The sequence below is a fragment of the Furipterus horrens genome, unplaced genomic scaffold (assembly GCF_987537825.1).
Source record: "Furipterus horrens unplaced genomic scaffold, mFurHor1.1.pri manual_scaffold_7, whole genome shotgun sequence".
Lineage (NCBI taxonomy): Eukaryota > Metazoa > Chordata > Mammalia > Chiroptera > Furipteridae > Furipterus > Furipterus horrens.
This window is the reverse complement of record NW_028327177.1, coordinates 52,491,026-52,635,204: the sequence shown is the minus strand read 5'-3', so window position 1 is coordinate 52,635,204 and position 144,179 is coordinate 52,491,026. Positions and strand designations below refer to the sequence as shown.

The 144,179-nt window shown below is 36.6% G+C and overlaps 1 protein-coding gene across 2 annotated transcripts; it reads right to left on the bottom strand.

Annotated features, from left to right (window-relative positions):
* Window positions 1–46,964: 46,964 nt before the first annotated feature.
* On the bottom strand, window positions 46,965–119,368 carry PCMTD1 (protein-L-isoaspartate (D-aspartate) O-methyltransferase domain containing 1). Of its 2 annotated transcripts, XM_090283709.1 has the most exons (7): window positions 119,137–119,368; window positions 114,761–114,836; window positions 87,070–87,504; window positions 72,239–72,341; window positions 60,246–60,417; window positions 57,179–57,302; window positions 46,965–50,326 (listed from the first exon to the last, which is right to left on the bottom strand). In XM_090283709.1, exons 3-7 carry the CDS (start codon window positions 87,374–87,376, stop codon window positions 49,959–49,961), a joined length of 1,074 nt encoding a protein of 357 aa, XP_090139835.1. In that variant the 5' UTR covers window positions 87,377–87,504; window positions 114,761–114,836; window positions 119,137–119,368; the 3' UTR covers window positions 46,965–49,958. The 2 variants fall into 2 exon arrangements, with proteins under 2 accessions (XP_090139835.1, XP_090139834.1); XM_090283708.1 differs by lacking the exon at window positions 114,761–114,836.
* Window positions 119,369–144,179: the final 24,811 nt, after the last annotated feature.

Here is a 144,179-nt window from a genome sequence, read left to right as displayed (position 1 = left end):
AGTTCCCTATTGTCAAAGGCAACTGAGGAACAGTTGCCAGCATTCTGCTGAGACCTGGTTTCTCTCCCCTTGAGCATTTCCCAGGAGCAAGGGCAATAAATCTCCTGGACTTTCTGTTCTCAGAGCAACCATCCTAACCAGAGGACATTGTTGTTTCACCTACATCCTAGACTCTGGAGCTGACCAGCAGGATGATCCCAACCCATGGGGGTTACTCCATGCCCTTAAAAATCCCTCTACCCCTTCCCTTGCTGCTGTTGTTCTCTTGGACTCAGTCCACCTGCTTGAGTATCTTTCAACAGACTTTGAACTGGTCCATCCGACTCTTCCCTTCTTCCAGGCACAAACCTAACAATACACAGTAAGATCTTGGGCATTGCTCCTAGGAATATTTTTTCTGATATATCTCCTCGAGCAAGGGAAACAAAAGAAAAAAGAAAAAATGGAACTACATCAGACTGAAAAGTTTTTTCACAGCAAAGGAAACCATCAACAAAACAAAGACAACCCACTAAATGGTAGAACATATTCACTGATATATCTGATAAGGGGTTAATATCCAAAATTTATAAAGAACTTGATGAGGGAATTCAAGAGTTGGAAAGTCTTAGTTTAATTAATAGTTAATAAGCTTAGTAATCAATGCATGTAAAAAGCTGTTGTTTCAGGAGCTGAAGGTATGACCCACACTGACTCCAGGAGACCACAAGCAATTCTATGTTTGTGGCCCAGGAAGACTGCAAGCAATCAAGATGGAATAGATATTGTGTTCCAGGGAGAGACATCCACCTCCCAGGATACAGATAAAAAATCACCAATCAACAGATAAAGAGTGCTAGGCTTTTATGTGATTAACATTTCCCCTGAATTCCAAATCCCTTACATATACTTTCTTTTCCTTATAAAAAGGGTTGATTTGAAGTGAATGTAAGACTGTCTGTTAGGGTACATAACCCATCATCTTCTCAGATCACTGGCCATCTGAATAAAGTGCCCATAAAGATTCAATCACTGTCTCTGTTTATTGGTTCTGGTAGTGACAGGCAGCACGCACATGAACTTTCCTGCTTTCAAACTTATAAAACTCAACACACACAAAAACCAAACAATCCAATTTAAACATGCGCAAAATACCTGAATAGACACTTCACCAAAGAGGACATACAGATGGCCAATAGAAATATGAGAAGATGCTTAACATAACTAATCATCAGAGAAATGCAAATTAAAATCACAATGAGATATTACCTTGTTACTGAACAGTAAGTTAGGGTCCTGCTACCCACCACTACCCTCTAGGCAAAATTTCAGAGGCAAAGGTTTGATGATAGAGGAAAGGAGTCTTTATTCAAAAGCAATTACCTAAGCCTATCAAGTCACAGCTTTAATTACTCAATCCTATCAACCAAGGCTAAATACCTGGGTTCTCCAATCTTTTTCCTTATTGTTTCTGTAGGGTTGGTTTACAAATTAAAACAACATAATATGCCAAAGCTACACAGTTTTGGAAGAATGGCAGGCTTCTGTCTCAGAGCCTGTTCCCTCTAAAACACCCAGAGAATAAACCTGCCACCCTCTTCCAGGCTAGTCCGATCCTAGGCTGTGCCCAGAATTCCTTTCCATACAAAATACCATACATTGGTAAATGCAGACAGCTGCAGCACCATCATCCAGGTATCCTTGAGGAAGAGAGAGAGAGCTCAAGAGCCAGAGCCAGCCAGTCCAGAAGCCAGAAGACCTCTTGAGCCCAAGAGCCCACCCTCTTTTTATTTCCATTGACTCTGGAGGCATTCAGCTTCTCAGCCAATCCTGTTCTAGACTGCTTTCCATTGGCTCAGCAAACTCCTCCCATGGCCCCTCCTACTTTGCCCCAGTGATCTCAATCAGATCTCTCTGTATCAGCCTCACACATGTCAGAATATCTGTCATCAATAAATCAACAAATAACAAGTCTAGACAAGGATGTGGAGAAAGGGGATCCCTTTTGCACCATTGGTGGAAATGCAAGCAGATTGGTGAACACAACTTTGAATGGTGAGGCTCATCCTCTCAGGCCAGCCCTTTATATTCTCAGAATCTGTTCAAGAGGGCAAGTGGACTACACACACTCACTATGTGTCTATATATTGAAATGTTGTATATTCTATCACTCTCACTTGATTGGTATACTTTCATATTGATAAAATTTTCAAATATAGTAATCATTGTTGTGTTGAGACATCTGATGATGGGCCGGTGATGGTGAAAGAATAATAAAATTAAGATATACATAAGTTATACATATTCCATAAAATTTATCTTTTTCCTTTAAGTCAACAGAATCACTATATGTTTACAATCAAGATTTTCCATGTAATTTTGCTTTATTAAGAATAATGCCAAACTAGACCATTATTTTAAGCCACTGTAATTCTTGGAGAGTTTTTTCAGTTAAGAGAAATTTTATTCTGCTGAGGCATCAGGAATTGTCAATAAAATTCTTAAGGTGTTCTTTGGACCAGAAAAAAAGCCAATTATTTCACAAATAAAATTATAAAGGAGTGTTGAATTTGAAAAAAATTTTATGATAGAAAACGTTATGAAATATTTTTAATTTCTTCACATAAATTGCTCTCACATGAATTACAAATTTCAACATCTCTTAAAAGAATAACTTTATCTTTACAAAATATTTCCATTATGTTAATAATTTCATTTTGGTGTTCTCATTCTAAGTAGTTTTAATTTATTATTTTTATGTTTAGCTGACACATTCAGATATTCTAGCCTCAGATTTCAAAATTGTTTCTTCTATGCTTAGAAACTATCCACAGTTTTCAGCAAATACTGGACACGAATGTAAAAAAGGAAAAGCATCTTTATCTTTGGCTAAATATTGGACATTTGTATTTTTAGAACATCATGCGAATATTTTATATTGGCTATTACTTCTCTTTGTTAAATACTAACTTTTTGTTATTTCTTCAGAATATTTTCAATTCTAGTAGATGCATTATGAGTAATTTTCTTTGGAATACTGATTTTTTATGTTTTCTTCATGAAAATAAACTTAAGTGTTTCCACCACAAAATTGAGGATTGGGTACAAAACAGGTAAGAGTAGTAGCAAAGTATTCCTTATCTTTGTACTTAAAATAAAAGTTAATTCCTATATATTTCTTCTTCATTCAATAAAACGTTCCATCATTAACCTGATTTTTTTCTAGAATCAATCCTCCAGACAACAAAGATTGACAGCCTTTCTCTAGGGTCAGCTTTCAGAAGACAGAAAAGCTTCACAAATCTTGTCTTTCTCATTTAATCTGCTGATTCTGGAAAGGCATTTTCAGCTGAACAGAATTGTATTAGTTGCTTCTGGGTTAGGAATTTGATGTGAATACTTTTGTAATTTATTGTCATTATTTAGATCAGTAATTAAAGCTTCATTTAGTAAAGATATCAAATGATATCACCCAATACAGGAAACTAATGAACAACTCAACCAAACGAGCAAAATAGCACCAGAGGCATGTAAACAAGGAGCAGAATAACAGTTACCGGGGGTGGGGAGGGAAGGAGGGAAAGGAGGGGAAGTGTCTAGCCAAGGAACTAGTATAAATAAATGACCCATGGACATGGACAACAAGGTGGGAATTGACTATGGGAGAAGGGGTGGGCAGAATAGGGGGGAAAAAGTGGGACAACTATAATAGAAAAACAATAAATAAATTTTTAAATAAAATTGTAGCAAACAACTCTAAAATTTGAATATGCAGTCATTAAAATACAAATTAAATATTGAAATAAAATGTATGTGCATTGTAACAAAAATTATTTTCTAAGACGATCTAAACAGAGCAAGATGGCCTGGTAGGAGATATGAGCCTTTGTCCTTTCACACACAAAAAATTAGACAACTATTCATTAATTAAAATAGCTTTAGGGGGGGTTCAATAATCCAATAAAAATTATAGCAACATAGTGGAGCAAAAAGGGAGAATAACTGTATGGAAAGTGTTGATGGGGAGATCAGCTTAGTGGAGATACCTGGAAAAGGCTAGAAACAAAGAAGGTGGATACTAACAATATCAGCTGTACAGGAGATGCCGTTGTGGTACTTATAACCTTTCTGTGGAGGGCCCAGGCAGCCTATGCCACTGAGGACCTCAACTGCCCCCAAGGCTGCCACAGACTCTCCACAGCTCCCACAGCAGTGGAGGACCACACAGTGTTTGTATACCAAGAACCCTAGAGAGGGAGACATGGTTATGTCCCACTTCCCAAAAGGTGCAGCTATTACACTGCTCCAGGACAACAACTGCCAACACCCCACAACCTGGTGGTGCACACCCCAGACCTTAGAGCCATGACTCTCTACTTGTGCCCATGTTCCAGATTCCAGCTCACCTGAACTCCATGTCCATGTTTTAGGCACCAGATCCAGTGCCACTGAAGGCGGGCTGGTGCCCCAGATGCCAGAGCTGTTTTCCATCAGTGTATACTCATACTTTGGACTCTAGCTCTACGATGGCTTGGCATGCACCCAGTAATCAAGCACCAGAGCAATTGACACTAAGGGCTAGCCAGTGGCCCAGATTCTAGTTACTGCTAGTCCACAAGTGCCTGTACTGCAGACCTCGGCTCCATGGTTATTCACACATTAGACATCAGTGCCAATACCACCATGAAAGCAACACAAGATAAACCAAACACAAAAAATGATTTCCTCATTCAAAACATCTGCCACTGTTGAAAAAGATATTAGGTGGTCCCAGCAGATTTTGTCACCAAAGATCCCAAAATCCCTCACCATAACTATGAACAACCATAGCCTTGGTCTTTGAGATTTCTGCTGTCTTTACCAAACCAACTGTAGCTTACGGAGCTGTATAGAGATTACACCACTGAGCCTTCCCAAGAGACAGAACTTCCACACCTAACCCAGGCAGCATGCTCTCAACCATGCATAGGTGAAGGTTCTTCCTGTACCAACACCAGTCCATAAAGTCTGGGAGACATAACTGTGCTATCAAATGCACAGACATCAGTGCAAATCTCCAAGAAACCCTCAAATTCAAGTAAATGTGACACAACAAAGGAAAGTACTACTTTTCCAGTATGTGACCCCAAAGAAATGGAAATATATAAAGTGCCAGACAAATAATTCAAATTAATTGTTTTAAGGAAGTTCAGTGAGCTACAAGAGAACACAGATGAACAACCCAATATAATGAGGAAAAAAAATTGAATAAAATGGTAAGTTCAACAAAGATATAAAAATCATCAAAAATAGTTCATCACAAATTCTAGAGCTGGAGATATGAGGAATAAAATGGGGGAAAAAAGCAACAGAGAGCATCAATAACACACTGGGTCAAGAAGAATACAAAATCTGTAAACTCAAACACAAGTCATTTGAAATTATCCAGTAAGAGGAGAAAAGGAAAAGTAATTAAAAAAAAAAGAAAAGAGTAAAGGAAGCATATGTGAATTATGGGATAACACCAAGAAAAATGGTAGTTGCATTATGAGAGTCATAGAATGGCAAAAGCGAGAAAGGGGGAAGAAAGATTATTTCAAGAAGTAATGGCTGTCAACTTCTCATGTCTGAGAGATATGGACACCCAGGTACCTGGAGAGCTCAAGTTCCCATACAGATTCAACCAAAAGAGAACTTAACTGAGATACATTCTAATAAAAGTGTTGAAATGAAAGATAAGTTTGAAAGCAGGAAAATAAAATAAAATAAAAAACCTCAACTCATACAAGGGAACTGCCAAATGCTATAGGAAGATTTCTCAGCAGACACCTTGCAGGTCTGAACAGAGTAGAATTGTGTATTAAAAATGATAAAAGAAAAAATATGCAAAATAAGACTACTTTTTTCATAAAGCTGAACTTCAGACATGAAAGTGACATAAAGGCTTTCCCAAACAAAAGCTGAAGGAATTTATAAACTAGACCTGCCACACACACACATACACACAAAATGCTATAAGTAGTCTTTGGGCATCACCCCGAACCCTTCTGGTTTTTCTTTCTTTTTGGTCCTGGGGCCCCGAGGGAGGACTGAGAGCAGTGCCTGAATTAACTGATCTGTAGGACAGTCTTCCTTCATGATGCCAACATCGTACTGGGTGAGATGTTGTACAGGAAGGCAGAGAAGTAGACTCACTGAGTAAACTAGACACCAAAAGGCTGGCAAATGGCCAAGTTCTTTCCCACTCATGTTCAGAGTCTGTCCACAAGTTTTCATCACAGGAAACAAATGCAGCCTGCATTTTGAATTGTGATTCCTCTTGAAGGTCAGATGTAACCAGATTACTTTGCTATAGCTTTACAAGATTAGTTACTTTTATTTACCATTCATCCATTTCAGCATTCTGCTGAAATGTAGAGTATTTTGAAACTTTCATAGTTAAGTCATTCTATTAGAAGAGACAATTTAAGTCATATTCAGTAGTGGTACATTTTTTATTACTATTATTCTAGGTTGCTCCAATGAACTAAATCTTTGTGTGTAATATAATGAAAAGGTCATTTGTAAGTATCTTCAGCAAGTCTTTGTCTTCTTTTATGAAATAACTCACTCAAAAATATAGCATTGCTTCTGGGGTTAATATTCAGAAAAATCTTAGGACTTTTGGTAATATTTATGTAAGTTGGTATATGAAAAGATGGTCACTATGTAGAAGATAATTTTTTGAAGCTCTAATTAGCTTTATTTGTATAAGATAATGTTAAAGAGTGCTAAATACTGCCAGTTTAATTTCAATACAGCTCTTAGAAATGAATGTCTCCTTTAATCTCTTATATAATTTATAAGAAAGTCATTTAAGATCTCTGCATTTTAAATTGTTTAGTAATAATTGAAACAACAAGATTCTTTCATTTCAAAATATTCAGAACTCGAAGTGACTTTCAAATTGTGGTCTGTGTTCTACCTAATTGCTACTTTGTTTTGGCAGAATATCTGAATTGTTCTCCCCACCTAATGGCAATAATGTCAAACCTCATATGATTAAAAGGAACTTAACTTTCGATAGTATTCACTAGTTAATTAATCCAAGTGCTTTATTCGCTGTCATTTTTAAAGGCTATTCTTCATTGCTTTTCAGAGAATAATCATCAATGTTACTTTTTTCTAAATTATCCAGGGTAGGAAGATTAAAATATTAACAACTTTAGGTTGACTTGACATTTAAAAGAACTCTGTAAATCTTCTAGCTAAGTTCACAAAGAGGTTTAAAAGAAAAAACTAAAATTCTTTAAATAAGATGGGTGCAAAAGAATGGACCTTGGTATTCTTGTTAGAACATCAGAATGGATTTTTATTCTTTGGTCTCAGATCATATTGGCAGAGATAAAGGAACATAAATAAACAAAAAGAAAATTACAACTTAAAGTAGAAAATGTATGCAACTAATTTCCCCATATTGTTTTATAATGTTTACATAACAGGTCAAGAAAAATGCATTAATATTATAATACATTTTCACACCTGATAATAAGATACACAATGTATTTTTAAGTCAGTGTGAAATTGTACTTTGCGTACAATTTACCCAAGCAAGAGATTTCGGAGTCTATGTTTCAGAGCAATTCATATCCTTCCAAAATTAAATATGTGCGAAAAAATAATATAGCTTTTATGGATTTTGTTCTCTCATTATGCTGAACATGTTTATACAATAGTTATTTACTTAAACAGCTCACTTACTAATTAGTATCTATCCATCCATGAAGGCCATCACAGGCTGACCTGATTACTAAAACAACAAACCTTAGCAAACAATAAAGCCAAAGCTAACAAAATTTTGTATCCTCATTAGAGAAGAAACTGTGTGGAGAAAAGGTAGAAAATCAATGGTTCTAAAAACTATTAACTTTATCATGAAATTATTCAATAAATAAAAATACCAAAACTGACTTAACATACCACTCCATTTGTTACCAATCAAATAGGTAATGCAGTCCTGTTTTCAAATCCAGATATAATACATTTCTCTGATACTCTATAAGACTCTTCACTGTTGCCCTCACAAAGATTGAATCCTTGACAAAAATTTGGTTGGGCTTCTCTGAGCCCTCTTCTTGACTAGGCCTTACCCTTGGGCCCTGTTTTTCACCTCCCTAGTTGTAGCAAGAATCCTTCTAATTCAATTTAGAGAGAGTTCTCCATCTTTAATATGTGATCCTCCTGTCTTGCCTTCTGCAAGAATCCTGTTAAGTCAGTTAGCAAGAATCCCCCTTTCCCTAATGTCTCCTCTTAGTAATTTTCCATCCACTGACCCTACTCATTCTGCTCATTGTCCATAGTCCCCACCTGTGTTTTTTTATATTCAGAGTTGAACCCAATCTCTCTCCCCTATTGTGATAGTCTTAATACCTATCACAGTAGTCCTGAATAAAGTCTTCCTTACCTTTTTAACAGGCATCAGAACAACTCTTCTTTTGCCTCTCTCTTTTTGTTTTGTTCTGGTTTTAATATTGTTTATTAGCTCAATAAAAAATGCAGGCATAAATAGTTCATGACATATGGCCATTCCACACTTTACAGTTAGCAACTTAAGATATTTCTCTATAGGCTTACAATAATGCAAACCTTTAATATTTTGACTAAAGTAAAAGTAAAGTAAATATAGGAGTAAATGCATCAATTATTCAGTTCCTACATGGCGCCTTTATAGCCATATGCCATATATATATGATAATAGCATCTAAAATCTCTGTTAAATATCGCTACTTCCTCTAAGGCAGGAAAACAAGTTCCCATTTTTCACCATTTACCCAGTAGGGTGACTGTAGCAAGTCACTTGGCCTCTCTGAGCCTACTTCCATATTACTAAAAGAGAAAAATTTTATTAGCTACCTCACAGGATTGTTGTGAGAATTAAAAGTGTTAATTCATGCCAAGTGCTTGAGAAGGCTCTTGGAATGCAATGAATCTCAATAAACATAAGCTGCACAAAAAAATTCAAAAGGAGAAAATTCATGCATGCCACAGAGTAGCTTGTGCCAGATAAAATATAATCAACCATTAACAGAAAACAAAAAAGTGGTCAAATTTAGTTTTCAACTTTACATTGTTCTCAAACTTCTGTTAATTGACTTGTTTAAAATCACAAATGTAGTCAGTGCCAAGCACACAGGCTTTATAAGGTCAGATCAGATGTATTGAAATTATTCTTCGGTGTATATTTGGGAAAACACAGAAGGAACAAAAACATAGAACTAGAAATTAGAGCCATGAATGTTGATTGGCAAATGTTCACAAACTCAAAACCTGAAATAAACATGCCAATAAATTAACAATTAACATAAACCAGTCTGGCCTTGTATTCCTTCACAAAAATTTTTCGCTGCTGTGAATGGTCCTGAGATGGGGAGTTTGGGAGAGCCATCCTTTTCTGTCTGCAGTGACAGATTTCAGAGACAGGCTTTGTTCAAGTCCAGTCCTTGGATCGCATGGAATAATCACATAACAATGTCCATCTAATATCCTGATTCTCCTCTTTATTCCTCTAACACATTTTTCAAATTTTTGGATTGTTGACACTATTGCAGATAGGAGTCCCCCATCGCCCCCCCCTGACTTTGCCCACCTTCACCCAGCCCCTACACCCCCTCCCCTGGCCCTTACCACATTATTTGTCAGTGTCCATGGGTTATCATATATGTTCTTTAGCTAATCCCTTCATCTTTTGTCCAGTCCCCTCCATCCCTTCCCCTCTGACATTTGTCAGTCTTCCATATATCCATGCCTTTGGTTCTATTTTGATAGTTTATTTTGTTCATTAGATTCCTCATATTAATGAGATCATATGGAATTTGTCTTTCTCTGACTGGCTTATTTCACTTAGTGTAATAGTCTCCAGGTCCATTCATCCTTTCACAAAGGGTAAGAGTTCCTTCTTTTTTATTGCCATGTAGTATTCCACTAACCCTTTACACATTTTTTTTTTTTAATTACAACAATTCACTAATTGAGTGGTGACTATGGATCAGGCACTCTCTAGACATTTTATGCTCATTATTTGCTTCATACACACAACTTTTCAAGTTATATATTATCACAGGGGAACTAACAGGCTGTAAGAAATTGAGCAACTTGCCCTGGATCAGACAGGGATAGAAAGTGGCAGAGCAAAGATTTAAACCTAAAGTGTTAGATTTCAAAACCAGGCTCTTTTATTCTGCTATGCAGCCTCCCACATTTTCACTTTTAAATAAAAGACAATGATACTTCTTAAAATAACTCCTGTGTCTTCTTTTTGGCATTCCAATTGCTGCCAGAGCTATATTTTATTTATGATTCAGTTTTTGCAAGTGTTCTTCTTTTCCAAAAGTATGCTTTTACTTTCTAAAGAACATTCTGAATTTTTCTATTTACAGTTCTGAGATTTTAAAAGCATGTAACACTGACAATCTAGGAAGAACTTATATGTTCTGATTAGTTTCCTTAGGTAACCGAACAGCAATTTGGGGTCTGCTGCCCACTGCCCGCCTCTAGGCAAAATTCCAGAAGCAAAGATTTGGGGATAAAGGAAAGCAGTCTTTAGTAAAAAAGCAGCTACTTAAGCCTATTAATTAAGGCTAAACTTAAACACCTGAGATGTCCTAGCATTTCCCCCCACCCCCCACACCCCGTTAGTTTCTGGTCAGGGTTAGTTCACAAACTAAAACAACATAATACACAAAAGCTACATAGTTTTGGAAGAATGGCAGGCTTTTGCCTCAGAGCCTGTTTCCTCTAGAACACCCAAAGAATAAACCTGCACCCTGTGCCAGGCTAGCCCCTCCCCAGGCTGTGTCCAGAGTCCCTTCCCATCCAAAATATCGTCCATTGGGAAATGCAGGCAGCTGCAGCACAATTATCCAGGTATCCTCAAGGAAGAAGAACCCGAGAGCCCAAGCCAGAATCAGAGGCTGAGGGAGAGCCAGCTCAGGAGTCAGAAAAGCTGAAGAGCCAGCCCTCTTTTTATTTACACTTGCTCCAGAGAAATTCAGCTTCTCAGCCAATTCCATCCTACACTGCTTTCCATTGCCTCAGCAAACTCCTCCTATGGCGCCTCCTATTTTTTCCCAATGGTCTTAATCAGATCTCTCTGTATCAATTTGAGTATCTACTTTATTTCCACCTCATGGGTATCACCCAGACCTGGCTCTAATATGATTCTAAAAGACTACAATTCACTTACAATTGAAACTAAAAGAATTTTTAATAAATTAGCACTAATAAGAAAAGGTATAGAATTAAAAGATAATACTGTAGTCAGACAATAAATAAATATTAATATTTTATGTTTATGTTGATAAGTTTATAGTTTCTCATTAATACACAAGTTCTATGTAATAAAAATATGCTCCCCCAACACACACACCATAAACCAAGGTCTAAATGTCTTCCACACAAGGCTGTGAACAGGAAAGGCCACAGAATAGCACAATCTGACAGGAGCTGGGCAAAGTCACACAGCACTTTCGTGAGTTTCTGGGGTGCGTGTAAGAGGAGACTGCCTCTCTAAAACAGCTTCTCACAAAATCCCAGCTGTAGGGAACACTGGACCATGAGAGTGAGGAGAGCAATTGCCTGAGAAAGCTGTCTGCCCAGGGAAGTTAGGCTGAGCTCGCAGGTATGAAGGTCAAGCAGAGATGGAGAATGGGTTTTGATGGGATGGAGCTTCTAACTCTGGTACATCCTAAAGCCAAGATATTCTCTGAATATGGGTGCTCGTAAATTCCATCTTGCTTCTACTTAATTGACAAGGGTGTTTGTCAACTGCAAGGAGAAATCTGCCGAATAACAGCCATCTCAATTCTTTTTCAGCTGTGACAATTCTAGCAGTGCAACATAGGTCACATATGATCACTCACATTGACACAAGGCAGGCAGTGACATGGGTCACCAATGATCACTAACACAGACCAAGGCAGTAATAAGCTCTAAGGTGGCATCTCAGTCCTTGCTCGTCAAAAGTGTTACCCTCAGACTCGTTCCACTCTCATCTGCAGAAGCCAGTGTTTCAGCAAACTGAGTGGCACTGCCCAGCTTCCGTGTGGTTCCAGGCTCCCACCATACTCCAGGGCTTAAGCAGTCACAGCACCCCAGGTTCAAGGAAAGGGGCCTAAGCTCCATCTCTCAACAGCAAGAGTGTCAAAGCTGCCATGTTTTACCCTGGCTGGTGTGGCTCAGTGGACTGAGTGCCAGCCTGCAAACCAAAGGGTCGCCGGTTCCATTCCCAGTCAGGGCATATGCCTGGGTTTTGAACTAGGTTCCCAGTTTCTGTGAGAGGCAGCCACACATTGATTTCTCTCCCTCTCTTTCTCCTTTCCTTCTCCTCTCTCTAAAAATAAATAAATAAAATATTTTTAAAAAATAGAGTTCTTAGGCCATAAGTAATTGGTGCCTCAGAACTAGCTGGCATTGGGTAGCTGTGCACACCCCCACCATTGTAATGGGGAGTGCACTGTGACCTATGTGCAGCTTGAGATGCTGGTAATGTCTGGCCACTGAAGAATGTCTCTGTATGTTGTTAAGTCCAGTAACACTTAATGCTTTTACTAGTGGAAAATGAAGTGGTTCAAAATAGTTGACCTGACAGAAGAATAGAGGACAGTAATTAAATAAATAACCCTGTCTAGCAAGGTTTGCTTGACGTCCTAGAGTGTTCACTTTTGTCAGAAGCCAATATGATAAGACAAGATACTCTGAATTTCAATTTTTCTCCACTCATGCATTATGAAAATTAAACTGTATACAAATTAGACTTTACTATCTTCAATATGAGGTAAACAGAGGATAAACTATGAAAGCTATTATTGAAATATGGCACCCATGAATTTTTGGGAAAGGCAAATTCTATACAACATAGAAAAATTTGATAGGTAATAGGAATTCTAAATTAACGGAATTTAGTCAGTCAGATAGCTGGGCTCCTAGTATAGTATCACCACAAAACAACTGTTGCTGTGTTTAATAAGGCTCAGAAGTAGTCTTATTGGAAAGGAACTGATCAAATGAAATTGAAACATTTTAAATCATTATGCTAAAATTATATTCCTTAGATAGATTCAGAGGTTCAGTGCTTGAAATTCCAAAGTAGTGATTGTCCATCTTTTCTTTTCTGGGATGCAAATAGACTATGACTAAATATTTTCCCTTTCAAAAAAAAAATCAATTAGGAGAAAATATAAATTAATAGGTATTCATTGATAGAACAGATAATGGTATAATACAACTATTTGGAAATATGGAGATACTCTTAATTTAGCAAACTCTAAAGCCTTATAAGATCACAACTTTAAGAAGCTCTTCTTTCTTTTCTAGCAGGAACTGGACTTATTTGATAAATAATTTTACTTTTCTCTGTCATCTTGAGAAGACATTTTGATGAGACATCACTTTTATATTTGTTAATGTCTGAGAGAGCCATGTAAAATTGCCAAGAACCAAATTGCATGTGTAACCAGTCAAAAACTAAGTATTTCTTCTTGAAAAATTATGGGTTTTTTTAGTATTTTTGTGAATTCTTAACCAGATTAGCATAATGCACTCATACTATAATCTCATTCATGGATTTTGTATGCTTCTTTCACATTTGTTATAAGTGCAATGTAAAATCACTGTAAGTAGAAAAGTATCTTTAGGGCCATTAGACAGTTCATATAACACAAACTAGAAAATACGGCAGTTGGATAGCCTGTCTGATGTACTCCTTTTAATATAGTCAATCTTTGCACCCTCCATCTTTTTTTTTACATAAGTATTGCTCCTAATTACATCAGTATTACATGGAAACAAATACAATTTTCTTCTAGTAATAAAAGACAAAGGGCTGCCTACACACATAATAAACAGTATGACACATGATAAACTTCTTGTTTATCAGAGGTACACTTATTAGGAAGCACAGAATTTTCTCTTTTAGTTAGAAATCATCACTGTGCATTGCTTCCCTTTATAATGTTGCTATAAATTTATAACATAAAATGGTGGGTGTAGAAAAATATCATATTTCGGTGTCTAAAATAATTGAAGAAACAGATTCATTTCACCCTTCTTTATAGTAGGAAAATTTATACTAAACTAAAATATCTTCTTACGTATATTTAATTTATTGAAATAATTGAAATGCTCCAGGCTACAATGTTTCTATAGCTCATAAAATTATGAACAAACACCTAAGATGGTCTTCAGTTCAAGTCCTGGGCTTACTGTCAAGCTCTTCAGTGGTATTAAACATTTAATTTTAGACAGAACAAGCTATTTCTATCATGCTCTTAATTACTGTAATTCACACAAAGTCCAGAATTCACTGTTTTGGTTTCATTATAAATAATGTAACACTAGTTATTTGTATCAGTCTAAGGACTTGAATGAAATTACAATCATGGTCATTAATAATACTTGAGGACATGCACATTTAAAGCACAGTTTAAGTGCCGGTTGGTGTGGGTCAGTGGATTGAATGCCAGCCTGTGAACCAAAAGGTTGCCGGTTCAATTCCCAGTCAGGGCACGTGCCTGGGTTGCAGGGCAGGTCCCCATTTAGAGGTGCGAGAGGAAACCAATGTATCTCTCACACACTGATGTCTCTCTCTTTCTCCCTTGCTTCCCCTCTCTCTAAAGTAAAGAAATAAAATATTTAAATAAATAAAGTTTAGTTCAAAGAAACAAAATGGAATTTTATTGCTATTCTGGTTAATTAAATAATTATTAGTTATAAATGTATGTAAATTGGCTAATAATTTTCAGGATTGATGGATACATTGCCCCTCTGTGTAGGAGGAGAGACTGTTCCATGACCTGACCACTTTCTGTCCCAGGAGCTTGATCTGGGCCAGGCCAAAATTGTTTTCTGCAAATGGCTTTTAGAGACTCTTGGATCATAACTGATGTTCATTTTGACATAAGTCAGGACCCCTCCCTTGCATCCTGCTGTGTGAAACAGAGTGTTGTGCTTACCTGGTCAGCATGAGAAGTAATTTATGTACCTGGTAGCATTCATGCACTAGTATCCTTGATTATTCCCGCCCCCTCCCCCATACCCTATAAAAGTCTTTGGTCCTGCCAAGCAACACAGGGATCCATTTTGTCTTGCAGCTTCCCAAGACATGCCTCATATAAAGGTTTCCCTAATAAATCATTGTTGTTAGACTGGAGTATCCTGCTTCTTTTTTCAGTCTCTCCCTGGACGCCATGTATAGAAATAGATTTTTGGTCTCAGGGTTTTTCTCTGAATCTGTGTGTACTAACTCTGGAGCTAGGAATGAAATCACTCTCACCCAAAATGCATGGCTGAGAATGGGGGCAAGTATGACTTTTCCTAAGGAAAGCCCTTTTGGGGAAGGTGGTAGAGGGACGCAGAAGCTACCACTTAACCATGAATGGAACGGACTTCAGAGTGGAATAGATGATCACTCAACCTTGGACATAAAGTAGAGAAACCAAGAGTAAACATGTCATAGATAAGGATGAAATTTGTACTCTACGTCCTTTGGTGTATAACTAGTATGAGCTACCTCACAAACTTAGAGTGCAAATATAGACTTCAGAAGGAGGTCTATGTGTAACAGTAGGGAGTCTGGTATCTTTTTCTTGTGGAGCCTCCCTTCCCTTATATTGTCAAAAATTCTGTACTTTGAAGGATTAGCCCAACCCACATTTCCCAGCAGTTGCCTCAGTGGCTTCCTGCCATTGTTCCTCTCTGTTGGTTAGGCCATAGGTGGAGTTGAAAGCTCAGTCTCACAGCTGGGGAGCCCAGTGCTGGGATGGGCTCTTTGCTGACAGCCTCAGTTATCCAGTTTCCCTAGTAAGGATGACCCCATTCTCAAATTTCTAACTCAGGTAAGGATCTTCTGAGCTTGGGCCCCCAAAGCTTCAGCGCCCATGCTTTCCGTCCTACACATAACTCCCTTCTGGGGCAACTACTACTCTAGGAGGGCTGAGTCAAAGCAGACTCTGGTGTTCTCTGCCTCGTGGATCCAGAATGAATGTCCCTGCTTTCTCGCTGGGACACACCCCTTGAGTATTTCTGTGGTGTTATCTGCCCATCTGTTTTCAGGTGGTCACAATTAGTACCTCCCTACCTTTCATATTCTGTAAGGCAAATTCTAAGTTCTCAACAGAACACAGAGTGGTGAAGATTGGCCAATGAATTTTCTTCTACCTTGTCCTCCCTTTTTTTTTTTCTGCTGTGTTTTTATGTCACTCATATGATGATGTGTTTGTTCATAAAATTGGAGATTTATTTTTGATTGACATACATGTTGATATTTCTAGGAAAGATTTTTTGAAACAGTGCTCTGACAGAGAAAGAACATTTGTGTGTTGTTTTTGTTGTTGTTGTTGTTTAGAAAGAATAGGCATTGAGTTTAGCAAGATCAGATGGTGAACAAAGGTGATATTGGATGTGCCATAGAGTCTTAAGGGATGAGCAGCAATAAGCATCCTGCAGTGTTCAGTACAGTTGTTAGTTATAGTCTTCAATTTAAAGATTGAGGGGAAAAACCCAGAGACTTGGGACTTAAATGACTTGCACAAGATCAGTATACCTTCATGCTGTCAGAAAAAAACACGTATTTAGATTCATGGGCTTCCCTGAGTCATGCCTGCGGAATTTAAAATGCACATCAAAATACATAATGTCAAAGAAACTATGAGCATCATCTTCTCCTATTTTGCAATCTTGTGACTTCCGTGTGGTCTGGTTTTGCCATAAAACACATACAAATCTTGAATAGAAAAAGACATGCTTATAAGATAAAAATCACGGAATGATCATATTTTAGGAGAAAGAGTACACAAAGAAGTTTAGTTTAGCAGTAAAAACAAATATTTTTAAATTAAAAGGAGCTTGTGCTTACTTATGTTTGAATTCAGTTGCTTTTGAAAAATGAATTGCCACATGCATTATTATTATTGACCTAAACATAATACATTTTCAAAATATTTTTCTAGTAAATGTTTCTCCTTTTTCAATTCTGGGAAGTTTATAGCATTAATCTAAAATGCAACTAGACTCAAAATGTATAATCCATGGTAGATGCTTGTTTTTCAAAATGTTGGCTTTACATAGAAATTGATGAGGTTGCTCAAGGAAAAGTAAATGCAGTATCTTTTAAAAAGAAAAAAATGATATCACTAGGTGGGAAAAAAACAAAAAAAAACAAAAATGATTAAATTAGACACAGGGTTGAGAACTACTCACAAGTTAAATTTTCTTTCATGTTAATTTTCAATAATAGATTTTTTTCACAAACCTCATTTTGAAAGAAAATTAAAGGAAGTATCTGTTGGAACATGGCAGCAGCTGGACTGCCTTCCCAGACTTTTGATGTATGCAAATGAACTGTATGCAAATTAACTTGCCAAAAGTGTTGATGGGTAAACCCACCTTAACTGAAATGAATGTTTGGAGAGGTGGGGAGATGGCGCCTGCAGACACACAAGCAAGGGCTTGCCAGTCTCGATCTGAGTCGCAGCAAGGAGCAGGCTCCAAGTTGGACCTGTAAAATGATAGAAGAGCAAAGACAATACTTGCTCCCAGGGGAGTTGTGAGCACCACACACATGTCTGACTAGAAGTAGTCAAGCTGAGCACCTAGAAAATACTTGCTACACAGAAACCACTGTTGCATTATTAATGGTTATGTTATTAGTTATTTCACCTCACAGCTGCTTATTGAATGTCTCCTATATTCCAGAAACTGTATTATGAGCTGGGGATGGAGTGAGTGTTAACAGAGGGAGAATGATCCCTTCTTTTGTGGAGCTCCAAAGTACACGGAGAAGACATTAAATAAGTAAATATCAATATTGAATAAGGTTGTCAAGAAGTATGCATAGCATATCATTGGAGAAGGATATAGCAGCAGGACCTAACCTTTTAAAACACATTTATGTATGCTTTATTCAAATCTCAAATATTGATGACTTCCTGCTCATATTTTATAGAGACCCACCCAGGATGCTTGGTTTCTTGTATACTTGCCACAAGGCTCCCTCCCCAAACACTAAAGCTGGCGTCACTGGAAATTTATTTTAATCTGAGATATATTAATCCAACAGCCGTTAGCTTTTCCAACTTGCTCCTTCTCCCTTCCTTCTGGGTACTTTCTACATTTCTAAATTTTTCTGATCCTTTCTACACCACTGCACTGGCACTCTCCAGGGATCATCCTGAACGCATTTTATGTTTAACTCAACTTTATTTTTTAGAATATTATGTTCACAGCAAAACTGAGCAGAAAAGACAGAGAATTCTCATATACCCCAGCTCTTCTGCCTACACACAATGCACGTACACAACTTCCTCCATTACCAACATTTCCCACCAGAGGGCGCAATTACAATTAATGGACCCACATTGACAGTTACCATTCAGAATCCATAGTTTACATTAGGGTTCTGTCTTGGTGCTGTACATTCTATGGCTTTGGACAAATGTATAATGACATGTATAGTATTATAAGAATAATTTCACTGCCCTAAAAATCCTCTGTGATCTGCCTATTTATCCTTCCTCCCCCCAGCCTCTGACAACAACCAATCTTTTTACTGTCTCCATCCTCTTTTATTTTTAAGAACTAAAGCTCTACACTTCTATAGCTGTGTGTGCACAAACATACACCTTAATCTTTTTAAATAACCCTTAAGGTTCTCCTTCTTCCCTACACATATCTCTCAAGGGAAAAATGAGGAGGGCATTTTCCCACAGCATAGATCTCAGAATCTTTATAAATACACACGGAAACCTGAGGATTTTTTTTTCCTCCCTTACCTCATTTGCCCTAGAGATTGTCATCTCTGGGAATCAAATTTCTTCTCTAAGTCTGCAGTTAAATGCCACGCATCCTTTCTACAAGAGGGTCATCACCAGCCCAGGTGAGGCTGTAAGTAAGGTGCACAGCTCAGAAATCACTTCGGTCCAGGTCAAACATAGAGCTCTCTGCAGCTTTCTTAGAATTCAAGGCCTGTCCTACACAAAACAACCAAGTGAGTGATATTTTCAGCACTCCTCAAGTTTTATTTTGTCAGATGGTTCATTCATGCATTCCACATATTTTATGTTGGCAGGCCCTGCCCTAGAAGCTTAAAGAGAAAAAGATGTCTATTTTCTCTGCCCTAGGGAGACTCCTTCCATGAAAAATAACAAGTTAACAACCCTAATTCCATGTGGCAAGTTCCCGGGCTCAAATAAAACATGAAAGCCATTTCACACAGATGGGAGTAAGGTAAAGGAGATCTGGAAAACTTCCTAGAGGTGAGCTAGCAGACTTCCAGAGAATAAACAAGAGGCAAAGGGGCAGCGTGTGTTCCAGGCAGAAAGGGTAGCATGTACAAAGCCCACTGGGCTTCGTTTGTCTCTGGACTTTCTGTTGCACCTGCATGGAAACATGATCCACTTATACTCATTTTATCTGCAGGTAGATTCTAGTTAGGTATGAAGTCAATGAACTGATTAAAGGGTCCTGCAAGATAAAATGAATACCTTTCATTCCAGTCTTAGGAGATTTAAGCTACAGACACATCACAGAGAATGCTAGGATAAGGTAAGCTGTCGGGGAAGCTCTCTTTGGGAAACACCTAGGTTGTTTCAAACCCTGTGTGTAGGCAGCTGCGTCTTCTAATTACTCGTGGGACTCACACTCCAGGTGACATTGGTGGATAATTCTTAAGATCTATGTCCTTATTTTTGAAAATCATTTACACAAAATATTGTGTATTTGACCATCTTATATCTAATCATTAGCACTTAGCAGTTGAGGTTAAATGAAGGCTTTTTGGTTCTGTTTGTTCTTTTAATGAATTTAGTAGACTTTGGATTTTTTAAAAAGTATCTTTAGCTGAAATCATAAAACAAGTCAGAATTGCATATATTTTGTTTTGTTTTGTTTTTTTGCTATTCAGATGAAGGATCAATGAGGAGGCTGACAAAGTTATCAAAACTTATCAGAAGGGGCAGTAAAATAAGATGGTTTTTAAACATAACTCAGTTTTTCACTATCTAGTCTGGAGTTTGACAATGAAATTGTGTGGTATCATTTGTTGTGGTGACCCTGTTGCCTGAAAGAAAAGCAGAATATTTAATTAAATGTTTTCATTTTGCATTTGGAAAAGGTCCTATGACTTGAATTTTGGTCACACATGGTCTATTTTATGCAATAGCAAGAAGAATTGTATAACACATGTTTTCCATGCATCCAAAATAGTTTGTTGACTCTCAGAGAAGAATGTTTCAGTTATATAACTAACATTCGTTTTTGACAAATGTTTAAATAACTCAAACTTGAATCACTGCTATAGACTAAATGTTTGATCCCCCTCAAAATTCATATGTTGAAATCTCCCAGTGGGATGCTACTGGAGTTGAAGCCTTTAGGAAGTAATTAGTTCATGAAGGTGAAGCCCGAATGAATGGAATTATTGGCCTTATAAGAAGAGGCAGGAGAAGATGCTCTCTCTTCTCCATGTGAGGATGCAGTGAGAGGCAGCCACTTCCTTGGACAAGGAATGCAGCTCTCAACAGGTAACAGATGGGAGATCTTGGACCTCCCATCCTCCAGAACTGTGTGAAATATATGTTGTTCAAGCTACTTGGTCTGTGGCATTTGCTAGAGCAGCCTGAGCTGACCAAGACAATCGCCCTAAATATATTTACCACTTCTCTGAGTAATATCTTACAAAATTATTTTGAAAGATGCCATTGAAGCAATAAAATAAATTAACAAGAATACGTGTTTTCTTAATATCCACTGTCTTCTTTTGAACTGAATTTCTGTTATTCTGTTATTCTCAACATTATTGTAATGGTTCTCTCTCCCTTTGGAGCCAGAATCATCTATGTTAGATTCATGCTGAGCCTGGTTTGGGACATCACTGCAGCAGTGATGGCCTCCAGACACCTTGGCCCACTGTCCTGTTGCATTTTCTGCCTCTCAAGTAAGAGATCTGCATCCTACCTGACCCATGTTGACATCAAGCTCTCAATTACTTGTTGCACAAATATGCTCCCTAATACATCTCCTTGGAATTGGAAGGTCCAATAAAAACATATCCACATCTCTTCTGTCACATTCTCACTCTTCCAATACTACTTTCATCCCCTTTGCCTATCACACACACACAGTTGGTTGGAGCATTGTCCTGTATACCAAAAGTTTGTGGGTTCAATTCCCAGTCAGGGTACATACTTAGGTTGTGAATTTGATCCCCAACCAGTGGGGAGGGTACCAGAAACAATCAGTTGATGTTTTCCTCTCACATCTCTCTTTCTTTCTCTCTCTCTCTCTCTCTCAAATCAATAAACATATCCTTGGGTGAAATATTTTTTAAAAGAAAATAAGCAAAAAAAAAATACTTTGACTTTCTCCTTCTCTTCCAACTTATTGAAGGCAAAATTTTCATTCTGTTACCTCAGCTTCTACTGCCAGATTTGACCCTCTTCCCACATGGAATACTAAGAATACTCTTTTCTGGTACTGCTCCTACTGCCTGGGTTGCTGTTCTTCTTTGACTCTTCTTTCTTTTTCCTCTAGAGTCACCACGTTGCACAACTGCAGGGGCACCTGTCTCAGCACAGCACGGAGTTGGGCAGTGCACAGCCTACAGAACTATAGATGACAGTCCAGGCTTCTGTTTACATTTTTGTGTTCTTGACCATGGGGCTTTACAGAGTTCTAGTGTATGCAACCCTGTCTCATTCTACATGGGCCTCCTGAGAAAACTCTTTCTCCCTTCGACGTAGTGCACATTCTTACACCAGTGACTCTCAGAACTACATCCCTTGCCTATATTTCTGAGCCCCTACAATCTCCACCAGGATGTCCAGGTAAAACTCAACAAATTTCCTCTATTTTTCTCTCCTTTTTTTTGTCACTTATTTCCATTATTTACACTTCCCATCCATATGGCAAACCAAGGCATTCATCATCCTTTCTTATTCCATAAATGCAAAACAGACTGGTCTTTCTTGCCTGAGACCTGTACTTCAACTTCTCATGTATATACTAGCTCTCAAGCTAGAGTGGGGGCATGGCTTTACTGCCTCACATTGTAAATACTTCCCCAAAACTGTTATTGTGTAATGTTTTCCTTCATCTCATTTATAGAATCTACAGTGGGGACTGAAATGCAGAGATTAGTGTACACAGCACTGTTCTATTTTACTAACTCAATCAACTTTTCCCACTTAAGTAAGGCTGTTGTAGGAACTGCAGAGACAAGGCCAACACAGATGCTGGCACCATTTAATTCATCTCTACAATGCAGACGAGGATATTGAAGTTCAGAGATGGGAATGCTAAAAATCACCTCCTTAGTGGTGCCAAGTTCTGAAATCTGGAAAAGCAAGCCTATTACCCCTTAACATTTGCTATCTTGCTTCTGTTCCCACCTCACTGCTGAAGCTGCATTTGCGATGCCACCCACCACCATGATTACCAGGCTGTCTGTCTCTCCTTGTCTAAGCTGTGCTCAGCTGCAACTGGGTCACACCTCGCTTCAGGAAACATCCTGCTCCCTCCCTGCGTTGGCCTTCTCAGCCTGTTCCTTTTGTCTCTCATTTGTGGACTCAGTTTCTCAATTTCAATGGTGCATTTCTGGGGACAGTGTTCTGGTCCCACTCCTGTTGCCCTGAGGCCTCCCTGGCACACACTCAACAGTGGTGTTCAGCATCACAGATCCATAGCTCCAGGTTTTTATAACTCCTGCTGGGTATCTTCAACTATGTCCCACATTGGAACCCAAATTAACATGCCCCAAGTGGGATTCATTGTCTTCTAATCTAATTTTCCCTTAGTTGTTTCAATTGAAGGATAACTCCCAAATATCAGGGGTGAATCACACCCTGGATAATGGTGTCAACAGCCAGTGGCTTTTACCTCTCAGCACCCCTTGACAGGCCGCTGCTCACTGTCCCTTCACCCATTCTTCTCACTTGTGCTTCATGCACGTTCACCTGGCCTTCCAGAAAAGCCTGCTCCAACGCCTCGCAGATAAGGATGCTGGCAGAATCATGAGGGCAGTGAGGCTGTATGGTGTTAAGACCCCAAGATTGGGACATTGTTGAAATAGTCCACCCTGACTTATTAAGTGGAAGTGAACAGGAAATGCACTTCAACTTTCAATTCCATTTCTCTCCCTGACAGGTCAACTACTGGAGAAGGTCTGAATTTGTACATAGTTCAGCTGGCTCCCTTCATGCTTTACTTCAGTGATACCAAATAGGGGAAATGTTTACAGTGTTCAGGCCTGTTCACTACTGCTAAATGATAATTCAAAGCCAACAAGTTATATCAGTTATTAAAAAGTTACGAAAAATTCTGTTTCAAAGGTCAAAGTAACCCTTGAGGGTTAAATTAAAAAAAAGAAAGAAAAGAAATCAAGCTGGAATAGAAATTGGAAAGAACTGAAAAGTCTTATTTTCTTCTTGAATATGATGAAATTTTTATCAGTTGGGTACATTTTTTTCATAATGAGCTAAATCATTTTCCCATTTCCTACCACCAACTTTTTGGTCTTATTTTGTATTATTTGGAGTGCAAAGCAAGCTTTGTACCCAAGGAAAATGCCTTTAAATCCAACTATTGAAAATTTCACACTGTACATATTTGTGAATTTAAAACTTTTTGGGAAATCCTCAATCATCAAAACAGCTCTAAGCTTATCCATTTTTATAATGCATTCAAGGTGGTTTTCAAAGTATGTGCGATTACAGTCCCTAAATTCACTTGAGCCTTGATCTCCCCACTCCTAGGAATTCTAAGAACATCACATTCCTTTATTTTCTTTTTTGAATATGCTTTATTGATTATGCTGTTACAGTTGTCCCAATTTCTTTTCCCTTTGTTCCCCTCCACCCAGTGACCCCCCTACTTCCAGCTGTCCCTCCCACCTTAGTCCATGCCCATTGATTGTGCTTATAGTTCTTTTCAACATCTTCCTATCTACTCCACTCCCTCCTACTATGCTTCTTAATTCCTGTACCATCTCCCTCCTTTTCCCCCCATCTTCCTCCCTGCTGACCTCCCACAAAATGTTCCCCATACCTATAATTCTTTTCCCAATCTCATTGCCTACTTAGTTTGCCTTTGTTTCGATTCTCTAGCTTCTGTTGTTGGTTGTTGTGATACAGTTTGCATTTTAATGTTCATAGTTTTGATCCTCTTCCTCCTAAACAAGTCCCTTTAACATTTCATATAACAGGGGTTTAGATTTGATGAACTCCTTCAGTTTTACTTTGTTCTGGAAGCACTTTCTCTGCCCCTCTATTCTGAATGACAGCATCACTGGATAGAGTAATTATGGTTGTAGGTTTTTGCTTTTCATTACTTTGAATATTTCTTTTGAGAAAATAAGCTGATAGTCTTATTGGGACCCCTTTGTATGTAATTCTCTTCTCTCTTGCTGCTTTTAAGATTCTCTCTTTATCCTTAATTTTTGACATTTTGATTATGATGTGTCTTGATGTGGTTCTCCCTGGGTCCAGTTATTTTGGAACTCTCTGTGCTTCCTGGACCTGTAAATTTATTTCCTCCTCCAAGTTAGAAAAGTTCTGCTTCATTACTTTTTCACATAATTTTTCAATTTCTAGTTCTTCTTTACCTTCTGGCAATCCTATGATTCGGATGTTGGCCTGCTTATAGTTGTCACATAGGTTTCTGATCCTCTCCTCCTTTTCCTCACTTTTTGTTTCCTTTTTCTGCACTGGTTGACTGTTTGTTCCTTCCCTATGTTCCGATTTGTTTATTTGACCCCTGGTTTTCTTTTACTCACCACTAGTTTTTATGTGTTTTTGTTCATTTCAGCAGGACTAGCCTTCATTCCTTCCCTGTCTTGTTTAAGATCTGCGGTTAGGTCTGTAAGCATTCTTATAACCAAAGCTCTGAATTGTGTCCAGAAAGATTTCCTATCTTCTGAACCATTAGAGTAGATATTTGCTGTCTGGTAAGCTGTGTTACCGGCATCTCTATCATGATCTTGCCATCCCGACAGTTTTGTGTTTATTTTTGCTTCCTGGGCGGGGCTGTCACACCTCCTACACTATAGGGGGTGGAGCTCCATGCACTTGTCACTACTGGGTGACACTTCTCACCACACTGTGGTGTTTTGTGTGCGGGTGGGGGTCCAAGATGGATTCCTATTGTTCACTCTCCACTGAGAGACCGGGAGCCTCCTCCTCCATCCCCACATCCTCTGGGCCTCACAGTCCAAGGCAATGGGGTCTGCCTCCCCTGGCATTGGAATCGCAAGGTGACAGGTCTGGTCTGTGGCCGAGGGTGCTTCCCAGACGCTTCTTGCCTCCCCTTAAGTATGCATGTCTGCTTACTGCCGTCCTGTCGCCATCGCTGCTGCTGCCGCCACCAGCACAGTTTGACCTCTTCACCCCAGCTTCATGCCTCCTACCTGTCCAGATGAGCACCACTTATTTATAACTTCATACATTGAACTTCCATTTAGTTTCTGAAACTTCTGGTTATTTCTGGTTTTGTGGTAGTTGTATTCCTTCTTAGTTGTGGAGGGAGATGGAGCATGTCAGTCTAGGCCTCCATCATGGTCAGAAGTCTCTCTCTTTTTTTAAAAAGATTTTATTTATTTATTTTTAGAAAGAGGAGAAGGGAGGGAAAAAGAGAGGGAGAAATCATCAATGTGTGGTTGTGTCTTGTGTACCCCCAACCTGGTACCTGGCCTGAAACCCAGGCACGTGCCCTGACTGGGAATCAAACCAGTGACCCTTTGGTTTATGGGCTGGCACTTAATCCACTGAGTCACACAAGCCAGGGCAGAACATCACATTTCTTAACCAGCAACTAAGATTCTGCCAGTACAACCTAATGACCCTGGGATAAAATAGAATCGCTAAAGCTAAACAGTGCTTCTAATTACTCACAGACTCCCTAACAATTTAGTGTTCATTGCTAGAAATTTTTCATTTACCAGTTCTAATTCTAAAAGACTTGCTTAACTACACAGTATGAAGAATGAGAGTTTCTGAATGGTAGGAGACTACTTTGTAAATGATATTTGCTTTGAATACACAATGATATCTTTATAGATGGAATCAAATAAAAATGGAGGAGAGTAGTTCTGCATTTTTCTTAACTTAAAACCCAATTAACTATAATTAATCTTTATGAATATTGTTTTCACTGTTATAGTGACAATACATTATATACCAGGTTTGTCCAGAAAATATCCAGCCATGCAACATGCAAAATTGAGACATTTATTAAAGAAGATACAAGAAACATTGTACATAGGATGATGACACTTCAGTCCCTTTCAAAGTAGGCACGGTGGGATCTCACACAGTTCTCCCAACTGCCATCAGCTGCCCCATCTTATTTTCCTGAATCTGATCAATGGTCTGAAATCTATCCCCTTTCAAAGGTGATTGTAGTTTTGGGAAAAGCCAGATGTCACAGGGCACCAAATATGGGCTATAGGGGAGCTGAGTCACCTGGGTGATTTGATGTTTCACCAAAAATCTCTGCACAAGATATAATGCATGAGTGGGCGCGTTGTCATGATGAAGCTGCCAATCACCAGTTGCCCATAGCTACCACCTTCTGAATCATCCAAATAGTTTCTGCAGAGGTATGTTCAAGCTTAATGCAAAATCTGATGCAGATTCATTGCTCGACTCACTCAGTCATTTTGAATGTGACAGCCACACAGTTCACATGCTCTCTCAACAGTGTCTACTGCCCCCTCTGACCAGTACAGTGAAGTCATTGTTCACACATGTGCATTCCAGTCCACTCTTCTTGACTTCCAGGTTACATCAATGTCATGTGGGTATGTTCTTGTTATATTAACAATGGCTGGAGTTTTTCTGGACACACCTTCAAATTTAAGTTGGTTTAACAAAAAATCTTGATTCTGCTAAAATTTTGCCAGGCCCCATTTGTCTTTCAAAGGTTGATTGGCTTTTTCTTTTTTCATAATTTTTATCTTAATGCATTTAGTTGTGGTCCCTCATGATACTGATAACCTGAAAAAGGAATTTCGGTCTATAAGAAGTAGGGGACCAGTTTTCATAGACTTTAAATATATTTCTCATCTTTCATACCATGTCTTTAATAGAGGTTAAAGACGGAAGGTCCTAGGCGTTTCACTTTAAAAATTTTAATGAGCTGTTAACATTTAAAAGTTAATTTTTAAAAAATTTTTTATATCCACAGTTTCATGAACAATTTGCAAGTTTATTAACAAGAGGCCCAAATTTCTACAGGGCAGCAATCAGCTCAGAAGCTGGCTAGCCCATCAGGCTGAAACGCCTCCCTGTCCTTATTGTCCCTCAGCTGCCAAGCTTAAGGTCAGTTGTCCATCACTTCACTTACACAGTAGTCTGTTTTCCATCCACCCCAGTTCCCTCAAATTACTTACCAGCCAGTTTTCTGCAGTATTTGAGTCTGTGAACACTTCCGTAAGTGCTTAGTAGAACCAGACATGTTCCTAGAGTTCTTAACATGCATTAACTCATTTACTCTTCAGAATAAATAGGGTAAACACTGTTAGTATCCAATCTTACAGACCAGTAAACTGAGACACCAAGAAATTGAGAAATTTCCCAAGACATGACACATTTTGTCTGAAGGACCATCAGGCTCACAGACTGGCATTAGGCTTTATTTCTCCACAAGTACATTGACAATGTCCCTCTAATTCTGTTCATTACCTCCATGAGACAGTATCTAATGAGTGATAATTTTTTTCTTTGAAACACCTAAAAAGCAAAATTAGTCCAAATTGGAATTTAGATAGCATTTTATTTTATTTAAGTCCATGGCACTTGATTAAACAAGCTGTTTCATCTCTAAGGCTTTGTCGCTATCTTCCAGAAACTGTTATCACAAAATGACAGTGTTTAGTAGTATGAAGGCCCCTCTAGGGTTGTGCTCTGACAATACAAAGCAAAGGTCAAAGTTTCAAGAAACTGTCTTATTAGTTTTTAGAAAGACTTATTTTGATATTTTCAAGCATAAAAATTAAAATGCTAATAAAATTATGAGGTAGTCAATGGACCATATATATGTCATTTTCTATGCAACTACCAACCCACCAACTTTAACTTCTCATTACGAAGTTAAATCCTTATTTTATGATTGTGACCAAAAATATACAGTGCTGGTCTTCTTATCATCTCATATCTCAAAGTTCCAGGAGTCCAAGGCTATTTTCCTCTGCCCCAAAATAGACTTGAAAGAATGAAAGCAATTCTCTCTTCCATGGACATGACATAATCTGCAAAAGCTTTAGATTGGAGCAGTGATTCCTGTGAATCAGCATATCCCCTTGACATTTTTACTCTTTTATTCTTGTGGGGTAAAGCTTGAAAATTATGACAATAAAAATTTTTCACTTTACACATATTAACATAATCTAAATGTTAGTTCAATGATACAGATTTATTCGTCGTCGTCGGCAGCCGTCCGTCTCGAGAGACGATGGCGTAGCTTCCTGAGAGTCTATCTGCACCGCCGAGAATGGCTGTGCAGTCCGATTCGGGAGTGACAATCCCTGCCGCACTTGGTACAGGTGAAGGCAGATGGCCGTTGTTGCTGCTGTTGACGCTGCTTCCGCCTCGATCTTTTCTGGACCGCCTCCTCGTTGCGCGCAGCCTCTGCACGTGACGTACCTTGCCTGACCGCGAGCCTCCAGGCTAGGCGGTCGTCTGCTTGAACTTCCCATGTGTTGAGATTGATGGAGCATTGTGTCATGTCCTTTTTGCAGATGTCTTTGAACCGCAGTTTTGGGCGCCCTGTCATCCTCTTGCCTTCTGCTAGCTCGCCGTAGAGGAGGTCTTTGGGGATACGGCCTGCATCCATTCTTTTGACATGGCCGAGCCACCTGAGGCGTCTCTCGCTAAGAACTGCATGCAAACTGCTCATATTGGCTCGCTTCAGCACCTCGGTGTTGGGGACCTTATCCTGCCAGGCGACATGCAGGACGCGTCGCAGGCACCTCATGTGGAAGCTGTTGAGTTTCCTTTCGTGCCTTGCGTAGGTGGTCCACGTCTCGCTGCCATAGAGGAGAGTGCTGAGTACGCAGGCTTGGTAGATGCGCAGTCTGGTTTTCTCAGTGAGGCTGGAATTGTTCCACGCTCGCCGGTTCAGTCTGGCCATAACTGTGGCTGCCCTGGCGATTCTCCGGTTGACCTCCAAGTCGACTGACAGAGAGCTCGAGATGGTGGACCCGAGGTAAGTGAAGTCGTTGACAACCTCCAGGGTGTATCCGTCGATGGTGATGCATGGGGGAGTCCCCGTGCCTTGAGCCATAACATTCGTCTTCGTCAGGCTGATGGCTAGTCCGAACTCCTTGCATGCGTGGGAAAGGCAAGTGACTAGCTGCTGGAGTCCCTCTTCGGAGTGTGATGTCAAAGCTGCGTCGTCGGCGAAGAGCATCTCATGGATGAGCACCTCTTTGACTTTGGTCTTGGCTCGTAGACGGGCCAGGTTGTAGAGCTTGCCATCGGATCTGGTGTGAATGAAGACACCCTCGCTGCACCCTCGCTGCGAGGGTGTACAGATTTATTACCCCATAGAAAAGACAAAGAAATATCATTTGAACTCCGGCCCATTTGATTCCTACATTCTGGTTTATTCTACCATCCCATAAGGCCTCCTAGGTGCTAATTAGTTGTTAGTCGTCGCTCAGTAAGGCTTCTATACACCCCGTGTTTTACTGGACCACTGTAGGGTCTGCTTTCGAAAACCGATAGTGTTTCATGGGCTGGAGGCTAAGGACATCACCCACCTGGGTGGCACACGCAGGACAAAGCCCAACGATGTACAGAAAAAATGCAATTTGCCAGCACATGATAAGATTGGAATCGGACTCTGAACTTAAGTTAGTTCTCTCCAAATGGGACAGATACATGCTGATCCTATTAAGAATTTGAAAGATTTGGGAGGAGAGAATGAAAGGAAGTAAACTGAGAACCTACTCAAGAAAATTATTGAAGGAAGAACAAAAACGAAAAATTTCAATGGTGAGTTCTGTTAGATGTTAGAAAAGAGAACTGCACCTAGAGGAAATATATTTATTTCAACCGGACAGAACCATGAAGTTGCTTGAAAAGTGAAAAATCTCTTCCAACCATGCAAGCAGGGAGAGCTCTGGAATCCTACGTTAAAAGAATGGAGCTCAGTCTCAGCAGAGGGCAAGGGCGTACTGCTGAACTAGGGGCTGCGTTAACAACTTACAGGACTGTCGTCTGCTGCGGCACCTGAGGAATGTGATCCAGCATCAGGGGCGTGTAGTGGACGGTTCTCTTCGCGCAAAAGTACCGACTAGGGCAGGCAGGGCAGCGCTGGCAGGCACCACACGGACAGGGGAAAGCAAGTGGTCCAACAGAGGCGTTCCATCGCCGCTGGAGCAGAGCAGCAGGAGGAAAGAGCAACCGCAGCTGTGGCGGCGGTGATTGCTGCCGGTTTGGGCGGAGTTTGGGAGCCTGAGCTAATCGTTCTCGCGGGGAAAATGCAGGCCCTCCCCAGTCCAGGATCACATTGCAGGGCCGAGGGCAACAGACGGCTCTAGGGGGCGGTGGACTCCCGGGATTCAAGAGAAGCTTAGTGCAAAACCTGTTTCTGAAACACTAGTATCTCTTAGGCAGCATAATGCAAATAGAAACTTAACCAAAGTTGCTTCATTTTATGGAATTCCCGGCCCCTTAGCCCCTAGCTGTTCTTTTGAAGCTTAAGTTGATTAATTACTTATTGAATCCATGAGAACAGCTTCTCCTCTTTTTATCTGGTAACATCAAACCCTAAATGGCTGGCAGAGTTCTAATTAGTTGAATTAGGCCTACATACTCCTTCCCTACTCCTAAGGATGCTCTCAAAAAATGGTTTCATTCCTTCCTATATATTCTACTCCTGAAACCCAAACAATTTCACTCATGTAGGAGTCAAAACAGCTACGTCTAATTTCTTCGTTTAATGTTTAAAACTATGTTCAAACCACCAACTCATACACCTGCTTATAGAGCAAATAAACTGACAAACATGTGTTAACTTCACAAAATAACCAGGCAGAGCCACCTCTGGACTCTGCGGCAGCACTGTTGGCGAAGTCTCGAGTTTTTCAAGAGTAGCTTTGATTGGCTACATTTCACTGAGGTGAGAGGTCCGCTTTTGGGGACACACAGGTGAAACAGCAAATATGCTTTGCAGTTAAATGCGTAATTTTTGGTCACCCTTTAAGCAGATATTTCAAAAATATTTATGGTTTTATCTTTAGAAACTGAAATTTTCAAACAAATCTTATCCTAAACCAGCACTTTAAAAAAATGCTGAAGTAATAGAAAAACAAATTAGAAGTTGGATGGCCCAGTTAAGGTAACAATCCCAGATGAGCAGGCTGAGAGGCTAATCTAGTGAGTGGCGAGCTAGTTTGTCAAATTGTATCAACCTTACCAGAAAAATAAATTCATTGACCTCTCTCCAGTAATTTTCCAGTCCTTCATTCTATAGGTGAATACTGCCCTCTTTTGGAGAAATGGTGAAACTTCAATATGGGGGGGTTTTGATTAAAATATGAAAATCAGGAGAAAAAAAATTAATCTCCAAGAACAAGAATGATTTAAAATAAATTAAACTTTAAGTATTCTTGACATTGTTCATGTGTCTTTCATTGTCTAAGTACAGCAATAAACCAATAAAGCCAATTTCCTCCTTTCAATCACCCACTCTCCTGTAATTGCTATGTATGTTCTTGCCAATATTTGCAATTTGTAAGGACTTCGACCAGACGTCAAAATTGGTATTATGTTTTCAGTTTGAAATTATATAATAAAGTTTGTATTCATAAGGCATTTTTCCAGAAAGAAAAACTAAAAACTTTCTACTTTAGGAACATAAACTGACAATCAATGAGTAAAAAAAAAAAAAGGTCAGCTCACCTAAGTGGGTATATATATATAGTAAAAAGTGCAAGGCACAGAGACCTGCACTCATAATGCAATTGCTGTGGAGACAGTCGCTTCTTTCCCATGATGCCTTAGGACAACTCTGCAGCAGAAAACTACTACATCTGCTAGATATGATATTATAAACATTTAATGTGTCAACATGCTGAGTGAGGAAGTTAGTACGAAATACACAAAGTCCAAATATGAAGTGAAAGTGAGAAGTCAGCAAGTTTAAGTAAACACTAAAATCTGGTTCAGCTTGAAAATATTTGCTTAAACAGGTGGAATTCACTTCAGATTTCAGGGTAGCAGGGGTCCAGTAAAGAGAAAAATAAGCTCTTTCTTAAATGCAGTCTTAACTGGAAAATCTGCATTTATATCAAGCTCCTTAAGAATGAGTTAGAAATAACCCACCCTATCATTCCCCACAATCACCCAGAAAAATGCAAGAAAATTTGCCTATGTCAAAATTTGCTGAAAGGGGGTAAAATCTCCCTGGAGATGGAATAGCCCCAAATTAGTTATCACATGGACTTTCAGGCTACTCTACCTGAATGGTGTGAAAACCTTAAACCAAGGATTTAAAGAGGTCATGATCTAGCAGTGCTTCTGGCAAAAACAACCCAGGCCTCTAATACTCACAGATCATGTTCTGCAATACAAAGCCCTGTCCAAACCTACAAAATACAAGTGAAACAGAGTTACAAAAGCTAGCCATCAGAAATATCATGAGTCCTATGTGTTTAGAAAATTGAATGTATTAATAAGGAGCAGAAAATTATAAAAAACCACCAGATTTGTAAAAGCATGATTAGAAATAAAAATTTAACAGTCATTAACACTCAATGTAAGGGTTTAACATAAAATTTAAAGCAAATAAAGGGAGAATTAGTGATCGAAAGATATCTGCCGGAAGTCTGCTGAAAAAAGTCCAGACATTGGTAATATAATGAGAATGTACCTGCGCGACATTGATGTAACCTGGCAGCCAAGGAGAGTAGACTGGAATGTACATGCATGAACAATGACAACTTCACTATACTAGTCAATGGGGGCGGTAGATGCTGTCCCTATTTTTCATATTACAGGAATGGATAAATTCTGGACAGATCTCATTGTATTTGAACAAACTATCTAGAATGCAATGCTGAGAGACAAAAAAATTGAGGCAATATTTGTAAGGAAAAAAAAAAAAAGGCCAAGAATTTCCAGAATGGCTGAAAGAGACCAGCTACAAGACAAATAAAATACCAGGTAAGATAAATGAAAAAAAAATTATACCTAGGCACATTATATAAAACTACAGATAATTAACAATGCCAAGAAAAGAATATTAAAAATGTCAAGGCAAAATCTTTCAAGCAGAGATAAAAAACAAATAACCATCAAAGGAATAGCTATTGGTTGACTTTTCTAGCTACAGTGAAAGCCAAAATATAAACAAGTAACTCCATTGTTCAAGAGAAAATACCGTTAATTTAAAAGTATGTAACCAGTAGACATATTTTCCAGAGACAAAACTAAGTTAACTACCAACCGTCTTTCATTTTATTTTTTTAGGAATAGTAATTGATTATATAGGCTTTCTTTATTTTTATTTATTTGTTTGTTTGTTTTCATTTTTAGAGAGAGGGGAAAGGAGAAAGAGAGGGAGAGAAATATCACTGTGTGGTTGCCTCTTACTCGCGCCCCCAACTGGGGACCTGACATGCAACCTAGTTATGTGCCCTGACTGAGAATTGAACTAGCGACACTTGGCTCGCAGGCCGACGCTCAATCCACTGAGCCACAGCAGCCAGGGCCGTCTTTCATTTTAAAAAATTCAAAATGATGTACTATAGGCAAGAGTATTGAGATAATATATGATTGAAAAGGAATAATGAGCAGGAAAAAAAAGTGTAAATGTGGGAGTGAAGCTAATTAAGCAATGATTTGATGAGTAGTATTAATGATGTCTTGTAGAGGCTTAAAAATTAGAACTAGAACACATGCTTCACACACATATGATTTTGAAGTGATGACTTCAGGGGTAAACTGTTCCAGAGTGCCTTGTATCACTTAGGAGGAAGATAGCAGTGTGAACAACTTTAGACTTTGGTACATTGGGTGAGTGTATTAAAATGTTGAGAATAACCAATAAAATAGCAGGAAAAAAAAAGAGTAATGAACAAAGAAACAGGAGAAAAATAACCCTTAAAAAATGGAGAAAACCAGAACAGAAAAATATGTATAACAAAATATGATTCTATAGTAATATTTAAAATGAATGCATATAAATGGAATGTTTTAAGTCAAGTTCAAACACTGTCAGAAATGTTTTAAGACACAGTTATATGTCATTAATAAGAAACACATCTGAAACATAAGGAAACAGAAAAGTTTGGAAATAAAAATAGATACAGTAGATGGCTACTAAACAAAAGAAAACTTCAATAAGCAAAGAATATGAAGAGGGTCTCTACATGTTAAAGGTTCAAATCACCAGACATAGCGAACCTAAAGTATGGTATCACTACATCAAAATGACTGAAGTAAAAATTGAAAGAAATACAAGAAATTGAATTTCCATTTTCAAAGCAAGATTTTGCTAAACATTGATAGATGATGTAAGCACACACACACACACACACACACACACACACACACACAAGATGTTTAGACCATATTAGATTTAAACAATACAATTAAAACTTGATTCAACTAACATTTATATATCCTACTGAACTGATATATATATACTTTTAGAAGACACTAACCATTTTATTAAAAGTGGCTATATAGGGGCAATAAAACAAGAAATATGGCTGCTCTACCTGCTCATCATTTCCATTCAGCACTATACTAGAGGTCCCAATGAACACATCTAGTAAAAAAATAAATAATAATAAATCCAAAGGAAAAAAATAAACTGTCTTTACTTAAAAGTAATTTGATTGTCTATGTAGGAAACTTACAAGACTCATAAGACAGTGTTAGATTTAAGTAATGTATAAAAATAAATAAACAGAAACATTTTAATAAGTACAAAACATTGAAAAATATAAAATATCTACAAATAAATCTAATAAAATGTTAGACAAAATTGTATAACCTTATTCAGATATTTAATAAGACCTAAATAAAAGAAATACCATATTCATTTACTGGAGGACTCCATATCATAAACATGTTAGTTTGCACAAATTGATCTATAAATTCAATGTTATTCCAAAGGAAATCCCAAAATGATTGTGTGTGTGTGTGTGTGTGTATTCTTAGAAGCTGATTCTAAAATTTCTATCAAAGTCTAATGGCCCAAGAATAGCCAAGTCCAAGAATAGCCAAGAAACTCCTGAAACATAAATTGAAGGAACTTTTCTAAACTAAGATTTATTGTAAACTTACAGTAAATAACATGGTATAGTGTTAGCACAGGAATTCACAAATTGACTAATAAAAAAGAAAGCCTAGATATATATAGTGCAAATATATGAAAATGTAATTTATGACTAAGTTAATAATCAGAGGAAAACAAAACTTTTCAAAAAATAGTGCTAAAACAATTGAATAAAAAGGTAAATTAAAAAAAAAAACGAACTATTAGTTCTCACCTTACACAAAGATCAACAGCAGGTATTCTACAGACTTAAACATGAAAGACAAAAATCATAGGACTTTTGTAAGAAAATATAAACTGATTTTTTTTCATGATTTTGGAACTGAGGGTGTGGGAAGATGAATTGGACACAATTAAAATTGAAAACACCAGTTCATCAAGACACCACAAACAGAATGATAAAACCATAAAATGAGAAAGGATATTTACAATACATGTAACTGATAATAAATTAATATCCAGATTATAGAAGAAACGCCTACAAGGTTTTTTTTTTAAAAAGAAATCATAAATTTAAAAAATTACAAACTACTTGAAATGAAACTTTACAGAAAGAAAACCAAAAGTCAAGAACCAATTCACAAGATTAAAAAAAAAAAACAAAAAAACTTTCTAATAAGTAACAAAGCCCCTGCCAAACAGGTAAAAATCACTATCAACTGTAGTTGAGGAGATGGAAAAGTTGGAACACTTGAAACATTTAAACATTGCTAGAAAGAATACATATGGTTACATTATTTTGGAAAACAAATTTGGACCACCTACTAAAAGTGAATATAAACATGTTCCATGGCCCAGTAATTCTCCTTTATATCCACACCAAGACTCTTGCACACTTACAGCCACAAAACACGATAAAGAATGTTCACAACTAAGCTATTTGAGGGCACAACACATATTCACCAACAGTAGAATAATTAAAATGTGAGTTGTGAAAGTAACCTAACTATATATACAACATGGTCTAATCTCAGAAGGGTAATGTGAATGAAAAATTGTACTGCAAAAGGATACATACAGCATGATTCCACTTATATAAAGTTAAGCATGCATGAAACCAAATATTGGGTTGGCCAAAAGGTTTTTTTCCCATTTTTTCCATAAGATGGCTATAGTAGCACTTAGTTGTTTCTAACTTCATTCAAAACAGTGTTTAGATTGCATTGTTACCACTGTCATATCAGTGTGCATTTTTTAAAAATTTTACTAAGTGGTGAATTTTTGTGTAGCCATCTTAATATTGAAGGTGGAAGAAAATAAGCAACATTTTCAGCATATTACGCTTCATTAATTCAAGAAAGGTAAAAATGCAGTGAAATGCAAAGAAAGATTTGTGCGGTGTATGGAAAGGGTGCCGTGACTGGTTGAACATGTCAAAAGTGGTTTGAGAAGTTTGGTGCTGGAGATTTCTTACTGGATGATGATGACACTTCATGCTCTGGTAGACCAGCTGAAGTTGACAGCAATCAGACTGAGAAATTGAGGATAACCAATGTTGTAACACTAGGGAGATAGCCAACATACTCATAATATCCAAATCAATGAAGTTATTGGTGAAAATGAAAGATGTGTCTTTTATTTTACAGGAAAAACAATATGAGCTTTTGGCCAACCCAATAATATAGTTTACAGATATGTGCATATGTGATAAAACTACTATAGCAAAAGCAAGGTCATGATAAACCCAAAGGGTTACCCATGAGAAGAGGGGGATTAAAACTGGGAAGGAACACACAGATAACACAGGGGAACAGTTTTTAACATAATTCCTGTTGAGTTCGATTTTTCAGCTATTTTAGACTTAAATAGGCATGCTGATTTCAAAACTGCAGTTAGTTTTCTTCTATCATGTCAAGTTTTTCTCTACAGCTTATTTTAATGTGACCACTCTAGGCTGGATCAAGCCTGGATCAAGGGAAGCACTAGTGCTCTCCTGTTGGCTGAGAGCAAATGTCCATCGAGTGGGGAGGGGTGAAAGATGACCTTGGAGACCAGCAACAAGTTCATACTTGTCTAGGCTGTTCAGTTACACATGAAACAGTGTGGTGAGAGGTTGTGTGCTGCTCTATATAGTGAATTGTATTCTGAAGTGTAGTCTGAGTTCTTGTCTGTATACAAGGAGTTAGCAGAATTTTTTTATTTACATACATACTTATTTCCTTTCCTTCAGATCATGTCTGCCTCTGCTATTTCTTGTCGTAAGTGCCTAAAAAACCCTGATTTGTTTTGTTATATCTGTGGCAGTTTCACCATTCCCAAAGGACAAACATCAGCGCATTTGTCAGGCAAGCCTATTTTGCATATTTTAAAGTAAAACTTGGTGATCAAGGTAAGTCTTGGGCCCCTCACAATGTGTGCAAGCAGTGTGTTGAGAGTTTATGGATGTGGACAAAGGGAACACGTGATCAATTGCTATTTGGTATACCTATGGTTTGGCGAGACCCCAGGGATCATTCAAGTGACTGTTACTTTTATATAGTGGAAACGTCAGGATATAACAAGAAAAATAAATATAAAATAGTATCCTAGTCTACCATCAGCTATACACCCGGTGCCTCATTCAGCTGAAATCTCAGTGCCAGTTTTTATTGAACTACCCTCTTTCGAAAGACAGGAGTATGGTGAAGAACTAAGTGACAGAAACGATGAAGATTTTGAAATTGAAAATGACTCAGTTCATAAGGGATTTGATCAGCATGAGTTGAATGATTTGGCATGAGATTTGGGACTATCCAAAAAGGCTTCAGAGCTCCTAGCATCAAGACTGCATGAGAAGGAGGGATCCAAGATGGCGGAGGAGTAAGTGGAAGCTACACTAACCTCCTCCCAGGACCAGTCTGGATTTACAACTTAATTTTGAAGAAATCATCTGGAATAACCAACGGAACACTAGCTGGAAAGAAGTCTTATAACCAAGGAGAGACAGAAAAGGCCGCTACATCACAACTTGACCGGTAGGGAGTGCGGAGACACGGAAGGGCTGGCTGGGCTCACATGGGTGGCAGCTGAAGGAACTGAGAGACAGCTCAGCAGCTGGGGATTCCCCCGAGAAGGGCAGGGTCTAAACCCCCAGCTGGGCTTCCCAGCCTACAGCAACAGAGTGGAAAGTAAAATAGTATCAGCTGTGAAAAGCGAAAAGCCACAGGGTTTCTTGCTAGCCGGAGAGAAACAGCAGGAGAAAAAGAGCTCTTAAGTGGATCACATACGAAAATATTTTGGCCACCACTTACCCTGGGCTCAAGCAGAGGGAAGGCAGAGAGGACTGGAGACACTTGGGGAGAGTTTGGCATGGTGGCTTTGAGGGGAGAACTGGAGGAGCAGCCAATTGGGTCCCAGTGCTGACTCATCCCCAGTACTGCGGGTAGACCATTCTCGGCCAAGTGGCGTCAGCCTGAGGGGAAGCAAAAGGCCTGCCTACAGGAATTAAGCTGCCACACCCACAGTCCTTAAGCCTGACAGCTAATCACAGATTGAATAGATTAACAATCAAAGAAGACAGACAACAGCAGTAGATCCCTGGAAGTCTCCAACAGACTGCCTAGGGCCAGACTGGTACATGATCTGACGCCACCAGAGGCAGATCCAGGAAGTGCAGATCATTCTAAGAAGCACCAACAAACAATAGGAGTCATAAAAATGGGGAGACAGAGAAACAACCTCCCATCAAAAGGAAAGGTAGAGTCCCCAGAAAGAGTGCTAAATGAAATAGAGGGAAGCGAACTATCAGATATGGAATTCAAAACATGGATTATGGAGAAGCTGAATGAGCTCAGCGGAAACTACAAAGAACTCCAGAAAAACTACAAGGAACTCACAGGAAATTACGTGAGCATGAAAAAGGACATAGAAGCTATCAATAAGAGCCAGGAGGATATGAAGAATATGATCTCTGAATTGAAGAACACAGTAGAAGGAATTAAAAGCAGGCTAGAGGAAGCAGAAAATCGGATCAGCGAGCTGGAGGAAAACCTACACAAAAACTCCCAAACAATGCAACAAAATGAAAAAAGACTGAACAAGACTGAAGAGGTTCTAAGACAGCTGCAGGACAACATGAAACGTAACAATATCCGTATCATAGGAATTCCAGAAGGAGAAGAAGAAGAGCAAGGGATAGAAAACCTCTTTGAAAAACTAATGACAGAAAACTTCCTTAACATGACGAGAGAAAGAGTCACGCAAGTCCAGGAAGCACAGAGGGTCCCAATGAAGATGAACCCCAACAGGCCCACCTCAAGACACATCATAATTAAAATGGTAACATTCAAAGACAAAGAGAGGATCCTAAAAGCAGCAAGAGAAAAACAACTAATAACATACAAGGGTACTCCAATAAGGCTATCATCAGATTTCTCAGCAGAAACACTACAAGCCAGAAGGGAATGGCAAAAAATATTCCAAGCAATGAAAAACAAAGGCCTACAACCTAGAATACTATACCCAGCAAAGCTCTCATTCAAAATGGAGGGTGAAATAAGGAGCTTCCAAGACAAAAGAAGGCTAAAAGAATACATCTCCACCAAACCAGCAATGCAAGAGATGCTAAAGGGTCTGCTCTAAAAGATAAAGAAATAGAGAGAGACAGAGAAGAACTCGAGTACAAAGGGGAAAAATGACAATGAATAAGTACTTATCGGTAATAACCTTAAATGTAAATGGATTAAACGCTCCAATTAAAAGACATAGGGTAGCTGAATGGATTAGAAAGAATGACCCACATATATGCTGTTTACAAGAGACCCACCTTAGAACAAAAGATCTACACAGACTGAAAGTAAAGGGATGGAAAAAAGTATTTCAAGCAAATGGGCATGAAAAAAAAGCCGGGGTAGCAATACTTATATCAGACAAAACAGATTTCACAGCAAAGTCCATAAAAAGAGACAAAGAAGGGCATTTCATAATACTTAAGGGAAAAATCCATCAAGAAGATATAACCCTTATAAATATATATGCACCCAACTTAGGAGCACCCAAATATATAAGGAAACTTTTGAAAGACTCCAAGAAAGATATGGACAACAACACACTCATAGTAGGGGACTTTAACACCCCATTGTCAACAATGGACAGATCTTCGAAGCAAAGAAACACCAAATATATTGAGGCACTGAACAACACTCTAGATCAAATGGACTTAGTTGATATATATAGAACTTTTCACCCAAAAGAAGCAAAATATACATACTTCTCAAGTGCACATGGAACATTTTCAAAGATAGACCACATGGTAGGACACAAAACAAGCCTTAACAAATTCAAGAAAATTGAAATTATATCAAGCATCTTCTCAGATCACAATGGCTTAAAATTGGAAATCAACCTCAAGGAAAAAACTTAAAAACATTCAAACTCATGGAGAATGAATAACATGCTATTAAATAATGAATGGGTTAACAATGAAATCAAGGAAGAAATAAAAAAGTTTCTGGAAACTAATGATAATGAACACACAACAACCCAAAACCTATGGGATACAGCAAAAGCAGTCCTAAGAGGAAAGTTCATAGCAATACAGGCCTACCTAAAAAAGCTAGAAGAATATCTAATAAAAAATTTAACCCTACAGCTACAAGAACTAGAGGAAGAACAACAAGCAAAGCCCAGATCAAGTAGAAGGAAGGATATCATCAAGATCAGAGCACAATTAAATGACATAGAGTCTAAACTAACAATTCAAAAGATCAACAAAAGTAGGAGCTGGTTCTTTGAAAAAATAAACAAAATTGACAAGCCTTTAACCAGGCTAATCAAGAAAAAAAGAGAGCGGACCCAAATAAATAAAATCAGAAACGAAAGAGGAGAAATCACAACTGATACCACAGAAATATAAAGGATTATAAGAAATTATTACGAACAACTGTATGGCAAGAAATTTGACAACCTAGAGGAAATGGACAAATGCCTGGAAACCTATAGTCTTCCCAAACTGAATCACGAAGAAGCAGAAAGTCTGAATAGACAAATAACAGCTAGTGACATTGAAGCAGTAATCAAAAAACTCCCAGCACACAAAAGCCCTGGACCGGATGGCTTCACAAGTGAATTCTACAAAACATTTAGGAAAGAACTAACTCCTATCCTTCTCAGACTATTCCAAAAGATACAAGAAGAGGGAAGACTGCCAAACTCATTCTATGAAGCCAGTATAACACTAATTCCAAAACCAGGTCAAGACACAACAAAGAAAGAAAACTACAGGCCAATATCGCTGATGAACATAGATGCTAAAATCCTCAACAAAATATTGGCAAACCGGATCCAGCAACACATTAGAAAGATCATACACCACGATCAAGTAGGATTCATCCCAGGGATGCAAGGATGGTTTAATATTCGCAAATCAATAAACATAATGCACCACATAAACAAAATGAAAGACAAAAACCACATGATAGTATCAATAGATGCAGAAAAAGCATTTGATAAAGTACAACACCCATTTATGATAAAAACTCTCAGCAAAATGGGAATAGAGGGAGCATACCTCAACATAATAAAGGCCATATATGAGAAACCTGAAGCCAACATTATACTCAATGGGCAAAAACTGAGAGCATTCCCCCTGAGATCAGGAACAAGACAAGGATGTCCGCTCTCTCCACTCCTATTCAACATAGTCTTGGAAGATCTAGCCACAGCAATCAGACACGAAAGAGAAATAAAAGGAATCCAAATTGGAAAAGAGGAAGTAAAACTGTCATTATTTGCTGATGACATGATAGTGTACATAGAAAACCCTATAGACTCCACAAAAAAACTGCTCGACCTAATAAGTGAATTCGGCAAAATAGCAGGATACAAAGTCAATATTAAGAAATCAAAGGCATTTTTATACACCAACAATAAAAACTCAGAGATAGAAACTGAAAGAAAAATTCAATTTACCATAGCAAAAAGAAAAATAAAATACCTAGGAATAAACTTAACCAAGGAGATAAAAGACCTGTACTCAGAAAACTACATAACACTGAAGAAAGAAATTAAAGAAGATACAAATAAATGGAAGCATATACCATGCTCATGGATGGGAAGAATCAACATCATTAAAATGTCCATACTACCCAAAGCAATTTATAGATTCAATGCAATCCATATTAAAACACCAGCAACATATTTCACAGACCTAGAACAAATACTTCAAAAATTTATATGGAACCAAAAAAGAGCCCGAATAGCCACAGCAATTTTGAGGAAGAACACAGTAGGAGGAATCACAATACCTGATATCAAAGTATACTACAAGGCCACGGTAATCAAAACAGTCTGGTACTGGCATAAAAACAGACATATAGATCAATGGAACAGAATAGAGAGCCCAGAAATAAACCCAGGTTCATATGGTCAACTAATATTTGACAAAGGGGGAAAGAACATCAAATGGAGTGAAAAGAGCCTCTTCAACAAATGGTGTTGGGAGAACTGGACACGGACATGCAAAAAAATGAAACTAGACCACCAACTTACACCATACACCAGAATAAACTCAAAATGGATCAAAGACTTAAATGTAAGCCCTCATACCATAAAAGTCCTAGAGGAAAAAATAGGCAGGAAAATTTCAGATATCCCACATAGCAACATTTTCACTGATATATCTCCTAAGGCAAGGGAAATAAAGGAAAGAATAAACAATGGGACTACATCAAACTAAAAAGTTTCTGCTCAGCTAAAGAAAACATCAGCAAGATGAAAAGGAAACCAACCATATGGGAAAATATATTCGCCAATGACATCTCAGACAAGGGATTAATCTCCAAAATATATAAAGAACTCATACGACTCAACACCAAGAAGACAGACAACCCAATTAAAAAATGGGCAAAGGACCTGAACAAACACTTCTCCAAAGAAGACATACAGAGGGCCCATAGACATATGAAAGTATGCTCAACATCACTAGCCATCAGAGAGATGCAAATAAAAACCACAATGAGATACCACCTCACACCAGTCAGAATGGCCATAATCAACAAATCAACAAACAACTTGTGCTGGAGAGGATGCGGAGAAATGGGAACCCTGGTGCATTGCTGGTGGGAATGCAGACTGGTGCAGCCACTATGGAAAACAGTATGGAATTTCCTCAAAAAACTAAAAATGGAACTGCCTTTTGAACCAGCAATTCCATTGCTAGGATTATATCTGAAAAATCCTGAAACACCAATTCAAAAGAACCTATGCACTCCAATGTTCATAGCAGCACTATTTACAATAGCCAAGTGCTGGAAACAACCTAAGTGCCCATCTGTAGATGAGTGGATCAAAAAACTGTGGTACATTTACACAATGGAGTTCTATGTAGCAGAAAGAAAGAAGGAACTTCTACCATTTGCAACAACATGGATGGAACTAGAGAGAATTATGCTTAGCGAAATAAGCCAGGCAATGAAAGAAAAATACGTTATGCTGTCACCTATTACAGGAAACTAATGAACAACACAAACAAATGAGCAAAATTGAACCAGAGGTATGTAAACAAGGAGTAGACTAACAGTAACAAAGGGGGAGGTGGGAGGGAGAAAAGGGGGTAAGAAGGGGAAGTGTAAAATTAATGAACATGTATAAATGACCCACAGACATGGGCAACTGAGTGGGGACTGAATGTGGGGTAAGGGAGGGGCAGGGTACAGGGAAGCAAGAGGGGAAAAAAAAAGTGAGACAACTGTAATGGAAAAACAAAAAATTTTTTTTTAGTGGGGGAAAATGAAAATATGAAGAATGGAAATGCCAGTTCAGTGAATATTAGGACAAAGATTTTCCTTCACATTGTATATTTTTCTCTCTATTTGATCTCTCCAGAGTTTGGCATTCTAAATAAGTAAGTAATGACTTAAGTTTCTTTGCATAGAACTAATAAGACCAGTTGTTAATAGAGGTTCCTTTTTCTGAACAAGCCTTTGACTGGAATGTCAAGCCTAAAGGAGACATGCTTGGGCTCAGGTTGTTACCAAAAAGCCCTGAGGAACTGGGAATGACTTTCAAAGGTAATAAAAGCCCGCGAAATAAAAGGCCTGCTGCCATGGTTGGTTGTGCGGTCCACAGCAATCTCTCCAGGGAAGGAACGAAGGTTGTTTTCTTGAAAGATAGCTAGAAGGGACCTTAAGGCACAATGGAAAACCAGAAAGACTTGGAAAGGACAGGTGTGTACAGGCAAGGATGAATGCCAGGTATGTGGCCCAGCTTCTGTGCCCTGAAGAGCAGACTGAGGGTCACCCTAAATGTTCCTTGGGTAAGTTCCAGCAAAACAGAACTAAAGATCATAAGTGATCATTTGCTGCTCTTGTTATGTTTATGCAAATGAACAGGATAAATTAAAAATGGACTTAATGTAGTCCCTTTAAAGACAAGGAGAGTAATATTAGGGAGAAAAATCATTATTCAAGTAAAATCACAATGATCAGTGGCAGACTGTAAAGTAGGGCAGCTAACCGTCTTAAAAGTTTCTTCTCATTTAAAAAATGGTTTCACTTGAAAATTAAACCATATCTGTGATATCACCAAAGAGATTCAAGTTGCAGGCAAGTAGAATGTCAAGTGCCTTGCAACTGGATGTCTTCCCAATAAGACAGTCTTACAGATTTAGAGACTTGTTTGTTGGTTATGTTACATAAATTAACATGTGTTTTCTGTTTTCAAAGGGCATAAGCCTATGATCACATTACCTGAGTGATTGTCTGTACGCATAAGCCTCACTTAATCCTCTCTGCAGCGCTGCCTCCCTGAGACTCAACGGTTTGGCTGAACTAAATGGCTGGGTTGGTGAAGAATGGGGTGGTCTGTGGGCTTCACTTTAAAACTGATTTCTCTTTTCTATCCTAATGGCTTGGACAGAAAGGGTCCAGAGGTCTGAGAGGGGGGAAACATAAACTATTTCCCTCAGCCCAAACTAAATATAATGGGCAAAAGGGTTTTGGACAGGCGAGATGTGCCTAGCACACCTTCCTCCAAAGAAGCCCTTTTTTTTTTTTTTTCCTTAATGTGGAACATTGAAAAATTAATCCCTGCCTTTTGTCATCTAGTAGTTATGGATTGAATGATGTCTTTTAACCCTTTTCGCCAAATCTGTTGCCCCCAGAATACAAAAAGGATGCCAGCCTGTTAAAGCAAGCACGCCGTTGTCCGGGGACAGCCAACTGACCTGGAGTCTGCACGATCCTTCCCCATGTGGGAAGGCCACCCTCCCCCTCCAGACCCCCACTATTATTAGGGATTTCTGGACCCAAGGGTAGGTAGAACGACGACCATGTCCAGCTTGAAGCAGCTAGAGGAGCTTGAGACCTTCGCCCATTGTCCTTTACAAGATTACAAAGGGTCTTAATATCTGAGAGGGAGGGATAGTTATTTTTTACGAACCATGGGTATGGACTTGCGGTGGGGGGGGGGATTGCTGGGGGAGGGAGATGCTGGGTGGAGGGGAGTAAAGGGGAGAAAATTGGAACTATTGTAACAATATAATCAATAAAGAAAAGCTGGGAAAAATAATAAAAAAGACTGCATGAGAAAAACTTGCTTGAAAAAGGAGCGAAGGCATCCTACTGTCAATCAAGAGAAAGTGCATTTCTGCAGTACTTTCGAAGTGACGGTGGCTTTGTGTATTGCCATAACTTACATGGTTTAATGGAGGAACTGGAAATTCCAATCTAGAATGCAACTGAATGGCGACTGCGCATCGATAGCTCAAACCGGAGCCTGAAGTGTCCTCCTTCACAATGGCAATTTATTTGGTGTAGTCTCAACTGGCCATTCGGTTTGTTTTCATGAAGAATATGAAGACATCAAGAGAGTCACTGACCTGTTGCAATATCACAAGCACAATTGGATCATCTGTGTTGACCTTCAAATGGTCTTCTTTCTGGGTCAGCAACGTGGATACACCAAGTATCCCTGTTTCCTGTATATGTGGGACAGCAGAGCTCGTGAGAAACACTGGGTGGAGTCAAACTGGCCTCCAAGATCTGACCTCAAACCTCGTGATCCAAACATTCTACATGAGCCACTTGTTGACAACATTCCTGGCAAGGCCACTGTCTGGGTAGAGCTCTCCCCATGTCCATTAGGTTCTTCTGGGTAATTTTTTTCCCCACACCCCAAAGATATGCAGGAGGTTAAATCGTGTGTCTCAACTGTCCGTGTGTCTGTGCGCACAGACGCGCATGTGTAAGCACAATGTAAGGGTGTCCTCACCCTTGCTCTCTGAGTTGCCTGCACAGCCCTGAACTGTTTTAATTCATCTTTCTTAAATGCATGTATATCTCACACTTATTTCAATATTTAATGTTAGAAGTGTTTGGGGGTCTTTATTTAGAAGTTTGGTGATGTTTTTGTGAACAAAAATAGAAGACAGAAACTTAAGTCTTGTTTTTATCAATTAGCCTGAGAAATATAGTTCTGTTATACATTGCATAGGTTCAAGTCAATTTCCAAGAACTTATCAATGATGTTAAACGCCTTGCTATATTCACATGTACACTGAATTATCCTTGTACTTTACATATAAGTACCCTTCATATCTACTGAATACTTTGCAAAAATAATTTTTCAAAACCCTACACTCTTCAGAGGTGGCAATAGCCAGAAGAAAATTAGATGTTCAAATACAGACAACTGTAATTGTAATCCAGCATATAGTCACAGGTGTATTTAATTTTTCTAAATTAAAAACTAAAAATAAAAAAGGCCAGACCACTGAAAAAATGTTTAATTATATGCAATTTTTATTTAAAATAATTTTCCAAGTCTTTACATAATTTAACATTTTGCTTCACATCTCTCCCCTCAGACAGCTAGAAATCCACATTCACATTCTTTTAACAACTATATATGCCATTTTAGCAACATTACCCTTCATTATTTTACTAGAACCAAATATATCAACCAATAAGCAGTATAGATTTAAATTATTTTCTTGGTAGTTATGGTGCCACTGACAAATTTCTTGGGATTTATCAGATGCTGGATGCTATTTCGAGCCATCTCCAATTAGCTGTCTGATTTAGGAAAATCATGCTACTTCCCCGGGCCTACTTTCTCTTGCAAAATAATTGACTGGATTAGAGTATTTCTATAGTTTTATTTGGCTATAAAATCACATGAATATATTCCTTATCATTTTCAATTAATTTTACTTCATCTTTATTTGCTACTTCTCCACTTATAAAGCATGATTACCTACATACTCAAGGAAACATGAAAGCATTAAAAAATAAACACAAACCCAACGTATGCTTAATCATCTAATATACAGTGCAATCTCGATTCTTGAACTTAATTCATTCCAGAAAACTGTTCAAGAAGCGATTTGTTCAACAACGATCTCCTTTGTTTGTCATCTGAGTCATGTGACCGATTATACAGGTATCAGCAAGAAAGCATTGCTGGGTAGAAAATTGAGACTCAAAGTTTTGTTCAACAACAGAGACATTTTTTCTGTGAACTTTGTTGAGAATTGAATTGTTGAAGAACCAAGGTGCTTGAGAATCAAGGTTTGACTATATTCCTATTAATACATAAAAGGGCTTTCACTTGAATTTTCATTTGTTTATTTAGTCAATAATAAAGTCACAACTGTAAAATGAATGCATTTAAAAACAAGTTACATTTAAATGACAAAAATATGCAATCGTGAAAATCTACTGTATAATTTGCCAAGGTCAACAGAATAAAAGATGCTATGAATAAGTCAACCTTCAAGTTTAGCCTTAACAAAAACTTTCTCCTGATAGTAAAATCATTATTTAAGAATATGTACATTTACATATCTGAACATTAGCATCCAAAAGAAGAGTGTGTGTGTGTTTTTAAGGATGCTAGATTAAAATACATGGGCATCAGTAACTCAAGATTAAACTTCAAAAACTAATATTCAGTTCAAAATAAGATGAACATTTCTAATAGATGACAAATGCATGAAACTATTTTTCTTGACCGAAATGAGATGGGGCATTTCTTAACAATAACAGCTTAATAATCATCAGAGGAAAATTGTGGAGATACCCTAGCCTCAATCACTGATATAAAACAAACACCTTCCATGAAATTATCTTCTATGTCACTAAAATATCCTAATTTACTTGGGATAATTTATGCATGGGAGATTTTAAACACTCATTTGTAGACGTGTGGAATTACCAGAACTGAGTTTTTTGAAACCATCTATGTATTACTAATAGTTGAATATTTGCAGAAATAATAAACCTTTCACTATACACTGATTGGGTTTCCTTAAGCACATTTAATCAACTATTAACAGTGATGCTGGTGGGAATAAGTGATACTATCAAATTTTTCCTTTTAAAAAATACATAATCCTTGTAACACTAATTACTAAATATGTTACATTACACACTTTCTTAATAAGGAATGACTGCTTTCAGGCCCCAGTATGTTGAAAAAACACTAAAAACAGCATTTACTACCTGTGTTATCACTGAGAAGCTACAACTAACATTCAAATGATAGATAGTTTAAGTATGTGACATTAAGCAAAAAATGAAAATCATGTAATTTTACCAAAAGAAACAACACACAATGGGAAGAAATTAAATGAGCACAATGTAGGTCCCAATATTACACTATGATTCTTAACTACAGTTTCAAAGCAAAAGGCATCTACATACACTTCCTGTGAATATTTCTTATACTACCAAAATAAATTTCAAAGCAGCTGTAGCCTAGCTCAGTCAAAGATAAATACTCGGATGAACTAGAAGTTCCATTTGCTAAAGTGCACCAGCTGACCAAACCAGCTCTGGTCCTACTACTGAGCATGGTCCAGAAGTGGCCATAACTCATGCCTATTCATTCACCCACTGTGCTATCAACAGTCATACAGAACAATGGATTTTTAAAAACCAAATACTTTATATACAGTGGACTATAGAAACAATAATCCTAAATATACTATCTTCTAAAACTCCAGAGTAATATAAGTTCATTATTTTTAAATACTGAAAATGTAAAGGGTTCATACAAATTAAGAATTGTATTAAGCATATAATTTTTACTTTAATATTCACTTGATGTGTGCTTTTAAAATCTCTATGAGAGAAGCAGTTATTTTCCCCCTGTATTTTGGCAATAGATTCAAAAGCAAAAGTTGCAGTGTGTTGAATTTCATGGAACCTTTTTTAAAGCGAAATTATTCAATATCTGTATTGTTATTGCACTCATAATCTGCCCGGAATACATCTATAGTAACTCAGCAACGGTGAATGCAAAAAAAAGTAAGGTAAGTGGGTCTACAAAGCATTTGATTTCTTTATTAGATAAGAAAATTTTCAGAGGAAAGGCAAACAACTGCAGTTCAAATATGATTATATATGCTTAACAATTATTTAAACTTATATAAAATTAAGTCTAACTCTCACTACTACAAATCTGTAAGGAATCAGAAGATTTATAGTACGCAAAGCCTTGACTATTGTTGCATTCCATTCTTGAAGTCACTCTGAGTTAAAACAGCAATTTTTCCGAGAATTAAAGAAAAATATATTTTATAAAAGGGATTCTTTTTAATCACTGAATACATCATTTTTATTACTAAGACAGAAACAAGTTATACTTTTTTCCCCCACTATAATTCATTCTGATGAAAGAAAGATTTCTCTCTCTTTTAACTTCTAACAAATGCTACACTTTCAAGACTAAAGGAATTATCAGTAGGCATTCTTTCTTTGTGATCTAAGTTATTTATCTCTAAAATATGTCAAGTAAGCTTTTAAAGATTCAGGAAGGGGAAGCTTCATGATTTTCTCTCTCAGTAAATTCTGAGGTGGCTCCTCTGGCTTCATGGCTTCATTGTGATCTTTCTCTTCCTCTTCTTTGTTATCTTCCTCCATTTTTTCATCCTCTTCACTGTCTAGAGGCTGAGGAATAAGCTGATTACCCACAAATACATAAGTGTTAATTCTCTGTTTAACTCTCTTTCTTTTCCTTTTGGGTGGAGCCCTCTGAGGAATCCCCTTGGCTTGCATCTCATCATTGATAAAATTTCTAAGTGTGCGTCGAATGTAAATACGAGCTAAATCCTGCAGATTCCTTACAGCACAGGGGGCTATAAAAAAAGACAAACATACACACAAAACAGAAAGAGAAAAACATAGATTAATTTCTTCACAGAACAAAACATGTATTTCCAAGTGAATGTCAGAAAACAGTAAGTATAAAAACTGACTTTCAAACTAACAAAGATTTCAAGCTATCTACCATATTCCACACACCATTCTAAGTACTGAGGACAGTGAACAGTGCATAGGTTTATACGTATAGATTTGTGTGTGACCCTTTGTATCTTCATAAAAATTCTTTGGAAGGGAAAAATAAACTTATAAACAGAGCACATGAGAATTAGTTAGGGGACAAGAATAAGAGAGATCTTACTCTACATATGCTTTACATTTTTCAATGTTGAAATAAATCTATTTGAAAACTCAAATAAAGGCAAATTCAAAGAGCTGCCGAAGTCCAAGCTCTAAAGCTGGTGTTGACGTACACACACACAGTTTCTATTTTTCTGTAAATCAACAATTAGAATTGGTTCATATGAAAAGGGCCACCAAAAATGCTATAAAGGAACACTTGATAGCTCAAAGAAACACTAAAGATTTAAGTTATTGTTGTTTACTTCTGTCAAATGCATCAGAGTTGGAACATATCCTTTCTGCTTCACTCCTATCTCCTACAGATCTATAAACCCATAAGCCCTAGAACCACACTTTTTTTTTGTAACCTGTTCCAATACCTTATACATATATAAATTCTCTAGTCCCCACATAAAATTCATTTCTCCTAGCTCCCGTTTCTGCAGAAATAAAATTATTATCAACGATCCTTTTCAAATATCTAAACAAAACATAATCCCCCTCAGCTGAACAGCATTAAAAAAATCTTCACCATTCGTTTTTTATTTCTTTACTTCTGGTTTTCTTTTTTCGAAACCTCCCTTCCAAACCTTTTTGTTATAACGTTTAAAATCCCACCATGTTTATTTATTCATATATGGTATGTCTTTGTCATCAGACTGTGAGCTCTAGGAGGGTAGAGGCTCTGGCATTTCCTCTTTGTACTCTCCAAGGGGCCCTGTAGATACCAGCCTTGCATCATTCTATGCATGACTCAGTATGCTTCCTGTGTTCTTCCCACCATTCCCTTGTGCCCTGGGCTATGCCCAGTCCACCAACTGGATACACCCTGTAACAGTAGATAAGTTTTTTTTTTTATTTCAATGAGACCTTTTAGACTCATTCAAAGATCCCTTAGCACATACCTATTATATGTGAAGAAGTAAAAAACATTTCTTAAAATTGTCTTTTTTCAACTCTCTACTGAAACCTGAAATGAAAAAGAATTCCAGAGAGCCATATTGGCTATGTTTAGGTAGAAACCTTTTTTTTTTTTTTTTCTTTTCTGTTTGGACCTGCCACTAGTAACTATATGAAGTAGAAACTGAAACAACATAAAATTTTTGAGTTGAAGTCCTATATCTGCCAGTGATTAGTTCAGTGAACAGGTTAAGTAACAACAGATATGAGATATCCTCCCTTATATATTAAAATGTGTACAATACCACCTACTCTGCCTACCTGCCAAAATTGTTCAAGTTACTTAATATTCATGTAACAACTATGTGTTAAAATATATGATGTTAAAGAATTCATTTATTTACTACATTGAGAGAGGATAATTTAGACTAAGAAACTCCCTGGTCTTATGGAGATTATATATTTAGGGGAGGGGTATCTTAAAAATTATTAAAAACAAAACCTAGAAAATATGAAAAAACACCAATGATGTAGAAAGTAATATGGGGGTATAGCTACTTTTGACTGAGGAGTTCAAATAGTCTCCCTGAGGAAGTCATGTCTGAGCTAGGATCTAAATGACATGAAGAAAAAGCCATGTAAATATCTTAGGACAAAGGGAATATCAAAGCCCTAAGAGGTAAATGAGCTTTGCATGTTCAAAGAACTGAAAAAAAAGGCTAGTGTAGATAAAGTTTGGAGCAGGAAGAAATAGTAAGGGATATGATCATGCATGGTCTTGCAGGCCTCAGTGAAGAATGTGCATTGTATTTGCCATGTAGCTATTGAAGGGGTTTAAGAAGGCAAAAGTAATAATGCAATGAAACTGGCACTCTTGCTCCTCTGTGTAGTATGGATTATAAAGAGGTCTGCTGGAACATTCCAATAATCTGGTGATGGTGAAATGTGACCACACTCTAATGGAGATGAAAGCAGGGGAGGATGGCAGTAAATATGGAGAGAAGTGGACAAATTTAAAATATATTTTGGAGATAGGATGAACAGGGACTGATTGTGGGAGTTTTTTGCCCAACCAACTAGCAGATGTTAATGTCAATTATTGACATAACAAAGAGGAAGAATAGTTTGGGAAGAAGAAAATTTAAAAATTTGTTGTTTTTGTTAAATCTGAAATCCAAAATGGAAATTTCAGGAATAGTAACAACAATGACATACCAGTCACCATTTCAGTATTTTATATGCAATAACTCAATGCTAAATGAGGAAAGTGAAGTAGAGAGAAGTTAAATAACTTGCTCAAGATCACGGAGGTAATAAGTGACGTGAGTTAGAACCTGAGTGAAAGCATTTGATTGCAAAGTCTATGCTCCTTTCCTACCACCACTAATTTGAAAGAACCTAAGCACCCCTATGTTCATTACAGCAGTGTTTACAATCGCCAAGATATGAAAGCAGCCCAAGTGACCCTCAGTAGGTGAGCGGGACATTTACACAATGGAATACTACTCAGCATGGATGGACCTGGAGAATATTAGGCTAAGTGAAATAAGCCAGTCAGAAAAGTACTGTATGATTTCACTTATTATGTGGAATTTAATGAACAAACTAAACTAATAAGCAAAATAGAGACAGATTCATATAGATAAAGAGCAGGATAACAACTAAGGGAGATGTGAGGGTAGGGGGTAGAGGGAATGAGGATAAAGGACTCATGGTGATTGCAAGGGGGAGGAAGGTATAAGGGGATTAAATGGTAATGGGAAAAATACAATTAAAAAGAAAAAAGAAAAATAATAATGACTCTGGGACTCCAGAGGCACGGTCAGGGCTGAAGACAGAAATCTGGGACTTATCAGCCCACCATGACAGGCAATGACGAGGAGAGCCCCCACGAGAGTGTATAAACAGAGAAGAAAGGCAATAAGCTCAAGTAAGCTCTATAGAAGGTGAGGGTGGGAAAAAATCTCTAAGAGTTTTGGACACTATAAAGGAGCTAACAAATAGAAGCTATAATTAGTTTTCTCAGCTGGTCTTCATTAGTCAACCTCTCTCAGGTTACTACTGACGTTCTCTTTTGACATATTAGTTATGTTCTTCCTCTGCCAACACTGGCTGCTATTCCAGGGACACTAACAATAAGGAAGCTTTCACTCCTGAACTGTTAGAACACCTGAACTTCATAAAGAACCAACAGGCCCAGAGTGGGAAAGGATTCAGACTTTACTTTGGCAGTCTCTAAAACTCAGAAGTACTAAAATAGCAACCGCACATGCTTCATCTCAAAGTTCTTCTGAATGATACAAAAACTTTTAAATCATTTTCAGCGGTGCCTATTCAAAAATCCCCAACATTTTCTATTCTTTTAACACTCCTTTGTTTCTAATGCTTCCGGTTATAGGTAAGGATTTAATGAACCAAACAATACTAATCTTGACTACTATCAAATCTTATTTTGAATTGAAGCCTTCACTCTATAATCACAATTAAGGTTATCTCTAACACACATATACTCTCTACTTGTTTCCCAAAAGATATTCTCTATAGATATTATAAGAACCTAGCAGTCAGCATTTTCATTTTCACTGGTAAACAAAGACTGAAAAAGGCATTTTATTTAGATCAAACCCAAAAAACTCATTATTTTTTTGCCACTGCTCACCTACAAAAACAACTTCATATAGTTCAACATGGTACAATGCCATGATTTATGAAGACTATTTTGTCCCTTGTGATACTGTAATTTATAAGAAATGTACATTTAGCTGCTCATTCCTAACACATAACTCCTAAAACACTGAATTTCCTAAGTGATAAGATCATAAAGGTAAAAAAAGTATCTGTGGTTCATAAAAAGTTCCACCTGAGTTTACACTTATAAGGTGGCTTTTGGTAAAACCCCTAAGGATGCTGGGCTGATTGCCAGGGGAAACCAACCATGAATAAAGCTTCTGGGCTGACCAACATGTTGAGGTGCTAGGAGGGTGGGTACTCTGAGGGCGCATGGAGCACTAAGTCATTCTCACATACCTTGCCCTATGCATCGATTCCATCTGGCTGATTCTGAATTAGATCTTTTTAAAATAAGCCAGTAGTCCAGTAAGTAAACTTTTCCTGGGCTCTCTGTGAGCCACTGTAACAAATTATCCAACTCTAGGAGGGGGTCATGGGAACCTCTGAATTATAGCCATCTGTCAGAAACACAAGTGACAACCTGGACTTGCATTTGATGCCTGAAGCTGGAGGAGGAAAAGTGTTGTGGGTCTGTGCTAACACTGGTTAGTGTCATAACTAAATTTGATCATAAGAACACCCTGTTGGTGTCCACAAAGAACTGGAGAATTTCTCAGTGTGGAAAAGTCCACATATCTGGAGGAGAAAAGGATTGGTAGGTGGTATACAGAAAAAATAAATAAGAGTTTTCCTTTAGTTGGTTGGCATACCATTTTTTCCTTTACCTCTTCTAATGGGCCTGCCCTGAACTTTAAGTGGTGTATCCTTCTTCTTAGAATGTCTTATACAAAAACAAAACAAAACAAAACAAAACTATGTGTGTGTGTGTGTGTGTGTGTGTGTGTGTGTGTGTGTGTATAAAAGCTGAATAAAAATCAGTGATGACTCTGAGGAACAGTTATAATTACATTTTAGTAACTGTTCATATGAGCAGTTTCATAGCTACAAAATACATTTGGTAAAGGAATTCCATGTGTATTTTTTTAGGTTTTTCTGTTTGTACTTACATTCTTTCATAATTTAACTCCCTATAATAATGAAATATTCTCTGAACAGAAAGTTATTTATTTATTTATTCATTTTTATCCTTGCCTGAGGCCATTTTTTCATTGCTTTTTAGAGAGGAAGGGAAAAAGGGAGAGAGAAACATCAATGCTAGAGAAAAGCACTGATTGGTTGTCTGCCCTATGCACCCAGACTAGAGATCATTTGTGCCCAGATGGGGGACTGAACCCACAATGTAGGTAATGTGCCCTTACCAGGAATCAAACCCACAACCCTTCAGTTACAGAACAACACTCCAGCCAATTGGGCCACACTGTCCATGGCCAGAAGCTATTTAAACAAAAGGAAGATTTGTTCTTATCCTCCATACATCTTATTAAACTTTGGAAAAAAAAATTTTCATTCTGTGAACATTACTATATGAACTATTTTTTATTTTTTAAAAGCTGACAATTTCTGACTCATTTTTATAAGTTGCTCTTGGTAGCTGATGCCTTTTTTTTTCCTCTTTATTTTAGACTTTTAAGTATATATAAAAAGAGAGGCAATAGTATAATGAAACCCACATACCTGACAGTCAGCGTCAACAATTATCTTTTATGGCTAATCTTACTTCATTAACATTTCCATTTCCCCTTCCCATCCCCACCCAGATTTTTAAAAATTAGATCATTTTACCCAAAAATATTTCAGAGGTATGATGGACTTTTTCTTTTTTCAATTTAAATTCTTCCCCCATTTTACCTTTTTCTATCAAATGTATTCTGACTCTACATTCATAGTTACAAATGTCAATCAACCCAACCCATGGATGTTACCAACTACGTAGATTTATTTGTGTTAATAACCTTAAAAATGAGGGAGAAAATAGTTGCTCATTTCTCATTCATTCTCATAGCTTAAAATGCCATTTTTATGTTCAGGATTCTCATTTATACCTTCCTCATGCAGTAGGTATACACCTACTTGACTACCTGACATTTATAATGCTAACAGAAAACTCAGACATGGCCGAAATAAAACATCTCAGTTTCTACACCTAGTTCCAAACTACTGCACCCCTAGTCTCCCAAATACCAATAAATGATACCATCACTCACTGGCTCAAATCAAACTTTGTATCCCTCTTTTTTCTCTAGCAACAACACCTATATGATCCACTATTTTTTACATTCAAACAACTAACTCTGTCCACATCAACACTGACTCTCTCTTTGAGTATAAGAAAAGCCTCGTATAATCTAGCCTCTATAGCAATGATTTTTAACCTTTTTCATATCATGGCACACATAAACTAGTTACTAAAATTCTGCGGCACAACAAAAAATGTTATATTTTTTCCCGATCTGACAAAAAATAAAAAGGTGTAATTTTGATTCATTCACAACAGATATTGATTGTGTTGGCATTATCTTCCTTTTTTTTTTTTTTTTTGAAAATCTAAGGGAAAAGAGGTCAATGCCCCTGACTAAATAGTATTACATATTTTAAAAATCCTTACAGCACATCAGTTGAAAACCACTGCTCTACAGCATAGTGAATGGGCTTTAACTAAACCTTATTTCTGGTCTTAGAATGACCAAGCTCTTTTTAGTCTAAATAAAAGCTTTTCTGTTTGCTGTCCCTCTGTATGGAAAATAATGCCACTAAATTAAAAAATATATATAATTAATAATTTTACACCTATTAATAAATTCATTTTTGTTTGACTTTCTCCTTCTTTTCATGTTTTCATGAAGGCAGTAACAGTGTCTGGTACAAGCTAGGGGCTTTATTTTTTAAAAAAGTGAACAAATCCATTGAATCCATTACTGAATACCTATTTAATTCTTCATAATTATATAGTCCATTAAATCCCAAACATCAGGTGTAAATCACAGTTCAATTGGAAAAGACCAACAGTTACTTACGGAGTCCCACAGAATCTGGTTTGCCATTATCATTCTTACTTGGCTGCACAAGTGGAGCAAATGAAACAGCAAGAATATTTTTACTTTCCCAAGTATTTTGTCCAGTTCGCATAATTTGTGTTAACTATTTAGAGGAAAAAAAGAAACAAAATAGCTTAATTCTATAAATGTAATTGCCTAATAGTCATAATTTTAACAAAATAATTGTCAATGATTGCTATATAATCACTCATATATAAATGCAACCAACTTACTTTCATTTAAATATTTACTATGAAATAATAAAGAAGGAATCACAAATTGGCTGTTCAAGATAGGTATTTCAATGCAAATGAAATATCCAAATATGGTCAGGTGCGTCTGCATGTTACATCTGGGGTCTAATGGTTTTGAGGGGTATAATTCCAATCCATACCTGCCAATGGCTCCCAAAATACAAGGTCTGTCTGGAAAAAGTCCAGCCATTATTAATATAATGAGAATGCACCAATGCAACATCGATGTAACCTGGGAGCAAGAAAAGTAAGCTGGAACGCGCATGCACGAATAATGATGACTTCACTGTACGAGTCAGAGGGGGCAGTAGATGCTGTTGAGTGAGCATGTGTATTGTGTGGCCGTCATATTAAAAAATGACTGAGCAAGTAGAGCAACAAATCTGCATCAGATTTTGCCTTGAACTTGAAGGTTCCGTAGTGGAAACCATTTGTATGACTCAGAAGGCCGCAGCTATGGGCAACTGGTGATTGGCAGCTTCATCATGACAACGTGACCACTCATGCATTATATCTCATGCAGAGTTTTTTGGTGAAACATCAGATCACCCAGGTGACTCAGCACCCCTACAGTCCTGTTTTGGTGCCCTGTGACTTCTAGCTTTTCCCAAAACTAAAATCACCTTTGCAAGGGAGAGATTTCAGACCGTCGATGAGATTCCGGAAAATAGGATGTGGCAGCTGATGGGGATTGGGAGAACTGTGTGAGGTCCCAAGGTGCTTACTTTGAAGAGGACTGAGGCATCACTGTCCTATGTACAGTGTTTCTTGTATCTTGTATCTTCTTCAATGCACGCCTCTATTTTTCCTATTACATGGCTGGATACCTTCTGGACAGACCTTGTATGTCTAATTAATATAGGTTCAGTTGTTTGGTTAAAGTATTATATTAAATAAAACCATGTTTTGATTACTATAGCAATGAATCAACTTCATGATCTTCCATATGGTAATAAAATACAGATTATAATACTAATCTCAACTTGATATTTCACTATTAAATGTAATTAGTCATAAAGGAATTAGTATGGCTTGATCAATTTAGTACATATCTTGAATTTATATTATAAAAATTATATTATACATTAGTATAATAGTATATAATAAATGTTTGATAAAACACCAATGGAAAGCAGTATTTTAAATGCCTAAAATTGTAGCTTTAAAGGAAAACAGAAAAACGTTTTTCATCTGGGAGTCTCAACCCTGGAAACAGTCAAGTAACAATATTTTTCCAGGAACATTTTTTAATAAATGTTTTTATATTATGTGTTTTTAATAACCAACAAAAAATTTTCACAGTGCATAAAATGGGAAAATCCACTGAAATGCCAATAATATGTTGTGATGCTAAGGGACCTACCAGATAGATACCTCCAAAATGTCATAGTAAGTCCCAGTCATCTTAGACAATCTTTCTTCTACCATACAACCACATGGTGTTTTAAACATCTCAGATTTGGGTTCGTATGAATGTTATATTTTTTTGAAATGGACATCTATAAATTTTTTAAGTAATTAGCTTTTGAAAGATCTACCTATTTTCTAAATAAATTAGTATTTCATACATTTGTTATAAATAATAATTCCAAATCACAGGCAGGCAAATAGCTAAAAAACATTTTCAAATGAGTTTATGTAATAGTAAATGAAGATTTAAAAGTTTGTTTCTTTAATAGAGTTAATCATTCCAAACTAAACCCCAAATAGGATTTCTTTTTTCGATGTTCAAAGAATTAAAAAAAAAAAACACTGGAAACTGAGAAGCTAGGTGTTGTTCAACTGAACCCCACCAGGTGAGAAAAATGAAGGGAAGAGCAGCTTGGCGAATGCAGTAGTCCCCCGTATCCACAGGGCATATGTTCTGATACTCCCAGAGGGTGCTTGAAACCACAAATAGTATTAAACCCTATACATATAATTTTTTTCCTATACATACATACCTATGATAAAGTTTAATTTATAGCTGCAGTAAAAGATTAGCAATAACTAATAATAAAACAGAATTACAAAAACATACTGTAATAAGAGTTATGTAACTGTGGTCTCTCTTTCAAAATACTTTGTTATATTGTACTCACCCTTCTTCTTGTGATAATGTGAGATAATACAATGTCTTATTAAATCTAGAACCTTTACCTTTACACTTAAAGGAAGTACTTTACTGCTTCTCTTTGGCATTTCTAAATCACCAGCATCACTACTCTTGCATTTGGGAGCCATTCAGTAAAGTACGTTGAACACCAGCAGTGCAATACCTCAACAGTCCATCTGGTAACTGAGATGGCTACCACATGACTAAAGGGTAGGCAGTGTATACAGTGAGAATATGCAGGATAAAGGGATGATTCATGTCCCAGGCAGGACAGAGTGGGAAGGCTCAAGATTTCCTCATGCTACTCAGAATGTGGCGCAATTCAATATTTAACAATTATCTATTTCTGGAAATTTCCATTTAATATTTTGAGACCATGTTTGACTATAGGTAACTGAGACTACGTAGAGTAACTGAGACTATGTAGAGTGAAACCAAGGGTAAGAGTGGCTACTGTACCAGATAGTAGCTAAGCTTGGGTGAAAGACCAAGTCTCTTCTAAGAGTAGTATAGGGATCTTTTCTGTATCTGCTTTGGTTAAATAATTGAGTCCATTTCAATTTTTTTCTATGCATATAGATTTATAAAGTGTATTTTTTCTTTAAAAATTATATATACCTTTACTGGTGTTACACTTCACATCTTAAACTAATATGTTTGTTTTCTATGCCACTAAGCAAAAGGACAGTGAAGTTACCTGATCTTCTATAGGCATAACTAGAATGCCTCCAACTTTCAGCAATATTTTCATGTAGTTTTCATGGTCTTTCTGGACTCCAGCTCCACAATAAATTCGATCATACTGATGACTATCAGATGCTATCTGGAGGCAATTGCCAACCACAAATGCCGGTTCACAGAACTCAAATCTGTATGGAAAAACAAATACATTTTAATTCATTTAAACCAAAAAATAGATCTAAAAAATTTAACATTATCCAGTTCTTTGAAATAGTGAAGTTACCACAATTAATTCTAAGGATAAAATGTTATTATAAATGAGTTAAATATCACACTTATGAAATTTAACACTGATTACATATATTATTATCAATGTAGTATAAATACAACATTTTAAAAACATCCTTTTTTTTTTTTGCCACACTGAAACCTACCTAGCTTAAGGCTTAAAAATTGAATATAATGAAAAGCCCATCACAACACCAATCTTGTGACACCACACAAATGATATATGATAAGGATAAGAATTACAAAGATCAAAAATGGAAAAAAAAAAAAAGTGAGAAAAAGCTTCACTTTCCACTGCCCTTAAAAAAAAAAAAAAAAAAAAGAAAACTGGAAATGAGCCGTGCTGGTGCAGTATTCATCTGTGCATGACATTTTTGCTGTGGTTACAGTAGCAAAGCTTGGACACCAGTGTGACCATATACCCTTGCAAGGGAGATTTTCCTAATAATTTTTAGCAGGTACTATGTTACAGGTTTGGGACAGAGAGCAGAATAAATAGTAATTTTTCTTACTGCTGTTGTGGCTCGCGTGATCTCCCTGTGCAACAAAATAAGAGAGATGGTTTCAAAGCAAAGGCATTTTATCCTGGCCACTTGTTCCTGGTTACAGTGTTGGTTCATGATATATAGAGTTGTGATTTTACAAACTTTCCTATTTAGACTTCTACTTTATTCCTTAAATTCTGACAGACCTGAAAATAGTCCCTAACCTCAATGCACTAATAAAACATGTAATCATTTATTAAATTAATGAAATATCCTTTCACTTTTACATTGATTAAAGTTAATATGACCACATAGTAAAATCAGGCTATCATTTGAGGACAAAATAATTCACATTAAAAGTTTCAGCATGCAGTGAAAAATGACGCTGATTGAATCACAATCATTTTTACTTTGTATAACATTCCCTGCCCTTTGGTAATTAAAAGACTTATAACACAATAAGTTTCAATTAAAATTCATTAAAACACAGACACATTATAATCCTTATTAGTTAAAGAAGAGTTAACCAGAATCGCACCCTGCCTTCAATTTCCGGTCTTCTTGGTGGGAGAAGGGGTGTGAATCGGCTGGAGGAGGTTGGAATGGGGGTAAGTAAATAGGGGTAAGTAAATAGTGTATGTCTTATATATAATTTCTTCTCCATTTCTCCACATTGAGATAGACTATGCCTCATTATTTCTTTTACTCTGCCTCCTCACTGGTCACACTTTTCAGGTCTCCCTTCCATCATTTTGCTACCGACAGCGTAGGATAGGTTCAAGCTCCTCAGAATGTCAAGCCGGTTCTTTGATTCACAGTTGTCAAGACTCATTTCCTGGCTCTGTCCCCACCCACAGATACAATACCAAATTGTAGCCAGATTGAATTATTAGCTTCTAATTGTTTAGAGGAACTACTACAAAGTGTTTTGAAACACTCTATCTGTAGATGTGCTTGCTTTTCTTTTCATAAATGCCTACTATCCCTTCAAGATACAGTTCACAGCTTTGCAATGAAACCTTATCCAGTTTTTAGTAGCATCTCATTCTTTCCAATTGCATAGCACACACAAAAGTGTAAATTTACCTATGTTAGCTACAACGTTTAATTTCTCTTTTATATTCAGGACTATGGTTCAACCTCTGATGATCTAAAATATGGCCAAAATATAATTTCTTTGCTTTTAAGTAATGAGATTCTGTGGTTTGATCATTTTATCAAACTCATAGTAAGCATTCATTAAAAAGGTTAGATTATTTTCAATGCAGTCTAAGAAATCTTCATTTTCAATAATTTAATAATTTAAGTCAGTCATAATTTTCAGGGTAAATGTGAACAGGAAATTTAAATAAAATTTTGAATTAGTAAACCCTTTTTACCAACTAGTCTGTAAATCAACTAAAAAATATTCCTAGTGTTAAGTTTCCTACTATTTAAAAATACATGATAGCTTATAGAACTCTCACCTAGAAAAATACCATTACAAGTGAACTAGTTACAATTAAAACTACTCATTTTAGTGATATTTTAAATATTCTCATCCCAGCAAAATGAATTAGCAAGAATTTAGTGCCTGATGTAAAGTTAAATGTGTGACTCTGGTCAAGTTACCTTATAATAGTAATTAGCAAAATTCTTTATGTCAAATACTACTTACTGAGCACCAGTTGTGTATAAAGACTGGAAATACAATGGGAAACACCCATGCCTACATTTGTGGATGAGACTAGCATCAAAAATCTAATTAAAGATTACTTTACAACTATGGTAAATGCTCTAAAGCAAAGAAATATGATTCTGTAAGACAGAGGATGAAAGAAAACTAACAGACCTGGGGAGTCAGAGAAGGGTTCCTTGAGAAAAGAGAAGTTTTATCTTAAAAATGAGACAGTACAATTTAGAGTCACAATATCCAAAATGACAGCCACTAGCCACATGTGGATGTTGAGCCCTTAAAGTGTGGCTAGTCCATATTGAGGTATACTGTAGGAATAAAATTAACCTGCGACTGCAAATATTCAGTACAAAAAAAGTAAACGAACTAACATTTCTTTTATGTTTATATGTGTATGTATATGTGTGTATTTATATATGACATAGGTGTTTGAACAGCCACATAAATTTAAGCAACTGCCCTTCTACTTATCACCTGTAAATAGGAGTTCAAAGACTTTCTCCTTAACACACTTATCCCTTTGAAACATGCTGCTGGTTTTCCTGCTGTCTTTTAATATTTCTTCTAAATTAATTGTATTTCCATCACCTATTCCAGTCCTCAAAAACATTTACTTATTAAATAAGCAAACTATATAAGAAACGTAAATGTTCTGTCAACTCTCCACTTACCAACTTTGAATATGAACCTAAAGTTGACAAATTAAATACGCTGATCACAAAAATCTCAGGATTAGAAGAGAAATTTGCCCAGAAATAGATACAGGGGAAATATAAATGTGCCTATAGCATTCTCTGTATCAACATGATGATTCCTGTTTTACTAACTTTGTTACTATAAATTACTGTAGCTTCATATTAGAGAACGCATGTTTTTTTCCAAAAATGCCAAAAATAAAAAAAATAAAAATAAAACTCAAATAGTAAAACAATACAAAACAAACCCTTTCCTTTTATGAATCAACTGTCCTAACTGAAAGGCACTTTTAGGGAGCCATTTTTAAGATTTTAAATAAGCTACCTTTATTCTAGGAAACAACTTGATGCTTTTGCTTATACAGATGAAAACAAGTACATTTGCTTCAATTTAGAAAGTATTGCAAAGATCATTAGAGAAAAATTGGGGCTCTAAATTCGTAATTTCTATTAATACACATGAAGCATATACTTTATATATATATATATATATATATATATATACACACACACACACACACACACACACACAGACACAGGGTCTTTAGACTTTCATTTGACATAGTTATATTAATTTCCTTTACCAGAATACTAAAATTTGAAAGTTTAATTGAACTCGAGTCAATATTTCAAAAGGATTGAACTATTAGGTTGCTCAAGAAGTTTGTTTTTTTCTGTAAGATGCCTCTAGTAGAGCTTAGTTGTCTTTAACTTCATTCGAAACAACTTTGTTAGACTGTATTGTGAGAGGTGTCACATCAGTGTGCATTTTTTAAAAAACTATCAATATTGGTGAATTTTTGTGTAACCACTTTAATATTGAATACAAAAAATATGCAACATTTTCTGCATATTATGCTTTATTATTTCAAGAAAGGTAAAAATGCAACTAAAATACAAAAAAAAAACAAAAACAAAAAAAAGAGGTGTGTAGTGTATGGAGAAGGTGCTATTGAAAAAATTGTCGAAAGCGGTTTGCGAAGTTTTGTGCTGGAGATTTCTCACTGGACAATACTCCACGGTTGGATAGACCAGTTGAAATTAACAGCAATCAAACCGAGACATTCACTGAGAACAATAATGTTATAACATGCAGGAGATAACTGACATACTCAAAATATCCTAATCAATAAAGTTATTGGTGAAAATGAAAAATGTGTATTTTACGGAAAAAAAAAACACGACAGCAGATGAACTTTTTGGCTAACCCAATATTTCTAAATACAACATAGTAAAACTACAAGGACACAGTAAAATTGGGGAGAAAAGTGTATTATTTTTAAATGTTGGCACTAAAGTACCTAGAACATAGCAGTGAATTCATAAACCAAACCAAACACAGAACAAAAAAATTGTAACACTACCAATTTAGTAGTTATTTAAAAAGTGTCTGCTAGAGAGAGTATCCTACCTAGGGATTATTTATTATACTTACAGCTATGACCTTTTCCACCAAATAATACAAGAATCCTTCACATTAGTAAACAAAACTCTCAAATTGCACATATTTATGACATTATTTTTTTCATATAAAAATGAGCTATGGATCATCCTTCCTAATAAGAAGCTTAGCTTTATATTTCTGACTAGGTATGTAGTTGAAAATACCATTTAGACATTTTGTATTCTGATTCTAAAATTATGGTTTATTCTTATAATAGCATTTCATGTAAATACATTCATACCAATTGAATAACATTTTCCAAAAAGTCTACAATGAAAATTTTTAGGCAGATGTTTAAAGATATGCTCATATCCATATCATATGTTCACATCATATATATGAATAAATGATTGCTTTATGACATAGATGGTGATTACCATGTTACCAGAGTAAACTGCAACTCCTATTAATTCTTGCAGTGTAGAGAAGAAAACAAACATGTTCTTCCTTAGACTTTTACTATCTTCTGAAAGCTGCATCTTACCTAAATTTCCCATACCTCTATAGGCAAAGGACATACTTTAAACCACAAAGACATTTTCTGTAAAATCTGGAAAACTGTAGCAATAAATTAACCAGAAGTTTTCAGTTCATTACAAAATAGTACTACACTACTTATACATTCACACATAAAATCTAACCTAAAAATAGTGAGAGAAAAAATCCAAGTTCCACCTTTTTACATCAACCACACACTAAATGAAACCTAAGCAAGAGGAAAACAAAAATAGAAACAGCAAGAGGTCTACCAAACTGACACTTCCTATGTGGTTATAATTTTACTCATAAATGTATGATTTACACATTCTTTCCCTAGTTTTATGCTTAATTTAGGGGAGTTCATTAAAACTTTATGTCTGTTATTAAAATGAAGAGCAGCAATCACTTTTTATTCTTTGAAGAACACTTCCAAAACAAAATTTTCCAGATAGAGATGATTCACACTCCTAAATTACACTAAATTATATCTCCCAACAATGTTATCTATATTAAAGAAAAAAAAGGTCTCAAATGTGCATAACTACAAATTCACTTAGACTTATACAAATCTTAAAATCTAATGAATGCCCTTTAGACCTTTTTTATGCAAAGAGGGGAAAATATCTGACATACTCTTACTACAATGTACACTGAAAATTGTTTCTGAGAAAATAGAGAACACACATATATCTTGATTTACAACATGAATAGTTGCCCAAAATAACACCAGGATTCTAATCACTTACCTTGGCAGTGGTTTTCTTTATAGATGCACGTTGGAATATCTTCATCTTGAGATGGATAGATGACTTCGTTCACAGCAGGGACCTTGCCAACTTGCCCATATAATTCTTTTGATAAGCTGCTAGGAGATCAGGGTGACCTAGCCTTGCCCTGTAGCTTCCCTCTTAGACGGATAGTCTAGGTCTAGGAGCTGACTGAGAGTAGAAAAAACAACATTCCCCTTCAATACACTGTTGAAGTGGGGGCTGACAATTTGCACACCTAGTTTATTATGTGCCACAGGATGCTGTCATTGAAGTTTTAGACAATTATTCCAATGGAATATAGGATATCAAGGATATAGGAAAAAATCCTACCTTGTTCTCATACCTCATCCAAAACAACCTGCCAAATGAATCACAGAAACTTCTTTGTTGTAAAACACTTTGTCAAAGTATACATTTTGAGTTTTAAGAGCTATGACTATTTCATTAAAATAAGATAAAACTTCAGAACTTTCCATTGGGAAGAAAAGCCAGGGAAATGTTAATCTTTTGATCTCCAAATGCAGTTAAATCATTCAAAAACACAATCAATAATTAAGTTACTTAATTAAAAAATAATTTAGAAACCAATGACTTTACCTTTTTGAGTGTTTCCCTTCCAACTGCATTGAACTTATCTCAGAATAATTCAAGCATTATGTAAAGCAAAGTATTAAAAGTAAATACAGTAATTTTGCATTGAATGAAGCCTTTAGGATCAAAAATAATCTCAACTTTTTATAGGAAATATGACAGGTACCTCAGACAAATGTGAGCCTTTATGTATTTCAACAATGATTTTTTTCTCCTAATAATGTGTTTGAAGCCATTTAATGTTTCCCCATGCCATTTCTAACTGATTTTAAAATATAGTATAACTGCCAGTGCTGAGGACTTTTAAAGGATTTCTGCCACACCATATGAATGTCTGTCATGATTAAAAACTGTTTACAATCTGTAATAATTTTTATAAACCTACCATATGAATATTACTGGCATATAAAAATCTTCAAATATATGTGAGATATTTTGAAATCATGTTGAATATATATTTATAGATAGCAAAACTACTTCAAGTAGCTATAATTCTCCTAAAGACAATTACTACTAGAGTAGTAGTAATTTATTAGAGTAGACAATTTATTACTAGAGTAGTAATAAAGCTGACAAAATACAAAAGCATTTAATTTTTCCAATGCAAATCAAATCACATGAAAATAAAAACATATCATTAAAAACAAAATTATGACACTCCACGTTGCCACAAATCAATTAAATCTCCTATATAATACAAGACTATATTATCTCTAAATTTAATTTAAAACTTATACCTCAACCAACTTTGAGGAATGCATTGCCTCTTCCATTCATCTCTGCCCCCAACAGTAATTCACACCGTAGGTCTCATTAATGAACAGAGTAGGTGAGCTTTGGAACAAAAATGCTATAGTGCCTCTAACCATGTTAATAGCACTCCTTAATTCTAATCTGAAGGACACAGATGATGAAAATAAAAGTGCTGCTTCAACATTGTATCTGGGGCTAAGTTGTTAGGCTGTAATTCATTAGCAGCAGCTTACTGATGGGAAAAAATATGGGAATAAATCAGTGTTTACACAGTCACAGCAAAATCAGAACTCAATAAAAATAGTAGCCTAGCTGAGGTTACAGTTTATCTAACTCTGTTTCCGCTTTGGGAAATATGGACATACATCCTTCCTCTAAGACTGTGGTACCTGGTACTTAATGAATATACAGTACATATTAGGCGCTACTATTTTTATTATTTCATTACTGTTTTAGTACTAAATCATGACTAGTGTATATGATTCAAATAGAGAGAAAATCTTCAATAAATCAGACTATGCTGTACTCATTTGAATACTAATACTAAAACACTTTCAAATCAGCTCCAGCATACTTGGGGATGAAGGGGTAATAGGATCTATCATCTAACAAGGAAATGGCACACTCCAAAGCATAGAGGAAGCCATGTAAACTACATGCACGTGTTTACATATTATATCAATACATAAATGCAGCTATAAGTAAATGCTATACCAATTCCTAACTCATTTGCAAAGTATTTACAGGATAAAGGTTTATAATTCAGACTCCTTGAACTGACTTACTCTTCCAAGTAACCACAGCTGGAGAGATTATTTTGCTTACTGTACATGCACAAATACTGATTCATATAATCTGACCTTCCCCAAGCTTCTCCTTCCCTCGTGAAAGCCAGACACCTAAGGGCCTTTAAAACCTAGGCCCAAAGACTTGTTTCGACCAGAGAGGGCTAAAATAAAGATGTTCTGGAATATATGTGTGAGGAGTAGAATAAGGGTCAGCAAATATGGGGTACAGGCCAACTTTTGCCTGCCACTTGTTTTTATAAATAAAGCATCTATACTAGATACCCTGGACGACCACAAAGATGAAAAAGTGAGTCCTACAGCAAATTAAGCCTGAAAACGCTGATGGAAGCAAAAACGACAAAACTGCAGCTGTCCTACTTGGGCCACATTATAAGAAGGCAGCTTTCTTTGGAAAAGGTAATAATGTTGGGAAAAATATAAGGCAGCAGGAAAAGACCAAGACCAAATATGAGATGGACTGACTCTGTAAAAGAAGCCATAGGCTGAGTTTACAGGAACTGAGCAGGGATGTTTATAAAAAGACATCATGGACATCACTCATTCAGAGGGTTGCTAGGAGTGGAGGCCAACTCAACAGCATATGATACATAGAGAACATCCCTATGCCCATTTCTTTATATAGTGTCTATGCCTGCTTATGCTCTCTCTGTATCAGAAGAGTTGAGCAACTGCAACAAAAACCATTTAGCCCAGGAAACCTAAAATATTTACAAGGTAGTCAGTCTTTTACTGGAAAAGTTTGCCAGTGTTTTAGAGGACCCTTGAAATCAAAAGTCAGTTTTACAAGGAAGTCTGGGGATATCTTAGATAGAGCAAAGGAAAAAACCACACAAGAGAGTCCCGCCATCTCTCCCATCTCCAGGTAAATTCAGAGTAGCTTCTTCAAATTCTTTCACCTGCTGAAACAGGACTAAGACATAGGAAAAAAGCTTGAAAATGCATGCATTTTAATAAGGTTGTTTCTAAAAGAAGGACTATTACTTTCAAGACTCAGGAACCAAGCTTGTTTTATAGAGCACACACAAAAACAGACCTATGTCTTTCAAAAGGTCATCTGACATTATATATTCTAATGTTGAATAGTTTATTGACTTTTTTCTCACCTACTATATTTGAAAGTTTACTATGAACTCCAAAAGATACATGTAAGAAAAGTTTAAAGATGCAGTTTAGATTGTTAAGTGACACGACAATACTTTAGAAAAAGGAACTGATAAAAAAGATCCAAACCAATAGGATAAGCAAGATTGGAAGACTAGTATTATGTTTGAGCTATATATTCTCTCTGTGTTACATATAATCAAGGATAACCTCGTACTAAGGAATGCATAAATAGCAATTAATTTTCCTGCATTATTTTATATTTTTTAAATATGTATTTTGATGACTTGTACACAATTAGATATAATGACACTACTTGGAAATGAGATTTTTAAAATCACTTTGCATGGTACACGTTTTTAATTAAAAAGTCGAGAATAAGAATTACCTACAAACATCAAGAAAACCTGCAAGGAAATCATCAAACACAAATTAGATAAGAAAACTATTGTATCTTTATAATTTCTGTCACTAAAATCAAGTGATATACAGAGAAAAAAAGCTAATGAATAACTCAGTAAATCTGATTAATTAACTTCCAACTACTCACTACTTTGGCAAAATGAAACACTTTCCCAGTATCTACTACTTTTTGTAGGAAAGAATCTTTTATAATCAGATGTACATAACTAATATTTCAGAAAACTACTTGAAAACCAGGATAAAGATTTCCAGTTTATTAATATAAAAATTTGTTTTAAAAATTCATTGCAACAATTCTCAAACAACAATATTATAAAGTCTGGTTATTTTAATGCAAATAACTAGACTTTTAAAAATTATAAAGGAACATTTAGATCACCATATTTTATGATTCATCATTTTATGAATAACAAATCTCCATAATGCAGTAATATGAAATACCAAGGAAACTTCATTATTTTACAATTACATAAAAATAATTTTAAAAAAAAATTTTAAAATTGAGACACTTAAATATAGTCTTCAAACTTATCTATGATATGGATTATTTAATATTTAAATTATACCAACATAGAAAAATGTTTTAAATAATAACATATTTTACTATTTCCTAGGACCATCCCACTTGTCAGCAATAAAACTGAGCTACACAGATACTTGTATAGAAGTGCTTCAGAGATTCACCATTCTTCCTTGAATTTTTTCTGTTTCATTAATAACCCAAAACTGAATTATGTGTGCTATCATATATTGATACATAAAATGCATTACTATCTCACATACATATAATAAAAGACCTCACAATAGACCTTAAACATTTACTAACATAACTTTTATATTTTATAAGTTCAAATATATTCCAAGGTCCATATATATAGTTTCAACATCAAAACAAACTTAAAATAGAAATTCAGTAAGTATAACAAAATCCTACAGTTCTAACAAGCAATATAAAATATTTATGTCCACATCTTAAGCACTTAACATGCTACTTATCTAATCATAAGACAGAAACATGAAAGGGTGCTAAATTGAACCCCAATTTCTTATAAAATTACTTGGACTAAAAACTATTTTGTTTCTAACAATATGTTATTCTTGGAAACAGAATATGAACCAACACGGTAAGCACTTGAAAAATAACTCAAACTGTGAATTAAATGTTATTTATAAAGGCAAGCATAAATAAAGAATGGTATTCAGCAAATTAATGCAGAAAATTCAAGTGGCTTGCTCAAACCCACTGAATTACAGAACAAAATAAAACCTGAGTATTTCCAAACTCTCCCAGGCTTGCCTGAATCTTTAATAATCAGTTACAATCACAGCTAAGCAGACCCAAAACCTCCCCAGTCCTCTACAACACTGTTTTTATTTCAGCGTATCAGTTTTATGTCCTTCAACCAATCAAGTGCCTCTTGCCAAAGTATAAATGCGAAAGGGAATGAAAAAAGGAAAAAAGAACAAAGGACAAGGAGAAGGGGAGGAGGGGCAGAGAAAGAAAGAAAAATTCACTCCAGTAGTCATCCACCGGGCCTTCTTGGCACCTTCCTCAACCCTAAACTCTATAGAAAAAAGCTCTCAGCTCTGATCCAGACTCCTCCAAGTTTCTCACCTCCACGGTCATAGGCAGGGGCTAGAGGCAGTGCGAAAGGCTCACTCCCAATAAGCTGAGTTTAGAACTCTGAATGGTTTTGCATTACAACTGAACTGTATAAAATGACTAAGTTTCAAACTTGTGATTTCTGTCCTTTTAAAAGCGTTCTTTAAAAATATTACTAGTTGAGAGAGATAATTTCAAGGTTCATAGACTAATTTAAGAGGAAGTCCTTGCTCCATGGTATTATCATTGCTGAATTTTAGAAATATTACACACCAAACAGATTTCCCTGCCAGCTGAAGAACCAAAGACTGCAGTGTTTCTTCAAAGGACAAGTATGAGTTCAAAACAATGGTTTTATAAAAAAAAATTGTCAAACACAACCCCATCACAAGATAGTTCAATGTATTTCTCTCATAATTTCCTCAAGATATATTACAAAGAAATTTAATGTTTTTAAGAAAAGTCCCTTGTAAAGCTAACAGGTATCATTCTTATGTTACAAATAGAGAGGGCAGAACTACGGTAATTAATGAATATCCCAAAGGTATAAAACCTCGTTCCAGAAAAGTATTCTAACCCAAGAATCTTTATAGCTTCAGAAAAGGTACTCGTATTATGCTTAATGAATAAAACATTACCCTATTAATAGTGACAGAAGCATATAAAATTAAGTTATTTCATTGATTTATAATTTACTATACATTTACACAGAATAAAAATTATACCATAGAATTATGTTAATTTTTTCTCTCATTTTAAACCATATTGATTTTTTTTGCTGCATTCAACTAAGCAATTCAGTGGCAATAAACTAATATTACTGAGGGACAGACACGCCACATATCTATTCATTAAGTGCTTTAAAGCCAAAACTGTAGATATAAATACTTACTTATCAAAGCTATCACTATTTTTGATGAAGCTCTCCAGTTTTTCCTTGGCATATTCGACCACATCTGAATGAAGCTCAATCCCATGATTTATTCCAAAAGGACCTGCAATCGTAGCAGCATTTTTATAAAAAATAATTAAGTCATTACAGAGCTTAATTTCTGCTCATTTATCACAGGAACATTTAAAGAGGGCTTGAAATATGTGAATATCTGCTAGCCACAGATTTAAAAAGCTAAATGGAAATCTCAGAATTTACATTGCTTTAAAAAAAATGCTCATCTGTCAAGACAATGCTGCCAAAGAAATAGTCATATACTATATGAAGTTTTGGTTCTTTACCATTATATTTTATCACTGGTTAAAAATTTGGTTTAAAATCCTGAAACTATATGAAGTTTAAGTTCTTTACTATTAGATGTTATCATTGGTTAAAATTTTGGTGAGTCTAAAATCTCGAAACCATGGGCTTACATAGATACAAATATCTGACAGCATCCCACCACTACCAATACAGTACTGTAAATGCTAACTTCAAGGGCCAAGACCACATTCTATGCCTTTTGGAGCCCCATTGTCTAGCAGAATGTAGCTATCAGTCACTTTTGGCAGGGCTGATTTTACTCTCCTCTTCCACCATACTTCACTCTCACTTGGTATACTTTTTTACACACAGCCATGGATGAGTAACATTCCAGGAATGAGTAAAAGGGTAGAGCTTTCTCAGGCCCAGATGATTTAGGGATGGCCCCTTTCCCCACCTGGGTACCAACTTACTGACAATATGACTTAACTGGGTTCACACTTCCCATGGCTACTGTGCATGCTGCCTGCGCCATGACCCACAGGAAAGTATTGTTAACACACAATTTCATCTAGTTATTATAGCTCCTTTCAAATTTCTGAAATTGAATCAATGAGGTTTTCTACTCCACATTTTTATTTGTTTTACTTCGAGATTGGTCTCCTAGGAAAAGAGTGCACGCTTATGTTTATGCTATGTGTTATTTATTTTTTGTCTCTTTTATGGACTTATTCACTGTATCTTATATCTGTCTCAGGAACTACTTAACTGGATGTGCCCTTAAGAATGTCATTAAAATACGATATATAAGAATTTTAAAATAACGACAACAAAAAATCAGTCACCAATTATCAAGTTCAAATGTTCAAAGGGCACATAAATGGTTTCTGATCCAGAAACTTTACTGCAAAAATTAAACCAAAATATTCAGATGCTATCTTCAAGCCTAAATTAGATAAAGATAATGCTTTAACCTACTGTATCTCTATCATACTGTATTTGATTTTTAAAAATTCTACTTTTAAAACATATTCAGATAAAAACATTAAATAAAAAGGTACTTGATCCATCAAAGCACAAGACAGAATTTCCTTTGCAATGGTTTTATAGTTTTTAAAATAAATTATTCTGATTGATGCAAACATTTTGCTTCTCATGTTTTGTTTCCTTACTATCAAAACTTTTTATTGGTCTTATCTGAAAGCTGGAATATCCATCCAATATCATTTAAGACCTCCTGTAATTACTTATTATTACCACAGATAAATTGACTAAAAATAAATTTTTTATTAAAAAATAAATGAAAGTGGCAAAAAATTAAGGAAGCACAGTAACGTCACTTTAATTTAGTACTGAATCTAAATATTTTCAAAACTTAAATTTTCATTAAAAATAGTATATTAGGAAAAACCAAATAATGCTCTCTTCATTTAAATACTCAAACTACAATTCCTTAACATTAGGTACATAGTTAGGAAAATACTGTTCTATGAAATTAACCTTATTTTCTTTTACCCTTTTTATAAGGGGACCCACTGAAAGTAAAATATAAAGGAGTTAAAAGATAAATAACAATATTGCTGAAATTTGATGTTTTCTTTTAGACCCAATGCATAATCACTATACTAAAGGTGTCAAAGAATCTGGAAGTCAAGGTTTCTATTCAATATTTCAAACTGCCTTCTTAACAGAGTTCTAGGTCAAAAGGGACTACACAGGCTGTTCATTACTTAAAGACACCAATGGTCTCTTTTTCCTTTTCTTGCTTTCTGATTATTGTCTAAAAGCAAAATGGTAACTTGGAAATAAGGTTTAAAATTTATTAAGAAAATAGTTTAAGGATGTTTTTCATAAAACTTTTCCACATCATCTTGAGACAGGATAAAGACAATTTCATTAACATACAAAACATTTGACAATACCATAAACACAAACACAGGATATATTATGCATTAATCTATACTGCGAACACCATTTATGATTTTAATGGATGTTAACTGTTTAATTTTTAAATAACATGGAAATGTATCTATAATTATCACTAACAAACTTATAATTAACATACTGAAAATAATTAGATAATGTACTAATAAAAGGCAGAACTTAAAAATGCCACCAATCTCATTTATTTGGAATGTAATATACAACTAGAATACATCAAATGTATGATAAAAACGTAGTGTAGTTTATTACAACTAATATTTTGACATCTGTATTCAAGAGAACAGAAATCAAACATGGAAATGCAGAAAGAGTGTGTATAGCTGCTTCTGAGGAAGAGGACTAAGAGGCCTGGGATGGGAAGGGGACATTTTCATCATCACACCCTTTATCTTTAGATAAAGTGTCTTAACCATGCATGCGTAACTTTTTCAACCAAAAAATGAGCCAAAGAGAAAAAAGACAGTAAAATATTTTAAAATAAACAATATAAATGATTCTAATAGAAAGGTACAAGCTGTCAAGAGAAAATAATATAACAGCATCCAAAAGAAATGCTAACACTTTCTAACATCATTAACAGATGAAGCAAAAAGTTGACTTTGTATTCAATAGATTCTAATGTTATTCTATATTTGCCACTGTAAAGATATTTTTCTCTGAAATAGTAAGTGCTTAACTTTTATAACTCATATTTTTTTAAAAAAATGAAACTTATAACAGTTGACCACCATCTTTAAGGCTAAATATTGAAGAAAAAATAGAAACATAATAGAAGTTAAAGATTATTAAAACAAATACACTTACTAGAAAGACCTAGGTATCTTATGTTAGAAATGCTTTTTATTGCTGGCAATAGCCCATTTATTAAGAGCAAGAACAAATATAATAAAATCCCAATATAATAAAATTTAGTGACTTTTTCTTTTGTTGTAGCTGGATCTAATCTAACTCATTTATCACCTACCAGTTAATCAATAATCAGAGATGATACATAAAAGGTCAGTAATTACTAGTTACAGGTATGAAGTATCCATGCTGTATCTACATTTCTTATTTACATCTATGTTGACCCGAAGTTAGACAAAATATACCAGCTTCCCCCTAACCTGAGAGGCTGTTTGAGTGTGATTGATGTTCAGGGTAGAAGTCTTCATGAGGCAGGCCAAGTAATCTAAGAGCTTCATGTGACATTTTAATGCAGTTCTCATTACCTTCAGAATTCTGTGTCAAGCTAATTTACAGAACATGCAGCCACAGGAAAAAAGTACTTCATAATACATTACTAGAAGAGTTCTAAAGATAAAACTAATTTAAGAGCCACCATTTTAAATGAGGACCCAAATCTGAATACTGTGGGGTATGAGAGTGGATTTAAAGGCAGATGCCTTAGTGTCTAACCTTGGTTCCTTCTCTTAACAGCTGCATAATCTGAGATCAGGCCCTCACCATTTTAGTCCTTCCTTCTCTACAGAATGGATCCCTAGGAAAACCATGTAAATTATGTAAAAGTGCTTCACATATTATAAAGTACAAGATGGGTACAGATCATGTGTCCTCTCCTTGTATATAGAACTGGTTAGTTGTAGAAGCAAAACCATAATCTGTAAGTGGTTCTCAACCCTGATTTCATATTAGAATAACCTACTGATTTAAAAATTAAATTTAAAAGGAGATTAAATTTAATTTGATTTAAATTGTAAATGCTTGGTTCCCACTCCAAAGAGGAAGAAGAAATCTTTCAGGGTTTGGCCCAGGTCCTACAGATAACTGGAGCACAACTGCTGTACCCTCCTAATTATTACAAAGCCTGATCTAAGATATTTAAAATGTCTCTGAACTATCCAAATCTCTCTTCTCATTGGTAAAGTGGTATCAAAAATTAATAATCACAAATTAAATCATTTTGGATAAAAGCTACATTTTTACCACAAGAGGGAGTACATCAACCAGTTATTTGGTTTCTATGAAAGCAATACAAAGTTTCTCAGTGAAAACTAAAATATATATGTAAAACTTACGATGATGTTTTATTACTAATTTTAGTTGTATAAAATTAAGCATCTTTGGGGAGGTTTATAAATAACTTCATAAGAATTCAGAGATAAGTAACAGGTAAAAAGCAGACAAGAATAGGCTTGACTCTTTTTTTCCATGAACACCCTAGAGTAAAATGTAGAAACATAAAATAGTGCAAAGATAGACAAAGGAAAGGGGAAAACTAGAAATCGGCAGATTAGTGTAATTGTTAATTAGATAATGAGAAATTGATCTAATGTAGTGCCACTTATTAAGATATAATTAATTTATCATGGTTTCTCCATCCTACTATATCACATTAAAAATATGTTATTACAGAAAGACATATACCGCCAAACAGTTACTGAATTTTGCCATGCTAGTTTAACCATTCTGAAGCTGGTTGGAAAGATCTAAGACTAGAAACTTATTCTCTTCTCTGCAGGTTTAGAAAAGGTCTTATGAATCAAGTCTCGAAACTTACCAGAAAGCTCTGGTCTGAATCCCTAGAACTCCTCTCGGGTTATGGATATATAAGTGCTATTTTTAATATACTTGAATCTTAGAAATATGTTTACACAAAATCTAAAAGTGTTAAACAGTTACAGAGAATGGACACAAACCCCTATGTAAACTAAATGTCAGAAATGTTGAAATACCAAGAATAGAGGTCACAATCAATTCATTTACTTATTTCCACCCAACAGGCTGAAAATACTCAAGACTACTATGTCCAGAGCAACTTATGACTATCTCACACATCTACACTGGAACTTCAATAAAGAGATTAAGTTTCTACCAAAGCAAATTCAATAAACTGAGAAGAAAAATGTGCTCAACTATACCATTATAGAGAACAGTTATAAAAGCTAATTTAAACAGCTTTAGATCTTGATCTAAATTTCACTTTAATGCAGTCATTTCCCCTGGAAGCCATTTTCACCAGCTCTTTCATTCTACTACATATTTATTTGTGAGGTACCTGAAGAGCCTCTTGGGCCAGCACAGTGATCAATTCACATATATACTCAATAAATATTTACTGAGCTAAATGAAGAACGGCCAATGTAACTGATACAATGCTTCTATTGCTAGTTCAGAAATGACATACACAGTTTCAAAGGTATGGGGTATATCTTATGCACTGCTGTATCCTCAGCAGCAACTGCTTTTTAAAAGAATAATGAAGTATATAAATGTAGTAATGGTCCCAAGTTTAAAAGACTCACAAGACTGAGACAAATCACATATAAAAGCATTAACAATGTACATTAATGTCTTAATTTGAAAATACAGTATAGCAGCAAAAAGTCATTACGTTTATGTCACATCTATTTTATCTGATATTATCATGAAATGAGGCATTTCACAGAAGTAAATCTTATGGATAAGTACATTATATTCAAAATAAATTTATTATTAATTTTAGCTGTTTGACAGAAATCCTCTAAAATGTAATACATATTTTCCTTTATGTACCTAAGATAATTCTTCTGACTTCAGGGATCATCTCTATAAACATCATGTACCATTGACCCTTGAAAAACAGGGTTGAATTGCATGGGTTCAGTTACATGTGTATTTTTAAACATAAATGTACACTCAGCCCTCTGTATCCCTGGGTGTCACATTTGTGGATTCAATCAACCCTAAACTGGAAGCAGTATATTTTTCAATCTGCGATCGAAAATCCTTGGATGGGGAAGGCCAACTGCATGCATTGTTCTACACCATTTATAAGAGACTTTGAGCACTCAAAGACTTTGGTCTCTGTGGGATCCTAGAACCAATTCCCTGCAGACATCAAGGGACTACAATTAAGTTTTAAAGGAGTGGAAAGTTATATGTAGATTTTCAATTGCATAGGGGGTCAGTGACCCTAAACACCATGCTTTCAAAAATTAAGGCATTCTCAGGGCTCTGTAATGTTATTCTTGAAATGGGGAGGCAACTAGATAAAATGGAGGAAGGAGAAGAAAAATCTTTCAAAATCTTTCAAAGTATGCCTTTTGATTCTTTTGGATTTTTTAACCATATGAATAATGTTACCGATTCCACAAAATATAATTAAAGAGACAGACGAAGAGAACTGATGTTCAGGCTTCTGTCTTGAGTAATTTTTGGATGAAAAAATTACCATTCACAGAAAATGGGAAACACAGGAGGAAGAAGAAAATCTGAATTGCTTTGTCTCCTGTGGGATAAAGTAAGAAAGGATCACTTGAATTGGAAACAGGTTGAACTTTTCGAATCTTGTATACACTGAAGAAGAAATATGCAGGAAGCACCACACATTTAAATACTCAATTTGTGAGTGCAGCTTGGAAGATTCAAGAGTGTCCAGAGCTCAGCAGACAGACCTGGGTGCTGGGAACCAGTGAATCCTCTGCATGTGTGTATTACTTGAAGACAAAAGAAAGATCCACCCTTCACTACAGGCTAACGCCAAAGAAGCTTCCATAAAAGAACAGAGAAAGTGTTCACAAAGACAATGCAAAGAGATCTGAAATCCAGGAAAAGAACCTTTGAACGTCAAAGGTATGGGATGGTAGATAGGCTAACCCTTCAGGAGCCACCCAAAGAGAATGTAAAGGAAGGTGACAGAAGGGACCGAGAACTCTAGGAGGCCAAGCAGCCCTGCAGACTTAAGTCTACCTCTGCCTTTATCTGAAGCACTCAGTTCAACATCAAAGTCAGGTTAGATAAGACTGTGTGAGAAGAGAAAAACAATTCTGTAGGCACCAGCTCCTACATGGGGAGATAATCACAAATTATTTTACACATAAAGAGATAATTTCAGAAAGATTCAATAATTCTCTAAAATATATAACTGATATTCATTATCTGTGGTAGCTTATGTTCTACAGACTAGCAAATAATTAGCAAATGCTAAGTCACTGCTACTAGGGGAATATGTACATATATACATATCTGAAATAAACTGTAATCTTAAATACTAAAACCTCGTCTTAGTAGTCTATTTTCTTTTTTTTATGTGTTTTTAAAAATTTATTTGTTTATTTGTTTGTTTATTTATTTTTACAGAGAGGGGAAAGGAGAAAGAGAGGAAGAGAAATATCACTGTGTGGTTGCCTCTCACTTGCACCCACAACCGGGGACCTGACATGCAACCTAGTCATGTGCCCTGAGTGGAAATCGAACCAGAGACACTTGGTTCACAGGCCAACGCTCAATACACTGAGCCACAGCAGCTAGGTAGTAGTCTATTTTCTTTATTTTACCAAAGAAAAATGAACATCAGAAGTGTTAAGTGATTTGTATGAAGTCGTCCCACTAACAGGGCCAGAATGGATCCCAGAGCCAGAGCTGCTTGCACTGCACTGCTCACTTTTTCTTTCACCCTGTAACTATCTCTGTTAAAGTTGAAACAAGAGGGCCCAGCTTCACCTTGTTCCACTCCTGCTAGGAAGGAATGTGCTTACTCCAACTGTTCACTCTTCTGCACATGTGCACAAAAGACCTCAAAAGCCCTACAAGTATCAACTTGAGGGTTACCAATAAATTTTAGCAAGTGGGCAAATTTGCAAATACCGATCAACTGTATTTGGTACATGGAAGATCCAAGTTGGGGAGAGTTAACCCCTAAGGTAAAAACTCAAGATGCACAGAGAACTGTCTAAGAATTTTTACATCAGTGAGGGAAATGCCTTGGAATTTCTAAGAATAGTATGTGGAAATATAACCAGAAATAAATACTATGAAAACTTTGCAAAATGTCTAAAACATGTACTGTTTCCTAATATACTTGTATTTACTATTTTTTGCTCTGCAATAATTAGCAGTAATATCCATAGGCAAAATCATCTGAGTATTGACCACTTTCAGTGGTAGCAGCAATGAAGGAGCTAGTTGAGTAGAGACTCTCACTCCACAACTAGGGGTGAAGAGGGGAAAAGATATAGAATAGTGGTGGCAACTCAATATGGGGTATATAGGCAGAAAAAAGATGCACAAGGACCTAACCAGGACTAAGAGGTAATAGTTTAAACAATGAGGAGATTTACTGATTTCAGAAAACGTTGAAGAGCTCAAATGAAAGGATTTTTATCAAAACAGATTAGCTCAGAGCCCCAAATAAAGCACATACCAAGAATAGCATCTGTATTAATAAATAAATAAATAAATAAATAAATAAATAAATAAATAAATTTAAATTAAATCCCCTCCCCTCTACCCACTTCCCAAAAAAGGAGGATAGAGGGAAAACTGAGATTTGGTTTAATGTAGAAAATATAATCTACCTTAAGGATAACCCTGGCAACCTGCAGAATGTGTTTTTTCTTACCAATAAAAATGGATCTCCCTGATTCTATGGCCTAAATTGAGCCAGGAGTTTTCTAAAAGAGCATGAATATGAATATCTGAAAATTATATTTCTGATAAGCGACTGCATCCAAAATATATAAAAAAACTTATAATTCAATAATACCAATGACTTCGTTTTTTAAAATGAGGGAAACCTTACCCTTTGCAACAGCACATGGAACTAGAGAGCATCATGGTAAGTGAAGTGAGACAATCAAATAAAGACAAATACCATATGATTTCACTCATATGTAGAACCTAATTAACAAAATTAATGAACAAACAAAATAGAAACAGACTTACAGAGAACAAACTGACAGCTGTCAGATGGGAGGAGGGTTTTGGGTTTGGGTTAAAAAAAAATAGGTAAAGGGATTAAGAAAAAAATAATCTCATAGGCACAGACAACAGTATGGGAGGGAAAAGGGTGTGAGGGGAGGTAGAAGAGGGTATCAAGGGGCATAAATGGTGATGGAAGGAGACATGATTTAGGGTGGTGAGCACACAATACAATATACGGATGATATGTTATAGAACTGTACACCTGACACCTATATAATTTTTTTTAACCAATGTTATCCCAATAACTTCAATAAAAAAGTTTTTAAAAAATGAGGACTTTCAGCCAAGATGGAGGCATAGGTAGACATGCTGGGTCTTCCTCCACAACTAAGAAGTAATACAACTACCTCAAAACTGGAGACAACCAAAAGTTCCAGAAAGTCGAGCTGCATGGGAAGTCCAACAAAAAAGATATAAAGAAGAAATACTCATCCACACAGGTAGGAGGGACAGAACCAGGGCAGAGAGGACACAGTGTGGTGGCAGCAACTGTGACCGGCCATGGAAAGTGTAGTAATCAAACAGCTCACAGTTCCAGTGCTGGGGAAAATAAAGCCTCACTGCTTCTGATCGTGAAAACCAGTGGGGGTAGGGGCAAAGGAAGAAACTGCCAGTCTATCAGCAGAGTCTGCTTGTTTAGAGGCCCCCAGGGTCCTAAAACATCTGCAGACCCACCTACTCTGGGAATCACAACCAGGAAAACAGCTTGAGTGGCATCAGTCCCATACGGGAAGTGGGAGAAGTGCCTGGAAAAGGGAAGAGTAATGAGCAAGCAGCGCTTTTCCCTCTCAGACCCCTCCTCTACATATAGTGCCACAGTGTGGTGAAATGGGTTGCCCTGAACTGATGAATACCTAAGGCTCCACACGTTAAATGTAATAGGTGCAACATCTCTACCTAAGACACAGAGGTAAACACAGGAGCCTGTCAAAATAAGAAGACAGGGAAATATGGACCAAAAGAGGGAACAGATCAAGGTTTCAGTGGGAGAACTAAGCGATGAGGAGGTAGCCAACATAACAGATGCAGAGTTCAAAACTCTGATGATAAAGATGCTCACAGACTTGACAGATATGCTTAAGTATGGCAAATGAGTAAGGGAATAAGTGAAGGCTATGCTAAGTGAAACAAAGAAAAATCCACATAAAACCAATGGTGAATGGGAACAAAACTAGGGTTAAAATCAATGATTTGGAACATACGGAAGAAATAAACAGTCAACCAGTACCAAATAAGGAAACAAGAATTGAAAAAAGCAAGGAGCGGCTTAGAAACCTCTGAGACAACTTTAAACATGCCAACATCCAAATCACAGGGGTGCCAGAAGGAGAAAAGGAAGAGCAAGAAATGAAAAACTTATGTGAAAAAATAATGAAGGAAAACTTCCCTAATTTGGCGAAGGAAATAGACATACAAGTCCAGGAAGCACAGAGAGTCCCAAACAAGCTAGACCCAAAGAGGCCCACAGCAAGACACATCATAATTAAAATACCAAAGGTTAAAGATAAAGAGAATATCTTAAAAGCAGCAAGAGAAAAGCAGAGTTAACTACACAGGAGTTCCTATAAGGCTATCAGCTGACTTCTCAAAAGAAACTTTGCAGGTAAGAAGGGACTGGCAAGAAGTATTTCAAGTGATGAAAAACAAGGACCTACAACCAAGATTACTCTATCCAGTAAAGCTATCATTTAGAATGGAAGGGCAAATAAAGTGCTTCCCAGACAAGGTGAAGCTAAAGGAGTTCATCACCACCAAGCCCTTATTGTGTTAAAGAGACTTATTTAAGAAAAAGAAGATCAAAACTATGAACATTAAAATGACAACAAACTCAGAACTATCAACAATAGAATCTAAAAAAAAAACCAAAAACCAAAAAACTAAGCAAACCAGAAAAGGAATAGAATCATAGATACAGGGATCATTTGGAGGGTTATCAGCTGGGAGGGTGAAAGGGGGAGAAATGGTACAGGGATTAAGATGTATAATTGTTAGGTACAGAATAGACAGGGGGAAGTTAAGAATAATATAGGAAAGGGTAAAGCCAAAGAACTTATCTGCACGACCCATGGACATGAACTAATGGGGGGTGGGATTGCTGGAGGGAAAGGGGGTACTGGGAAGAGGGGAGCAAAGAGAAAATAAAAGGCAACTGTAACAACATTGAACAAAATGTTCCACACAATGGCATATTATTCAACTATAAGAGAAGTGGAGCACTAACACATGCTACAGCATGGATGAACCTTGAAAACATAATGCTAAGTGAAGAAATGATACACAAAAGACCATATGTTGTATAATTCTATTTATGAGAAATGTACAGAAAAGGCATATCTGTAGAGACAGAAAATAAATATTTGCCACGGGCTGCAATAGGGACAGGAAGTGGATGGAACTGGGCCTGGGGTATGTTTCTGGAGTGATGGAAGTGTTCTCAAACTGGATTATAGTAATGCTTGCACAACTCTCACTAAAGCTCACTGAATTGATTGAGGCTAAAAGAAAAGAGAAAGCGAGCACCTGAGGTCAGAGGCAATATAAGGGTAGCTGAAGGAAGATCATGTAATGTCCTGTGATGAAGAAAGAGTGTAGAGACCAAACATAACGGCAACATTTATCTAAACTAATTAGCTGTTTTGGACAATTCAGCAGTTGTTTTGTATTTACCTGTGTTGGCAGTAAGTTTCCTGTTCAGCACTCAAGCTTATCAATTGTTGCACCTTTAGGAATTTTAGTGCTGAGTTGGTGAAATACAGTGTTGGAATTATTTTGGCAGTCTCTCTGCTGTCACTCCTATGAATTTAGCAACTAGACAAGAGATTAAGTAAGTCATTAAGCTGGATGAACCTTGATATTATAGTGAATCCCTAAGCAAAAAGGATCAGAATGGAGAAGAACCACACCTACATGAATGAGAAAGATTATCAGAATAACTTGCCTTCATGGTTCTGATATTTAACTCAACTCTGGAAGTAGAGGACTTGGAGCTTCTTTTCTTGTACCCAATTTTTCAATGGGATTCCCTCAGTATAGCAAGACAGTACTTTGAGGATCAACTAAATACAAATTTCTTTGTGAAAGTCCTTGGTTCTAGGAAGATTCTTAATGAGAAGCAATTTGAAACTAAATAAGCTGTCAAAATGAGGTGATCCATTCTCCAGATCTGGAGCAAAAATAAATTCCATTTATGAATAACTGCTTTAAATTAACTTTAATCACAAGAAAGTTCCTTAAGTTAAGATAAACCTAACTTCTTCTCACTGAACAACATAAGCTCTCTCAGGATGTTAACTCCAACCTCGTACAGTTGTATTTCTGGAGTGCCAATGGCAATTCCTCAGAGGATATCTTTCTTATCTATATTATCAAAGCACAGAAGCCGGGCTCTCCCTGCCTCAGTGTGGATTCCTCCAGATGACAGAGTACACCCTCAGGCAAGAGTGACTATTGATGATGAGCACCTGCCATGCCCATCCTGTGACACAGAGAGAAACATGGCTGACAGCCATGGTGTTAACAGGAAGAGAATTTCTGTTAATAAGGTGACTGTGAAGCAACAGAGCCAAATCTGATTCACCATATTCAGATAATCACAGGGAGCACATAGACATCCTTCTTTGGATCTAGTACCAAGTGATTTTTATGGATGTATCCTCCCTTCCCTGACTTAACTGCTCTCAAAAATACAAACCTCAAAAACAATTGAAACAGGGTTAAAAAAGATGAAGCTTCCTCAGAAGCTGGATATATTTAAGGTTTATTGGTTATAATCACAGTTTTACAGACTCTGTTCTTTCTTCCTTTCCTTTTTAAAAATGCTTTTCTCTTTCTTGCAAAATAAATTATTTCCCAAAGGAGAGAAACCATATCTTGGTCTTTGCTGTGCAGGATCACACCCAGTAAATCATGGAATATTTATGAACCATAGTCTTACATGTAACCAAAGACCGATGACTCCCTGGAGTCTTGTAACAGAAGAAAAATATCTAGTGCATTGTGAATCATTCACACAATCATTCACACAAGGGTCTGTTTCCCTACCGTGGTCTCTAGTATGGATTAAAAGACATTCAAGATACAGAAGTTTGAGGTTGCCCTACAAATGCATCTGGCCACAGGTATCTAATCTCTTGGAGACTGGGTCTAAGAATGGAGTTTAAGAGGGCCACTTAATGCTATCAAGGTTGCTAATTATTAACCCCTCTCTCCCTGGCCAGCCCATTTGCTAGACTGGCCTCCCTCAGCAGGAGCCACCTGACAGTGTTAGAGAAGTCAAAGACAGGATAACAGGTGCTTTGAGGCTGGCAGGACATGGTATGAGGCCAGAGCTGGTCAAGAAAATGCACTGGTCAAGAGTAACTTCTGAAAAGAAGCCCTGCCTACTCTCCCAACTAACTTCCTTTGACTTAAAGAGACTTTCAAATGCAAGTGATTCCTTTTTCAAAAAAGCACTAGTAATGGAAGTGAAAGATGTCTGATGTTCTCAACCTGCTAAGAAACCCTTGTTTCAGGAAAGCAGGGGAACCAAATGTAAATGTAAGCTGCTGAATTTCTTTCTTGGCAAAAATTAATAACTTGCTACCATTTTTGAGCAATTAAGTAAGGAGCTAGCCAATTTGTAGGCAAGGGAAATTTCACACTAACAATGCCTTAAATGTCATATGTGACCACATAATTTACTGTCCAAACTGGGATACTCTGGTAAAAGACATCATTAATACCAATTCTAGGACCACAGGGATAAACTAGGACTGTTCCAGCAAATAGAGATTCTCTGCCTATACTCTAGGATGAGTATGCCCCATTATGCTGGGACATGATTCCCCATCACTTTATAATAAATTTTAAACCAGTCTTCTCCCTATAACTTGGGCATATACCTCAACTATAGCACATATCACACTAGATGATATACCTCAACGTGCTCGTTTTCGTCTCTCCACCCCCACCATTCTGTGAATTGGGCCTTCATGCTCTTCCTTTATTCTTGCCATATAGTAGCACTCAGTAAATACTAAGTGGCTTAGTAAAATTCATCGTTGTTCATTCTCCATCCAACATCATAATGTCTGTGAGATTTTCTTCTAGTCATATTTTTTCTACCCACATTCCATATTTTCCAACTGTTACTTTCCAGCTATGTGACTTGAGGCAAGTTATTTAACCTCTCTGTGTTTTGGTTCACCTCACCTATAGACATGGAAATCATCCTGGTTTACACTTTACAGGAGTACTAGGGACATTAAATGAGTTACTGTACATAAAGTGCTTTAAGCAATGTCTCACCTTTTTAGTAAGCATCCAGTAAGTTTCTCAAAGACAAAGATATTTGTTCCTTTTGATCACTGTTATATACTCAGGCCAGAAATAACTCCTGGCAGAACAAACACTTATGCTGAAAGCTTAATGACATATACTTCTTTCTTCTGTGTTTTTTTCCAGTCCTTTGCTTTGCCCACCGGTGCCACAAATTTTGTATTCCACATACTGCTGTATCTTTAACAAAAACCTGGCACTGTTCCCTTTAAAACGGGACACGGATAACTATCAAACTCTATGCCAGCAGTCAGAACAATTTACCTGAAATAGATTACATTATACCCCTCAGTCTCCTGCCTACCAGTTGTTCAATTTTAAGTACAGACAATGACTGGGGGGTTGGAAAACAGTTCCAAGAGCTTTTTAAGACTAGGACTAAATGCAGAAGCTAGCTATCAGAGTCAGGACTGAGAATAAGAAAAGATTATTGTTACTTTGTGTTTCCATTTAAGGAAGATAACTACTTTGAGTATATACATTCAAATATACACTGTACACAAAGATACAAACCCTGTAAATCATAAACAGTAATACAAACTCAGCTTACTTTTTAAAAAAGAATTTTACAAAAATAAAATTACCTAAAATTAAGCCCACCATTGTACTTAGATATCCGGTTCCACTTCCCAGGTTAAGAAAAGACAATCCTGGTTGAAGTTTCAATGCTTCCATAACTTCAGAATAAATGCAAGGTGCTGACAAATGTATGTTCCCATGCTTCCAGGCTAAGTCTTTGTATGCATTGTCTCGGTAGCCTTCCAAATAGTAATCTCCACGATCAATTGCTCTGAAAGCTTGCTCCACTCTTTCAGTGCGGATATACTGAGCTTCTTTTAAGTTATCAATTAAGTCATCATTATCTTCTCCAGCACTCACAGCTCCTCCCATGATAATATTAAAATCAAATCATAAATTTTAAAATGTAAAAAAATTAGCAGAAATGGCTTCCAATAATGTGCAGTATGGTGTTTTCCTTTTAATATCGCACGCACTTGGTTTCCAAAAATAAGGTAATCCTGAAAGGGAAGAATAAAAATAAACAGGTTTATATTAATGCTCAAAAAGAAAGTAATTTCAGTTTATTAAATATGTAATCGTCATTATAACTACCATTTCTCAAGGACATATTTTGTTCCAGGTATAGTGTTAAGCTCCTTACGTACATTATTTTACTTATTCTTATAACAACACAAAAGGTAGCTTAAGTATGACCTCATCTGTACAGAAGGGAAATTTTGAACATACAAAGTCACCTCACACTATGAACCCCAATATTGTAGCCACTAGTCACATGTAGTTACCTAGACCTAAATTAATTAAAGTTACATACAACTTAAAATTCAGTCAGTCACACCATCCACATTTCAAGTGCATAATAGCTACATGTGGCCAGTAGCTGCCATATTAGACAGTGCTGAATATAAAGACACTGCTGGGACACAATCCCAGGTCTTTCTGACTCCAGAAACCATGCTCTTAATCACCAAGCCATGTGGCTTTCTTTGGAGTATTTACCTCTACTTTAATATGCACAGATTGCTTGATTGATATAAAATTCCTTAACGTAAAAATCTACCAACAATTCCCAAATGTACCACATAAATTCAAAATATTAACACAAAAAGTAGCATATTACCCAAGTACCAATCACAAAATATAAAAACAAAAACAGACCACATTTTTAAAGTGCGTATGTGTGTATACAAAAATTGTTTTGTTTGGTAACCTTGTTGTGATAAACAAGACAAGAAATTTTATTAACAACTTTAATAGTTTAGGAACTACAGTAGTCCCTCTCTATATTGTGGTTCACTTATTGCGGCCTCACTGTATCGTGGGATTTTTAAAAATATTATACTTAATTATTTATAGCGGATTTTTCACTATATCGTGGGATTTTGAGGTACTGTATTGTATGTTGTTAAAGTTACGTAGGTTTAAGAGTGTAGAATATATTTAAGAACATAAGTAGTGTTTATAAGTGTGGAAAAGGTTAATAAGGGAGTGGGAACGTTTATAAGTGTGTGAGAAGGGTTTATAAAGCCTCAAAATATATATAAATACTAAAATAAATGTAAGGTTCCTACTTCACAGATTTTCACCTATCGCGATGGGGGTGGTTGTCTAGAATGTAATACCCACGATAAGTGAGGGAATACTGTAGTACATTTTACACACACACACACGCGTGCACGCACGATCTTCTTTAACAAGTCAAATCAGCATCTTTGAATGAAACATAAGTATACTTGGTAAACTAAATAGAACTATCAATACATATTACTGAATATATAATTTAAGCTTTATTCAATTATAGTTAGTAACTATATTCATATATTGATTTCCAAATTAATGAATCAGGAGAGAGAGAAAGCAAGAAATGAAATAAACCCACCATGGCCAAAAACTAGAGGTATGATGGGCAAGTCTGGCAGAGGTGTAACCCCACTCTTGACTTTAGAGGAGAAAAGCAATCAGGTCTTAAAATTCATCAGGATCCTCAGACCCCTGGTGCCAGACTGCTCAACACTCCCAGGCCAGCTTCCTTACCAAAGCCTGTCCATATCTGTCTGTGTCCTGTTTTGTCTTTTCTTATGATCTTCTTAAACTTTTTAAGTAGAGGAAATACTATAAATTCATATCACATTCTTATTTATTCAAACTCACACAAACTTGGCTGACTCCAATGTCCCCCACAACCAAAGAAAGAAATAATTTAAAAAGTACAAGAGTTTACAGCACCATTCTCCATGAGTGTTATTTCGTAGCATGTAGTATAATGAAAGATGTCAATCTGCTATTCCTTCAAGGGGTCTTAGTTTCGGCATCCCTTTGTAACTCAAGCACATCAACTCCTTGAGCACAATTCTGGCATTTAAAGATTTTTTTTAATGATATGGTCTCTAAGCACAGGTTAACTTTTTCAGCTGGTACTCAAAGAATGAATGTCTTCCCAAGATGAAAGAAAAAGTGGCTACACTGGATTGATTCCTATCAATTTCCAGAGTGGCATGTGCCTGAGGATTTTATAAAAGTAATTCTGACTATGCATAGACATTAAACAAATGGCTCCACTAGAAATGCCATAATTACTACTTTGAAAAATTATCCTCCTTGTTTGGTTCTAGGGCTGAAGAATGACCTGACCGTTCTCAAGTACTATTGAACTCTAACCTATCCAAAATTATCACAGCAAAACAAACAACACTGACTTTACTACATAGAAACTCACACTCCTGGTAAGAAAGGCAAAAGGAAGAATCAAGCAAACAAGAATTACCACCACTGCTGACAGTGGTGGTAATTATAGGCCTATAAAGGAAGGTACTCTTCATGCCTACTTTGAAGTGAGAAACCATCTATAAAGAGATGGAGTGCTACAATGCAAGTAATCATTGCTACAGAAGCCCAGAGAAACACAAAGTGGAAACTGAATCCAGGGATCAAGGAAAGCTTTCTTAAAGGCATTATTTGTGTAATACCATTAAGCAGTAAGAGAATGATAGGCTGAGGAAGCCAACTGGTATTAAAGCAAAAGAGCAAATGATACTTTTGAGAAATTACATGCAGTTGGGGATTCTTCAGCATTGGAAGACCTTTATCCTGTAGGCCAGTTGTTATTTTTTTTGGATCCATTCAAGAATGTGGCATATTTATGACCCCTCTATTAAAAAATAAACAAATCAGAAGTCCTGCATATAATTTCTGAAGGCTCCGAATTCTTAGAGGGCCTAGAGTTCACTCTAATTTAAGAAAATCCACTATGAACGACAGTGTCAGTCAAAGGTATTAACAAGGGAGGGAATCACATTTCCATTTAAGCAAGTGCAGTGTAATCTGGTTTCAGACCTACTGCAACAGACCTGAAACCAGGTACTCAGAAGGCTGGGAAAAAAAAATCACCTTGTCAAAAAGAAGCAGTGCAAAACCATGAAACCAGTTTCCTGGGACTCCTTCCTATCCAGTCTGGTAGGAAAGAAAAACAGATCTGAATAGAAAGATATAAGGATATCTAAGAGAGGGGCAGTCAGGAAAGGTTTCCTAGAATAGGAAGTACAATTTGCTACAATGCCTGTTTTTTAACACAAATTAGCTCATACATTTAGTTTACAGGGTAATGATATGTAGAGAATGAGGAAGTTGTGGTAGTTTATAATACATGTCCATGTGTTGAAGTGATAGTGATAGGAAGGTATAAGCTTCCACATATTAAAGAGATACCTTAGCAGCTTATGAAGACTTTAAGCGAAAAATAAAATTATATATATAATTATGTATATAATATAATATTGTATGTAATATTGTATGTATATAATATTATATATATATAATATTCTGGTACAATGTCTTCAAGTGATCTGGAGAAGCTGTGAATGCAGATGAAAAAAAAAAATGCTAAGACATTTTCCCCAATTTAAAACAAACTAACAAAGGCTATACCCAGGTCCAGATTTTTAACTTTTGTAAAAATGATAACCATTTGCAAGTAAAATGATACCCATAGGCAAACTGTATTCCAATCCTAAATCTCAAATGATAAAAAAGAACCCTAGGATTTAAGGCTATTAAGGACTGACTGACTGTGAAGTTCTGAGCAAATCCCAGTAGAGATTTAGTTGTGCTAAAAATTTCACCAGGATTGCTATTGTTTGAGCTGCTAAACTTGTTACACAATTGCATATGTTTTAAGCTGTATGCCCCAACGCTATTTTCTCCACAAGCCCTATGCAAAACATCAGTTGTTTTCAGATGTTACAATACAAAAACCTACTACTTGACCTCCTTTTTTTTAGGAGGCCTCAGGGACCCCAGACCACATGTGAAGAACAGCTAGCAGAAACAATTACACATGGCAGAATCATGTAAGGGTATTATGGGGCACCCAGCCCAGACATGTTGGAGGTGGGAGTGGGAATGAAAGGACTGAAAGACTTCCCTAGAAAAGATGAAGTCTTGGTAAGCACAGAAGGCAAAAAGAAAGAACAAACAAACGGTGTTCAGGAATATAGAAAACACATGCAGGCAAGAGGTAATGTGCCTATTGAAGACACCACAAATAGTACCACAGAGTTGAAAGCACAAGGATAGAAAGCAGTGATTGGCGATGCTAGAAGAATGAGAAGGAGCCAGGTAGGCTCACAGGCCTCACACACCCTGAACTTGGTCTTCCTTTTGCAGCCAATGGGAGCCAGGGGAAGCTTGTAGAGAATGAGAGGCATACTGTATGACTAATCTTAAAATAAGATGTTAAGGAAAATCCAAAATTGTAAAATAAAGGATATATAATTATAATACATTACTTGGTTTGGGGCAGGGTAATGTTTACATAGTTATAATACTGAAATCACAATTGCTTTATCTTTTTTTAAAGATTTTTTATTTATTTTTATTTTCAGAGAGAGGGGGAGAAATATGGATGTGCAAGAGAAACACTGACTGGTTGCCTTTAGCACACCCTCAGCCAGGAATTTGGCCCACAACCAAGGCAGGTGCACTGACTAGTTGGCAGGTCTGTACTCAACCCACTGAGCCACACCAGCCAGGACCACAATTGCTTTAAATTTGAATAATCATTTAACCACACTGGGAGGAGGAAAGGAAAGAGGTAAAGAAAGGGAATGAAAAATAACACCTCATCTATCTTAGTTAGCAATGTGGAGGTAACTTCCCTATGAAACAGCTATAGGTGTTAAGTTTCCTCTGGAGTGTGAGCCACAGGGGTGGAAAACAGTGAATACAGGAACTCTTATACTTTGCCTTCAAGGCTTGACTTTCTAAACTGTGTACGTGCATTATTTCAACAAAACTGACAAAGGTAAAAGTAAAGGGGATATATAGATTTTCAGGTCAAGTACAATAAAGACGCATGGAGAATAATTCCCTAATAAATAAAAAAAATACGTTAACAAATAAAGGAGACTATATTAGGAAAAGCAAGGAACAAAAAATAGGAACAATATAATTTACACTTACAAAGTTTCAAAGATATGCCATTTTACCATATATGTTGTTTCGAGAATTGCATGAAAAATAAATTATAAATTACATTTGCAGAATATTCACTGATTTGTATATAAAAGTACTAGGTACATTTGTAGGAAATTTGAAAATCAAGTAAAATAAATAAAAATTATTCATAATCCTGACATTCAAGAGCCACTGTTAACTTTCTAAATATGTATATGCTTGTTTTTTTTAATCTCAATATTGGTATTATACTGTATAAGACTTTCACTTTATTATACATTCCTTCATGCCATCAAAAATTCTTCCAAAATCCAGAGGCATGATATCCCACCACATGCATGCATCAGTATCATGTAACCAGTCCCATTATTGGTAGAAACAGGAGCTTGAATTGATATATAATCAATGTACATGAGGAGTTTGCAAGTTAAGATATTGTAATGAATACTTTCACAATTCAACAATCCCTCAACTTGAAACACACTTCCTTTTCTATGAAAGTAAAGCAGTTATGTGAAGAGCAATCACAGCGTTAGGACATAAAAGTGTTTGCCTTTCGTGAATTCTGAGATAATGCCGTCTCAATCACAGAAAAGTACCAAATACAAGTCAAGAGACCAAGGTCTAGCTTTGCTCCTATTGATAACTTTGCTGTTTGGTTCTGGGCAATTCTCCAGAATGTCATTTCCAACTCTATAAAATGAAAAGGCAAGATTCAGATTCTGCAGATTTCCCAGAGCTCTAATTTCCTTGCTATTTCAGCATTAGCCAAGCCCACAGTTGAATACAGCTGAGTTTTAGTTATCTAGGAATAGCGCTGGCATTTGTTACTTCAGTCACAGTTCGTTCTGCCCCACTCCTGCCATTTTCTCCAACAGAAAACACATTCAGGGGTGTTCAAGTCCTGCATTAAGCAATAAATGCAAAATAAAGAATCTGAGAAAAACAAGAAAAGGTAAAGGGAGAACAAGAAAAAATGTCAGAATAGAATAAAGGACTAAAAAGCTTAGGCAGTTACACTTGAGAAGGGAGTTGTCATATTCATAAAACATAATTTCATACCATGGCATTTTCTCTCTTCTAAGTGTGTTTGGGATGGGAGTGTCAAACAAAGGTCATATTCACATAAGCTCACCTTAAATGATGTCACATGTTCCAAAATTGCTTGCTTTCTTTGAAAACGATATGTGTGGCTTTAATGTATTTGGTTTAGGGTAAGAACTACTGAAGGCCCAGTTCAATATGATGTTGTCTTTCCAGCAGCTTAGAAATGTTTTATGAAGGTTAAAGACAAGTCAAAGGACCTGGGAAGAACACAGATGGCAGACAGATGTCACAAAGGAGAAGAACAGAATAAATGCTGTCTCACTTTCCTTCCCTCCTAGCAACCAGTTTCAAGCAGACAACTGCTCCTCGTTGCTCCTCTTCCTGCAGGGGTGAGGACAAAGCTAACCCAGCCTTAGGGGGAAGAGATGAGTGACAACAGGAGTACACACTATTTGATGGCATAAACAAAGGATCTTTCGTTCTCATCCCACAACAACCTTGTCATGGGAGTCATGAACCAAGGGTGCACTGAGTGCAAAGGCAACTACAGCGGGGAAAATTCTCTCTCAATGATGACAAATAGATAAGATGAAATATAAATATAGTTGACTCTTAAAACAACACAGGGGCCAGTGGTGCTGACCCACACCCTGCTAGCTCGCACAGTCAAAAATCTACATATAACTTTGGCTTCCCCCCAAATTAACTGCTAATAGCTGACTGTGGGCCAAAAGCCTTACCAATAACGATCAATTAGAACATGTTTTGTATGTTATATGTATTACATATTATATTCTTATAAGGTAAGACTTAAAAGTATGTTATGTAAAAAAATTGTAAGAAAATACATTCATAATACTGTACATAATAACTGAAAAAAAAGTGGATAAGTGGACTCACATACTTCAAACATGGTTTGTTCAATGGTCATCTGTATAGAATAATGAAAGAAGGGGCTGAGCCAAAGTTCACTACTCACGAGTCAAAAGCTGCCAAAACATGCTTCCAGTCAAGATGGTAGCAGAGGTAAATGCAGTACTCCAATCTTCTCAACAGCACATTAAATTACAACTATAGAGGAACATCGGTTCTCAAACTTAATTTGTTCCAGGCGCCTGTTCAAGAAGTCATTTATTCAAAAACTGAATCATACAGGTGACCGATCATACATATTTACTGAAAGAGTTGTTGGGTCAAGGACCAAAGTTTTGTTTGAAAACTGAGATACTTTTTCTGTGAACAGCTTGGGTCAGGGACAAAATTGTTCGAGATGGAAGATGTTCAAGAACGGAGATGTTCGAGAACCGAGGTCTGACTATAAACTACAAAATGGCCATCATTCAGAACCAACTGAAATCTAGCTGAAGGAAAGTCCTACAACTAGGGAGTTAAAGATAAAACCACACTGAGACTGGTAGGAAGGGCAGAGACTCAAAACAGGCTGTTCCCACACCCATGTGTGGCAGGTAAAAATCGGCAGCAAGGAATCCCAGCCCCACACTAGTCCCCCACTGCCCAGGGTTCCAGTTTCAGGAAGAGACTTCCCAATAACTTCTGGCTGTGAAAACCAAAGGGGATTGTGGCTGAGCAAGAACGAGGGCTTCTGGAGTCCCAGGCAGTTCCTCCTACAGGGCTGGCCCACAAACTTACTCCCATTCACTGCTTCTGAGCTCCAGCAATGGGGCAGCAGCTTGAAAGGAACCAGGAACATACAGAGAGGAACTGAATTGTGCAAGATCAGGATAAGAGATTGGGGCAGCTTTCTGCCAGACAAAAGTTATGGCAGAGGCCATTATTCCTTTTCTAAGACACGCGCCCCCCAACCTGCTGCTCAACAGAGCCAACAGGCAGACACCATATCTAACATACTGTTCACCCTGCCCTAGTGATTCCCTGAGACCTTGCCCACCCAAGCTGTTTCCAGTGGCTTTCCAATACAAATGGCTTGTCTTGGCTAATGCTTCAGACTTTAGTACCATCACTCAAACAAGTGGCATTTGACCTCAGTGGCCCATATCTCTTCACTAAGTGGCCCCAGGCCCAGCACTAGCAGAAATCAGTCTTGTTTTGCAACTTAGCCCTTCCTGGGCACCTCCAAGCCAAGCACAGGTAGCAGCCAGCTGCAGATCGCTTTGCAGTTCATGCCAGGTGGCGCCAGGCAGAACACAGGTGGCAGCTGACATTGGTCTGCACCTCCCAGAAGGCCCCAGAAACAATGTACCCAGTGGAGAGCTTTGGACCATAACAAAGCACCACTAATGCCCTCCACAAACAATACACTCAAGGGGAAAACTCAGCAGGCACATGAGCCCCACCGAAGTTAAGTCCTGCTCTGTAGGGTGGCCCCTTCACAGCTGATTCTCCACAGTGGTCGGTGGTTACAGCTAGTCCTTGCAACCACTTGGCCTGGGGGTAAATCCCTTCTATTGATTAGCCAACAGCAATCAAGGCTCAACTACAACAGAAGGGTCTACACAGCCCATATGGCAAGGGATGGGGGGTAGGGGGAATGGGTCATCTGGAGAGCCCAGATTGGGTGATTGGGAAGGCTGTGCCACTAGACCCTACAGAACACCTACTACATAAGGCCACTCTATCAAGCCCCAAGACATAACAGCTCTACCTAATGCACAGAAACAAACACAGGGTGGCTGCCAAAATGAGGAGACAAACATGTCCCAAATGAAAGAACAGAACAGAACTCCAGTAAAAGAACTAAACAAAATGAAAACAAGCAATCTACTAGGTGCAGCATTCAAAACACTGATTATAAGGATGCTCAATAAACTTAGTGAGAGTTTCAACAGCCTAAAAAAGAACCAGTCAGAAATGAAGGGGTACACTAACTGAAATGAAGAATAATTTACAGGGAATCAAGAGTAGAGTACATGAAGCCAAGAATCAAATCAGCAATAAAGATTGTGTTAGGAGCCTCTGGGAAAACTTCAAGTGTACCAACATTACCATCATGGGGATGCCAGAAGGAAAAGAGAGAGATGAAGAAATTGAAAACCTATTTGAAAAAAATGACAACGTACTTCCCTAACTGAGTGAAGGAAAGAGAAATACAAGTCCAGGAAGTTCAGAGAGTCTCAAGAAGAACCAAAAGAGGCCCACATCAAGACACATCACAAATAAAATGCAAAAGATTAAAGACAAAGAGAAAATCTTAAAAGCAGCAAGAGAGCCCTGGCTGGTGTGGCTCAGTGGACTGAGTACTAGCCTGCAAATCAAAGGGTCACTGGTTCGATTCCCAGGCAGGGCACATGCCTGGGTTGCGGGCCAGGTCCCTGGTTGGGGGAACGTGGGGGGCAACCACACATTGATATTTCTCTCCCTCTCTTTCTCCTTCCCTTCCCCACACTCTAAAAATAAAGAAATAAATAAAGAAAATCTTTAAAACAAACAAACAAACAAACAAACAAAAAAAACAGAGAAAAGAAGTTAGTTACCTATAGGGGAGTTTCCATAAGACTGTCAGCTGCTATATCAACAGAAACTTCACAGGTCAAAGGGATTGGCAGGAAATATTCAAAGTGATGAAAAGCAAGGATCTACAACCAAAATTGCTCTTCATAGCAAAGCTATCATTTAGAATTGGAGGATATATAAAGAGCTTCCCAGATAAAAAAAAAAGCTAAAGGAGTTCATTACCACCAAAGGAATATTACATGAAATGTTAAAGAGGCTTCTTTAAGAAGAACAAAAGATCAAAGTTATGAACAGAAAAATGGCAATAAGTACATATCTATCAACAATTGAACTTGAAAAACAAAACACAAACAAGAAAACAAACAAGCAGAACAGAACCAGACTTGTAACAGAGAACATTTTGACAGATACCAGATAGGAGGGTGGTTGGGGGTATGTGTTAAAAGATGTTACTAAGAAGTACAAATTAGTTGTTTCAGAATAGTAATGGGAATGTAAACTACATACAGTATAGGAAATATAGACAATAATAGTCTAATAATTATATATGGTGTTATTAGACCAGTATGAAATTTAATGGAATGATCACTTAATAAGTTATATAATGTCCAATCATTGAGGTGTACACCGGAAACTAATATAATATTGTATGTCAACTGTAATTGAAAAATAAAAAATGATTAAATAAAGATTTTCAAGGGGGAAAAAAAGCTGCCAAGACCATCTAATTAACTCTACACCTAATGATAAAAACATACTTCTTAAAAGTAGTGGTAAGATATACATACAATTTCCACATACCTACTGCATACCTGGCACTGGGCCCCATTTCTTCACCATATCCCTATCAAAATGCACTAATTCATTTTATTGATGAGATTACCAAAGTTAAGAGACTGTGAGACAACCTCACAGTGGAGGAGTAGCTGAGCCACAACTCAAACCAAGTCTGTCAAACTTTGAAATCTTCCTGAAACAGAACAATCTGCACAGAGGCTACTGACCCATATTTCAAAAGTAAACTTTTTCCCTGGCTGGCTAGCTCAGTTAATTAGTGTTGTCCCGATATACCACAAGGTTGCAGGTTCAATTCCCTGCAGTCAGGGTACATACAAGGATCAACTAATGAATGCATAAATAAGTAAAACAAAAAAATGATGTTTCTCTCACCCCCTCATGCCTCCTCTCTCTTTCTCTCTCTAAAAGCAAAAAATATAAATTAAAAAAATATATTTAACAAGGTAAACTTTTTATTCTCTTAGTTGAAAAGATGTTCAACTCAGATTTCATTCCTTCTCTCTCTACCTCCTATTTCTTCTTCCTTTCTCCCTTTTGGTACTCTCAGTTTCAAAGGAAGAAAGAATGGAATAGTAGGAAATAAAGCATCTGATGTCATTTACTGACAGTACAGTCTCAGACAAATTACTTAACCTGAGATCTTATGTTTCCTTGTCTATAAAATGGGGGGAAAAACTATCATAAATTTGTTAAGAGGAAATAGTGCACTGCCTATAAAGTTTCTAACACACACATACCCAAGAGTTTACTTTCTTTCACCTGTATGACAAAAAATGCGTATCTGAAACTTTCATTTTAAACACAAAAGACTAAGAACGGAAAACAAATATGTGCCTTTTCTAAAATCTAGTGAAGTCATCACCTAGTGACCTCCTTAAGACAGAACTATAAAGTAAAAAGTATAAATTTTGAAGTTAGAGATGTCAAGAAAAACAAAAGAAGCCAAACAGAACAATACACACATTCATACATCAGTTGACTGAATAGAAGAGTTAATATGAAAAAAGAACAATGCAATGCCTTTTGTAATGCTCTGGACTATAAACAGGCTGAGAGGCCTTGATCAGGACCAGCTGCCCTTTCTTTGCTCATTTACCTGGGATCGGGCAGCAGTCAGGGACCAAATCTCTCTTTGGCAGCTCACTAGCTAACTTCTGCCTGTGCTAATTTTCTCTAATGGAGCACTTGTTATATAATTTAGCAAAAAATTATGTCTTGTAGTTTTCTTTGATTCAACACACCTTTTCTGTCTGAACCTTAAACTCAATAATAAAGATAAAATAAAATAATGGAGGTAAAATAATGTCTTATATTTAAAATATTCATCACAGTTGTAAAGGTCTTAGTAGTCTCTCCTCTCCTTTTATTTAAAGATCTAAACATATGACCTCTTTAAACCTGAATCACTAGACAAGCATGGTTATTCCTAAACACAACCCCAACAGTATACTACGAAGGCCCTCAATACACAAAGTTCCGTATTATCTTTGAGTTAACAAAATTAATCCTCAGAGACGATTCCTGCTTAACCTCTATTAACTTTCCAAGAAATATAAGAAGTGCTATACTAACCATCATTAACACATTTTAAAAAAATTATTGTTAAGAGTCATAGCCTAGAAAAACCTTTAAAATAAGAACATTGCTTACCTCCTCCAACTCAGGAAAAGCCTGAACCAAAACACTTAAAATGGCCACTGAACTTTTGGTTTCAGTCCATTAAGTGAGAACGTTCTTATGACGTAAAGAGATTAACTGGGAAACATGAGAGCAAATTGAACACATATTTAGCTCCTCTTGGGCTTTCCAAGTGGACTTATTTTAATTGAAAAATTAGGAACTCACACAGAACCATATTCAAATGAAAATTGTAAAATATTCCCAAGCAAAATTACACAGTTTGGGGACTACTCATCAGTTCAGATGATCTGTTCTCTTCCCCCAGTATGTCATAAAGTAAACAAAAACATGAGCTCACACCAATGATACTCTTTCTATATATCATCACACTATGAAATACAAAGATTGGCCTTGCCACACTATATAATTTTGAGCAAGTTGTTATCTTTTCTAACTTTGTTATTTGTTTGTTTTCACCTGAAAAGTTTGCTAAGTAAAATTAACCCGAGGGCACCTTTAAAAACTTTCAAATAATCTAAGACTATTTACTATACAAAGATAAAAATGGTCATTTTATCTATGGACAGACACTAGTAAAAAGCTGCATAAAACAAAATTACTAGTTAAATATCCATCTTTATTTTTCAAAGTGCTTGGATACCATCTCATAATAATTTCATAATTACCCTGGGGTAATTACACAGGACAGGTGATATTTCCTGCACCATCCAAATGTAGAAAAAAAGATTAAGAAAGAGTAAATTACTTGTTCTAGATTCCCAATATAACACAGAGCTATTGTGAACTTATTCACAGATCTTCTTCCATGCACTACAATTAATATTCACATTATGAGAAATAAGAAAACACAACTAGAAATGTAAGTCTGAGATTTCTGAGAAATGCATGTACGCATACACACATTGATACTCTAGTTTCATTTCATTTATTAGGACTAATAATTATCATCCTAATGTTTACTCATGAGCCAGAGAAATTTAAGAAGTCCTCAAAAATTAACTGTCATCATAATATTATCAGCACAATACTATAGGCTCCAAAGTTAACACTAGGAGGCTTACTTTACGTTTACATGACTAATTTGTCATCAATGGTTCCCAGAGTCAATAAAACTCACTTGGTGAGAACAGTCTAAATTGAATAACCAGCATGTTTGTGAAAGCTTTTAAAACTATAGCTCAGACGCTCCCTCCAGGTTGCACTTAACCAACTTCACCACTGGCCCAGCAAGGAGTAGGACACATGCACATTGAGGAGAGAATGTCAATGGATAGCTTCAGTTCACGTCGTCTTTGTTCAGAGAAATTAGTCTCTTAAATGGCTAGGTATTTTCAGACAAATGTTTAAAAATCACTCTGAATTCAGCTAAAATGAATTCATACAACTAAAGATCTTTAATAACATAAGGAATTATTTCATGTTAATTAAATTGGTCTTCAAATTATAGTCAAACTGTGTAAGTAATGTTTACTAACAGTACATTTTAAAGGACTAAAAGTTCTCTCAACCAAAGTTATTCAAAGTAATTAGTATTAGCTTATTTTGGGTATTTTAATTTTAAAATGTCTGTGCACAAAGACTTCAACCGATAATTTAATAAATAAAAACTGATCACTTATTTATGACTCAGGAACAATGAAAAGCATGGAGAATTCAGAGACCGTATTCCATAAGCTAAACTCAATTTAAAACGCTTTCTTTATGAGCTAAGAATTGCAGAAGAATTTATTCCATTTCACGGATAAAGAACTAAGCCCCAGCAGTTGCCTTGTCCAAGATCACACAAGTTGGAAAGAAGCCCAAGTTTTGCAAAGTCATTATGTAATAATCTTAAACCAAAGAAATTCTATTCAAACATTAGAACATATGAATATAATTGCAAAAGACCTAATCTACTACTTTGTTTGGATTTCTTAAAACTAAGTAAACACATGTTCTTTTTAAAAAATTACATTTTATCTTAATTTCAATATTTTAGTTATAGATAGTAAATACTAGTACTGAAACCTGATTATGACAGCTTGTGGAGATTGTCAGAAAAAAAATACCAATACCTGAACTATTACAATATACTAAACATAATAATAAAAGTCAGATAGCTAAAATTGTTTTCCTATTTGACTATTTTATATTTATTCTTAAATTATTCACTTTCTTCACAGGAAAGTTCATGAATTATTCTCAACCTCCAGACACAAATTATGTAATGATGTATTCTAGACTGAATCCACATAAGTTATGGTGGTGAGTCACAATGTAAACACCTGGCAATGTAAAATTTTGGCCAGAAGTCAAGAGGATTTATATAAAAAAATGTGTAATTTTACTTTACTCATTTCCTATTCTTAGAAGGATCATTTATAAAATGAATACTAGTAAGTCAAATTATAATTTCATATAAAGTTATAGGTTCATTATGAGTCATATTCTAACAGAAAATGTTCCTTCAACATAAATAGAAATTATACTTAAAGGATTACTGTTGTTTCTAGAATGGAATCCTAATTCTACAACTTTCTTCCATGTGAGCTCAGGAAACATAATTCACATCTAGGCCTCAGCTGTTACATGGTAAAAATGATAGAAATAATAATAATTACTTCACAGGATTAGTGTAAAAAGTATAATATACGTAAATAGCTTGTAACAGTTGCTGCTACGTTTCCATTATCTAATGCGAACTACTTAATCCTCTCACAATCCTACTTCAAGAAATATTTATCAAATGTATAAAAATCTGTAACAATAATAGGTAATACGTGTAAAATACTTTGGATTTGAGGTGTTAATTTTAAATGAGATCTCAACAGTTCTGTGGTATTTCTGAGGGAAACCAAAGCATGAGAAGATTAGGGAAATAAATATATTATGATATTGGATGGAATTGGAGTAATCTATGTGAACTCATGATTTGAGTAAGGAAAAAAATATATATATATACATATACACACACACAAATACATATATACATATGTGCATTTATACATAGAAAATAGAAAGCTAGAGAAAACACATATATGTATATACTTTTCCTTATATGAAGCCCTAAAAGGTTGATAATTTTTTAAAAAACCTCTTGTTGCAAAACATGTTTTGCATTTTTATCTCTTATTGCATTTTAAATTCAAGTATCAGTTCCTCCATTTTTAAAGGTGACTCTGGCATCTCTGCTCCCCAACTCTTAGTATCATCCTGGACATATTCCACAACTATTCAAGCTTCAACGGTAAAACTGAAACTTCTCAAACTCCGAGGATGAATAACCCACTGTCCATCTTCTAAATACTTATTCTATTCTACAATCACTGCTTACATCCTATGTGCTCAGTCTTTTTCTACCACTACATTTAATCTTCAGTGTCACTAGTCTCAAACTCCGAGGATGAATAACCCACTGTCCATCTTCTAAATACTTATTCTATTCTACAATCACTGCTTACATCCTATGTGCTCAGTCTTTTTCTACCACTACATTTAATCTTCAGTGTCACTAGTCCTCTAGCAATCTTTTTCTGTAAAAGGACAGACAGTAAATATTTTAGGATTCGCAGGTCATAGTGTCCGTTACAATTACTGAACTTGGTACCTGTAAAGCAAAAGCAGCCACAAACATTTAAATAAGAGTATGTCCGCATTTCAAAAACATTTTTTTTTTTACTTATGGACACTAAAACCTGAATTACATATAATTTTCACATCATAATACATTACTATTTTTTGTTTTTGTTCCAAACACTTAAAAATATAAACACCATTCTTAGTTTATATATTATGCAAAAACAGGCAATAGTCCAGGCTTGGAACCATGGGCCTTAGCTTGCTGACACCTACGAGTATGACTTTTTTCCCAAAGCAAATAGGGCCCATGAACATGGCTTCTCTCACTAACTCTCCATTAGTCTCAACATCTCATTCAAACTTGATGCCTCGCCCGTCTTGCAAACTCCTGACCTTGAGAATCCAAGAATCTTCCTTCTCTGTGGAATGTTTTACACTGTGCAATGTTACTGAGGAGATAAATCCAGTACTTGGACTGGTATCACTAAAGATTCACATTCCTCAATCTTAACTGGAATTTCAGTAGCACCCAGCAATACCTGTCTAATGGCTAACTCATTACTAATGCCACTGTCCTTTCAAGATAGATCTTCTTCCTTCAACAAATAGCTCTATTTCATCTTCCACAGAAAAATGTCGAGACAAAAGCCTCAACTTCATAGACTGTCAGGATAATAATCTGACCCACTAGACAACAGTATTATAAATACTGGCATTTTATATGCCTCCACAGGCAGTGTATGAGTTCAACCTCTGGAATGGTAGACCTGATTTTGACTAATTTGTTATTGGGTTGGCCAAAAAGTTTGTTTGGTTCTTCCATAAGATGGCTCTAATAGCGCTTAGTTGTCTTTAACTTGATTTGAAACAATTTTGTTAAGACTGTATTGTGATAACTGTTACATAAGCATGCATTTAAAAAAAATCATAATTGGTGAATTTTTTTGTAGCTATTTTAATAATGAACATGGAAGAAAATACTCAACATTTTCAGCATATTATGCTTTATAATTTCAAGAACGGTAAAAATGCAACTGGAACGCAAATAAAAATTTGTACAATGTATAGAGAACATGCTGTGACTGATCAAATGTGTCAAAAGTGGTTTGCAAAGTTTCGTGCTTGAGATTTCTCCCTGGACAACGCTCCACAGCTGGGTAGACCAGTTGAAGCTGATAGCAATCAAATCGAAACAGAGAACAATCAACGTTATCTCACATTGGAGAGATAGTTGACATACTCAAAATATTCAAATCAAAGTTATTGGTGAAAATGAATAACGTGTCTTGTATTTTAGAAGAAAAAAATATACGACCATGTTGAGCACCCAATGGAATTTAAGTACCTTACTAAATATTGAAATAACTACATTTATTAGAAGCCTACATCTATCATTCTAAGAGAAGAAAGCCCTTCCTCCCAGGCAGCTCTTAGACCTCCTCCAGAACATTTAGGTGCCTATCTTCGTCAGCTCAGGATGCCACATCAAAATACCAGCTTAAACAACAGAGTTCATTTCCTCACAGTTCTAGAGGCTGGAAATGTAAAATCAAGGTGCCAGCATGCTCTGTTTTTGGTGAGGAGTCTTCCTATCTTGTAGACCGCCACCTCCTCACTGTGTCCTTCTCACATGGCCTTTCTTCAGTGTGTGCACAGAGAGAGAGAACAAACTCTCTGGTGTCTCTAATAAAGACACTAATGAATCAAAGCCTCACCTTTCTGATTTCACTTTAATTACTTCCCTAGAAGCCCCAATGCCAAAAACAGCCACATTAGGGGTTAGGGAAAGTTTCCACATATAAATTTGCAGGGACACATAATAGTGCGTTGTTTTCAATGCTCTCAAAACACCTTAGATATATCTCTGTATCATCTCTCCACAGGTTATTATTCTGTTTCCCACCTACTTGACTGTGGCCTCTTCAAGAAAAGGATTTATATAAAAAGGTATTCACCTATTTATTCAAGCACTTAGCAGAGGGCCTAATATCCAGGAATCAATCAGTAAATTATGAAAGAGAGACTGAATGAATGAGTCAAGTCTTTGGCATAAAATTCATTTAATCCAAATGAAAGAGTGAAACCAGTACTTGAGTTACACAGATCCCATAGGCTAATTGCTTTGTCTATGAGATCGGTGTGCCTTATAATAAAGAGAAGATTATTCAAGACCCCCCTAATGAGTAATTAATCTAGTTTCCAAGTTACTTAAGGTGTGGGGGAAAAATCAGATATTGTTATGCACTAGACAAGTTATATACTTCACCACATATTAAGATAGCCTCATTGGAGAAGGGACAAAAGTCTTAAGGAGCTTACAAGTTAGTTGGTAATACTATACTTTTAAAAAAAGAGGAGGGTCAAGGTAAATGCCTCAAAATAAAAGCAAATCACCAAGAAATGTAACAGAGAAAGATAAACCTGTGAAACCAAAATGTAATATCACAAAATATTAAAACTTACACATGATTTTCAATGGTTTAAATTAATGCCACTATAGTTAAGTTGAGAGGCAGAGAAGACAGCAGTAGAGACACCACCATTCCCAATAAATGTAGAAGGAGCTGATGCTTCAGTATTCTCAGAATGGGAAGTGGGGAGATTACTATTAGTAGGAAAATTGGATAGACAGATAAACAGATGATAGATAGTAACACCAAGAGAGACAGACCTACAAACACAGAGAAGAGAAACTCAACAGACTTTCTTGTGAATTATTAATGCAGTATAAAGCCACAGTAAATTTCACAGAAGAGCGAATATTTTAAAGTTTTGCGATATTCTAAGTATAAGGAGGTACACAAAGGTTGGTAAAATGCTCAAGAGATTTTAAAAATGGGTTCAAAAAGTCAACCTGAAAGCAACCTAGGCATTTATAGATTTCCTAAATCATTCCCTTGATCTACAGACTATAAGAGCTTCTCTGGTCATCTTAATTCTTTATAGTTGAAGAACTGTGGCAATAGCAATAAAGTGAAGCCAAGTCAAAAACAAACTATAGTGCTGACACCTGAAATCTCATTCTAGAAATTTAAAAGTTTGTATCCATTACAGCAAAGGTATAATCCATATAGTTTCCTGTGCCCATAAACCCAAGCAAAATACAGCAGTTTAATATTTGTGAAAAGCAAGATAAGAAAAATAATCAATAAAATTATAAAGAAAAAAAAAAAAAGAAACAGAAATACCTAGTTGACCCTGCTATCCAATGGGCTTAACTACTTATTCAAGGTCATACTGACATAATTCAAGTCTCCTATGTTTCTTTTCAATACATTATAAAAGAAAAGCTCAAAAAGTGACACCTTTTCTGAGAGAAAATGCCTGTTTTTAAAACAACAAAAATCCTTATACTGTTAAAACAGGGAAGTGTAAAGTACCTCCTAAAATTGTAGACAGAGCTACTAATCTCAGTGTATTAAAAAGTACTGCTCAAGCCCTGACTGGTGTGGCTCAGTGGATTGAGTGCTGGCCTGCAAACCAAAGTGTTGCTGATTCGATTCCCAGTCAGGGCACCAGCCTGGGTTGCAGGCCAGGTCCCCAGCTGGGGGCATGCAAGAGGCAACCACACATTGAAGCTTCTCTCCCTTTTTCTCCCTCCCTTCCCCTCTCTAAATATAAATAAATAAAATCTTTTTTAAAAAATGCAGTGCTCAAATATTTAGGCCAGGGACTATGACTTAATTTTGATGTTTAAATGTGAGAGAATATGGGAGGCAAGCAAGAAATAGACTGACTGGAAATAAAACACAAAAGTAGGAACTAGCCTCTAAGTCAAAAGGAGTCTTAACTTTTCAGCTAGAAAAGTTTCTGAATGATGAAGGGAGCAAAAGCAATGAAGATATGTTTTAAGAAAAGCATTTTGCAGCAGTATGTTGCACTGATTCCATCAGAGATTAAGGACAAATCAGAAATATTCTACTTGCAGAGAGTAAAAACAGTGATTACCAGGGAAAAGGGTGTAGGGGAATGAGATTCACTTTGTTTAAGGGTACAAACTTGCAACAAGTAGTAAATAAACTATAGAGCTCTAATGCACACTATAATGAATATAGACAATACTGTACTATAATTATGTAATAAATATCACTACAACATTATAATGTATAAGTGTATCCAAGTAATGCATTATAGATCTTAAATTTACACAATGTTATAGGTCACCTTTATTCGATGAAAAAAAAATCTACTTCCTGTATCAATTCCAACTGACTAGTAAATGTTTCATCAATGTGAATAGATGGTGCCAGAGAAACACTGCAGGAGAGAAGGTCGGTGGACCACAATGCTTGTCAGGTTCCTACAGAGCACAGGGATGACCCAGCAACAGGCTTCCACAGCACCCCACCTTGTGCAGTTTGTGGAAGGCAGCCTATGGGGAAACCTCTCTGTGAACATCTTTTCCTGGTACCCGAGAGAGAGCAGACTTCTGGGGCATCCCATCAAGGAGGCACCACAGCAACTTTACAGCCATCCAGTGAGCCACACACACTATCAGCAAGGTCTGGATCTCAGCCCTGAATGGGCCACTTCCTTGGGTGTTCATTTATAGATTTGCAGGCGATGGCTGCCCCTTGTATCTATTTCTGTATTCTTTAGAGCTCTCTTTACTTACCAGCCAATACCGTTTTTGTTAATTCTTTAAACTTTCCCTGTTCAAATTACCATGTGGGTTCTCTTTCCTGTTTGTACTAGACTGATACAATCAGGAAAACTAAAAAATACTATCCTCAAATCAATTGGGGAATGAAGGATAAGCATCAAGGCAATAAAATGAACTAAGAATACAATAGATCCTGATACTCTGCCAGCCAAAATAGTCACAATACCTTGGATTTGACTTAAATTGCTAGGTCCTCCAAATACCACCTACCCCCCTCCCTTTTTTTAACTTCTAAATATTTGGGTATGTTTTATCTCAGTTTCTTACCAAAATATTAAATACTTGTCAGTAGCTTTTGTGTTATGACAGCTGTCTATCTGGATCAGAAGAAAGGTGGATAGCTATTACTGCCTAAGTACTGGGGGCAGCAGTTGCCAATTCGGCCATTTAAGTTTCTGCTCTGGAAATCCATAAGAGTCAAAGTTTCAGACAGGAGGATGCTTTAGGGGCCTCAGCTACTGGGAGTCGGCTTAAACATGAGCTTGCTAACTAAAGTACATGACCTTTCTGGTGTCCTTTCCCCATCTGTGATTATTAGCAAGTCTGAAAAAGAACAAAATAAAACCATTGAAAACAAGTTAAATTTGATGTAGGGATGGTAGGCAGGCTAAAAATAAACCCTAAGTTAAAAAGGAGCAGGGAAACAGCAAATTCTTAAAACAAATGCCAGAGAAAAGGAAGAGTAAAGGTTACACTTTTTGTTGTTAGTGGAACCTCAAACCGAAGAAGAAAAAGACCACCAAAAATATATATATATTGGAATAATGCATTTCTACCATTGTCCGAACACAAAGGAAAAACTTAATATATATACAAGCAATAAAGAATTCAGTACATTTGTTATATCTCTCTTTTAGAAAACAATTCTGGAAGCAAGCAACAGTAAATGACAGACTCTGTGCTACTGTACTAAAAATGAAATACACTGAACACCAAAGAAGAGTGGTAATTACCAGAAAGACAGCCTTATGTTTCTATAAGGCATTTGTTTTATTTTAATGTGGGTTGGGTGGGAGGAATATATGTTTTGCAGAAACAAAAATACATTCAAAGATAGCAATTTTTAGTAATTTGTCTTATCCAACTACTTTACTGTAATTTCTTGATTTTTTTATAGCTGGTGAATCTAGAGTAGAAATTCATTTTTGGATATTTACAGTGAATGCACAGGGATAGTCTTTCTTTCCTACCAAAAACAAAGGTTATGTACAACTTCAAGTACAGGATTCTTTCCCCAAAGACTCCATGTAGCAAATGCACAAGGACTCCAGCAACTTCTCTGCCAGAAAAGCAATTTAAATAGCTGTTAATTTTATCCCTGCTTTCCTCCAACAAATTGCCTCAGGGACTTTAGGGCAGTTTTGTTTTCTATTTCTCCTTTCTGCTCTCATTCAAAGTTGTCCTCCTTTAGCATAAAATTTCCAGGGCATTTAATAAGTTTCCAGATTAATTTCATAAGGGAGGGGGGTCCCACCATCACTTCAAATTTAGTACGTCTGAAACAAAAACCTTCTACATAGCTCCCACCTTTCAAACTAGCTACCCTCTACAATTACTTCCCTTCCTCTTAGTGAAAAATCCCGTTCTGTCACTATCCTCATCAATTTTAGCTAGATCACTGTAACTATAACTAACTTCATGATGGTGTTCATACCTGTGGTTCTCCCAGTTTCAATAGCATCCTTTATACCATTTGGATTCACTGGCCCACTACAACACTTTTATTGTTAAAGAAAGGACAAAGCCCCCCAAATTCAGAGGTACCTTGAGAATGTTGCAAAAAAATGAAGAAATTCTACCTGGCAGGGCTCAAGGCCACCCCCATTTAAACACAGTATCACTAATTTTATCAATTTTGTAAATGTCACATTAACATTTTGTTTGGTGAAGGGGTTGCTTACCAATCATTTCCCTAAGGAATCAAATGGTCAAAATACACTTACCTATATAGGTTTTCTATCATTGCCATAACAAATTAAAACAAATGTAATGGCTCAAAACCACAGTAGTTTATAATAATACAGTTTTGGATATCAGAAGTCTGACACAGGTCTCACTAGGCTAAGATTAAGACAGGGGTGGGGGTTGTTCTCTTGCATTTTGGAGCATCTAATGTCCATCTTTCTTTGGCTCAAAACTCTTTCCATTATCTTCAAAGCCAGCAACAACCAGCTGAGTTCTCCTTCCACTTTTAAGGAACCTTGTGATTTAAACTGAGCTCATCAGGATAATTGAGGAGGCTTCCTTTCTTGAAGTCAGCTGATTGGCAACCTTCCCTCCTGCCATATAAGGCAACATATTCACGGGTTCCAGGAATTAAAACATAAACATCTTTGGGTGGGGCATTATTTGTCTACCACACTACCCACACTTTATTCCCCAGTAAAATACTGCTCCATGGGGAATCAAACAAATCCAAATTAAATGTGTTCACTTGTGGCCCAAATGGATCCTGCCTCTCCTATTTCTCACCCAAAATACAGTAAAAAAAATAAAGAGATCACAGTGGCCTAAATATAAACATCAAGGTTAAAAATGTTTAGGGCTCAGTCTTGCTTAATTCCTGACCTTACTTTTAGAGTAGTGGAAAGCTACTACATAGATTGAAAATTGTCCAGACTTTAATGTAGTATGATTCCAGGTTGGCCTCAAAATTGACTGCCCTGCAGGTAAATGCTTTCCACGTATAACTAAAAATGAACAGAAAGACACACTAGCCAAAAGAATATTAAGAACTTAGGAGCAGGATTTGATTTTAATAACACTCTACACAAGAGATAGTACTAAGAGATATAAAAGCAAGCAAGCAGACATTGGACTTTGTAAATAAGCTTTGAGCTAAGTGAGCAAAAACCCAAAATGAAACATGTTTATGGAGGTCAGAACTGGCCCTTAACAGTGACCATTACCGCACCACTGGCCATTAACCTTACTATCAACAATACCCCAGCTTTAAGAATCAAATAAAAGAATGTATATATTCAGGTTTAGTAAAATGGTTGTTTATCTAGCACTACAGTGGGTAAAAACAATGTAACAGATAACCAAAAGAGAGCTCTTTAAATTTCAAAGATTAAAAACAAATTAATGAAAGTCTTTCTATAGTGTAATAGTTCTAGTCTTAGATAATATCCAGTATAATTCGACCATTTCTTGGTGGCTCTGAATCATTATGAGGAACATTAGTGATAATGGTACATCAGGAACATGTCATGGCCAATGTGTGCAGTATAAATACTCCACAGTTTAGAATTTTGTCTTTCCCTTACAATGAAGTCATTTCTCATTTCTTATTGTGTGACCACATGATTTGAATCTGCTTTATTTTACACATAACTATGTTGGGCCTAATGTAGTTCCACAGCCTGTCCTTGCTATACCTAGATTTTTTTTAGTTGTGGTTCTATCTGTATACAATATTGATGGTGAGATTGTATTAGGTTCTTCAGTCCAAGTGTTGACTCACAAAATAATATTACCTTTATTATTAGTGCAACTATCATCTGTTGAGTACTTATGGCACACACAGCTCTGGCCTATTTTAAACACATTAATTCAATCTTAATAAAATTGTAATAGTATTATTTTCAAGGATGGACAATTAAGGAAAGAGGCAGAACTACGGTTGAGTTATAGGTCTATCTCACACCAAACCCTGTCTCCTTAAACTCTGTAAATCTTTTTATAGGAAAGAAATCTGATTTAGGAAATGGAAGTAACCTTGAGTCTTAGTCCATGCATCTATAAAATGGGAATAATGATACTTGCCTGCCTCTTTGACATGACTGTAAAGATTAAATGGAAAGTTATATGAAAATGTTAAAGCACCTAAAGGTATTAGTGTCTCATATTGCACAGCTCCAGGAAGCACCACCACACAAAAACAGTGTGAGTTTTCCTGCAGCGGTAGAGGGAATGCCAAATATATTCTATTCTACGTGAACAGTCCTTCCTGGAGCTATACATTGCGGATGTATATATATGTATGTGTGCATCCATATATATATATATATATATATATATATATATATGTATATATATATATATATAAATCATTAGTGTGAACTGCATTCATTTTCTTATCTAGATAAAATAAAACTAGTGATTATTAAAATACACAGTGATAATTGAACAGGTTCTTAATAAGAAAAAGAATGTTTATAAAGCTTTTTTTTCCATAAACAACCGCAAGTCCATAGTGATTTCTCTCCCTTTCCTTTAGAACCAAATCAATTTCATGAATAGTTACAATATACAGATATTTATATAAATCACTGTAGAATAATTAAATCTTTCTTTTTCCATTTCTAATTTATGTGGTTCATAAATGAAGGATTCAAATCATTATATTTCCAGGAAAAAAAAATCAAGTCCATTAAAATGGTTTAGAATTACTTGAAGTAATTATTTCAGGAAGAAATTTATAAAAGATGTTAAGTCACTACAGACCACTGCCAGGTGGTAAAACTAATATTATAGTGACTACCTTCATGTGTTCCAAGATTTGCTTATATTTGAATATTAAGGTGAGCAAAATATAAAAATGAACCCTAGTCATAGAGACTATGATAAAACACAAGAACAGAGTACCAGGACTTAAAGGAGTCATAAGGATAAAATAGACCACCATTTTAAGTACTGAAAACCAAAAATTGATTTGTGTTTATTTGTTGAGCTATGGAATTTCTAAATATTTCTAACAAACTTAAGGTCAGTATTTCAAAGATGGACTACAAAAATACAATGATATGTATTCAGAACAAAAGCTCTGAACTATTAATCCAGGGGTAAGGAGAGATGTCGTAACTGATCCATGCACTGACATACTTATGGCTCCCACCACCATCAGCTCAGTGACCAAGTGCTTGGCTGTACATGTGCACAGGTCACCTGACATACTAGATCAAGGCTCTGCCATAGCCTTGGTTACCTAGCAAAGTATCCAGGTCAGAGAAAACTCAAGTACTCACATTTTCCATGCCTCCATCACCAAATCCATTTGCCTTACATGGCAACAGGATTTATAAAGCTAGGCTTTTCTAGCAGGTGTTCTCATTAACACTGAGCCTCTCAGAACTAGAGGATATATTTACTGGGTTGGGAAAGAAGTCCATTACCTTCTTGTCATACAATAGCTCTAGTAGTGCTTAGTTGTATTTAACTTCATTTGAAACAATTTTGTTAGACTGTATTGTGACAGCTGTCATATCAGCATGCATTTAAAAAAGAAACATCAAATTGGTGAATTTTTGTGCAGCCATTTTAATATTGAAGATGGAAGAAGATACACGGTATTTCCGGCATGTTATGCTTTATTATCACAAGAAAGGTAGAAACACAATAGAAACACAAAAATAAAAATTTATGCAGTGTTTGGAGAAAGTGCTGTGATTGATGGAACATGTCAAAAGTGGTTTGCAATGTTTCTTGGTACTACTGACATTTTGGCCAAATAATTCTTTGCTGTGGGGCTGCCTTATGCATTGGAAGATATTTAGCAGCAGCTCTGGCCTCTACCCACCAGAACCCAATAGTGGGGAATAGCTGACATACTCAAAATATCCAAATTAAAGTTATTGGTGAAAATGAAAACAACTTTTTTTCAATGGAAAAAACATAATGGACTTTTTGGCCAACACAATACCACCCCTTGGTGACAACATTCCTGATAATCTGTTTCTTCATCCATATTTCTAGTCTTTCTACAATGAATTCCTACTATTATTATATAGGGAAAGAAGCAAAACAAATAACCTTTTACTTATTATTTCTACAGTGACTAGTATATTCTGTAGAAATGACCAAAAGATTCTCAGAAATGAGTCAGTAAAAATAAACCAGTGTAAAAAATACCTTACATTACACGGACCTAAGCAGCATATACTGTACCACCATAAAAAGAAATGACATCACTATCAAATATCTAAAAACTATGTTTTGATGCCTATCTAAAAAACATTCAAATCCCATATGTAAAACTGACTGAAAAATAAGAAAGACAGGATGATACATTGCTACAGAACTACATTTAAAAAAAGCACAGTCTGGGAAACCTGAAATGACTTGCTAGAAGTAACCTGATAGACCAGGGACAGAACCTAGGTAATTGTTACACTTTACACAAAACTCTTGCTTATAGCACCCTGGTCTGAATGATTCAAAGAGCATTTACTTTGTATCCCATCATCACCTATTCACTTATTGCATAAAATTATTTTATCATCCTTAGCATATATTATTTTTGTTCATGTGTAAAAGTCTGAAAGGACATGGTTAAAAAACCATTAACTAAGCAACCCATGAGGAACAGATGTGGATGGGGCAGGTTTGCTTAAGGAAGAATTTGCTTAGCTTCATTTATTTCATAGTTTAAATCATGTCTTTGAACATGTACTACAAAAATTAATAACCACCAAAAATATATTGCATTGCAGGCCATGATATTTCCTTCTAGGTGATACTTAGGAATATTAGTTCATCTACTGAACAGATTTCCTGGGTTAATTATACTATTATACTATAGACCATAGTCCCACAGACCAGTTTCCAGATAGCTAGTATCTTTTCTAAGCACAAAACTTCTAAACACATACAGGGCTGACTCTTGCCCAGGGCAGACAACTGGTCACAGGAGATACTACCAACCACAAGGCCATCCCCCTACTCTTCCAATTCAATCGCCAACTATAGATTCTAGCAAGCATCTTCCATTATTCTTCTCTTTGTTCACTTACCCATTAATCACCAGGCCAGAAAAGGAGTTCATTTCATTCCCCACCAAGAAATATCCATTTCAGCTTTCAAACTTTATTTTCCTCTACAAGGAAAGATCTACTTTTCATTTCTCCTCTCTCATAGTGCTGCCTCAGTAGGTATAATTGTAAAAAAATTGAAACAATCTAAATGTTAAATGGTTAAATATATTATATGTAGTGTATAATGTATAGATATATAATATATAGAATATAGAGCAGATATATAATATATAGTAGATATATGATATATAGCAGATACTTTGAGGCTGCAAAATTTTAAAAAATAATGATGTTCTTTATTTCATATGGAATATTAGACACAGAGAGTGACAAATGCAAGTTGAAAACTGTTTACAGTGTACCTCATCTTTACATAAGTGTACAGAAAAAAGGATATTTATTCATACTTACCTGTATACAAATAAAATAGTTCCTTTTCTATCATTCCAGAGATAAATGGCTACATCCCAGTAAGGAAAGTAGGAGGCTGGGGAGGAGACATTTTCAGTTTATAAAATTTTTTGTACTACTTTAACTTCGTTACCTGTTTTTAAAATATTAGCTATTTTTAAAGTCAATGAATTATTTTAAACTTGCTTAAAACTTTTATGTTCAGAAATATATTTACATTAATATAGTACTTTATAAAGTTAAGACAAATTCATTAGAGAATCAATCTCACTCCTTTATACTTAGGCATTTAGTATTCTAAAAGGAAAACCCAAATGTCTCTCTTATCACCAAGATATCTTACATTCCTAATTCCTAACAGCAAGGATTATATTTTTATTTAATAAAGCAAAAATTATTAAGTAGCTAAACTATAACAGAATAGAGGATGCAAGGGCAGATATAAAAGAGAAATATATAATTGTAGCCTCTGCATGGTATTCATTAACTTTGATAGATTCAATTAAGTTCGAAATTTCTACATGAATCTTTAAGAAGCAGTTACATATAATCTGTGTGAAGGCATTTTAGGTGACCATATAGCTGGAGCTTTCTGATATCACCAAAAGGAATAAAACAACAGTGCAGTATAGGCATACTTTTATTCTTTCATGTCCATATAAGCATAGAAAAAACTGTGAGGCCAGAGAGCTTATGATAATACTATAGGTCATGAAAAATGTGTCTAATTTGACAGCATGGAAAAAGAATTCTATGTCAAACTATTCATTTAAAAAAATGTTCATATACAATAACTCAAGAAGTGCATATAAAAAAACAAAACTCAATTTTTAAAAAAACTTAAACTTAATAATCTCAAAATAAAGAACTGATCTGATAACTTACAACAAAAAAAGTAAGTTTTGTTACATATATATGCAATTAAAAACTCCAGTGAACTACTGTTTGTCATCTAGCAACTAAAATCAAATACTACTTAAATGCCATTAAAGGGACAGTTGACCAGTGATTATTTTCATATTTGTTCACATATGTTTCCGGAGTATGCACTGGGAGATACAAGAACAATAAGACATGATTTCTGTTTTCAAACATTTTATAATTAAATTACTACTGTTAAAGAGTTCTCAAAAGCAAATTCAGAGTAGAAAGTTATCAAGAGGTTAAATTATATGAAGGGGACTGGGAAGAGGGAGCTCTAAGAAAATATGACATAAAAGCTACCTTTTTATATATGTAAAAAGTTTAAATAACAACAAATAAATCTGAAAAGGAGCACTGGGGCCAAATAATGCTGTTTTGAAAGTCAACACTGAGGGACAAGGACTTTATTCCACAGTACATAGCTCTGCAGCCACTCAGTGGAGGTACAATGGTCAAGAACACAGATTTTGAAGTTAAGACATGCTTGGAATTCACTTTCCACTTTCACCTACTAGCAATGCCTTTAGGCTCATGAAGTCTTAATTATTTCCTTTATAAAATGGAATAACAGTATCTACAACAACAAATTATTATGAGAACCAAATGAGAACAAAGCATTCAGGACAATGGCTGTCATAAGAAACAATTAGTGTTTGGGGTTTTTGTTTTGTTGATTTCTGTTAGGCAGGGAAAACGTGATCAAAACTGAATTCAGAACAATTAATTTTATAACAGTATGCATGATGAACAGCAAAACCTAGAAATAAGGGATGTGTCCTGTTAATGGCAATTGAGGCAAATGGATTAAAAGTATTTACTTGCTGGGAAAATGGAAAGGGGAAAAAGAATCAGGTACCACAATGCAATAAATAGACAAAAACTATTTCTGAGAAAATGGGAGCGTGAAGAAGTAAAAATGATCTTTGATTTTGAGCCTAAGAAAATGTTAAGGTGCCCTGGCTGGTGTGGCTCAGAGGACTGAGCACCAGCCTGAGAAACAAAGGGTCACTGGTTCCATTCTCAGTCAGGGCACATGTTTGGGGGTTCTCAGTTGGGGACACACAAGAGGCAACCACACATTGATATTTCTCTTCTTCTCTTTCTCCCTCCCTTCCCCTCTCTCTAAAAATAAATAAAATTTTAAAAAAGTTATAAACAAGGAAACGAAGGAAGAATTATTAAATTTGTAAAGAAAACGGTTTAATTTTGAATCTATTGATTCAAAATAACAAAATGAAGGCCTCTTAGAGTTTATCAAAGAGACCACAACAAAATACAAGTCTGAAGCAAAGTGACTAAAGTAACACAATCCTCTATCTTCTTGGTTAACAGCATCAACTCAAGGAATTTAATATTTTAATAATACACCATCAGAAACCTCACCTAAAAGGATCATTTGAGTTTCACAAGATCCTTTGGATTCTTTTTCAGTGCATATGATTATATTCATGTCTCTATTTTGTAAGGCACATTTCCAACCAAAAAAAAAAAAGGAGGAAACTTTCTAAAGTAGTCTTCATTAATGGGAAGCAGCATGGTAGAGCAGAAAACATAGGTTTTTGGATTAAGCATGCCTCAGTCTAACGCAGTCACCATCCCTAAAAAGGCAATGGAAGCTTGAGCACTTTAATCTTTCAGATCCCCTATTAATCTATAGAATAGGGAGAATAACCCCTATGAAGCTGTGAAAATATGTAGAGAGGAGTATATTACCAACAACAATAACTAAAATGCCTTGGATGTTTTTGATTCCTTTTAAAAACAGTTCCCCAAATAATAAAATGCTATATAAATGAGCCTACAGGTTCAGGCTATACACGTTAAGAACCAGACTGTTCTTTGTGATTATCTTACTCAGCTCTATGTTTTCCCTGGAAGCTAGAACCAAGATGAAACACAGTACATTTTTAATAAATACAATTCAGTGATTATATCAACAAAGTCTCCAGCTGCTTTGCATGGAGAAATACAAAATGTATTCGGGAGTCCCAAGTTTTCTGTCTATTTAATAGTAAGCACTGTAGTTATCATCCATCCATTTATGGCTTAACTCCCTGAGGTTTACTATCAAAATATTTAATCCCTGACTGTTTTTGAGTTTCTTTTTAAGCTGCCTGAAATATAAACTTCCGAGCCACTGGGAGCCCCTGCCTTCCACCTTACGTCTTCTTCACACATGAGCCAGTTCATGTTTATGGAATTAAATCTGTTTACAATTGACCATATCAGATTTAAATTTTCTTTGAAAAATACACTTAAAAACAAAAGGTGAACTATTTTGTAACCTGCTTGACAAAGTCATCCAAGCCTCACATAAACTACCATTAAGCTCTATGGAAACATATTACTCAACTTGCCTAATATGTACAGTAAGTATCCCCATCTGGCCTTAGACATTCTGAAGTTTTCCCACATTATGTTTCAAAATACTGGTTTGTAGTCCTCTTTCAACGCGATTTAGAAGCTATTATAGAAAAACTGGAGACAATGTTCAGCAATTAAAAAAAAAAAACATAGCTATACACCTTTACAAAAGAATGAAGTTATGTAACAATATGGAGGAATACCTGCGAGTATTGTTGGCTAATAAAAACCACACACTCTATATGTTCTCAATTTTGCTTTTAAAACATACTTCTTATATGCACAGAAAAATCCTGAATGCCTAAGCAGTACACTTGAAGACTGGTTACCCTGTGTAGTAAAAGGAGGAAGCAATGTCTTCATTGTTTGGCTGCTTAGTTTTTTTCTTAAGAAAACACATAAAACTTCTGTAATTAAAAAAATAATAATTGGGCAAATATAACTACTGGTAAACCCACACCTTCTCCTCTGTACCCAAATTCTTCTCATTTGTATTTTTAAAATATAGTTATGATTCCTTAACTTTAAAACAAGGGCATACAAAAACAATACTACAAGTTAAAAAATATATATTGGACTTGCAGAATTACTCCCTCTGGCTTTTCTGCTCATGGATCCTCCCTATGCCGGTGTTAGAAATACCCTAAGGACCGGCACCATCCTTAAACAGTAGTAAACGCTGTAACAAACAAACAAAACGAAGTAAGAAAACGCTGGCGCTTGCCCCAACCTCTTAAATCCCTTCCCAGCCCCAGCCACCACGGCTTCCCCAGTCTACGTAGGTTGGATTCCCTACCTACAAAATCAAAACAACAGTAAGTCAAGGGGTGGATATGAAAAGGCCCTAAAGGGCCCCGGTGTGTGAGAACTGCAGCAACGCGGAGCCTGTGGTCGAAGCCAGTTAGAGCTGCAGACCGTCCTCCCCTGACCTCCCAGCCCCTTCGAACCCCAAGACTCCCTCGACACCCTGCAACGCCGCAACTGCCGGGCCCTTGAACTCCCAACCTCCCTCAACCCCCTGCAGCCCACCGGCAGAGCACTCGGGACATGCCAAACCACAGGACGCTGAGCCCACGAACGGCTGTTACCTGCACCGAGGCGGCCGGTATGGCCCACCGCAGCAGAACGTAGAATGAGGCACTAGGACTTAGCGAGCCCCACGGCAGCCGACTGCCTCCACATCCACAATACAGCTGTGGAGTCCGACGCCGCCACCGTCTTGAGGGGCGGCGCCGGGACCTGCAGCAGAGGAAGCCCGACAGATGAGGACTGGGGAGTTGTCGGACACCTGGGCATGCGCAGAGAAACGGGGCTGTGAGGGCCACTTGGTTAGGACCGGGAAATCAACAAGGCCTGGGGACGCCCCACTGAGGCTCCACCCCCCCCTCCATGGTAGCTCCGCCCCCAGGCCCAAACCACGCGAGGTCTTGATAGGGATCTGGGGACAGCAGTGGTTGGGACAGACCCTGTGAGAGCAAGAACTTAACCTCCCCGACCAGTTCCCCGAGTTTGTAGGCTCCTGGTGCTCCTGGCGAAGTAGCTTGCTGGCGCCCGCATTGGCAGAGGGGGGCTAGGGGTGGAGTCCTTGCTTCGGAGGAGTCGTTCACGCTGCTCTCAGGAACAGGGTCCTCTCGGTGTTGGAGCATCTTCGAGGGTGTTTTCCTGCAGGTTAACTCTATGGAGGCACTTGTGGAGAGTGCTCACTAATTTATCTGAAGAGCCAAGATTTTTCTCAAAATTTTATCTTGAGCAAGTTTCTCCACCAACAGTTGTTAACGCTTCCGCTGCCAGGGCCTGTACGTTTTCCTGCGTGGCCTCAGCTTTTTCGGCACCTTCCTAAATATTCGCAGAGCCTACATTCTCGGCATACCTCAGGATTTGGGTTTGTTAGTTTCACAGCAAATGTGTGTTCTTCATTCAACAAATTGAGTACTTATGACCGGTGAAGGTGGTGTACCAAGCAAGTTTCTCTTGACTTGCATAAACATCCTATGACCAGAAGGAAAGGTTTTTGAAGAACAGGGATAGAAAATTGAGAAGAGGAAAGGAGACATAGGGTCAAGAGAGCTGGGAAAATGCTCCCCTGGTGAACCTAGTCAGTAAACAAGCTGTTCATACTTTTTAGAGTGAGTGGTATTAGACATAAAAAGCAGTGTGTCTTCTCGGAGGTACTATAATTTTTGTTCCAGTGTTCTGGGGCTTTCCTATTCATTAATTATTATGTGTGTGTCCACTGGTAGGGTTGCATTACTTGAATTCTTTTCAGTTTTGATTTTCAGATGTATTAACAGTGATTGTAGGCTAATAGGTTATATAAGGTAAATTAGAATTGGTTACAACATCCTTGAAGCCCAGGTTAGTTTCCCATCATCGTTGATTGTGTGCAAGTGTTTAAATGTTATATTCATGAAAGAACATGCAAGCAATGTCAAAGCTGCAATCACAAAATAACTTACAAAGAAAACAAAATTGCTGCTAAGGTAGTATGCTATTCAACTCAAGAATTTTATTTCGGTTTAAAATATAAATGCATGTCAAGTGTACAGTTAGCTGTTAACTGCAAAATCTATTCATCTGCCTTCTGGATTACAGCTTAAAGTCATGAATTCTTTGGCTCCCTGCCTGGTCCCAGGGCACTCCTAACTGTGTTGGGGTCATATAGCAATTTTACAGGATTAGCTTTCTGTTATTCCAAGCAGAATTTTTAGCATATGAAAATATCTTACCATAAGCAAAACAAGTAGAAATGATTACGTGAGGAAAGTAGCTAAAATTAAACAACTACTATGTCCTTTTCCCATTTTTCTTCATTTCTTAATGTATTTACTCCCTCCACTCTGCTACAGGAATTTTTCAGAGTTCTGAGGCTTTTTTCCTCTTTTTCCTCTACGGCATTAAAGTTGACCACAGGTCATTTTTAATAAGACTATTTTAATAAGTACTTTGTTAATAAACAGGAACAAGTGCTATTCTTGTGGGGAAGTAGTTGAACAACAAAAATATCATTAACCATGTATCTTCCTGTGTTGCACACAACTCGTCTCGCCATCTCCACCTTCAGACCATTTATGATTATGCCTCTATTTAGCATCTTCCATATATAATTTGCTTCTGGTGAGTGTGTATCTCTTACTAACTTGTAATTCACAAAGTCTGGACATACCCATTGTGTTCACTGTTGCTCTCCAGTGCCTAATACGGTGTTTGCTACAATGTTACTCTGCATTTGTTGAATGAAAATTATTCTACCTAGAGTTAATTAGAGATGTAGTTAGACTTTAACTTAGCCCACAGACAATTTATTCCTAGAGTTCTTGGTTTATTGTTGGAGCAAGTCTGGTCCTTGCAATAGCAATAATACAACTTGCTGTAATAACTTCTTTGTTACCAGATTTCTTCAATTTTAAAATTAAACAGAAAATACACAAAGGGAATACTTTGTGAATACAGAATACTATGTATGCAAGAGCCTTGTAATACAGAAATGCTCTGTTATGTGAATGCACAAGTCGTTAATAAATGCTGATTAAAGGAAATCAAATTCAGTGTACAAACTACTATCACGATCCTAGGATGTCACATTTCCTACAAGCATGATAGAGTTGTTGCATGTTCAGCCTCAGAATTGGAAGTCTCCATGTATTTCCCAGATTAACCTTAAATTACTTACTTATAGTTATTTGCAAACAGATATGTTGCATAATAGGCTTTGGTATGGTTTATAGTGCCAACTCTGGTCTATGAAACCTGAAAGAATTTTCTTATACCTTTCATTTGATCTGCGATGTCTGGAGAAAACCCAGAACTAAATCCTAGTAAATATGGAACTATTTAGTTCTGAAATTTTATTTCCCTGTACTATGTCAGTCCATCATCTCCTGCCCTGCCCCCCCCAAAATAAATATCTCCTCTCTAAAAGAGAATTTATTTACCTGAACTTATTGTTCTCTGTTTGAAAAACAAAAACAACACATCAGCATTGCCTTATTGACTTTAAGAAACAAATTTAGAAACATCCAGCCAAGATGGAGGCCTAGATAGATGCACTGCATCTCCCTCCACAACTAATAAGGAATACAACTACCTCGAAACTAGAGACATTCAGAAGTTCCAGAAAAATTAAGCTGCATGGAAGTGAACAAACAAAGATGTAAACAAGAAATACTCATCCAGACAGGTAGGAGGGGTGGAGCCAGGGCGGAGAGGGCACAGTGTGGTAGCAGCAGCAGGGGCTGCAGCAGCAGGCCAGCGGAAAGCACAGTCACACATTTTAAAAAGTAGGGGGGGACATCTGGGGAGCGCTCTCAGGACCAGACCAGACTGCACAGCTCAAAGTTTCAGCACCCAGGGACAATAAAGCCTCATTGCTTTCAACTGTGAGAACAAGTGGGGGTTGGAGCAGAGGAATAAATTGCCTGTCTCTTGGTAGAGTCTGTTTGTTTAAAGGGCCCCCACAGTCATAGAACATCTGCATACCCACCCAATCTGGGAGTGACAGCCAGGGCAACAGCTAGAGAGGCACCAGTACCATTTGGAAGTGGGAGAAGTGCCTGGAAATGAGGAAGGGGCATTGTTCCCTCTCAGACCCCTCCCACACACACAGCGCCACAACGAATGGGTCTCCCAGTACTGATGAATACCTAAGGCTCCGCCCATCACAATGTAACAGGTGCAATAGCTCTACCTAAGACACAGAGGCAAACAAACACAGGAGCCTGTCAAAATGAGGAGATAGAGAAGTATGGTCCAAAAGAGGGAACAGATCAAGGTTCCAGTGGGAGAACTAAGTGAGGAGGAGATAGCCAACCTAACAGACTCAAGAGTTCCAAAAACTGGTGATAAAGATGCTCACAGACTTGACAGATATGCTTAAGTACAGTAAATGCATAAGGGAAAAAGTGAAGGCTATGCTAAATGAAATGAAGGAAAATCCACACAAAATCAATGGTGAAGGGAAGGGAACCAAGTTTCAAATCAGTGATTTGGAACATAAGGATAAAAAAAACAGTGAACCAGGACAGAATGAGGAAAAAAAGAATTTAAAAAAATGAAAAGAGGCTTAGGAACCTCTGGTACAAATTTAAACGTGCCAACATCCAAAACGTAGGGGTGCCAGAAGGAGAAGAGGAAGAGCAAGAAATTGAAAGCTTGAGTGAAAAAATAATGAAGGAAAACTTCCCAAATTTAGTGAAGAAAATAGACATACAAGTCCAGGAAACACAAAGAGTCCCAAACAAGCTAGACCCAAAGAGGCCCACACCAAGACACATCATAATTAAAATGTCAAAGGGTCAAGATAAAGAGAGAATCTTAAAAGCAGCAAGAGAAAAGAAGAGAGTTACCTACAAAGGGTTTCCTATAATGCTATCAGCTAATTTCTCAAAAGAAACTTTGCAGGTAAGAAGGGACTGGCAAGAAGTATTCAATGTGATGAAAAGCAAGGACATACAATCAAGATTACTCTATCCAGCAAAGCTATCATTTAGAATGAGAGGGCAGATAAAGTGCTTCCCAGACAAGGTAAAGGTAAAGGAGTTCATCATCACTGAGCCATTATGATATGAAAGGTCAAAGGGACTTGTTTAAGAAAAAGAAGATCAAAACTATGAACATTAAAATGACAACAAACTTACAACTATCAACAACTGAATCTAAAAAATAAAAACAAACAGCAAACAACCAGAACAGGAACAGAATCAAAGGTATGGGGATCATTTAGAGGGTTATCAGCTGTGAGGGAGAGAGGGCAAAATGGGGAAATGGTGCAGAGACTAAGAAGCATAATTGGTTGATACAAAATAGACAAGGGAAAGTTAATAATATAGGAAAGGGTGAAGCCAAAGAACTTATATGCATGACCCATGGACTGAACTAATAGGGGTGGGATTGCTGGAGGGAAGGGGGAAACTGGGAAAAGGGGAGCAAAGGGAAAAGAAATTGGGACAACTGTAACAACATAATCAATAAAATATACTTTTAAAAAATTTTAGTTTGTTGAGAATATGGTAATGTTTCCTGGAGTAGGACTAGAATTTTAAAATGAAGGTGAAAGCTTAAAACTACATCCCAGAGAACTGGTATCTATATAATTTAAAAGTTAAGAAAATACATAACAATCTTACAGGTGACCCAGGTAAAAGGGAATCTTCTAACTACTAACCTTTGTCTACAGCCATTAGCAGTTTTTTTTTTCATTACAACATATCTGCTTCTACTGTGTTCCTCTATTGCCAGTTATGATTACTTCACATATTGTGAGTCATTATACTCAAAATTAAGGATCAAAAGCTCTATGACAACATTCAATTATTTATCCCCTGGAGGAAAGTGAAAAAACTTTATTCATTCCAGTGGTTCTCAAAATGTTGCCTGGGACCAGAGGGCATCAAACTTATTAGAGGGTAAATTCGTGAGGCCCCACCCCAAATTAACAAATTCTCTGGGCAATTCTGATGAATGTTGAAGTTTGAGAACCATTGGTTCTAACCATGAAATACACGTTTTCAGTACATACATTTTTTTTTCTAAAATATACATAATTTATAGATATGACATTGGGTTGAAAATAGGCTTTGCTCTGGTCAGGTTGCTCAGTTGGTTGCAGTGTTGTCCTGTGCACCAGAAGATTGCCTGTTCAATTCCCAGTCTGGGCACAAACCTAGGTTGTGGGTTCAATCTCTGTTCTGGGCACTTGCAGAAGGCAACCAATTAATTTTTCTTCTTCCTCACATCAATGTTTCTCTCTCTCTCTCTCTCTCTCTCTCTCTCTCTCTCTCTCTCTCTCTCTCTCTCTTTCTTCCCTTCTCTCTAAAATCAATGAACACATCCTCAGGTGGAGATTATTTTTAAAGAAAGGAAAAAAATAGGCTTCTTTTAGGGAAAATACTCCATTCCTGGCATTTCCAATGTTTATAAGAGCATCTTCTATCTAAGGACATTATACTCATTGTTCACGGATTCACCCCAATATTTATTTTTTTATAAACCTTTCTCAGTCCTTTGATCCACAAAATGATATTGTTTTGTTGCTGCCATTGTTCACATTCAAAGATGCTATTTGTTATTGTGGATGTGACCAAAAAGACTGCTCAAGCTTGAAATCATTTCTACATTGGAAAATTTCCCAGAATTGTGCATCACTGCTGTTTTAGTGGGCCTTAAACTTTAGTAATTGATCTTTATTTCTTCCCCTCTGAAACTACCCAGCCAGAATACCAAATTGATCAGTAGACACTAGCAGTTTCCCAGCATCTCAAAGCTATTCTATATTTTCTTAAGCTTCCTAATATGTTTTTAAAAACTATGACAAGGTCTGTATAAAGTTATTTTATGATAATCTAAACACCAATGTGAAACATCAAAGTATTCAACTCTTATGAGACAGCAAATGTAAATGCATATGCCTTGCTGTGTCCTGTCACCTCTCTCCATCAAAAGTATTCATAACAAAATACTGAAAAACAGAAAAGTTGCTTTTAGCTTCTCTTACTCAGTAACCATTAAACTCTAAATAACAGAGGATTGAATGTGCAATTAAAAATAAAATTATACTTTCCCAAAATCATTTACCCTATTCTTTAAGTGGATATTTTTGAAACTCTTACTCTATTTAATGTTAAGAGTGAAACATGTTGTGCTGACTATACCCAATTAGAAATGAATTTTAATTATAAATTTAATCTCTTTAATAATTTTAAACCACAATATACGTACATATGTGTTGTATTTTTATATATATATGGAGAGATCCCTCTTATTTTATTTGATATTATAAAAGAATCAAAGACATATAAATGACTGACTGTTTTAGGTCTCATTTCTCACTTTTTAAAGATTTACTTAAAAATAGCTTATTTGATAATGGACTACAGATTCCTACATCGACTCTTTCTCTTTTCTGCTGGCTTAGCAGATTATTATAGTAAAAAAACTCTATACAAATAGCCCCTTTGATTTCCTAGGTGGAGAAATCTTAAGGTTACTTACCTTGTTGCATTTGCTTAACACTATATTTGTATATTATTGCAATATTGACCAAAGAGTACTTAAAGTACTACATAATATCCATTGTACTAATAAGTAAATTGATAGACATTTAGTGAGAATAAGAGAGAGAAAAATGTGTCAGTCTTTAATCCCTAATAGATTAAAAGGTTCAATAAGTTACAATCATTTTCCTATGATGAATATTTATATCTTAGCTTCAAACTTTGCAAAACAGGCTTCTTTATGGAACTCAAATATGATTATGTTTTTTTTTCTATTCATTAGAATAACAGTTAAGGGAAGGAATTGCCTTAATTAGCTAACTATGTATCATAGTTATATATATATATGTATTTTTAAGCTACTAAAATAATAGATATGATGACAATGTTACTTTATTGACAATATTAGCATTAAAGATATTATAGTTCCATGAAAACTTTTCCTTTCCTCTTCAATCCAAGTTTTCATTATCTCTTTTCTACTATGGGTATTCAAATAAAAAAATAATAAGTTATTCCATTTTCAATGATTATTAATATTTAAGAGAAGAGAAATCTAACCTTGATCTTGCATCTGGATTCAGATTCATTTTTAGTTTTTTTCTTTTTTTTTTTTTTTTCCATATTAAGGCTTATTCCAGAAAGGTGCATACAAACAAACATCTGTTATAAACTTGAAAAGTAATGGCATGTAACCTTCATATTTGATAAGATTAATCTTTTACAAATGAATTAGTGGTGGAAAAGTACTGAAAGTGTACCCATTTCTATACTTCCTATTTCATGGTACTATGAGAATTATATTCTAAAAATATGTGTCTACTAAGAAGCAGGAGGAGAGGGAGAGGAGGAGAAACAAAATGGCAGGAAGAAAGGAAATTAAAAACTGTTTATACATCCCCTTCTCCATTTAATAAAGTTAATATAGGCCAAATTAATTGACTTTTCTTATCATTTTGTATTACCTTTCCCAAATTACTTTGTTTTTAACTTCTCTTACAGCTGTGTTTATATTTAATTTGTGCCATTGACAGGTCTGTCCTATTGACTGTGAGACACTTAATAGGGTCCTGGGGCCTAGCACAGTGGTCTGCTCATGATAAGGTCTCCACAAAGTAAGTATTGGGTAGAATTTTCATAATATAGAAACCTCTGGGGAAGGGAAGACAAACAATATCCTTAATTGATTGATTTAATTATTTGTTCAACAACTATTCGGTTGTATGATATGCAGGCCATGGGAGATACAGTAGGTAGTAAGTCAGAAAAGGCCTTCTTGGAGCCCAGATTTTAGTGTAGCACATCTAAAACTGAAGATAAAATTATGGAATACTAATACAGAGAATTTCAGAACTAAACATTATCCTAGAAGTCATTTGGTGAGCTCCTAATGTTTTGCAGATAAATGAGTATTAATTGTAACTTGGCATTTATGGTAGATTTAATATTGCTAGGATACTGGAACTTGTTTAAATAAAAGGAAATATAAAAAAAAAACCTCTAAAATTAGTATAGTTTTTAACCTGTATAGATACTTTTTCTACAGTAAAAATTCTGCTTTGGCCCGGGCTGGTGTGGCTCAGTGGATTGAGTGCCAGCCTGAGAACCAAAGGGTTGCTGATTGGATTCCCAGTCAGGGCACATGCCTATAGGTTGCTGGCCAGGTCCCCAGAGGCGGGCGCATGAGAGGCAACCACACATTGAAGTTTCTCTCCCTCTCTTGCTCCCTCCCTTCCCCTCTCTTTAAAAATAAATAAATAAAATCTTTAAAATAATAATTCTGCTTTGTAAATCAGATACATTGAATCTATAGATAAAAATATTTTTAAATTTACTCACCTGTAACTAAATTTAAATTGATAACTTTTAAAACCTGTATCAAAAATTTAATGAGTGTTTTCATAGGAACTATGATAGACACTGAAGATATACAGCAATATGTGACATAGTTGCTTCCTTAATAAACTTGTATTCAAATATTACAAGAAAAAAGTGACTCATGACATAATTAAAAGGAGTCCAAATAAGATGCAATTCATTCATAGATGTGCTCCATAGCAGAAATTAAATTGGAATCAAGATCTGAAATTTAGAATTTTTGCGTTACTAAGATGATGAGGATGGTCATTTTAGGATAAAGAGTAACATTGAAATAGATATTTTATATGTCTTCAAGGAGCAGAGCTTAATCTCATTTATCTAGAACATAGCCTGCAAAAGGGATAATAGGAACTAAGTTTAGAAAGGTAAATTGCAACCAGATTTTGGTGGTCATTAGATTTCATACAGCAGATATTGAGGAACCATGTTCATTTTTATGTCTAATTGACTCTAGTGCCTTATTTCAGAACCAAAATTATACTATTCATAACTATTGTTATAAGATCAAACCATCTGAAAGTTTGACTCAGTGTGTGTGTGTGTGTGTGTGTGTGTGTGTGTGTGTGTATTTTTAAAGCTATGGCATTTGAATTCTGGAATGAAAATAATAAATTTTTGGACCAATAAGCTTATCTCTATTGATCAGATACTGAACTACAGTAATGAGTCCAGGAACTGAAGTGATAACTGGCATTTATAGATTGTTCCTGCTCAAAATAGGTTAATAATCTTGAACACAGTAATTATGAGAAATCGACTACAACCAACTGGTCTTCAAATAGAGTGTTTTTAAAAAGCTCACTAAATTGAATAGTTTGCTAAAAATAATATTAAAAATATGGGTTATGACAAGAAGTCCATTATTAGGGCAAAAGAGACTTTTAAATGAAAAATCCTAAAACAAAACTTTGGCCTAAATAATCAACACTATTCCTTTTAGCAAAAATGCTGGATAAATCAGAATGTGATTTAAATTCTACGTCTTTTCAAAGAGATATTTACAGATTCTAGTTCACACCAAACACGCTGAAAAAGCATTCACTGTTGCCTAATTTGAAGGTCATGGCTGAGTGATAAAGGCAGTCCAAAAAGCACACGTGGTTGGATCAGACAGCTTCCACTTCCCCTGCTGCCAGAACTAGTTATAAATCAGTGTGTAGCATGAGCAGGGTGTATGGCAGCTTTCCTCTTTTGTGCTAACCTCAATTAACAGTGCCCTCATGTTCCTCCCTGAGGCTGTCTCCGTAGGTACCCCTCATAGTCACATTTACACGTTCCTCATCTGTGTTGTCCTATGACACCACATTTTCTCTGCTTCTCTACATGTGTCCTATTCAATCCAGTACTCAGCTAGAACCGTGCTGGAAAGGTCATATGATGTGATAAAGGAATTCACACCAAGATGTTTCATAGATTAAATCAGCTTGATTTCCCCCAGGTGTGTTTTTATTTAGACAACTCTTTCAAAAGTCTAGAATTCTTATGAAGGAATTAAATAATGATGTTTTACTAATTATAGAGAATTTTTTTGTCTCAGTAGTACTATAGCTAGATTGTTACAGGCAGGACTTTTTGTTTTCTTAGTTTCTTTCAATTTCTAATTAAAAGGCTGAATAATGAAATATATCTCTGAGATACTAGTTTATATTTTTACTTTACACCTTTTCCTTTTTCCTTATCTGTTTTAGCAGGTAGCCAGGTCATGTGTTCCTTGCTTTACTGAAGAGGTGAAGTTATTGGCAAGGGAGAATGTGGACTTTGCTTGCACAACAGTAACCCCTGAAGGCCTCTTACCATAATGGGGATGAAACAGACAACCCCAGGTTCAATAAGCAGAAAAATAAAACAAAAAACTGTTTACTAAGCAGTGCCCCACGCAGGGGAAAACTTCAGAAGAAATGGATGCACGGTTTATTTAGAGGCTGGATTTTTAGACTTGGAGTTTCCAGCCTCACCACATCTTCCCATGCTCCAAAGGAAGAATAGAATCAGTAGAACCCCAGAAATGAAGGGGCCACACCAGCTGTGAAAATGGGAATCTCAGCAGTAACCACTGTGGACTGATGACTCATGGCCAGCAGAGCTGCAGTGATTTGACCTTACACAAGAACTTAGAATTTTTAAAAATCATTCTAGAGATCGAAAACCTGAAAATAGCATTCCAATTAAAATTTCTCGTTGGTTTCATAGAATATGAGCTCAAACTCAAAGTTAATTTGACTATTGACCTTTGATCTAAAACTCATACAATCTGCTGTGGTTTCAATTTCATTCCAACATGCCACTATAAGGTATTGGAGAGCTGTCTGGTGGTCAGATGTTATGAATACCTCTACATTTACTTACTGCAAACTTAAGGTGATCATACATTCTGGTTTGCTCAGGACAATTCCAGTTCATAAATGTTGTCCTGTTGTACTTATTAATAGTGTACCTATTTACTCTCAAAAGTGTTCAGGTTTGGATAAGTTATATGGTTTCTCAATACATAACTCATTCAACTATCATTCTGCACAAGCTATGTTGTACTGTCTTAACAAATAACACAAAATTCTAGTGGCTTAAAACCACAAACGACTATCAGGTGAAATTCTAGGTAGCTGTCCTCTATGGATTAGCTCAGCATTCCAGACACCACTATATTAACCTGTGCATTCAACAATTGTTACAATGGGAAAAGAGATCTCTTGGAATGTCTTATGCTAGCAAATAAATGATCCAGCCTAGAAGTGACACATCGTTTCTGCCTAAAACTGGGCCAATACTATTCATATGGCTCAGTCTATCTGCAAAAGGCTGAGTAATTGTTCCCATTTTCAAAAAAGAAAAAAAAAAAAAAAAAAAAAAGAGAATGTGAGCATGAAACCAAGTACTAAGAGGCTTATTTATAATTGGCATTATTAAACTAAAAAGTATACTGTCACATGGGCATATAAGTTCATTTGCCACTACCTTCATGCTTACAATCTTAGTAACAGTGATGCTAACAGTCCTAGTCCCAGTTCTTCAGTTAAAGTGAGAGGGTCTGAAGTTTTATCAATAGCCAGGAGAATCAATAGCAGACAAAGAAAACAACATAAAAAAATATGATTCAAGATCTTTTAGTCTGAAACATCAACAATAAAAATAAATTAAAAGTCATAAAACAAATACTTCATAAATATATGGGTATTGTATAGCCCTCTAACTTAAATAGTACTCAAGAGTAAAAACCATAAGCTAATTCATGCATATGCATTAATGGTCTTTTAGCATATCTGTTGTGAAAATTAACTATTTATTTTAACTATAGAGAGATACTCTGTGTTTTAATACAAAACAATAGCATACCCTTTTGGGTTATTAGATTGTAGTCCATTGTTTTTGAGCTATTTTTCACTTGTTTATAACCTACATGGTTTTGTTACCTACCTGTGAATTAAATTGGATCTTACTATTTTGCACATTTTGTCAGTCCTTAGCAAATTTTCAGATCTTGTGTTGATTTATTTGTTTTTCTCCCTTCAGTGTGATCTTGGGAATCTTGCCAAGGATCTGATGACTGTTGTCTGATGATGCCAGAAGATTACTACCTCAGTCCAGCTATTATCAGGACTATGCAAATATTGCTCACTCCAGAAACAATTAGTGTACCATTCAAGAAGAAATGTTTAAATTGATGCTTTTTTGTTGCAGTCCACCATTTTCTCAAAATCATGCCATGTTTTCATTGTGCTTTATAACAAATTTTTTGTTGTCATTTTTCTTCTGAAGACTACTTTTCTTTTACAAGAAAAAATGCAGGGATAGCCAAAAATAGTTTAACACTCATGAGTACATAAAACACAGTTTATTCTTGTACTATTATTTATTTATTATTCTATTATTTTCCGTATGAACAACTGTCAACCTACTTTGCCCCGTCCTGTATTCCTTCAATATATTTCTGTTACCTCTAAGATTCTTAATCATTCTGTCATTTGAATACATTCCAAACTGTTTCTTTTTTTAACTTTTTATTTTGAAATAATCATAGAGTCATAGGAAATGGCAAAGATATACAGAAAGTTCTCATATACCTTAATCCAGTTTAATATTTTATGTATTTATAATATGATATCAAAACCAGCAATTTGACATTGGTGCAACATACATGTATAACTCTTTTGAACTTCTCATTTTGTTTTTGTTTTGTTGATTTCATTGTTTACTAAAGTTCTCTTATAGCTCACTGAGCTTCTTTAAAATCCTTATTTTTGAATTTTGTCAGGCAATTTGTATATCTCCATTTCTTTAGAGTTGGTTACTGGAAATTTATTGTGTTCTTTTAGTGGTGTCATGTTTCTTTGATTTTTAAAAATATTCCTTGTACCTTTGTGTTGGAACAAAGGCACTGTCACCTCTCCCAGACTTCACTAAGGACTGGCTTTGGTGGAGAAAGATCATTTCCTGCAGTAGGGGTGAGGTTGCATGCTTGGTGGGGTACACAGCCATGACAGGTCCAGCACCAGTTTCAAGAATGTAAGGGGGCACCAATAGTTAGTGTCCATGGAGGTGCTGGTTCCGGAGTGGGTATGTGGTCACACCGATTACAGGGGAAGCATAGTGGTACTGGAGCTGGGGATTGTGGGTGGTGGTTCTGGCCCTGGCAAGAGGGTTTCAATGGTAACTCCATATGGGCAGGTGCAGCAGGTACAGAGACAGCTCTGCTAGGGAAGGTGCAGCACCGCAACATAGTCTTTTGGGCAGCTTCATCAGCATCAGCAAAGACTAAGGGGCTCCTCAGTGGCAAAATCTGTGGGATCTGCTGCAATGGCAAGGACTGATGGGGTCCTCCTGCTCTCCTTTTCCCCCACAGGGGGAAGTTGCAGCTGACGGGATCATTTTCAATACTGAGCTGTGGCAGTCTGGGGCATAGGGTCGATGCAAGTAAAATTCTTTATACACTTTTCCATGTGGCCACCCTTGGTTTTTATGCTCCACTGGGTTGCTGCAGCTTCTTAGTTGTGCTCTGGAACTTTGCCAGAGCTATTTTCTTCCATGAGCAGTCATTTAATCATTGTTTTTGTATGTGATGTACTCACTTCTGAGTATATAACTATGTAATTTTATTATATGTGTAGATTCCTGCAACCACCACTGCATTGAAGGCAGAGAACTATTTTATCATCACAAAAATCTCCTGTTTACCACCCTTTATAATCACACCCACCCCTACCCCACTATCTCTAACCCCTGACAATCACTAATCTGTCTTCCATGTCTATAATTTTGCCATGTAAAGAAAGTTATAAAAATGAAATCACACAATATGTAATAATATGTGAGATTGACTTTTCATTTAGGAAAACGACTTTGATATTCACCCAAATTGTTGCATGTATTAATAATTTGTCCTTTTTTATCGTCAATTAGTATTCCATGGTATAGATGTGCCAGAGGTAAATGAATTAGTCGTTTACTGCGGGATACTTTAGTTGTTTCCATAGGGGATATGACAAATAAAAGTACTATAAACAATTGTGTACAGGTATTTTTGTTGTTGTTGTTGTTTGGTTGTTGTTGTTGTTTTTTTTTTTGACACAAGCTTTTATTCCATTGGGATAAATATCCAGAAATGCGATTGCTGGGCCATATATGGTAAGTGCATGTTTAGTTTTCTTTTTTTTGTTAATAGTATCCCAAGCTATTTTCCAGAGTGGCTGTATATTCTCACCAGCAATGTGTAAGAGAACAAGATTCTCCATATCTCCCAGTCTTTACTACTGTCAGTATGTTTATTTTAGCTGTTCTAATACTAGTGACATTGAATATTTTTGTGTGCTTACTTTTACCATTGGTATATAAGGTGGATTCCCCCCCCCCCCCATGGAATTATCTTCTGAAGGGTGTGTCCCTTGTAGTACAGGCTTACCCCGCTAGGCAAGTGTTCTAGGAACCCATCTGTATCAGTGTGCCAGCTGGTATTGTTGTGAGAGGCTATGTTAAGCTTCGGTGAATTTTTAAGACTTTCAACACATTTGCCCGTTTCATGATGGGTGATTTATATGTGCTCCTGCCCACACTGCTCTGAATTTTCAGCAGTTTTTGACCAAAAACAGCATAACCCTGTGCCCCACCCTCTGTCCCTATTCATCTGATCTTGCTCTGAGAGACTTTTTTTTTATTTCCCCAGATGAAAAAGTCCCCAAAGGGAAAGATTTTTCCTAAATGGTAGGGTGAAACAAAAAACAGCAGAAGCACTAAAATGCATTAAAATCAACAAGTTCAAAAACTGTTTTGAGCAGTAGAAAGAAACGTCTTGATAGGTGTATTGCATCAAATGGAGAGTACTTTGAAGGTGACTGAAGTTTAAACATGTAAGAATAAATACACAATTTTTATAAATAAATTTGTGTTTCTTGGGTTACCCCTCATTTCTTCTACAGTGAAGTGTTTCTGTGTTTCTCCTCATTTTCTAATTAATTTTTTTGTATTTTTCAAGTGTCTTGAAAGTTTTTAACATATTACATATATGACTGTTTTGTCAAATTTGTAGTTTGCACATGCTTTCTCCCAGTCTATCACTTGTGTAAAACTTTATATTGATACATTCCAATATATTGGTTTTGTCTTTTATAAGTCTATATTTGAGAATTGTGCTTAAGAACTCTTCACAAAATCCAAGTTCCCAGAAGTTTTCTCTTTTGTTATTTTCTAAAAGTTTTATAGTTTTACATGTTATGTTTAAATCTATGATATATTTTAAGTTAATGTTTTACATTAGGTATGGAGTTAAGTTTGAGATTCATTTTTTCCTATAATATTCCATTGCTCCGGCAGTATTTATTGAAAAAAACTATCCTCTGTTAAATTGTCTTTGTATTTTTATCAAAAATCAGTTGGCAGTATGTATATGGAGCTGTCTCTGGGTCTTCTGTTGTGATTTATTACTTAATTCCTCTGCCAGTCCTTCCTAGTCTTTACTATTCTAGCTATGTAAATAAGTTTTGACGTAAGAGTGATTCTGTCCACTTTGTTCTTTAGAATTCTTTTTATCTATTCTAATTCTTTTGCATTCTCATATAAATTTCAGAATAATCTTGTCTGTATCAACAAAAATATATTTCCAGGATTTTGATAAGAATTATGATAAAACTGTATTTCAAAATTTGAAGAGAATTCACATACTATGTTGAGTTTTCTCATTCATCAACCCAGAATAATTCTCAATTAATAATATTGTTGATTCTTTTATTAAAGTTTTGTAGTTTTCAGTGTACAAATCTGGTAATATTGTTAGGTTTACACTTAAGTATTCATTTCATTTTCATGTTTTTAAATTTATTTTCTCATTTTTAATTATATTTTATTGATTATGCTATTACTGTTGTCCTGATTTTTCTACCTTTGCCCCCCTACTCTCTCTCAGGCAGTCTCCATTGTTTATGTCCATGAGTCATGTGTATAAGTTCTTTGCTACTTCATTTCCTATACTGTACTTTACATCCCCATGGCTGTTCTGTAACTACCTATTTGTACTTCTTAATCCCCTCATCTCTTCACTCATTCTCCCACATCCCTCTCCAATCTGGCAACCATGAAAACGCTCTCTGTATGCATGATTCTGTCTCCATTACTCTTGTTTGCTTAGTTTGTTAATTAGATTTAGTTGTTGATAGATAAGCATTTATTGCCATTTTATTGTTCATAGTTTTGATCTTTTTGTTCTTAAATAAGTCTCTTTAACATTTCATATAATAATGGTTTGATGACAATGAACTCCTTTACAGTAGTTCCTCTCTATATTGCGGTTCACTTATCACAGCCTCACTGTATTGTGGGATTTAAAAAAGTACCATATTTAATTACTTATCATGGATTTTTCACTATATCCGGTATTTTGTGGTACTGTATATGTATGTTGTTAAAGTTATGTAGAATATGTTTAAGAACATAAGTAGTGTTTATAAAGTGTGGAAAAGGTTAAGAAGGGAGTGGGAAAGGTTAATAAGGGACTGGGAACGGTTTGTAAGTGTGGGGGAAGGGTTTATAAAGCCTTAAAATATATATAAATACTAAAATAAAGGTAAGGTTCCTACTTCGTGGGTTTTCACCTATCGTGGTGGGGGTGGTGGTGTGTGGGTTCTAGAACATAATACCCCCGATAAGTGAGGGAATACTGTAGCTTTTTTCTTGTCTGGGAAGCTCTTTATTTGCATTTTGATTCTGAATGATAGCTTTGCTAGGTAGAGCAGTCTTGGCTATAGGTCCCTGCTTTTCATAACTTTAAATATTTCTTGCCAATTCATTCTAGCCTGCAAAGTTTCTTTTGAGAAATCAGCTGATAGACTTATGTAACTCCCCTGTAGATAACAAACTTCTTTTCTCTTGCTGCTTTTAAGATTTTCTCTTTGTCTTTAACATTTGATATTTTAATTATGATGTATCTTGGAGTGGGCCTCTTTGCATCCATCTTCTTTGGTACTCTGTGATCCCTGGACTTGCATGTCTATTTCCTTCACCAAATTAGGGAAATTTTCCTTCATTATTTTTTCAAATAGATTTCCAATTTCTTGCTCTTTCTCTTCTCCCTCTGGCACCATTAAGAGGTGAATGTTGGACCCCTTGAAGTTGTCCCAGAAGGTACATATACTATCCTCATTTTGGGGAGGATTCTTTCTTCTTTTTGTTGTTCTGATTGATTGTTTTTGCTTCCTTATGTCCCAAATCATTGATTTGATTCTTGGTTTCATCCACTCTACTGTTGTTTCCCTGTAAATTGTTCTTTACTTCAATTAGTGCATCCTTCATTTCTGACTGAATCATTTTTACACTGCTGAGGACCTCACTAAGTTCCTTAAGCATCCTTATAACCAGTGTTTTGATGTCTGCATCTAATAGATTGCTCATATCCATTTCATTTAGCTATTTTTCTGGAGTTTTGCTCTGTTCTTTCATTTGGGCCACATTTCTTTGTCTCCTCATTATGGCAACCTTTCTCTCTGTATTCCTATGCATTGGGTAGAGCTGCTTTGACTCTGTGTTTTGGTAGTGTGCCTAACATAGTAGGTGTCCTATATAGTACAGTGGTACAGCCTTGCCAATCATCCAAGCTGGGTATGTGTGGGCTGAGTATATCCTCTTCTTGTATTTGAGCCTTGGTTGCTATTGGCAGATCAATGGGAGGGATTTACACAGGCCAGTCAGCTGCAAGGACTGATTGTGAACACTGATCAACAACCTCTGCCCTCCATGGAGGATCACCTGTGCAGGGGCAGGCTAGTGGTGCTTAGACATGGTCTACAACTGTCCACTGGGTTTCCTGGGTGGTCCAGGCCAAGGTTAGCCCCCACCTCTGTTTTGCCTGGGGCAACCCTGCCTGAGCTATAAAGCAATCTGAGATGGTTGCTACTTGTGCTGGGCTTGGAGATTGCCAGGGGAAGCCAAGCTGTGAATCTAGGCTGGATGCTGCTAGTGCTGGGCCTGGGGCTCACTGAGGCCAGCTGTTGGTTGTTTGAAAAGATGTAGTAAGTTGTGAAGCATGATCCAAGACCAGTCATTCACATGGAAAAGCAGCTTGGGTGGACCCATAAATTGGGTGGGGTGGAGTCTCTTGGGATTTCCAAGGTGGGTCAAACACTGTAAGCCAGGTTAATGGAGTCTCAGCTATGGCACCAGCTTGCCAGCTCTGTCAGGGAGGGGGATTTTAGAAAAGAGATAATGGCCTCTGCTTGCCTTGATGCCAGACACTACAGTTCCTCCCTATATGCCATTGGTAACTTTCACACTGCTACCTCATTGCTGGAGCTCAGAGGGAATGAGTCTGAGTAGGTGACTCTGTGTGTGTGTGTTCTTTAAGATAAATGCTTGGGACTCCAGAAGTTTCTTTCACCAATTCAATCCCTGCTGGTTTTTACAGCCAAAAATTGTGAGGACTTACCTTTCTGGCACTGGATCCCTTGGCTGGAGGACCTGGCATGGGGCTGGGAATTCTCTCAAGTTTTCATCCACCACCCATGGGTGAGGGACCAGCCCATTTTGCATCTCCACCACTCCTGATAGTCTGGATGAGTGTTGTCTTTCCAATTCTGCAGTTGTCAGATTTCCATTCAGCTCAACTTCAGACGGTTCTGAATGATGGCTGTTCTATATTTTGGTTTTAATTTTGATGTGGTAGTGCAAAGAGGTGAGCCATGTCTATCTATGCTGCCATTTGATAGGAAGTCCCCATTTCTCTTTTCTGAATGATTATAAATGGTATTATAATTTTAATTTTTATTTCCACATATTCATTGCTAGTATATAAAATTCACTTGATGTGTGTATGTTGACTTTGTATATTGTGACATTACTGAACTCACATTAATTTTAGGAGGTTTGTGTGTGTGAGTAGATTTCTTGGGATTTTTATGTAGAGTACCATGCTATTTGCAAATAGGGACAGTGTATTTTTTCCTTTTGATTTATAAGCCTTTCTTTCCTTGTGCTGCCTAAAACTTCTAGTACCATATGGATTACAAATGGTTGAAGTACATATTTTTCCTTGTTCCTGATCTTAGTGGAAAAGGATCCAATCTTTCATAATTAATTATAATGTTATCTATGGGTTTCCATGAATGCTCTTTATCATGTTGAAGAAATTCCTCTTTTAGCTTCTGGTTTCCTGAGTAATTTTTTAAATCATGAAAGGCGTTGGATTTTGTTAAATGTCAGTTGAGATGATCATGTGATTTTTTTCTTTGTTCTGTTAATGTAGCGTATGACAGTGATTGACTTTCTTATGTTGAATCACCCTTGTGTTTCAGAGTTAAATTTCATTTTGTCTTGGTGTATAATCATTTTCATCTGCTGCTGAATTCAGCATTCTGTTTCCTTTGTTGAGAACATTTAAGTTTATGTTTTTAAGGGATAACCCCTGGTTTTATTTTCTTGTGGTGTTTTTACCTGACTCTTAATATCAATGTACTACCAGCTTCATAAAATGAGTTAGAAAATTTTCCTCACTGTTTTAATTTTTTGCCTGAATTTGAGAAGGATTAATGTTAATTCTTTGAACATTTGGTAGAATTCAACAGTGAAGCAATTTATCCTAACGTAGGCCTTGGCCCTTATAAAAAAAAAAATCATCATATTGCTATATACACTAACTCCAAATATACCTATCACATCATACAGTCACACATAAAAAACACATTAACATGATTGCCCAAGCTAGGGAACGGGCATACGGAAAATCCTAATTTAAAACCTTCCTCTCATACTTCTCCTCTCCCTTCAAAGCAATCCTAATGCCTCTCATAACCCTATTTCTTCTTCTCCTACTATTCCTCACCCTTGGCTCTTACTTCCTCAAACTGCTAGTTAACTTTATTCAGAAAACAGTCCAATCCATGACAGACTCTACCATTCATAATGTACTCTTTTTAAGATCTTTTAGATATCAACCCATGGCAAGAGATGACCCTGAGCCAGCAATCAATCCCCCACCATCGTCCTAACTCAGCAGGAAGTCCTTATAGAAGAACAGAGATTCAACGACCCCTCTTCCAACCGGTCTCTGCCACCGCCACCCCCCAAACAAAAACACACCCCACCCCTCACCTCCTTTTATTAAAACGAAAAGGCTAGAATGACAGCCTTGGTTCCCACACCATCCTCCCTCCCCTTGCCAGCTTGAAGTTGTCTGGGAGTTTCCTATCATAGTAGGGTACATCAACTTGAACTCTGTTTGGCCTTAATCAGCCCTGGGCTCACAGCTGCGAGCTAACAACTGAATTCAATAGTTTCTTTTTTCTTCCCCCTATAAAATGGCCCCTCCTTCCCTAGGACCCCGCAGTTGGGCCATTCATGGCACGGCTTCCTCCCTGCTTGCTAATTCCCTCAATAAACTTCTTTTCTTCTGCTCGCTGCCTCCTCATGGTTCTCTGAGTGACACCATTCTTACAGTTTTTTTTCCATAAAACAAGACACATTTTTTATTTTCATCAATAAGTTTATTGGTTTGGGTATTCTAAGTATGCCAGCATTCCCCCATGTGGTAGAACATTGATTGTTCTCAATTAATGTCTCTATTTGATCACTATCAACTTCAACTACTCTACCTGACTGTGTAGCATTGTTCAGCTAGAAATCTCCAATACAAAACTTTGAAAACCACTTTTGACACAATCAGTCATAGCACCTTCTCCATACACTGCACAAATCTTTTTTTGTGTGTTTCAATTGCCTTTTTACCTTTCTCAAAATGATAAAGCATAATATGCTGAAAATGTTAACTATTTTCTTCCATCTTCAATATTTAAATAGTTATACAAAAATTCAATTTTGATGTTTTTTAAATGCATGCTGACATGACAGCTGCCATAATACAATTTAACAAAATTGTTTTGAATGAAATTAAAGACAAATAAGTGCTATTAGAACAATTTTATGGGTAAAAAACAATTGACTTTTTGGCCAATACAATATTTTTCTAAAATACATATTCTTTATCATGTGTGGTCTCTGAAGCATCTATTTCTTTAGCTTGCATTCAGCTAGTGTTTTGAGAGTGCTTTCTTTGAACACTAGGAACAAAGAAAAATGGCAAAAAGGAAAAGATGAAGAAGAAGAAGAAGGGAGAGGAAGAGATAGAGGAGGAAACAGAAGAGGAGAAAAAGAAGAAACAAGCAAAAAATGCAAAATCCTCTTCCAGTCTTGGCTCTGTGCTAGTGTACTCCTTCAACACTTAGGCCATTTACAACACTGTCTTACTGTCTTTCTGCTTGCACTGAGCCCAGAAATCAGCTGTAAGTGAAAACTTAAGTCATTTTCAGTTATTTTGTGAGCATACATCCTGTCTTGGGCATATGAATGAATTTCTAAATTTCCTAGTACACATGAGCATTTGATTACTCTAATTTCATAATGAAATTCCCCAGCTTTTTCTCCCAGTTCTTGGCACTCTTTCATATACTTCAACTGTAATCTTTTGTTCTAGGTAACTACAAATTTTTAGTTCATCTTGCAATGTTTTTAAGGAATTCTTGCTACTTTTCTAACCTAAGTGAGTTCTGAGGTGAAACAAAAACAAATGCATGCCAGTCCTTCACCTAGCTCCCAGACAGATTAGAACAGACACACACATTCTTTGCAAATAAGGTCTGTTCTGCTCCTTCCAGAGCGAGGGACCAGGGTCCCATACTGGGAATTCAGGCTGTCAGTTTCAAGACAACTGCTGAAATGAGGAGGAGTTTGGCAAGGGAAAGTAACAGTGCCAACAAGCTTTCCTATTTTTTTAAATTTAGCTTTTCCTTCATTCAGCATTTAATTGTGGCTGTTTTCCAGAGCTCTGGTAAAGTTCGTTATGACAGTTTCCTTTTGATATTTTTTATTTCTGTGGAGCAATGAGTGCTTGGAGTTGCCTACTCCCTCATTTTGGCTGACCTCATTTAAAATTTTTTTTCTTATTTTTTAAAATGTGATTCTAGATTTCTTTATCAGCTCACTTGATGTAAACAATGGGGAATCTGGTCAAGATGGCAGTGCAGACAGATATGGCTCACTTCTTCACATAACCATATCAAAATAACAAATAAAATATAGAATAACCATCAGTCATAACCATCAGAAATCCAGTTGAATGGAAGTCTGACAACTAAGGAATTAAAAAAAGCACATCCATCAAGCTAGTGCCATATCTGAGACTCCATCAACCTGGTTTACAGTGTTTGACCCACGTTGGAGATCCCAAGAGACTCTGCCCCACCCAATTTATGGGCACACCCAAGCTGCTTTTCTATATGAATGACTGGTCTTGGCTCATGCTTCACAACTTACTCGTCGTCGTCGTCGGCAGCCGTCCGTCTCGAGAGACGATGGTGTAGCTTCTTAATAGTCTATCTGCACCGCCGAGAATGGCTGTGCAGTCCGATTCGGGAGTGACACGGTATCTGTCTCCTCCCGTGTTGAATCGACATCTTGCGATGACGCTGGAGTGTCCTCTCCAGTGAAGCTGAAGCTACAGAGCCTGGGCGGGGTGATATGGAGGGTCTGCTGTTGCCCATGCAGCAGACCCCCCCCTCTCTTCGCAGCTGAAGGATCCAAGGGAAAGACGGAGTCAATACAGCTTGGCTTCAGGTGTGCCGCAGGAGTTGCCAGTGTTGACTACAACGTCAAACCGCCTTAGGGACTCCGGCTCCGGATTTTCTGTCGGGGTTTACTCCCTTAGCCTTTCCCCTGAAGAGGTATGCCGCAAGGCAGCGGAGGTTTTTTGGGGACAGAGTTTTCCTTCTCTGATGTGCCCTGACTGGAAGATCGAACCAGCGACACTTAGCTCACAGGCCGACGCTCAATCCACTGAGCCAAACCAGCCAGGGTTATCACAACTTACTACATCTTTTCAAACAAGCAACAGCTGGCCTCAGTGAGCTCCAGGCCCCACACTGCCAGCAGCCAGTTTAGTTTCACAGTTTGGCTTCACCTGGCAAACTCCAAGCCCTACACAAGGAGTAGACAACTCAGATTGCTTTATAGCTCAGGCACTGTGGTCCTAGGAAAAACAGAGGTAGGAGTTAACCTTGGCCTGCACCACCCAGGAAACCCAGGGCCATCACACCCAGTGGAAAGCTAGAGACCATGTAAGAGCACCACCATCCTGCACCAGCAGAGCTAATCCTCCTCAGAGGGCAGAGGTTGGTGGTCAGTGCTCACAACCATTCCTGGCAGCTGACTGCCCTGGGTAAATCCCTTCCATTGATCTGCCAACAGCAACCAAGTCTCAACTACAAGAGAAGGGTGTACTCAGCCCACATGATGGGTTCACCTTGAGTGTCCAGCTTGGGTGATAGGGGAGGCTGTGCCCTATCAGACAGCTAATGTGTTAGACCATACTACCAAAGCACAGAGTTAAAGTAGCTCTATCCAATATGCAGAAACAAATACAAGGAGACTGCCAAATTGAGGAGGGAAAGAAATATGGTTCTAATGAAAGAACAGAACAAAACCCCAGAAAAAGAATTAAAGAAAACAGAGGTAGCCAAGCTATCTGATGCAGAATTCAAAACACTGGTGATCAGGATGCTCAGATAAATGATTGAGTACAGCTACAAAATAATGGGACAAGTGAAGATTATACAAAGTGAAATAAAGAAAAATATACAGGAAACCAACAGTGATGGGAAAGAAGTCAGGGATCAAATCAAAAATTTGGAACAAGAGGAAGAAATATTTACCCAGAACAGAAGGAAGAAACAAGAATTAAAAAAAAAAAAAAAAAAAAAAAAACCCAGGAGAGGATAAGGAACCTCTGGGACAACTTTAAAAGTGCCAACTGAATCATAGAGATGTCAGAAAGAGAAGAGGGGGAGCAAGAAATTAAAAAGTTATTTGAAAAACTAATGAAAGAAAACTTCTCTAATTTGGCAAAGGCAACAGACACATAAGTTCAGGAAGTACAGAGTGCCCCAAACAGGTTGGACCCAAAGAAGACCACACCAAGGATATCATAATTAAAATACCAAAAGATGAAGATAAAGCCCTGGCTGCTGTGGCTCAGTGGATTGAGCGTCGGCCTGTGAGCCAAGTGTCGCTGGTTCGATTCCCAGTCAGGGCACATTACTAGGTTGCACGTCAGGTCCCCAGTTGGGGGAGCGAGTGAAAGGCAACCACACAGTGATGTTTCTCTCCCTCTCTTTCTCCTTTCCTCTCTCTCTAATAAAATAAAGAAAGAAACAAACAAATAAAAAATTATTTAAAAAAAAAAGATGAATATAAAGGGAGGACCTTAAAAGCAACAAGAGAAAGGCAGAGTTACTTAAAAAGGAGTTTCCATAAGATTAGCAGCTGATTTCTCAAAAGAAATTTGCAGGCAAGAAGGGACTGGAAAGAAATATTCAGAGTGATGAAAGGCAAGGATCTACAACCTAGGCTACTCTACCCAGCAAAGCTATTACTTAGAATGGAAGGGCAGATTAACTGCTTCCCAGACAAGGTAAAGCTAAAGGAATTTATCATCACCAAGCCATTACTATATGAAATGTTAAAGGAACTTCTTTAAGAAAAAGAAGAATATCAACAATATGAATAACAAACTCACAACTATCAACAACAGAATCTAAAAAATTAAAACAATAACAAAAACAAACTAAGCGAACAACCAAACAGGAACAGAATCATAGGCATGGGGATCATTTGGAGGGTTATCAGCTGGGAAGGTGGAGAGAGAGGGAAACGGTGCAGGGATCAAGAAGCATAATTGGTAGGAACAAAATAGACTGGAGGATGGTAAAAATAGTATAGGAAACGGTGAAGCCAAAGGACTT

Excerpts from the sequence above, each read along its gene's own strand:
- PCMTD1 (XM_090283709.1), bottom strand. The coding sequence starts at position 87,376 with ATGGGAGGAGCTGTGAGTGCTGGAGAAGATAATGATGACTTAATTGAT. Across the intron at positions 60,418-72,238 it reads AATAGTGATAGCTTTGATAA|ATTTGAGTTCTGTGAACCGG; the intron begins GTAAGTATTTAT and ends TTTTCCATACAG. Across the intron at positions 57,303-60,245 it reads TTATGCCTATAGAAGATCAG|TTAACACAAATTATGCGAAC; the intron begins GTAACTTCACTG and ends TCCTCTAAATAG.